Source organism: Pelodiscus sinensis, chromosome 3 (assembly GCF_049634645.1).
Source record: "Pelodiscus sinensis isolate JC-2024 chromosome 3, ASM4963464v1, whole genome shotgun sequence".
Taxonomy (NCBI): Eukaryota; Metazoa; Chordata; order Testudines; family Trionychidae; genus Pelodiscus; species Pelodiscus sinensis.
The window spans coordinates 184,499,738-184,643,916 of record NC_134713.1 but is presented as its reverse complement, the minus strand read 5'-3'; the positions used below and the strand labels follow the sequence as shown (position 1 = coordinate 184,643,916).

The 144,179-nt window shown below is 46.3% G+C and overlaps 1 protein-coding gene and 1 long non-coding RNA gene across 7 annotated transcripts; both read right to left on the bottom strand.

Annotated features, from left to right (window-relative positions):
- Window positions 1-25,365: 25,365 nt before the first annotated feature.
- Window positions 25,366-94,568, bottom strand: LOC142828072 (uncharacterized). Of its 2 annotated transcripts, XR_012903026.1 has the most exons (4): window positions 94,164-94,568; window positions 81,756-81,895; window positions 76,487-76,739; window positions 25,366-27,231 (listed from the first exon to the last, which is right to left on the bottom strand). It is a non-coding gene; the product is annotated as an uncharacterized LOC142828072 (long non-coding RNA). The 2 variants fall into 2 exon arrangements; XR_012903027.1 differs by lacking the exon at window positions 76,487-76,739 and having other exon boundaries at window positions 94,164-94,548.
- A 17,039-nt stretch (window positions 94,569-111,607) lies between these two features.
- Window positions 111,608-127,834, bottom strand: LOC102443710 (uncharacterized). Of its 5 annotated transcripts, none has more exons than XM_006114077.4 (8): window positions 127,354-127,826; window positions 124,198-124,303; window positions 123,076-123,220; window positions 121,503-121,616; window positions 119,970-120,114; window positions 116,992-117,140; window positions 114,794-114,933; window positions 111,608-112,490 (listed from the first exon to the last, which is right to left on the bottom strand). In XM_006114077.4, exons 2-8 carry the CDS (start codon window positions 124,301-124,303, stop codon window positions 112,378-112,380), a joined length of 912 nt encoding a protein of 303 aa, XP_006114139.2. In that variant the 5' UTR covers window positions 127,354-127,826; the 3' UTR covers window positions 111,608-112,377. The 5 variants fall into 5 exon arrangements, with proteins under 5 accessions (XP_006114139.2, XP_075781700.1, XP_075781701.1 ...); XM_075925585.1 differs by lacking the exon at window positions 127,354-127,826 and adding an exon at window positions 125,572-126,908; XM_075925586.1 differs by lacking the exon at window positions 127,354-127,826 and adding an exon at window positions 125,440-125,557.
- Between the last annotated feature and the right edge of the window lie 16,345 nt (window positions 127,835-144,179).

Below are 144,179 nucleotides of genomic sequence, written 5' to 3'. Positions count from 1 at the left end.
GCATTTGTCTTTATTAAACTTCATCCTGTTTACCTCAGACCATTTCTCCAATTTGTCCAGATCATTTTGAATTATGACCCTGTCCTCCAAAGCAGTTACAACCCCTCCTAGCTTGGTATCATCTGCAAACTTAATAAGCGTACTTTCTATGCCAATATCTAAATCGTTGATGAAGATATTGAACAGAACCTGTCCCAAAACAGACCTCTGCGGAACTGCAGTTGTTATACCCTTCCAGCAGGATTGTGAACCTTTAATAACTACTCTCTGGGAACAGTTATCCAGCCAGTTATGCACCCACCTTATAGTAGCCCCATCTAAGTTGTATTTGCCTAGTTTACCGATAAGAATATTTATTGAAAAATAACATGTGATGGCTTAAAATGAATTATCATAACAATTATGCAAATACATTAATTCCCATAATGAATATGCAAATGTTTCTATAAGTTTTTTAATGAGTTTGCCGGTCCACAGTATAGAACAGGTTGGGAACCACTGACCTCGGCTAGTGAGAGGGCTAGATGAGTGGCCCTCCTTCATCTCAGTGGGCCACAAGATTATGGTAACTGTGATGGTCTCCTGGGATAGGGCAGTTTTGCTAATTGCACGTAAGTACCTATAATTTGTGGGGTGTGCCAATTGAACTGTAGCAGCACTGTGATTGGATGCAAAGGGAGCACACAGCTCTCACAGTCAGTACGGTGCACATTCAGCACCCACCTCACGTCACATACCTTTGTGTTACGTGCAAGTCACTTCATGATACTGGTAGGAAAAAAATTATACAAATGGAAACCAGCGGAATGTCTTGGCCACGCAGAGAACCCCAGTGGGCAGCCTGCAGGTTGCCTATCACTGCTTCAGAGCCTGAGCCCCAGCCCAAGGGGCCACTTAAAAAGTGCTGCCTACATAGCTTTTTAGCCCAGAAACACAAACCTGAGTCTGTCAACCTGGGCTGGGAGGCTCAGGCTAAATCTACACTGGCACTTTACAGCACTGTAACTTTCTGATGTAGGGGGTATAAACACACACACACACACCCCGAGTGTTAACCAAGCTACGCCCTGGTGGAGGTGATTTACATAGTGTGCAACAGACCTCCCTCCCAGGGTGCATCCCATGGCTATACGTTCCTGTCACGTTACCGCTTGGAGGGAAGCAGCCAGATCGCTGCTGCACCCCTAGGTGGGGGTGTTAGCCCCAGAAATTGGTATAAAAGGGAGCCATGTGGGGTATTGAATGGGAGCTTATTGTTTGTTGATCTTATGTACGCTATTTATGTGAGTATACAATGTCTGTGTGTGTAGGTAGGAATCTGTAATCTGTGTGGAAGCTGAATATTTCTCTGAATGTGGTTAAGCATGGCTATGGACAGGCTGAGTACGAAGCCCTGTGGGACAATGGCTCTCAATGGGCTATGGACACACCCAAAGAACGGGGTTTGTCATCTGAGGGCAGCCAGCAGGGAACATAGAGATTGGCCTCTGACCAGGTGACTTGCTGCATACAAAAAGAGGCCTGGAAGGAGGTATAAAGAGGCCATGCGGTCGATGCCATTTTGTTCTCAGCTCAGCACTTCATCCCAGAGGCAGCAGTGCAGGGATCGAAGAGCCCGGAAGACTTGTGAACCCATCCTGATGATAGGATGTGCAACAAGAACTTTTAAACCAGCAGCTGTAACATCTCTGCTAGAGCCTGCATCGAGAACTGGGAGATTCGGTGCATGTAACGTACTGTACTTTAATAACCTTACTCTCATGCTTTTCTTTCTTATGTTAATAAACCTTTAGTTGTTAGATGCTAAAGGATTGGCCCAGCGTGATTTGTGGGTAAGATCCAGAGGGTAAATTGACCAGGGATCTGTGGCTGGTTTCTTGGAACCAGACAGAACTTGTTCGGGGTAGGTGGGATTGGGTGCTAGGACCCCCCCACCTGTGTATAGGCCCGGGGCCATCTGAGGCACGGATATTGCTGGGGTGTCGGAGGGGTTTTGCTCGTGAGGCTTCAGGCAGGCAGCTGAAGCACTCTGTGGGACTGGTTTGTGGCCTGTTTGGAGAGGTCACCAGTCGGGGGCTGTAAGGAGCCCCGGATTCAAGCAATTCGCCCTGAGCGGACGCCCTCAGCTGTGCCCAGACACGGCCCGGTCCGTCACAGTTCCGTTTAAAGCACTGTCATGGATGCGCTTTAAACTTTTTTAGCCACTGCCACAGGCTGTCACTGGCTGTATAGACAAGCCCTCAAAGGCCTTTGTGTACATCTCATTGTCTTCTCAGCAAGTGAGTATAGATCTAAAGTTTTTTCAGTGGGCAAGCTTTCTTCCACTGGATTGCATCTGATTAACCCTCTGTCTCATCACACACAGTCAGCATGCCTCATACCCTACGTATGTTACACTCATTATAATATGCAGTGATTCAGACTGGGGAAGGGCGCGTGGCTGTCAGTCACTACACTGGCATGTGCTGGGTGAGCTGCTCATGTGCCACAGGCCGTGACAAGCCACAATGAGCCTTCCCAACTAGAGCTTCACATAAAAAGTCACCTGGTTATGCAATGCCCAGCGTAGACTCTATAACATCTAGCCACCAGGAGGGATAATTTGCATATGAGGAGCAGGTGAGCATCATGTACGTGCCGTAAGAGCAGAGGAATCCACTGATGCACATATCTTAGATAGCTTAGAATTCAAGAAAGGGAACCTCTGTGATGTAAGTGTCCTAAAGGCAGGCCTGGGAACTGAGTATGTCTTTAGAGACAACCAGGAACCAGAGCTGTCCCCAAGCATAGGTTGGTTTGTGACAACCACTGTGGAACCTGCGCTTTATGTTCGGGGGAGGTGGAAGCATGGAGTCAAGGCAGGCTGGAGGATTAGCAGGGGTACTGGCACTGGCAGCAGGGGTCAGGCCTGCGCCTGCCCCTAAGGCCGTCCCTGGAGGGGCATGGGGCATGGTGCTACCCTCCATCAGTGCCGTAGGTACAGGGCCAGGGACACCTCCCCACACACACTGCAGGCCCTGTCCCTGGCTGCCTCTGCTCCACCCCCGCTCCACTCCACTTTTTCCTCCAAGTCCTGACCCTGCACTGCCCACACCCTACCTCTTCCTGCTCCTGCTCCTCCCGCCCCCTTGCATTCATTATCTGAAGCCTCCTCCCTGTGTGATGTGAGTCAAAGGATTACTGGGAGGCCTGGTGTGGAGCAGAAGCAAATACTAGAGGCTCAATATACCCAGTAGCAAATAACCATTTCTCTCTCATTAATTATTTCTTTTAATCTCTGCTAATTTTTAAGCCAGTTTTAGGTTTCAGTAGGGAAGGGAGGGCTGACTCATAACTTCTGAATGCGTGGAGTTGGCTTACTGCACTCCCACACATCCTCCCTCAGCGAATGAGCCACAGGAGATAAGGACATGCTAATAATGTTCTCACTCATCCCACAGCACCCCAGGAAGCGTGGAAGGGGCAGGTGTGACTTCAATAAATCATCCTTAAAAAGTGTAATAGGTGAAATAAAAACCACATATTACTCCTCTGAGTTACCATATCAGCCTGCTGCGTTATGTAATAGAGAGTAGCACGTATAATCAAGTCACTTCATAAACATTAACTAATGAATCTCCTCAGACCTAAATGAAATAGACACTCGGCCAGAATTGCCCCCTTTTCATAGATGGGCAAAGATGAAAGTAAGCTGGTGTGCCCGGGGTGGCACTGTAAAAGAGAGGCCGGCTGGGGGCAGAGCTCTGAATGCTTTCAGCCAAGGTTCCTGGGCTAGTTCTCAAAATGAGTGAGCACCCCCTCTCTTTCTGCCCCTCCTTTCCCACAGGAACCCAAACCAGCATCACTTGTGTCCTCCAGCCCCAGACACAAGGTGGAAGTGGTGGTGGGGCAAAGCCTCAGCCCTGGTGGGCCTAAGCCAGAAACCATAGCCCCTCAGTAGCACGTCCACAGCACATCCTAGCTGCACCTCTGGCACTTAGGCAGCTGGGCAATGTGGTTGCTGCACCCCCGATAGCCCCAGTGCTCGGACGGCCAGGCAGTTCAGTAGGTGCTATTTCAGACTTCGTCTACACTTAATAGTTTCAAGTGCTCTATGTAAAACCACCGTCACAAGAGGAGTAGCCAAGAGTGAAGAAAAAGGGAGAAGAGGAGACAACAGAAGGAAATAGACAATAGAGGGGAAATTTACCTTAAAAAAAAAAACACATAGTCCCAGCTGTGAGGAAAGGAGCAAGAGAAATTAAATGACCTTTCCTCCCTCATTCCCCACCCAGGAGCTGCTTGTGAGGCATTCAGGTGGCATAAGAAACTAGCTAGATTAGGTTGATCTGTCCTTTCTGGCTCAACTATCTGAGCTGAAACCGTCTTCAAGACCAGATGTCAAAACCAGTTTCTGAATACAGCCAATTCCCAGGGCAGACGGGGCCTCTTTCCTGGCCCATGAAGTGGCCTCACAGGGAATAGCAGCAGGAACAAACTACCAAAGCAGGTCTTCTATCCAGGGAACCTGGCTACTTCCCGGGCACTACCAGTGGTGGAAGCTGACACTTGGGTTGCTTAGCAGCTGGGAGGAGTCTGAACTGACATGTTCCTAAAAAGTAGGGTGGGGGGGGGAGGGGCTGCACACTGGATTAAAGCAGGAGCTCTGAAGAGTGAGAATAATTACCAGCTTCAAAGGAGTGTTGTGAGGACTAATTAGTTAATGTCTGTACAGTGCTTTGAAGATGATTACAGACAGCAAATGCTGGGCATTGTAAGGATTCTCCTATTTGAAACCTGCACTCAAGCACACAGATGGCCATATTCTGGTACACTGTGTATCTTGCACATTCAACTGGCTGCATGCTGTGTCCTGCCATACAAATGGCTGTGCAGGAAAATTTAAAAAATGCATATGTATAAAGAGGTAGAAAATACAAAATTGGGATCTTTCTATATCCGTGTTAGAACCACTTTGACCTGTCAAAGGACATCAAACATAGGCTCAGTGTCTGAGGCTGGATCTGGTCCACATAAATTTTCCCTACCTAGCAACAGTTGTTATGTACTAATAACAACAATACTTGGCACTTTTCAAAGCACTTGAGCAATATTAACCTTCAGGACACCCAGACAGGTAAAAAGCAAAATGTTTTCCATCTCATTTTATGGATTGGAAAGAAAAGGGAGATAAAAGAAGTGACTTGTTCAAGATCACAACAGCAGAATTAGGGTTTGAAAGCCAAAACTCTTGGTGCCTAGCAGTGCACTCAAGCCATTTCTTCCCCTTTTTCTCTCATCTACTGTATATGTAAGTCCGTTTGTGAGTCTGTCTCTTTGTCTGAGTATTTGTTCAAGAACTCCTCCTAAACGGTCAGAGCTAGGACCACCACATCCCATATACAGCTTCCTCTTATCATAATGTAAAGCAAGGAAAGGGTTTGGTTATGCCAGGTAAATAGAATGTGCCTGGAATGGGATTGCTTCTCAGAAAACCATACAGAAAAAAGACAGAATCACCAGGCAGGTGAAAGGGGCTGCCTGAGGCAGGCCTTTTGTGGGGGGCTGAAGCTCCCTCTTTCCCCCTGAATATTGCTGGCTGTTCCCATTTGTCAGGGAGCAAGCGGAAAGGGCAGACAAACCTGGATCTGCCCCAGCTGGGGGCCATAGACCTGTCCCTTAGTTATGCCCTCTGGAGATTCAGCGGCCATGAAAAGGAGCTTCTGACTTGGCCCCAAACTGCTGTGGTCAGAGAAGGCTGGTGTGGTCCTCTGTCCTCAAGACAGCATGCATACTGAAGTCCCTATCCTCAGCCCCACCCCACAACAATGATTTAAATTTAGCACATACATTTTAATTTTATTTTCCAAAAAACAAAAATTGAGGACCCAAACAACTCCATGCAAATCTTCTAGTATAGTATACAAGTCAAACGGCTCTCACGCAGTCCCACTGCAAGGTCAAAAAAACAGAGCTTGGGAGGCTGATTCAAAACTCACTGAAAATCTCCCATATATTTCTGTGGGCTTTAGGTCAAGCCCCAGGAAAGCACTTACAATCAAGATAGAAAATGTGTACAAACTAACACCCACTGAAACATGTATAGCTCTGCTGCCAGGATTTCGGGATAGAGGAGTGGGGGGGGGGGGATTCTATCAGAATGACAGTATAATTAGTAGAGCTGAGAAATTTTACTGCAGTCATACGAAATGGGAAGTAAAGGAAAAGAGAAACCCTTAAGTAGCATCTGTGAACTTTTTTCCTCAGGAAATCCTTGTTGTTCCCTGTTCCTGTTAAGTTCTTGCACCTTTTTTCTCATGGAACAAAAGACAGGACTATGTAGCACTTTAAAGACTAACAAGATGGTTTATTAGGTGATGAGCTTTCATGGGCCAGACCCATGTGGAAAACACATTCCCACACCAGCAGCACCAGAAAAGAAGCAAATAACACCACCTTAGAAGAGTGATTTGCCAAAACACGTAAATGCAGCGATTGTAACCTACACACTCTCTAGGGCACCCATCTTTGCCCTTTCATGGGCTCAAGGTGTAAACCTATTAATTTAGGCACCCACACCCTTTCCCAGTTCCTAGGGTCTGGGTATAAGGCATCCAACTTTACTCCTCCGAAGGCTCTGGGCTGTGCTCCACCATGTGTTCAGGGCTCTACTCATCTGTGGGCTCAGGCAGGGTCAGCCCGAGCCCTTTTGGCGCCCTGGGCCCAGGCACGTGGCATCGCCCCCAGGGTGCACAGTGCATGCGCACACTGGCCACAGCCACTGGCACACAGCCTGGGGCCCGCCCCTGGGGTGCTCGGCGCATGCGCTGCCCAGCCTGGTTTGGCTAGCGCTGCTGGTGCACGCGCAAGACCGGTATACCTCCTTTTTTGAGGCATAAGGATCTTGTGCAAAAAAGGGTTTTTGCACAAAAAGGAAATATCCATACTGCTTGTTGTTGTGCCAAAACTCCTAGCGAAAACAACCGAATTGGCTGAAAATATGCAAATGAGATTGTGACTTATGCAAATGAGCCCCTCATTAGCATATTTTCTGCTGCAAAAACTCGTAGTGTAGACATAGTCTCAGATTAGAACACCCAGACCCAGTTTGTAGGGCTCAGGGTGTAATCTTCTCCAGGTTTATGGGGCCTTTTACCCGTGAAAGTGTCTTACATAGTAATACTGTACTTAGCCTCTATTCATAAGCACCAAAACAGAATGCACATGCTAAGAATACAACGCTCACTGTTCCCAAGAAGGCAGATGAACTTTTCCTGTGGGACAGTCAGGATCAGGTCAGCCAAGGACTCCAGATTCTGCCTGTATGCCTGACAGGGTGTTACAATCTGGCAGCTCTGATCTTGGGTCTGAGTCCTGGAGTTGGTTCCAAAGAGCTTCCTTTTGGACCGCAGTTTATATAGTGAAAATGGAATCTTGCTTAGTTGTACCTTAACCAGTAACTGAAAACTAAGATACTACAGAACAGTATTTTTCACCAATCCTAGCCCATTATGAAACAATCCTTTAACCAATCATTCCCACCACCTAGTTGATTTACACCTAGCAAAATTAGCTAGATAACAGAGAAAACAATCCCCACACTAGACAGAGACTATACAGATAAACACCAGAGAAGTGGGAACCATAAAGACAAAACAATAAAGAAGCAGGGATCTCACAACCACAACTGTCGATAAGTCAGACAAAATGCTGTCAAACTAAGTTTTCTTTAACCATCTTATGATATGTTTCTGTATCTGGTGATGAAAGGTACTATTAGTATAGGCTCTTCTTCTGAACAGCCCAATTTTAGATTGTTTTATAATCATTTAGATGGAATGTGAGCATCTGACTTTCTATTTCTTGGCTCACGTCTGCTGCGGCGGCAGAAAAAGGCCTCCGACCTTGCAATGCGGGTGCAGGAAAAGGTCTCAGCCTTACACACTCAGAGTGAGTTTACACAGCACTCTAAACTCGAAATAAGATACACAATTTATGTAACACATAAATTGTGTATCTTATTTTGAATCTATTTTGAAATAGCTTATTTTGAAATTTGGCACTTCTACATAGCGTTTAAGTTGAACGAGGAAGCTGCCTATCACATTTGGTGGCTCTAGCTCTTACTTTTTAGGAGATCCTGAGAACAAATGGTCTCTCAGTCAGACATACAGACAGACATGCATTCTAAAATCTAATATATAAAGGAGAATGTTTGTATGTTTGTGCACTAATAACTTGGACACTATAAGAGCTACCCCACAACTAAACCTTTTATCCAGGAGAAGGTTTTAAGGCACTGTGGAAGGGAAGAGATGAGAAACCGACGCCTCTCCCCGAGCCTGCACAGAGCTTGGTAGTGTGGGAGAAGCGGCTTCCCAGGGGAAGCGGCGGGACCAGTCACTCACTAAGCCCGGCGGAGGGACAAGGAAGCAGAAGGCGGGCTCGGGCGTCGGCAGTAGGCGTGCGGCTTCCTTCCCCCTCCCTCCCCTCAGGCTCCTCACCTCAGTTATATCAACTGTCAATTTATATTTCAACAATGTATACTGACAAAGCACAAGGACAGTCACTTAAAGTAGTTGGAATTGATTTGGAGACATCTTGCTTTTCACATGGACAACTCTGTTGCATGTTAAAGAGTTGGAAGTGGAAAAAATTTGTACATATTTGTTACGAATAATTAAACAAAAAATATAGTTTACAATACAGTTTTTTATGATAACATATAAAATTGGTTGTTTTATACTTTTTTTATATATATATTTTAATCCCTATAGAACTCAGTGCAACTTTTCTACCATTCAAAAAACGAAAATGGACTACTGTTTTTCTAAATTTTGTTCCTCCACTTTTCCGAGCAATGCCGGGTAACTCCCGTTAGTACTATATATAGATAAGCTGAAATTCTCATTTTACTAGTTACACTGTGGTGCAGAAAACATGGAAAGCAATCTTTCAATAATATTTGTCAAAGCAGAATACTGAGCTAATACTGCATATAAAAGCAGAGGAAGGAGTAAGTGGGCAGCAGCTGATTTGTAGATTAAGATGCCACAACAATAAGCAATGTTATTCATTTTATCTGGGAGATCTCAGTCATTATCCTCCACAAGCTTGAAAGACCATTGTACTGTAATTTCAGCTTGACTAGTGAGCAATTTTCCCCAATGCTCTTTGTGATTGAAAAATCTTTTCCTCGCATTGTTACTTTTAGGAATATATTGTTTTGTGAATGAATTTCCACCATAAATCCACTGTGCATGTTTACTAGCAAGGACCATTTGTTCTTTAACCACAGTACATCACAGCGAGAGGCAGAAATGTATATGGTTTTTATTTATTCATGCCTCCAAATGCATTTTACATAGTTAAAGTGGCAAATCTCTAGCCTAAGTAGAGCTGGTTGAGATATTTTTTCTAACGATGTCTTGAGCATGTAGCCCCTTATTGGAGCAAATTAATATTTTGTGAACAGATCCTCATTTTCTTTGACAGTATTTATTGTTCTTTAAGTATTTACCAAAGAGTTCAGATGAATTATTATCAGGTTAAGCTTTGTTTGTGAATGACACTTTGACCATTTCAAAGCCATTATTTATGTTTAAATAGTTGGTTACTTAAGTCTGACTAGATCTGTTTTACTTTGTGATCTGAGGACTGACACATTTTTTAAAGGAAATCTCTCTATATATTTTAGAGATTTGTGCGTCTGTCTGTGAGTCTGTTTGTTCAAGAACTCCTCCTAAATGGTAACAGTTAGGACCACCAAATTTGGTAGGCAGCTTCCTCTTATCCTAACTTAAAGCAAGGTCAGGGTTTGCCAGGAAAATGGGATGTGCCTGGAATTCAATTGTTTTCAAATAGGGAAAAGTGGTGGACAGAAAGGTGGATGCTATACTGCAGGGTGACCACTGGGGGCAGCGAGCATGTGGGACAGCTATACTGCAGAGGGAACACTGGGAGCAGCCCACCAAGAAAGTGGCCAGCTGGGGACTGGGCTCCCCATCCTGCCACCCACCAGCTCAAGTAAGTGGCTCCCCCTTCCCCAAACCCCTCCCACCCAGCCCTTGGCGCCCTGCCAGCCTCACTGCCACACACTGCTGGGGCTGGGCAGCATAGCCCCAACCCGCCCCCCTCACACACACACAGGAGCCATAGGCCACCCCCAGCATTGCCAGGCCACCTAGTGTTGCTGCACCCAGCTGGACCGAGTAGCAGCCCCTTCCTCTCTGGCTGAAGACCTCCACTCCCTTAAGAGAGTGCCAGCAGGGGGCCCACACTGCCCCTCCTCTGTCCCCAGGTGGGACCTAGGCAACACTAGGTAAGTCTTCTAGTAATGAATAGGATACTTCAGGCGTACATCTTCTGATTTAATTCTTTCTAGCAGTCATAAAACTTGGGAGATTCCCACACATTTTCCCAAATACAAGCAGTTCTTTGAATGTGTATGAAAAATGTTATGTGCAGAGTTGTAGCTGTGGTGTTCCCAGGATATCAGAAAGACAAATTGGGTTGGGTAGTATCTATTATTAGACCCACTTCCATCGGTGATAAACACAAGCTTTCCAGCTTGTACAGAGGTTTTCTTCAGCTCTAAAAAGATTATACTTTGCCCACTCTGTCTCCCCCAAAAAATGCTTTTATTTGTGAAAGCTTCCAAAACCACTCTACTGCTTGGTCCTACCCAACTAGAAAATTGTTTTACTTCAGTTTTTCATTCAGAGTGCATTTTCTCAAATGCTTTCCCTATTTTGCACACACAATTTATTTACTGTGAGATGCAACAAGTTAGCTTAGAGATGTCTGTCCAATGCAACGGACTTTGTACAGTTGCCAAAAAGATGTCACTTAAAACCCTTTATTTAATCCCAGAAGTTTTTGTCTTAAAAAGGATCTCTTGGTAAGTGCATAACATTCCCAGCCCTTTATCCTGTTATGAACCATATTAATCCATTTCCCTCTGCTTCAAAGGATGTCTTGGTTTTGGGACTGGCTTGAGACTCAGTGTACGGCTGGACTACAAGAGCAAACACGCTTTTTCTGAAGCCCCTGTGTTCCTCGTTCTAAGAGGAAGAAGTGAGCTTCCAAAAGAGGGTTTTTTTCTGACATTTGGCCAAATCTAGATGGGCCAAATGTCAGAAAAGCCTCTTCCGACAAAAGAATCGGAAAAAGCAGCAGTGTAGCCGTACCCTCATACAATTTTTGGTTACCTAACGGGAAGAGGGAGAAGTGGGGGAGGTGGGGAGGAAACCTATTCTAGAAAATGACTGTGCAACTTAGTGCAGTGGGCCAAACTAAGTAGGAGCCAAGAGAGCCAGCCATACCAGTGCACAGCACTGACTAATCCAATAACCTGCTCCTGTAAATTGTTTCAGTGATGCTTCAAAAGGTAGGAGAAAACTTTCCCAGCTCAAACCTCCTCCATACCCCATCCCTATCCACAGTGCAACCAGCCAGTTATTTTAGGAACAGAAACAGTCAACAGTTCTCTATTCAAAGGCCCCATGCCTCCTAATTAGTTGCCAGCCCATCTCCTCAGCATTATGGCTAACACAGCCTGCCCATTTTTAGTTGCCTCTGAACACAACCAGCAGCACCCTCAGAGACATTCTTTCTGTAGCAGAAACAACCAGGACAAGTTAATGCTGATGTTCTTATCATAATCCTAGTTGGAAACACTAGCCCACTTTGCAGAGATGATGAGGTGCTGAAATGACTGTCTCCTTTATCTCCTCCCCCCTCACTTCATTCTCTCTGGATCCACAGAGCCCGGACAACACACTTCCCACAAAGAGGGACTTTGGTGGAGTCAGAGATGACATGCTGCAGAGGCACAGCTCACTCCACTTTCCCCCACCCACTGTATATCTGGAGAATTTTCTGTTCCATTTTGCTCCCACTGCTCTATATGGAAGAAAAGACCACAAGGCCTGCTTTAATGTAAGAGTTCTTTCTCTTATCAGGCCTGACTCATAGGAGTCAATGGGCATTTGGCCATCGGGAGCAGGATCAGATCCTTCATAACAAAGTTCTTAGAATCTCCGTTTCTGTCATCACATGCCAATAAAGCACTTTAAGAACATTAAAGCATTTCAAATTAATTTCTGTTCCAAAGCGCATCAAATATCAAGTGATTTTAAATAAAAAAAGTCACACAACATTAACTCCTCCCCTTGCTCATCTACATACACACCCCTTTCCTCCTCCTCCTCCACAGACACCAAATTGGAGCAAAAATTCTAGTGTTTTTACTTATAGTTTGGTTTGAATCTGCAGCTCAAGTCTGTGGGTACAACGGGGTATGTCTAGACTACATGGCTCTGTCAACGGAGCCATGTAGATGAGTTTACTAGACATAGGAAAATGAAGCGGCGATTTAAATAATCGCCACTTCATTCACATCAAAATGGCCGCCGCGCTGTGCCGATCAGCTGTTTGGCGGCATGGTGCGGTAGTCTGGACGTGCCGTGGTCGACAAGGGAAGCCTTTGTCGACCGCTCCAGTAAACCTCATTTCACGAGGCATAATGGAGCGGTCGACAAGGGCTTCCCTTGTCGACCGCGGTGCGTCCAGACTACCGTGCTGTGCCGCCAAACAGCTGATTGGCACAGCGCGGTGGCCATTTTGATGTAAATGAAGTGGCGATTATTTAAATCGCCGCTTCATTTTCCTATGTCTAGTAAACTCATTTACATGGCTCCGTTGACGGAGCCATGTAGTCTAGACACACCCATGGTGTCTCCATTAGACAGCATATAGCAGTGTCACTTGCAGTTCCTTGGTGAGACAAAGAAAGGGGGAAGGATGGAAGAAAACGTAGTTTTAAACTAATAATCCATTGCAATCGCCTCTTGGCCTGCATGCTTGGAGGCATTCAGCACACATATGGACGGACGAATTGTCCATTGCCTTACATTTAGGCTACATCTACACTGCAAGGTTTTTGCGCAAAAACCTGCAGAGCGACCACACCTCAAATGCGCTTTTGTGCAAGTAAATCAGCAGTAAAATGGCAGAAAAGAGGGCTTTTGCCAGTGCAGGTAAACCTCCTTCTACGAAGCATAACTGCCTTTTGAGCTACAGCTCTTGCACAAAAAGGCAAGTGTGGACGCTCTTTCTTGCACAAGAATCCCCTATGGGAAAAAGCACAGGTGCTCTAATGGCCATTCTGTAAGTGGCAATCAGAGCTTTCTTGCGCAAGAATGTCCATGCAGTTTGGATGCTCTCTTGTGCAACAGCACATCACATTTGCGATGCATTTTGAGGCGTGGACGTGCTCTTGCGCAAGAAGCCTGCAGTGTAGATGTAGCCTTACTGTAAGTCATTTACACCAGTGCAATGGGAGTAACTGGATGTAAACTCACTGCCATTCTGATCTGCTAGCATTTGACTCCCACACTTTGCCCAGGTTGAAATGGCTACTCAGGATACAGGGCAGTGGGGCATCAGGCCCGTTACTTCTGAAGTTGTCGCATTTAATAAAAATATCCATTTGCAGATGGTCTTTTAGGAAAGTTGATGGCAGTCCACAAACTCCTGTTTCATGTTGGACTGTCTGAATACATATACATATTTTGATGCAACAGACAAACTATTTTTAGTTTCCTTTTGGATATGTTTGGGAGCAAGCCCCCAACTGTTGCTGTGCTGCTATGGAAACGGTATCCATGTACACTGACATGTTTACAATTGCTTTAAACACCATAAACTTTCAAGGGCAAAGTCAAGCGGCATATTTTCATTAAAGTCACTGCCCAGCATTTTTTATTATTATATTTATTAGTTTAGGACCACTCATCTTCATGTGGCTCTCTAGTAGAAAAATGTGTGGCGACGTGTCTAGATTTTAAGTGCTTTCATGTTTGTGTCAATGAGCGAGACAGGAGCAGTTGAGAATCTAGGTTTGAAAATAGAAACTTCCTGTAAACTCCATGCCAGTCCCCCAACCTAAGATAGTAAACAGGTTTCATTGGACCCAAGAGTGTTTATTCGAGGCTAGATTAGCCAATCACGGGCAGCGCTGGGGGTGGAAAGCCAATTTTGCTCACCTCTTTCACTCCTGCCATAAATTCTACAGTATTGGAATGTCTAATTCAGAACTCTTTCTTCAGCAGTAGCCACTTGCATTTACTTCAGGCCCCTCTAGGGATGTCCCATCAGCGCAACTGTCTAACAATAATGTGTCAGATTTTCAAACTGGAGTGCCTAAAGTTAAGCATCTTAATCCATGTTTAGGCACCTTCAGAAGCATGTAAGATTAGTGAGCGCTCCACTTCTTCATAGCTGCCTATCAATGGAACTGCTGACTCCTTTTCCTTGCTGAACACTGCCGAGAAAGAATACCTGCGGCCTCCTCAATTCCTACCCAAGTGGGCCTCCGAGTTAATTCTCCTCCGCCAAATTTAGTGTGAGATCCATACACCCCATCACAAGCGTTTCCCTTGAAAAGCCATCCCGTTCACTACAAAAGAACAATGAGAAACGTTTCCAGAGAATCAAGGGCAGGCAGCTGATTTTTAATTACACCTAGTGCTTAATTTTTAATTAAACCCTACTTGAAACTCTTTTTGAGCTTCTCCCCCTTCCAGCTTTATTGGGGCAAAAGAAAAAGAACAGAAATCTCCTGGAAGATGAGATGCCTCGTGTGCAAGTGAAGGGACTAGGTTTCTTTTGGGGGGAGTGCTGGTGGTGGTGGGAAAGGTGCACCATTGAAAAGCATCTCTAGGAACTTGAGGGCCAAGAGCTCTAGAAATTAACTCATCTCTAATGTCTTTATTCTTCACCATGGGACTGAAAAATGCTATGACCTCCATTTTATAGATGGAGAACTGAGGTACAGAGAAATTACTTGTCCAAAGTCACATAAGAAGTCTGGAATAGATCTGGGTCTTTTAAGTGGTCGGCTAACACCATAACCCCTGGTCCATCCTTCCTCAAACAGGCTACAGCTAGACTGCAGGCCTTTTGCACAAGAAACTTTTGTTGGAAGAGATCTTCTGCAAAAACTTCTTGTCCAAGAGCACGTGCACACTGCAAAAGCGCATCAAAAAAGCAATGCGCTTTTGCGAAAGAGAGCGTCCAGGCTGCATGGACGCTCTCTTGAAAGTAAGCACTGATTAGTATGCCCGGAATGGCCACTAAGGCATCTGTGCTTTTTCTTCTTTCTGTGCAAAAAACCCCTTTCTTCTGTCCACACACATCTTTTTGTGAAAGAACTCTTTCAGAAAAAGGCTTCTTCCTCATAGAAAGAGGAATACTAATTGTGCAAAAACTCCTCTGTTCTTTTGATTTACTGTCGATTTATTGTCAATTTACTGTCAAATGAACGCACTTGCAGTGTGGACGCGCTGCGAATTTTTGCAGAAAAACACTTGTTTTTCTGCAAAAACTCTGTAGCGTAGACATAGCCATGGATTCCTCATACCCCTTCAGATAGTTGAAGGCTGCTATCAAATTTACCTCATAGGTAGAATGCACTTACATGGGAAGCTGCTATATTTTGCCCTGCTAGTGCCAATATTGGGCTGGATTCTGATCTCATCTCATTTGCACCAATATAAAACTGGAGAGAGGGGATTTAATTTACTGAGTCACTCAAGCTTTACAATGGTATAAATGAGGTCAGAATCCCCTCCTCCCCATAAAAGTCCAAGAAGAGTCTGGCTGTGTGGAGAGAAAGCCAAATGGTATCTCAGGGAAGGCTCTGTACTGAGAGAAATGACCCTTCCTAGCCATTCACTATACTATAGCCAGTGAGTTTCTCTAGTGTGCTTTTAAACCAGAGAAAACTTTGAGAAAACTTTGAGTAAAAGTGGGCTCTCCATGAAAAAGAGTGGTCACCTTTTCCCCCAATCAGCTTATCTAGTATTTATGGTGAGGGAAATTCCTATGAGTCACAATGATGTATCACCAATTTAATCCCATCGATACTCATTAATGATTCTGAAGCATTATCAGGCACCAGCATGGGCTCTAGAGCTCAAGGTACAAGAACTATAACAAAACTGATCCAGTATCCACTTTCTGCATAGCAAAATGGCATTTATTGTATGTCTAAGTAATGACAAGTTATCTCTTCAAAACAAATTTGTTGATGATTTGCACTGTGGCGATCCTAAAATGTAACCCGTTGTCTAGTGTTGATCTGAACTCAGACTTTGCCCCGCAGAATATAACAATTGTCAGGAAAGGTTGCAACTTTTAAGGGTGCATATTCTTAGTGGGCACAGCACCAGCTAACCAGAAGCACAGAAAGGCAAAATGTCTGCAGCTATGCTGGGCATACCTGAAGGACTGACTACTGTTGCCTTCTGATCCAATGCTCTTTCCACTCACTCCAGTGCTAGCCTGGCTTACAAGCTCTTTGAGAAGGGATGAAACCTTAGCATCACTATTACCCTTATTTGCATCCCAGTACCATCTAGAGACCCCACCCAAGATCAGGACCCCCTTGTTCTAGGTGCTGTAGAAAGAGATAATAAGATAGACCCTGCCCCAAAGATCTTACAGTCTAAACAAGCAAAATAGAATGGTTTAGAGTGGCAGAACTGAAGCACAAAAACTGAATCATTTGCACAAGGAATCTGCCTCAGAGACAGGAATTGAGATCACATCTACCAATCAGTTGCCTTAGGAGAAAGGATGGCTATTTGCTGGAGGTTTTACACTCCTTATTCTCAAGAAACTCCAAGTAAGGGATTCTGGCTGGCTGCCCACTCCAAGCAATACCTGTGACCTTCCTTCTCCACACGTCCATGAAGAATGTGGCCTGTTCTAGTTCAGATAAGAAAATGCTCAGGTCAGGGTAATTAAAATCAAATTTTGCTTCTACTGGTCCTAGCAACTCTCCAGTAAAATACAATTACTTTAAACTGAAACCAAATTTGTGAAAAAATATATATGTGCAGTTCCTCTGTGCATTTGGGAGGGATCTTTGCTCCCTCTCCAATCCCACACAGCAAAGTAAATTCTCTGTAAATCATGTCATTGGATCTGATCATAGGCATAATTTAAGTACTGTAGTTGGAGGCAGGGGGAGCTCCAGTCAGACCAACAGGGGGGCTGGGTGACAAATTGTGTGTCTGCCCAGAAGGGCACCATTTCAGTTTTTTCAGGGGGAGGGTGTGACATTAACTGTGATTCTAGAGGCTGCTTAGGCAACTGAAAACTCTAGGATTATTTTTGTAGGTAACTAAGGGCATGTCTACACTAGGAAATTATTTTAAAATAACTAAATTTGAAATAACTCCTGAAATAATAAAATCAAAATAGTGTGACCCTAGTCCGGGGAAGCCTTGAAATTAGTCCAAGGCAGGCTCCGTTATTGTGGATTCAGTACCTCAACTTAGAGCTACAGAAAGGGCTGCGGAGTAATTACTTTGAATTACTCTGGGGAGAACCGTATTTTCCGGCGTATAAGACGACTTTTTATGCTAAAAAACATCCCCCAAAAATCGGGGGTTGTCTTATACGCCGGGTATACAGGCAGTCCCCGACTTGCAGGTAGGAACGGGGCTTTTCTCACCCCGGAGGACACAGACTGCGGGACCTCGTGGTCCCGCCGCCCATGTACTCCGGGGTGAGAAAAGCTGCTCCGCGTCTCCCTGGTCTGCAGACCAGGAAGACGCGGAGCAAAGCTGCGGAGGGGCTCCGGCAGCGGGGCAGCCCAGGCGCTCCTGGGCTGCCCCGCTGCCAGAGCCCCTCCGCGGCTTTGCGAAGCCTCGGGGGAAGCCGGCAGCGGGGCAGCCCAGGCGCTCCTGGGCTGCCCCGCTGCCCGAGCCCCTCCGTGGCTTTGCGACGCCTCGGGGGAAGCCGGCAGCGGGGCAGCCCAGAGGCGCCGCGGCTGTCCCACTGCCGGCGTCCTCAGAGGCTTTGCTCCCGGTGTCCCTGGTCTGCTGGAGACGGTCCCCAGCAGACCAAAGGCACCGGGAGCAAAGCCGAAGCGGTGGCGGGGTGCCACGCTTCTGAGGCTTTGCTCTGGAAAAGCCTCAGAGGCGCGGGACCCCGCCGCTGCTGTGGCTTTGCTCCCGGTGCCTCTGGTCTGCTGGGGACCGTCTCCAGCAGACCAGGGACACTGGGAGCAAAGCCGGGGAGGCGGAGGGGCACTGGGGCGCTGCCGGTTGGCCTGTTAAGGGGGGGTAGTCTTATACGGCGAGTATAAGACGAAAACCTATCTTTTAACTAAAAAATTAGGGGGTCGTCTTATACGCCCAGTCGCCTTATAAGGAAAATACGATAGTTATTTTGAAATAGCAGCAGTGGAGTGTCCACGCTAACACTATTTCGAAATTAGCGTTATTCCCCAAGGAAAGCAGGAGTACAGATTTCAAAATTACCAGCCCATTTTGAAATAACAGGATTGGTAGCGTGGACACTCCCCTTATTACTTTGAAATAAGGGAAGTTATTTCAAAATAACTCCCTAGTGCAAGGCTTAGAAATTATCTGTCAGGAGCACTGTATCTAATCCCTATATCAAGAAAGAAAAGTAAGTAACTATTAGACCCACCCAGCTCTAATACTAACATGTTCTGATGTCTTGTGGCAAGTCACTTAAAGGACAGGTTAGGTATTAAATTGTAATGTCCATTCTTACTCAGATATGCTTACTGAGGTCAGAAGGGACCATTGTGATCTGACCTCCTGCACACAGTAGGTCACAGAACCTCATCCACTCATTCCTGGAATAGACTACTGACCTCTGGCTGAGTTACTGTAGTCCTCAAATCATGGTTTAAAGACTTCAAGTTACAAAAGAATTCATGATTTACACTAGTTTAAATCCACAAGTAACTCATGGCCCAGGCTCTAGTGGAAGGCAATCCCTTCCAAAAAAACCAAAAAGACAATCCCTCCCCAAAACAGGGTCTCTTTCTAACTCCTTCCCACCCCAAATATGGTGACCTATGAGAACCTGAGCATATGCTCAAGACCCACCAGGAAGACAGCACAGAGAATTCTCTCGCAGGTGGCTCAGATCCCTCTCCATCTAATGTGCCATTTCTAGCCACTGGAGATTTTTGCAACAGGCAATTGCCAATGGGCCATATGCACTGTAGGAAATCTTGTCGTACCATCCCCACCATAAATGATCAAGCTCAACTTTGAAGCCAGTTAGCTTTTTCACCCCCACTGCTCCTCTTTCGAGGTTGCTCCAAAACTTTAATCCTCCGATGGTTGGAAAATTTTACCTAATCTCAAGCCTAAACTTGTTGATGGCCAGTTTATATCCATTTGTTCTGGAAAGCACACTGGTGCTTAACTTAGAAGGGGGACAGAATAAGAAATTAAATTCTAGGGGGCACGTGATCCATATAGGGGTGTACATGACCCCACATGCTCCCCCTATGCATCATCTTTGCATGGTATTTATCCCAATGATTTAATTATAGAACGCAATCATCTCTCTCCTCCACCTCCTTTTAGTTAGGCTAAACAAGTCAAGCTCATTGTGTCTCCTCTCATAAGGTAAATCTTCCATTCCTCAGATTATCCTAGGGGCCCTTCTCTGCATCTGTTCCAATGTGAATTTATCTTTTTTTAAACATGGGAGACCAGAACTGCACATGGGATTTCAGTGCCTTGTATAATGATACTAACACTTTCATGTCCCTGTTGGAAACACCTCGTCTGGTGCACCCCAGGATTACATGGCTACATCATACTCGTCCTGTAATCCAGTGTTTCTCAACCTTTTTTTATAAAGTACCAATAATTTAACTTTAGGAAACATCCAAAAAGCCCTTTATCTTAATCACCCATTAATCACTTTATAAGCAAAATTCTGATTCTCTGCCGCAGGAGCACAAGCTAGGAGCAGCAGTCTCCCATGTACTCTACAGAACTCATTACATTGCACATTCAGGCTGCCAGCCTGAGGCTTGCACCAGTTTTTGGGGCATGAGGGGGAGCAATACCCTGCCATGCTCCCCCCATTGGCCTATTGGTTTGACGTGAGTAGGCGGAATGCAGAACATTTTGACAGCAAGTCATTAGTCTGGAAAAAAAACCTGCTGACTGTCGAAATTCCCTGTTATAGTGCAGATGAGGAATACTCAGACCAGGACTACACTAAGGGTACGTCTAGACTACCGGGTTTTGTCGACAGAAGTTTTGTCGACAGTATCTGTCGACAAAACTTCTGTCGACAAAGAGCGTCCAGACACATTGAGTTCTGTCGACAAAGCAAGCTGCTTTGTCGACAGAACCCTGTAGTCTAGACGCAACCCTACAGGCAATAACACCTTCTGTCGACAGAACTCTGTCGACAAAAGGTGTTATGCCTCATAAAATGAGGTATACCAGCGTCGACAAAACTGCTGAGTTCTGTCGACGTTATGTCGACAGAACTCAGCGGTAGTGTAGACGCTGGTATAGCTTTGTCGACAAAAGTCCACTTTTGTCGACAAAACTCAGTAGTCTAGACACACCCTAAAGGAGAAGGTTGAATCAAGGTACACTACTCCAACTACATTAATTACATAGCTGGAGTCAACATAGCTTGATTCAAGTTTCCCCCCATCTCCATAGCAGGAGGCTGAGTTGAGCACACATTCCCATCGACTTCCCTTATTCCTCCCAGGAGGACCGGCTGGCCACCAATGGGGGCACCCTCTGAGTTTGATTTAGGGGGTCTTAACTAGACCCACTAAATTGAACACCAGAAAATCAATCATGGCAGCATCGATCTTCCCTGGAATGAAGATATGGCCTGAGTATGCTTCACCCTTCCACGTTTGGGAGGACTGTCAGCCATTTATACTAGTTTTATGGGAGGAAAATGAATGTGTATGATCCTTTGGAAACATGAATTACTGAAAATAAACATTTAATGATGTGAACGGTATTGTATTTTGCGTTCATTTAATGGTGCACATATTTGATTTTACTTAGACATACATCCCCTATTGTATAGAGACCATAGTTTTAGAGCAACAATGAACTCCCTGAAAGCTGATGCCTGCACCCATATAGAGATTCACTGATATCAGTGAATGAGGCACTCCATGATCAGAGGAATCCATCCACATAGTGCTTTTTGCACGATTGGGGACTTCAATTACATACTTTTTGTATTCCTTTGTTTAGAAAGCACAGGGTAGATACTACCACAGTCTAAATAGGAAAAAGAAATTCATACTTGGCCAATTAGTCACAAGCCCTAGTGATTTTAACAAGGATTGTATTTACTTATGTCAGGACTGAAATTGGTCCAATTTGTCAGAGTTAAAACTATGGAACCCTTTAAAGAAAAGCAACTCATCAATTTTAAGCTGAAAATGTGACTGTAAAGTTGTTATCCTGTTTGTTTTTAATTAATTGTTTGTGCAGAGATATATGAAATAAATACGAACGCTCATGACCTAATATATTTGTTAGTCCCTAAGGTGCCACAGGACTACGCACTGTTTTTTAAAGTTCTAGACTAACATAGCTACCCCTCTCAGACTCAAAACTTATGTGAGGCTCCCACAAAAAACAATGCTGTGACTGTGTGCTTCTGCTGTTTCTCCTCAGTAAGCACTGTACTGGAGGCATTCACAGAGCTGCATAAAAAGGATCAGTTATTACACATCAAGTGTGCAAACCAAGGAAGTAAGGGAAGTCAAGTTTCATTGGAAACATTGGGGATTAGGGGAAAACCAGGTCTGTGATCCAGGGCAATAGGTCCATAGCCTTCCGAGTTGCATAAACTCTGGAAAACTAGCTGCTGATTCCATATATCGCCAGCATATCCAGGGGAAAGAAAGTCAATGGAAACTTAGACTCCACAGTACCTAAGTCATTTTTGAAAATGGCACTTAAGGCCCAGATCTTCAAAGGTGTGTAAAGTGTCTATTTAGACATCTAACTCCCTTTGTGCTCAACACCTTTCAGGATCTGGGCCTTGAGTGCTTTTGAAAATGGGGTACACATGGTCCTCAGATAATTCCTCCCAGGTTTTGTATGTCCTATTGTCCTGGCACAACCAAACCCTTACTTTGCTTTAAGTTATGATAAGAGGAAGCTGTATACTGAATTTGGTGGTCCTACCTCTTACCATTAAGGAGGAGTTCTTAGACAGACAGACTTTCTCATATAATAAATAAAGCCTTAATCCCTATGGTCCTAACCATGAGTACAGCCCTGCTCAGGGGTGTTGGCATTCAGCCAGCATTTCAACTGGAATGTACCAGGTATTTGAAGCAGTCTCAGATTTGCAAGTACAGTAGCTGTACTGTTTGGAGAAATCAGCATGCCATACCGTATCTAAGTATCCCCACGTGGGTATGAAAAGTGGAATGAATCTGAATCACAGGACACATGGATTATGGAGTTAGCACAAGGGATGAATGCCCTAAGCTCTAGACATCTCAGAACATGTTGCTCTGAAGCTGGTATACCGAAGCACTGTTAGCAGCAGATGTATTGCATTTGAGTAACGTTCAGTGTAACAGAGTGGAAATTGGCCCAGCCTGAAATTCAGAGAAACCGCTGACCTCAGTAGTATTACTTCAGATTTATATGAGTGTAAAGGACCCAGTTCTTTGAGGTGGAGGGTGTCCTCATCTCCCAGGGACCTATAAAACCCTTGAAGTTCTGAGTACTCGGTCACTGGCTCAGATTATCATCTAGTGCAGGGGTGGCCAACTCGTTCTGGATGGAGAGCCAAGATACAGCTGGATCCAGCGCAACGGGCCAGGGCAAAAAGTTGTAGAGGGGGAAAAAAAGGAGCCCCCAAAAAAGCCCCCAAAAAGTTGTAGCACAAAAAAAAAGGACTGGCTCTTTAAGAAGGCTTTTTGGCCTCAGCAGCTGCCATATTGGATCCACCATTTTGATCTGGAGAGTTCTCCTGCCCTGGTGAGCACAGGGGAGCCGGGAGGCCTGAGCACAGGGTGGCTTCGCAAGTCACACTGACAGGGGGGAAGAGCCGCATGCGGCTCGCGAGCTGCAGATTGGCCACGCCTGATCTAGTGCACAAAACATAGCTCCATTAGCTTGAATGGAACCACACCACTATGAGCCAGCTGAGAATCTAACCCATTCATTTTATAACTGAGGAACTGAAAGATCAGACCCTTCTCACTTGTGCTAATTTTATACATATGACATTCCTTGGACTTCATCAGAGTTTTTCCTAATTTACACCAGGGGGAGGAGAACTAGGACCTGTGGGTTAAGAAACTATTTACCAAAGGTCATGGTGTGAGTTCTCCATCATTTGCCATTTTAAGAATCAGGACTGAATGTTTTTTTTCAATATGCTCTAATTGTAAAGGAATAATTCTGGGGAAGTTCTATGTCCTGTACCATACAGGAGATCAGGCTAGCCCATCACAATCATCCCTTCAGGCCATGGGAATCTATGAGCATGGTTATGCGTACAAGAGTGCAATCAAAGCCAGTTTCAGGGAGAAGTGAGAATTTTAAAATGATCTATTATAGTACATTACAACAGGGCCCATAATATAGTTAAGGTGGAGGAGGAGTTTCCATTATAATTCACTTTTCTGTGCCATGACACTTCCACATTTTACCCAGAGTTGTTCCATGTTTGGTTTCTGCCCAGAGGTGAACTCTTTTGAAACTCTCAATATTAATGTTGGGAGAATGGAAAGTAACACTTTGTCCTCATTGGGCCCATTTATATTAGAATATTTCTTCTAGCAGAAAATGAACAGAGCTACAGTGAAGCATGACGGACACATCTGAAACTTGCCAAGGACGTGATCCTCACAGAGCAAGAGCTTTTGCTTGAAGAGAAATTGGTTTTGCTTTAATTAATATGAGTGGGATGTTGCTACTGACACACTTAAAGTTAATCAGGTGTAGTTGATTTGCTGAACTGGTGCCTATGAAGGCACCACAGCAGGATTTGCACAGACCTTTCCTATATTTTTCAGTCAGACAAAAGCAAGTTTTCTTATTTTTACACAAAACGTAACAAACAGGGAGAGGCCTACAGATTTGGTGATGTAGTGGAACTGGGTAGTACTCTTTACTACTTCAGGAGTCCTCTACTAGGCCTCCTTGTCCTCTATGGCAGAAAAGGGATGTTAAATATCAGTTAATTGAATAGTCGAGTAACTTCATGAATTCTTATTGGTTAGTCGACTATTTTATAGTACCCAGGAGCAGAGCCGGTTGCTAGTGCACTCCAGACCCATTCCCAAGGAGCCCCCAACCACTGTCCGCTGCTGCCTCTGTATCAGAGGCAGCAGCATGGGGTGTCAGGCAGGGGCTGGTCTGTGAGGTGAGCCAGTTTAAAAAACAGCTCCCCTCGTGGACCGTCTGACTGTTGCCCCATGCTGCTGCCTCCAATACAGAGGCAGCAGTGGCGGGGTGGCAGCAGCCTCTGTCTGGGGTGTATATGTGTGTGCGCTCTCAGACCCAGCACAAGCTGAGGCTGAGCTGTGCGGCCTGCCCACCTAGCTCCTAATGCACTTTAAATGCAAAGCCTCAGTGCGGGTAGGACCCAGACCTGGCATGAGCCGGTACTGAGCCAGGCCTGCCCACCCGGATCCTAATATACTTTAAATGTAGAGCTGCAGCAGGAGTAGGTCCAGGACCCATCGCAAGCTAGGACTGAGCCTGCTAAAAAGTTTACTGGCAAGGGGTAGGAGGGTGCATGTAGTTTATAGTATAAATCTATAAGCTTTTGCGTATTGGTTAATCGACTATCCTATTACATCCCTACTGCAGAACTCATCAGTACATAAAAAGCAGCACAGGCTGGCTGAGGGGAGGAGGGCATAAAAGGGGCAACTGCTCCAGGACCTTTAAATTGCTCCCAAAGCCTTGCTCCTTCTGTCCGAGGCCACACCCCTCTGGGAGTGTGGAGCCAGCCCCGACCCCTTATCTTGCCCAGGGGCCCGGTGAGTCTGTCAGCACCCCTGGAGCAACAGTATATATGCGATTCAGCCTTGTGAGTGTGTATATAGTAAGTAGGGCTGTCAATTAACCCGTGTTAACGCCTGCGATTAACGCAGGGCAGAATTAACCCGTTAAAAAAATTAACGTGCGTTAATCGCAGGCATTTTGTGTGTGCGGTACTGCCCCTTTGAAACGCTGCAGCATCATTTCAAAAGGGCAGCGCCGCACAATGATCCTGGGCTCCATGCAGTGCTGCCCCTTTGAAACGCTGTGGCAGCGTTTCAAAGTGGTAATGCCGCACAGCTGACTCTGGGTTCGCCGTGGCATTTTGAAGGGGCAGTGCCGCACAGAGCCCGGGATCAGCATAACACACTTCGTATTCTGTGTTGTAACTGAAATCAATATATCTGAAGATGTAGAAAACATCCAAAAATATTTAAATAGATAGCATTCTTATTATTGTTTAACAGTGCAATTAATCACACAATTAATCATGATTAATTTTTTTAATCGCATGATAAGTGATTAGAGAGCTCTAATAGTAAGTAGTATTCTGTGGTTTTGGTTTTGGGTTTTTTTTAAAATTTGGGATTTCTTTTATGTTTATTTTTTAAACTTTAAAACCCAAATGCAATTGTGTTTAACAAAGTCAGGAAAAAAATTGGGGGAAAAAGGAAAGAATGTTAATATAACACATTTCACTACAGTATACTGTAAATGAAGGACTTTTTTTTTTTTAATATGTACAAAAAAATGTTGTCTCTCTGAGCTAGCAGTTTTTCAGAAATCCTGGTTTGTGTACTCTCACATAATTTTCTGCAAAGTATCCTACTCATGTTGAGGCTATTATTGCCTTGGAACTAGTCCAACTTTGAAAATAAGTGCTCTGCAGCAATAAATACAGGGGGTACACTTAAAGCTCCTTGTCCCAATTTGCTGAAGTTGGGAAGTGTGTCTTGATGCCTGTTAAAAAGCCAGCACATTCAGTTTCACATTGTCAGGATTAGGCATGTTCATCTAAGCAGTAAATTCCCCTTTCAGATTTGAAATGTCATCTTAGTGTCAAATCATTGAAGCGCTCTGGCATAACAGTCCCAGTCTGTTGCAAAATTCACTGCGAGGGAGGGATGTAACACCTGGATGACATTCCAAAAAGAATGTTTGCCCCTCCCCCCCCAACAGTTCAGGGTTCAGATTACGGGCTATGGTTGTCTCTCATTTCTCGCTGAGTGTTATATTGAAGGGTTTACACTTCTTTGGTTCTCGTGTTGTGGGAGGGGAAGGATTTCCAGACACAGCTGGGTTTTCTCATCATATGTTTCTTCTTCTTTTGTGCGCACTTCAGCTGAGATGTTGGTTGTCAAGATCCCATAAACATCTGTAATGGCAACCGCGTTGGGAGTAGTTGGAAAAAACTCCAGTGTTTTCTGTGTCACAATGTGATTCCAATTTTCCAACAATGAACATTACCTTGATGTGCAGAATCTGGCAGTCATTTTAGTTGTCAGTCTCACCAGAGTTTCTGCAAACCACCACACTCACGATTATCTAGCAGACACATTAGCACAGTTCACACATTATTTACATGCCTGCTGTGAAGGACAAGCTCATTCACCGATGTGGCACAACAGGAGTAGGCAGGGTTCAGCACTTATCTTGCACTGTGTAAAAACAAAGCCTACAACTTGTTCACATGCTTGAAAATGTCCCCAAATCCACTGATGCAAGATTTCACACCTTTCATTTCTTCTGTAGCAATAGCTGCAGATAGCACAACATTAATCAGATGGGCAGGGTGGGTAATTCCCAGCAGTTTCAGATTGAGCTTTATCTCCTGTGCAAACATAGCCATGTAGGAAACAGAATCTGCATTACTCATGGCCACTTTTTTCCAAATTAGTTGATATAGCACAGACACATCAGTGACTGCTGATTCAACAGAACGTATGTCAGCAAAGGGGATGCATGTCACATCAGCACAAAACAATGTGGGTCTATTCACTTTGAAATAAAAAAAATGAAAACAAAAGGCCAAGAATCATGGTCCAAAAGCATCAGGAGACTTGTCAAAAATCAGACTAGACACCCGATTCATTTTCGATTCTAAACCATTGTCATTTTCTTTCATTTACTGGTACTTATGAGTAACGTTATCTGCATTAGGAAGGGTTTTTTCCCACTGGACAGTATTGTCACACAAATTCACCAGTATGTCCCTCTACAGTTAACAGCAGTTGTCCAGTGAAACAAAGAGCATGCACAAATTCATTGAGACAGTCATGCTGTGTCCTCTTTCATTAAAGCCACGGTGAAAGCTCCTGATATTGACCGTTTATCCTGAAGTTCACTTTCTTTTTTAGCTCCTTGTATCACTTGTTTTCAACATGATTCTTTATTCTATCTAGGGATGTAAAAAAACAGTGAAAAAAAAAAACCGTGTAACCATTCAAAATCCTACTGGTTACATGCACTGTGGGTTCTGAAATATTACACTGCAGAGCCTGCAAACACAGGCAGCTCCCCAGGAGTAGGACCAGCAGCCAATGTGCACTGGGAGCTGGCTTATAGTGCGGGTCAGACCTCGCTGGTCCAGCAGCTTCGGAACCTGACTGGTCCTGAACAAGGGGATTTGCTGGACCAGGGAAGGTCCCTCCCCTCATGGCTGTGCTGCCACTCCAGTCTGCTCCCGCTGTTACCACAGCCCCCCGGGGCTCTCCCCATCCCCGCTACTGCCAGGACTGGAGTACCATGGCCAGAGCTCTGAAGAGCTCCCAGGGAACTGGCTGCGCTGTGGGCGCTGCATCTTTATATTGCAGAACCCGCAGTGCAGGGCGGCAGCCAGCTCCATGGGAGCAGGGTTGGCAGCTAGAGATGGCGCACTCCAGCAAAGAGTGTAACTGTAATGGTTACACTCTTACATCCCTAATTCTATCAGCACAAGCACCTGCAGTACATGACATCCTCTTCATTCCTGTCTTTACTTTTCTTGAATATTTCTAAGCAGTGATTTTCCAGTTGGTACAAAGAGATTTGCTTTTTAGCTCCATACTTACTGTGATACTTTGCACCCCATATTCACCATGGCGATATAATTATGTCTTACAGCATCTTGTACAGGATGTGTCATGTTAGGTGTCTGAAAAATATTTGCTAAATATCATTATCCTATTTGTGTGTTTGTATCATTTTTGTACCTGAGGTTATGAATATTGACTATGTATCTGTATTTCAAATATGCTTGTGTAACCCACACACCTAGTGTGGTTCACTGTCCCATGCAGTAGCATGTAGACCACTGCAACAGCTAAGATCAAGAGACCTCTACTTCAGTTTGTGTTACACCAATTGTTCGAGTTTACTGGAACAACCTGTTTTGCTCAGATAAAGCAAGCAAAGGATTTTTACTATGTAAAAATCTAAATCTGTATTTCATTTTCTCAATTGAGTCCTAGCTTGCTTTTTTATATTTAGCTCATCTAATGCAGTGATGTTCAGCCTTTTTTCATTTGCGATCCCTGGAGTGGGAAAATTTTTGTTGTGCAAAAAACCCCCAAAACCAAAAAAATGCTGGGTCATTTTAATTTAAAGTGCCGGTCCACTCCCCTGCCATTCCCTCCACCCCTGCCGCACGGCGCCAAGCCAGGAAAAGAAAATACTGGCCGGCCTAGATCAAAGCACTGCGACTCCTTAGGAAGACAGTCGTGACCCCGAGCCACGGGTTGCGCACCGCTGATCTAATGGACAATAAAACACCAGTGAAAGCAGGCTGGGCTGTTCACGTATCTATTATGCTATCCAGTTATGTGAAGTTTGGCTGGCAAGCACTGTAGGGGAGGGAGTATGTGCCTCAACATAAACAAATGTTTCAAAGGTCTCATGCATGTAACACTGATGATTTGAGCATTGACTTCAATGGAACCCTCCTTACTTGACTAAACATTAGGGGCATGTCTACACTACAGAGAAGATCAGCTCTCTGTAGGTTGCTCTTCTAGTATTTGATTTAGTAGGTCTAGTGTAGATCCCCAGATCGAACACTGAGGGGAGCCTCTGTCAGTGTCCGGTACTTCTCAATCTCAGGAGTAAGGGAAGCCGACAGGACCATGTACTCCCGTTGGTCTCCCACAGTGAACACACCAGGACAGCTCAGTTTAAGGTTAATCAAATCCAGCTATGTGGAATGCATACCTTAAGCTGACCTGCTTGGGCTAGTGTAGACCAGGCCTAGAAATGTAAGAGTTTAACTAGTTAACTGATAAGCTAATGCTTATCGGTTCCAGTTACCAGTTAAACTCCCATAGCTGTTGGCAGCCTGTAGGGCTAGCAGCCACCGGGAGCCTGCAGCTGCCAGGTGCTCACAGCTCTGATAGACAGCAGGGCTCGGAGCCTGTGGCGCTGGCAGCCGGCAGCCTGTAGCCAGTGGGGCAGGCAGCAGGTGGGGCCACCAGCGGGTTAAAAATGGTATTTGGTTTAATTAAATTGTAATTAGTTACACGGTTAGTATTTTCAACCCTTTTTACATCCCTAAGTAAATAGTGAATGAATAAAGTTTAGAGGATTGGGTCACAGGTCGATCTTTCATCTACATCCATGTGGGTGCCACGTTAGGATCAAAGCCTTACTCATTTCATTTGGGGTTCCAGGTGGATGCCAGGGTGAGCCCATGCTCAACTGCAGGATGAGGGTCTTAAATTACAAACACTTGTTATCAAAAAACATCTTTTGGTCCCACAAGCTCTTTTATTAGGAAATGCATTTGCTGATTTGTCTCCTTTTTTCACAGTTTCTGTGAAAGCTTTAGGATTGTGAATCTATCATTCACCTTCTAGCATCATTAGCTGCTTTTGGTTCATTATTAGTTACTGAGTTCTGGTGTTATCCCACACTTTCACTGTGAGAACTGATGGCAAGATGTGGTCATTAAGAAATTGGCAGTCAATCTACCTGGAGTTGTGTTATATTCTGATTTGTCTTCAGGGAATTAAGGGTTGATCCTTTCTTGATATGTAAGGGTGGTCTACACTACAAAGTGAAGTCATCTTAACAACACCATTCAAGACTGTGAAAAATACCATGCAACAAGGTTTGGAGCTAAGGCTACCTAACCACTAAAAAGAATACTTCTGTTGACCTGGCATAGCTTCTCTGAGAAGTGAGTTTAAAGAACTCCTTCTATAGTGTAGCATAGTCTCTACACTACAGCAGTGCAGCTGTAGTGTTTCTAGTGTAGACATCCTCGTTTCCCTCGTTGCTGCAGAGACAAGGAAGGAAAATAGGTTTGAACCTAGGGAGCATGTGACTGGTCACTGGGAACAGTTTTACTAATCAGTTTGGAGCCAGCTACCTATTTTATTGTTTGGTGCATTGATTATTAATAATGTAGCCTTCTTCCACCAATCAGTAATCTACTTTTCCTGGATACAGGAGTTTTTGGTCACAAGCCCAGTGAAAGGAAATGTTCACAGGAAATACTGCAACTTTAATCCCTGGAAAAGCATGACAATTTAAAAAAGTGACAAGGCTTGATTCCACTTTCACTTTTGCTAGTCTGACAGGCATTACTCCACTGACTGCTTTGAAAACGACACCGTCTGGATGGCAGATAAAGACAATTATCAGCCTGACCTTAGTTGCATGAGCAGGATGTAGAAGCTGCCCTGCAAGTATTTCAGACCCAGATAATCACTGTAAGATCTGATTGTCTCTGTCATTCTAATGGCAGCAGCCAATGCAGTTCAGCACAGGATGTCACTGACCTGCCCCCCCCCCCCCCCCCCCCCCCGCACTGCATTCCTTACAAAGGAGCAGGAGAGTAAATGCACTTGACTTTTGCTGGAGCTGTTTAGAACCAAGGTGAAAGGAAGACCAGGAAGGGCTAAACTATAACGATCTAGAAAATAATAATATAGACAGGAGTTAACTATTAATGTCCTTTTCAAAAGGGCTAATAACTGTAGCAATATTCAGGACAAACAACAAGGAGTCCTATGGCACCTTAGAGACTCAAGAGTACATCCACACTACAGAGGAAGATCGAAGCTGCTGCTGTCGATCTTCCAGGGTTCGAATTAGTGGTCTAGTTAAGACAGCTAATTTGAAGTGAGAGAGGCACTCTGGTTGATGCCGCTAACCCTGCTTTCACAAGGAGTAAGGGAAGTCGAAGGAAGAATGTTCTTCGACTTTCTGAAGTGCAGACAGCCCCAAAAGCCAAGTTAATCTACTTTGACTTCAGCTACGCAATTAATGTAGCTGAAGTTGCGTCTCTTAATTCGACTTTGTCCCACAGTGTAGACGTACCCTCACAGATTTATTAAGGTATAAGCTTTTGTGAGTAAAACCCACTTCATCAGGTGAATTGGAGTGAAGTGGGTTTTACCCATGAAAGCTTGTGCCCTAATAAATCTGTTAATTTCTAAGTAGGAATCTACACAGCAGCGCTTAACTCAAAATCAGCTATGCAAACTGAGCTATGTCAATTGCGTAGCTTATTTCAAAATAGCCTATTTCAAAATGGGGAGCGTCTACACAGCACTTATTTTGAAATAGGGCACTCTTCCTCTGACTTCCCTTACTCCTCGTACAATGAGGGCTACTGGAGTCAGAGTAAGCAGTCCTCATGTTTGACAGTACAGTATTTCAACATTATTTCAAAATAACTGCCTGCTGTGTAGACGTAGACTAAGTTATTTCAAAATAATGCTAGTTATTTCAAAATAATGTTGCTGTGTAGATATACCCTAAGGATATGTCTAAACTACATGGCTCCGTCAATGGAGCCATGTATATTAGGCTGATCAGCAGAGGGAAATGAAGCCGCGATTTAAATAATCGCGGCTTCATTTAAATTTAAATGGCTGCTGCGCTGAGCCGACAAACAGCAGATCAGCTGTTTGTCGGCTCAGCGCGCTAGTCTGGACGCTCCCGCGCTGACCTGAAAGCTCATTATTGACCTCCCCATTATGCCTCGGAGGATGAGGTTTACCAGGGAGGTCGATAAAGGACTTGCATGCTGACAGGGGAACGTCCAGACTGCCCCGATCTGCCGACAAACAGCTGATCGGCAGAGCAGGGCAGCCATTTATATTTAAATGAAGCTGCGATTATTTAAATCACGGCTTCATTTCCCTTTGCCGAACAAACAAATCTACATGGCTCCGTCGACGGAGCCATGTAGTCTAGACGTACCCTAAGATACCACATGACTCCTCATTGTTTTATGCAGATACAGACTAACATGGCTACCCCTCTGAAAATATTTATCAAGAGTACAGAAAGATCAGATAGATATGTGAGGGTCTAATCCAGTAAACCCTTACCTACCTAAGCACACCTCCAAAAGTAACCGAAGTCAGAGTACCCTGACTTTCTTTGTCTGTACGACAGTGAAGGACAGACTGTGTTGCCTCCATTCATCCAGCTGTCTGCATTCCAAACACTCAGGAAAGGGACATTAGTCAGTCGGAATGAATTCGTGCATAATTTGTTTATAACAAGCTGTAAAAGTAGCCAAGCAAAACTTAGTCCCTTGGAGTGCACAAGCATTCAAGGGCTTTAATAACCCGTTCATATGTTGCAGCTAAGGCTCCTAAAAGCTACTGAAATCAATTCCAACAATAGTTCACAGCTGACAGACTGAAATTTCAAGGTGAGTTTTGGATGGCATGTACATTTCAACACCCACCCACTCCTGCCAAAGGAGCATCATTCTGAACCTTAGAAACTGGGGATTAACTCACCCTTACGGTTTTGAAACATTTTTACAAGAGCTTTGGCAACAAAGGTACATGTCGGAAGGTGATAAAACAACCTAACAATGCTTGAACTGGTCAGACTGCAGCTTCTCAGGTCCATTGAGGCAGAAGGCAGATCCATCCAGCTGAGAATTTCCTGCTTTTGGGGGAAAGCTCTCAGATGGCAGAGCCAGCATACCCAACTCTTGTGCCATCTTCTTCACCTGGTGCTGGAGTGTGGGGTGTGTGTGTGTGTGTGTTGACACTGCTCGCTGGCTATCTGCAGCTAACATTCTGTCCCTTGAAAACCACGGCCAGCTGGCACAGGTTAGAGCAGTGTCTGCCAGAGTGTAGATCTGCTCTTAGCATCACATAGATTTAAGCAGCCCCATGAGTGTTCCCATCTCCAGCTACTGTGCCAAGAGGAAACAGCACTGCAAAGAATCTGGCCATTGTACATCTCATGAGCTTTTATACAACAGTCCCCTAGCTCTAAACACCAAAAGATCAGTTAGCATGCACTGAACAACAGCGAGTTTGTTTCTACATTCAGCGGTGCGATCATCCTCCCCTCCTTAACATAACAAGGAGAAACGTGCACCAAGTGTGTCAGACAGCAAATGCTTTAGAGATTCACCCCTAAAGAGGTGATAAAATCAAGCCTGTGGCACCCTTCAGGCTCCTAAGGATTGAAGCAAAATCCTTCTGTCGGTGTAGCACTGACAGGCAGCCATGAGATAAAGCTGACTACCCTCACTTTGCTATTGCTCTGTGTTTTGTAGGGGGCACCCAAGCAATTATGAGGGTGTTTAGATCACAAACTTACACGGTGGCTTCTAAGTAGCTAACATTTGGGTCTTAGAATCACAGAATACTAGATCTGGAAGGAACCTCGAGAGTTCACCAAGTCCAGTCCCCTGCCCTCACTGCAGCACCAAGCATCATTTAGATGATCCTTGACAAGTGTTTGTCTAACCTGCTCTTAGAAATCCCCAAAGATGGAGATTCCACAATCTTCTGAGGCAACTTATTCCAGTGCTTAACTACCCTGACAGTTAGGAAGTTTCTCTTTAATGTCCAACCTAAACCCCCCTTGCTACAATTGGAGCCGCTGTTTCTCGCCCTATCATCAGAGGTTAAGGGGAATATTTTTGCTAACAACCTTTTAAATACTTGAAAGCTGGTATCATGTCCCCTCTCAAGGCCTGTTGACAGAGAGAGGGAAAAGGGCAACTGTCTCAGGGCCCAGGGCAGTAGCAGAGGGGACTAGGAGTCCCAGGCCCTTTAAATCACCACTGGAGCACCACACAGTCTGCTCCAGGCAGCTCTCAGGGCTGGGGGGAACCAGTGCAGTGTGCCCTGGGCGGCCCTGAGGTCTGGCTGCCCTGGCCCTGCCCCTTCTGCCTGAGGCCCCGCCCCTTCCAGCACCACTGAGCCAACCCCTCCTTCGCCCTGTGGCTGTCAGATCTCCAGCCCCTCTCAGTCTTCTCTTTACCAGACTAAACAAAGCCAATTCCTTCAATCTTCCCCGAGGCTATGTCCAGACTGCAAGCCTCTTTCGAAAGAGGCTTTGTCGAAAGATACTTTTGAAACAGCCTCTTTCGAAAAAGAGCGTCTAGACTACAACCAGTACTTTCGAAAAAGAGAGCCACTTTTTCAAAAGAGCACCCAGGCAGTCTGGATGCTCTTTCGAAAAAGCAGTTTGCATTACATAGTGCCTTTTTTCAAAAGAGCACTTTCGAAAAAAGGCATTATTCCTCATAAAATGAGGTTTTCCACGGTCGAAAAAACTGCTGCATTCTTTCGATTTACTTTTGAAAGAATGTGGCAGCAGCCTAGACGCAGGGGAAGTTTTTTTGAAAAAAGGTAATGTTTTTCGGAAAAACCCTGTAGTCTAGACACACCCTGAGAGATCCTGTTTTCTAGACTATTAATCATTTTTGTTGATCTTCTCTGGACCTTCTTCAATTTGTCCACCACCTTCCTGAAATGTAGCACCCAGAACTAGACACAATACTCCAGTTAAGGGCTAATAAGCACAGAACAAAGCAGAATCATTACTTCACATATCTCGATTGCAACACTCCTATTAGTATGTCCCAGATGTTGTTTGCTTTTTTTTTTGTAGCAGTGTCATACTGTTGACTCATTTAGCTCGTGGTCGACTATGACCCCTAGATTCTTTTCTGCAGAGGTCATCATCTTCTTAGAAAGTGCTCTTCTACATGGTAGATGTTGGTAGCTTTTGGCTAGTGCAGTCACAAATCTTTGGGCCCGATTCTCATTTATACTAACGCTACTTTAAAAGAATCAGCCTTTTTCATTTTTGCTCTGCCAGTGTCTCAGTCCTGCTCTAACACTCTGGCTAATCCAGTGTGGCCCTGCCCTGGCTAGAGCTGGCATGGTGACTTTGTGCTGTTGGCAGGTCCACTCTGACATAGTGGTCACATAAGTGATTTCACTGGATTTGGGCCAGTGATTTTCAGAGGTCAAGAGACACTCAAAGAGTGTTCAGCATTTCTGAAAACCAGATCACCATGGCTTTAACATTTTGTGCCACTTGAACCTCTTTTTCTCCTTTACTTTTTGGGTAACCCAGCACTTGGTCAGATAGTCAGATCCCTTTATGATCCAGACAGATGTAGATACACACACTGCACTAAAGGTTTAGTCATCAGGAGACCTGGGGGTTTCCATTACTGGCTCTGCTCCCTGTCATCCTGGAGAAGTCCTTTTGCTCCTCCATGTCTCACTTTCCTTGTCTGTACAATGGGGTAGAAGATTGTGTACTCACACCCTCTTGTGTTCAGGGGCAATCCTACAAGGAGTCTTCATCTCCCCTGCCTCCTGTTGGCCATCTGCCTCTGACCAGGTCTTTCATAACTCAGCCCTTTGCCTGAGTCCCATGCAGTTCAGTCCTCTTCCAGAACAACAGGAAGGTCACTCTGCAAGTTCACAAAACATCCCAACACAAGAGCCTTCGACACCCCACCCCCAGGCCATTCCACAGTTTGTCACTTTGGGGTCAGTCTTCAGCCTCACCCTCGGCATGATATTCCTCACAGTGGGCTTCCTCAGAGGTTGGTGGGGGGAATCCAGCCCATGCTCTACTCTGGGTTACAGCCCAGGTGCCCTGTATCAGCAACTAGATCAGTGTTTCTTAAACTTTTTGAGACCATGGAACACCAAACAATAACATTTTTTTTATGAGGAACACCTATGAAAATTTTCTTCAAAAAAAATTGTCAGACAAAAAAAAAAAAAAAAAAAAAGACAAAAACAAAGAAGTAACAACAACAACAAAAGAAGAGGTTGCGGCACACCCGTGAGTTGTTCACGGAACACCAGTGTTCTGTGGAACATAGTGTAAGAGACACTGAAGAAGATCGACTTCATCAGACATGCTACCTCCTCAGCTTCCCTATAAGGCCCAGGTGCCTAATGAACCCTTCCTTGTTCCACTGCCCTCTGGCCAAGAGGCAATCCCCCTTGATAACACTGGTTCTTTATTACTTAGGTAGCGGTGTTTTGCATGATCAGCTGCTCAGACTTCTGTTTTCAATGTTCTTGTGATGCTGCTGGATGTCTTTTGATGTCAGAAAACAACCTCTTGGTGGTTTTAAATGCAGAAAATATAGCCTTTCCCCGTTTATGTGCAATAGGCACCTACCAGAATGAGGAACAACCCAGCTTTTACACATATGGGCTACGTCTACATTGGCCCCTTCTCCGGAAGAGGCATGCTAATTTTGAACTTTGGAATAGGGAAATCTGTGGGGGATTTAAATAGGAATAAGAGATCCTCCGGAAAAGGGCTTTATTCCGGAGGATCGCGCCAGTCTAGACGCTCTTTTCCGGCTTTTCCCCAAGCCGGAAAAAAAGCGGCGGCCATGTTTATTTAAATCCCGCGGGGGATATTTAAATCCCCCGCGGATTTCCCTATTCCAAAGTTCAAAATTAGCATGCCTCTTCCGGAGAAGGGGCCAGTGTAGATGTAGCCATGCAAATAAGAAACAAGCCAAAAGAAGCCTTCTGACAATATTTCACTAATTGGTGGGGTTGTGGAAATGGGAAGGAACGTGTTTCCTTTCATAAACATTGAGATCAGAAGTACCAGCAGCACCTGCTTCAGAAAACATGTAGACCACATTGAATTACGTTCTGTATTATTTCTGTTGTGCTGCATATGTCGCCAGAAGGAGAAAAGAAGGAAATAATTCTGGATGGACTCTGAAGAGAAAAGCTTCTGCCATCTGTTACTTTCGTCTTTCAGGGCGACTTGTGCAACTATGGCTGTGCAGAAAAGACATTCACCATTGAGATAAATTATAAAAAATGCCCGGGGCCAGGAGGTTGTTTTACACTCACAGAGGAACTCTAGGAACCATTTATGAGGTAAAACAAAGTCATTGAAGAGCGATAAACAAGACCTTTCCAATATTGTGGTCAGGGCTTCCTGTGAAATTGGCATGCTAACTTTACAAGCAGAGTGGCTATCATTCCAGTTCTATCACAGAACAAAACTCCCATCAGGCAAGATGCCCCCAGAAGCAAGAATTATGTAAGAAGAAATAATGAGAGAAGATTTTCTAAATGTCAAGGCTTTTTGCCTTGAAAAACTTTACATAGAGGGAGCATGTGCTGATCCACTTGCAGATTAAGGCAGTCTATTTCTTTGAGCCAACGGAATCCATATTAAGTGTGACTTTTCACGATCCTTGCTTGCACTTATAGAAGTCCCCAGAGTGGGCGAGCGCCATCTGTGCTTGCAAAGGAGCCACTACAGCCCATCATAGAGTCAAAGACTTTCAGGTGAGACAGGGCCATTGGGACTATCCTGTCTGACCTTGGTCAAAACATTTTCACGCACTAGTTCCTATATCGCGCCCATAACACTGGGGTGAACTAGCACGGTGGTTCTCAACCTTTCCAGACTACTGCTCCCCTTTCAGGGATTGGATTTGTCTTTCGTATGTCAAGTTTCACTGGCTGAATACCCTTTTGAAGTGACCAGACTGAAAACCTCTTCCATTTGGTGATATAGGCAGCACACATACCACCACACGCAGGTATAACTACAGAACATCCAGGCTGTGAGATGGAGAGACTCCAGACTGGAATGCTGAAGGCAACTGTGGTCCTGTGTGAGCAAATCTGGAATCCGGGGTAAAGGGAAGGGTTGTCCTCTCACAGGTCTAACAGAATGGAGAACCAGTGTCTGGGCCACAGCGGGGCGACCATGATTACTTATGCCTTGTCCTGAAGTATTTTGAGCAGAAGTATGTAGATGAGGGAAAGAGGCAGGAAGGCATAAAACAGGAAGTAACAAACAGTGGCATTTCCTGTTCTGGCACGTTGCAAGGGGGTCTACCTGGGGAGACCCACACACTTCTGGAAAATGAAGCCAGCTACGTTGTGGTGAAGCAGCCACTCGTGACAGCAGAAAGATCAACTGGGTGACTGGTCAACTCGTTCTGAGCACCTGACAGCTACGAGGCCTCCAGGTATATTGGTGAGTAATGCAAAAGTCCCACATCTTGAGGGCTTCATAACACAGGGAAGAAGAGTGAGCAACACCCTGTTTACATGAAACATCACTGTGGTGTTGTCTGTTAAACCGAAATACATTTTCCCTGGAGGTGAGCACAGAACATCCTGCAGGCGAGAGGAAGTGCCCACAGTTCTTTGATGTTGATGTGCATAGGGATCTCCGCAGGTGTCCAGAGGTCATGCATCCTGAGATCACCCAGGTGAGCGCAGCCAATTGCCAGCATGTCCATAACTAGAACAAGGGTTGGTTGCAGTGTAGAGAAGGGGCCCCTAGCACAGACTCTGTGGGTTGAGCCACCAAGGAAGGGAAGCAAGGACCTGAGGAGTGAGGGTGACTACCGAGTCCAGTGGTGGGAAAGGCTGTAAGGTTCTATATTAGTGCACTCACTGTAAAGAACCGTCCCTGAGGGAGGAAGGCCCTGGCCTGTGTGGAGTCTACTTGAGCCCCTATGAACTCTATCCTTTGAAATGAAGTTGACTTTACAGTGTTTAGAACCAGGCCTAGCCTGCGATAAGTACCACATACCGGTTGTACATGCTCCTCAACGATCTGACCTTGATGAGCTAATTGTCCAAACAGGGATAAACCTGAACACCTTTTCACTGTAGGAAGGCTGCTACAAATATCATGCACTTTGTAAATACCCAAGGGGCTAGAAACAGGCCGAAGGGGAGAATCATGAACTGGTAGTGCATCTTGCTCACCACAAAATGAAGAAATCGCCAGTGAGATGGAATTATGTCAATATGGAAAAACTAACACTAACAACACTATTTACAACTATTTACACTACAGAAACTAAGAGATAGGGAAATGTTTGCCCAAGGCAAGAGAAGTTAAAAGCTCCCGTGACCATCACTGGCAGTAAGAAAGAACTGAGCAGAGGGTCAGCAGTGCCATAATGGTCCCACTTCAGGGGGCTCTCCCCAGTCGACCAATGGGTACTGCTAAGGGAAAAACTTGCCAACAACTGTGCACACGGCGCACCCATACCTACTTGGAATCAAGATGAGCAAGCACGCGAAGAAGAATGAGCCTCTCAGTGAAAACACTGACACAAACTTTTGTAACAGTATGTACACTACAAGTAACTTTAAAAATACCTTAAAGACCATGTAAAGGAGGTTTGGCTTTATCTTCTCACTACACACAGCAACATGTAAGATCACACTGCAAACTACTGCCCAGACAGATATTGCATTATTTATTAGAACCAACTATTGATCTTAAACAGGAGGGGGAAAAAACAACAATGAAGATAAAAAGTAACATTACTTACCTGTCAGAATCAACGGACACAAGAAACAGGGAGCAAACAATAACTCTACAGTATTCATGCCCAGCGGAACATCAAAAGCTATAAGTTATTTGAAACACTTCCCTACTTTTTCAGGGAGATGGGAGATCCTTAGACAACAAGCTGTGTTATTTAACATTTTATCTGTTCGTTAGAAATGGACATAGCCTACATTTCATAACTCACAATCTACAGAATCATTTAGAACTGGGAACTCTGATAGCTGTGTTTTTGATGAGGAGAATGCTGTAAATACGTAGACACACAGGCTATGTCTACACTACGTACGTTCTTTGCCAGAAGAGGCATTTTCTCGCGCTTCATTTGCATAATCTCTTCCGATCCGTTTTTGTGCAAAGGGTTTTTGTGCAAAAACAAGCAGTGTGGACATTTCCTTTTTGAGCAAAAACTCCTTTTTGCACAAGATCCTTATGCATGCAGTTCCCCACATGCCTTGAAGGAAGGAGATAGGACACAGGAAACTCCACACAAATCTGGGACTGACTCTCAGGGTATGTCTACATTTGCACCCTCTTTCGAGAGAGGGACGCAAATGTAGACATTTGAAATTGCAAACGAAGCCAGGATTTAAATATCCCGTGCTTCATTTGCATATTTGCGGACAGGCGCTATTTCGAAATACCTTATTTCAAAATAAAAAAATAAAACCGTTCTTCCGAAATAACCCTTATTCCTCCTACAAAGAGGATTACCAGTTATTTCGGAAGAAGTTATGAGGTTTACCAGTTATTTCGGAAGAAGTTTTCTCCCAAAAATAACCGCATCTACACAGCGTTTTTTATTTTGAAATAAGGTATTTCGAAATAGCAGCCGTCCACGATTATGCAAATGAAGCACGGGATATTTAAATCCTGGCTTCATTTGCAATTTCGGATGTCTACATTTGCATTCCTCTCTCGAAAGAGGAATGCAGTGTGGACATATCCTCAGACTGTTTCTCCCTCTGGATCCCTGGGCTTTAAGGGGCAGCGGTGTCTAACCCATTAAACAAAAAGAGCTAAAACAGTGGTGGAAAAAATGCAGAGAGCCACAACAGAATTTTTTTGAGCAATTTTTGTTGAGCCCCCCCAGAGTTGAGTTGTTGAGCAAACCATTTTTAGGGGTGCAGGGACGGCTTCGTGAGCCGTACTTTAAGGGGGGGGAAGAGCTGCATGCAGCTCGTGAGTCGTGGGTTGGCCACCCCTGGACTAGGGGGTACAGATATCTGGGCTGAGGAAACCCTGCAGCTAGGCTCTGTGAAGGAAGGGGTGCTGGAAGGGGCAAGGGGACCCCTCATAGCTGGGTTGTGGCGGGAGGGTGTGTGCATTGGTGTGGGGGACCCATGACTGGGTTGTGGTGGGGAGAAATTGTGGGTGTCTGGCCCCTAGACTGGGCTCTGAGGGGGTAGAAAGGAATATAGGGTTTTCTTCAATGCTTCACTGTTGGAGGAATTTTTGTGTGTTTGTACTGATACGACATACTTACTGAAACCGGCATGCAGTGTTATTTTGACAAAAGAAATTTGCAGAATTTTAAACTATTGTGCACAGAATTGTTTTTGGTGCAGGATTTTTCATTTTTGGCACAGAAAAGTATTCAGCTCAAACACTCTGACAGCAGAATGGGCTTAAAGCTCAGGTATCTTTTGCAAACTCCTTGACCTCAACCAGTTCAGCTGCTGGAAAAGGTCTGAAATACGCAACTTCTAGATTCCATCAGGTCCCAACAGAATTCTGAGAGCTTCAAAGTTTCATGGGGTACGTCTACACTACAGCGCTAGTTCGAACTAACTTAGTTCGAATTAGTTAATTCGAACTAAGCTAGTTCGAACTAACGCATCTAGAACTAAAAACTAGTTCGAACTAGCGTTTTGCTAGTTCGAACTAGCAAGTCCACATTGAGTGGTCTCTGAACAGGGCTTAAAGATGGCCGGAAGCAGTGCCGGCAGGGTATAAAAGGAGGACTTAGAGCATGGAGATGCTGTCTCAGGCTAGCCGAGGGCTGCGCTTAAAGGGTCCCGACCCCCACCCCGGACACACAGTTCTAAGGGGTGCCCCGCTTGCAAAGAAGTTCTGGCTTGGAGTGCCCTGAGTGCCCACACTGGGCACATCACACCACTCGGCCATCAGCCCGGCTGCACTTGCCGCAGGCTGCCATCTGGGGAGAGGGAGTAATTTGGGGGCTGCAGGAGAGCTTCCACCCCCAGAAGCCCGCAGAGCCAGCCCAGTCCTCCCCATCGGGGGCTTGTACCCCATTCCTCCCTCACCTCCTTCCACTTACCCTTCCCTAGCCCCCCTTCTTATTGATGTACAAAATAAAGATAACGTTTCTTCCAACATTGACTCTGTCTTTATTGAAAGAAACTGGGGGAGACTGGGAAAAGGAGGTGGGAGAGGGGAAGAGAAAGGCTGGGAGAGGGGAGGGCAACTAACATGATCAGGGGTTGGGAACAGGTCCCAGATGAAGAAAGGCTACAGAGACTGGGACTGTTCAGCTTAGAAAAGAGGAGACGGAGGGGGGACAGGATAGAGGTCTCTAAAAGCAGGGGTTGGGTGGAGAGGGTGCATTCAGAAAAGTTCTTCCTAAGTTCCCATAAAGAAGGACTAGAGGACACCAAAGGAAAGGAATGGGTAGCAGGCTTGAAACTAGTAAGAGAAAGTTGTTGTTCTTGACAAAGCAAATAGTTAACCTGTGGAACTCCTTGCTGTAGGAGGCTGTGAAGGCTACAACTAGAACAGAGTTTAAAGGGAAGTGAGATCAAGTCATGGAGGTTGGGTCCATGGAGTCCTATTAGCCAGAGGGTAGGAGTGGTGTCCCTGCCCAAAGTTTGTGGAAGGCTGGAGAGGGATGGCACGAGACAAATGGCTTGGTCACTGTCTTCGGTCCATCCCCTCCAGGGTCCCTAGGGTTGGCCGCTGTCGGCAGACAGGCTACTGGGCTAGATGGACCTTTGGTCTGACCCAGTACGGCCATTCTAAGCTCAGGGCTCAGGGTCGGGGGTCTCAGTGGACCCCCTTGATTTTCATGCACACCTGGTCCTGGGTGGCCAGGCTGGCAGCTCTCCTGCCCTAGACGGCCACTTTCCTGTGCCTAGTGCGGAGATCGTGGACGAGGTCCACGATGTCCGCACTAGCCCAGGAAGGTGCCCACCTCTTGCGGTCCAGGGCAAGCTCCCGGGAGCCGCCAGCCTGGTCCCGGCAAGAGGGGGTGGGCTGGGGGGCATCGGGTGGGTGGCTCTGTGCCGTGCCAGGTGCAGGGTCTGCTAGCTGGGTGCTGGCAGGCTTGCACCTGGCATGGGCACCGTAGCCAGCCCGTGCCCCTTTAAGGGGTCCGGGGCCGGGAGGGGGGCATAGAGTTTCCCTGGTGTTGGCCAGAGTGGCCACCAGGGAAACCTGGGGAGGGCTAGCCTCCCACTAGTTCGAACTAAAGGGCTACACAGCCCTTAGTTCGAACTAGCTAGTTCGAACTAGGCTTAATCCTCGTAAAATGAGGTTTACCTAGTTCGAACTAAGCGCTCCGCTAGTTCGATTCAAATTTGAACTAGCGGAGCGCTAGTGAAGCACCTATTAAAGTTAGTTCGAACTAACGTCCGTTAGTTCGAACTAACTTTGTAGTGTAGACATACCCATGGTGAATAGCACTGGCCCATTGCACCCACCACGTCTCATTAAAGCAAATCTGGAGTTTCTAGATCAAACCCGTATTTTAAATATGGCTACACATGCTTGGGAAAGAATTTCAAAGAGTGTAAAAATAATGGTCCCATATCTGAAAAGTATCTCACACTACTGACCTCAGACTTCACCAGAAAATTCTTCTCTGGTTAGAGACTAATACACAAGCAACATTTCAGCTGTTCAGAGACAAACAAGCATCTGGAGAGGAGGTTTTTAAAGCATATTTGGGGGATGAGTTTAAAAATCAAGTTTATAAGAGTAAGTGAATTACCACCTTCAGCAGGGTGACCAGACATCCCGTTTTTAAACAGACATCCCATATTTAAGCCTTCCAGCAGGTAGTCTTAAAGACAGTCACATTTTCTGTCTTCTCCCATCAGTACTAATGGATCCTGCTGCTGGCCAGATCCTTACTCACCTGTCCCCACCAGCAGAGAGTGGGAGGGTCCCGTGATGATGAGGGTGGATGTGAAAGGCTGGTGCTAGGGCAAAACTGTAACATGCTCAGCCACTCCCCCTGCAGGTCTGTCAGCACAGCCCCTGCTACATGCCAGTTCTTGGCTAGCAGGGCCCTGCCCCCCTCAACCCATTTGCAGCTCCCGCTGCAGCTGGTAAGTGCAGGCAGGCACCAGGCTGGTTATGTATTGCTTCTGTTGTCCGCCCATCGGCCCTTTAGAGCTTCCCTTCTCGCTGTCCTGTCCCTGATTTTCCCCTTCACTCTCCCCCAGCCCCACTGCTCCTCCTTATCCCCCGACGGAGCGCATCCCGCTCCCTGTGCTGTGCGGAGAGCCAGTCCCCGATCAGCGCTCAGTTCACTAAGGGTACGTCTACACTTGCTCCCTATCTCGAGATAGGGATGCAAATGTAGTGTACCGAAATTGCTAATGAAGCGCGGGATTTAACTATCCCACGCTTAATTAGCATAATCGCATCCGGCCGCCATTTTGAAATTGCATTATTGAGAAATAAAATGCCCCATGTAGCAGCGTTATTTCGAGAGAAAACCCATCTCTCGAAATAACTATTACACTAAGAGAAGGGTCCAGGTCCAGTGGAAGGGACAATATATGGTTAGAGATGCCTGATTCACATGAGACACTGAACTAAGATTTTGACTGTTAGAAGGTCCCTTAGTATCTTCACCCTAGCCAAATTCCAGTTTGAATAATTACAACCTGACTGCCTGCATTCCCCCTGGACTTTCATTTGGATATGATGAGTGAAATCTTGACCACACTGAAGTCAACAGGAGTTTCACCATTGATTTGAATGGGACCAAGATTTCAATCCATATTGCCATCCTCTACTGTGTTTATTTGAGTATCAGTAAGGTACCAATCAACGTAACATTTAGGACTTGATTCAACTTCCACTGAAGCCAAAGGGAATATTTCTGTTGACTTCAGTGCATGCAGAGTTGGGCCCTTGGACATCACTTTGATATTCGTTTCTTGTTCTGACTGTTCATTTTTGTTGCCATGCACTGCTAACACAGCTGTGCATTCTACCTCAGAAGTGTCTACAATTGAGTTGTTTGTGTGCAGGAACAGCTATACCTACTATTTAGGCAGCCTTTGGGGATCCTTCTGGATGCAAGGTATTACGCAATTGTAAGTTGACATTAGTCTTAGGCTATGTCTCCACTTACCAGAGGATCAATGCTCTGGTGATCAATCTTTTGGGGTTCGATTTAGCAGGTCTAGTAAAGGCTTACTAAATCGAATGCTGAGGGCATCCCTATTGGTGCCTGTACTCCTTGCTATCATGAGGAGTCAGGGAATTCAAGGGAAGTGTTTCTCCCATTGAGGGGCCACCTCATAAAATCGATGCAAGGTACATCAATTCCAGCTACACAGTACATGTAGCTGGAGTTGTGTATCTTGCATCGATTTTCTCTACCATTGTAGATCTGGCCTTAGATATTTTCGCACTTATTATGACTAAAACTTATTTAACTGGGGCCTGTATTGTTCCAGAGATGAGTTTTCTATTTTTTTCCCTGTTGCACAGCAGATGTTGTTGACATACTGTTGTTTGTGTTGCTATGGGATTTGTATGTGTGTGTCTGTGAGAATTCAATTGGTTAGTAATTCTTATATTGTGCTATACTCATACTAGCAACTACAGGGAGGTTACTAGGGTGAATCATATAGTAATTTCATGTGATTGGTGGATTTCACAAAAAGTCCACCAGGTGGAGTTAATTATGTTCAGGTAAGTAAACGGGAGATGGCAAGGGGAAGAGGACAGAAAAAGAAACTCTAGCACTTAATGCCATACTGTTGTAATTTTAGTTTTTCAGTATAGCAGCTGTACAGATATTTGACGATGACTGCAAGGTCATATTTTTCAAATATCATACAGACTATATTAATTAGGCATGGGTATGTCTGAAATACATGATAGCGAACAGTGTGATATTCCATAACTCATTAGTGTTAAAGGTGTGATTTAAAATGTATAAAAACCTTATGGACTGACAAAAATAGACAACAGTGGACGAGGAGCAAAGGGTTATTTCATAGTTAAATCACAGGCCTAGGGAACGGGTGATCTGGAGTGTGTTCTTAATTCTGATGCAGAACAAGTTTCTTGTCTTCTCCATTCCTCAGTCTTCATGTCTATAAAATGGGAATAATTACACAAGCCACATAGAAGCATTGCAACCTCAATATATTAAAGCCAAGAGTGCATTCTGAGGCCCTTGTTAAATGGTGCTATGTAAACACACAGTAATATTAGTATTTATAATCTATCGGGCCACGTTAATCTCCAGGCTAATTCTGTTCAATCCCTGAGGATGAGCTCTGAGGGGTTACAGCAGGGATGAGTCTGGCCCAACTAGTGTGAAACTATTAGGCTGAAATAATGTGTGCAGTATATTTCTCTCTCTCTTTCTTAATGAGGCGTACATTTACAAGGATCCTTTTCCTGCCAAAGGAAATTCATGTGCATTGCTTTGTCTCTTTCCTTGGCTCCATTGACTGTCAGAGTGTAACACTGGCCCTTTAGGAGGAGCAGGGCTAGTGCATCTCTGCCTCCTGAGCTCACTCCATTTGGATTGAAAAGAGGGCACTTGGATACTAACCCTGTTCCCTTTTAAAGGGCTGGACTCCCAAAGTGGTTTCTGAAAAGGGAGGAGGAGGAGTGTCAAAGGGCAACACTGGCCCTTTAAGAGAGACTGCAGTGTTATATTGGAAAAAGATACGCAAATTGCAAACTACAATTTGCATATCTTTTTCCTCTTTTTTTTTTCAGAAGAGACTTTTCCGACATTTGGCCAGTCTACATGGGGCCAAATTTTGGAAAAACCTCCTCTTTCGGAACATTCCTTGTTCCTCATACAATGAGGAATATAGCTTTGCCAAAAGAACACATCCACTTTTTCGGTAACTGTTCCTTGGATGTGACATAGCTTCCGTCAGAAACCAAAAGTCACCAACATAGCCATTTCTCATCCCATTGCGTGTAGTCCTTAAAACACCGCTCCTCCCAGCACTCTGCCAGGAAGGCATCCTCACCATTCTCATGTGTTCTCCGCAGCACCACAGCTCTGTCTCAGTCCTCTTGTGTTCCTCCACCAGGACGCCCACCCCAGCTCTTCCAGCTGGAATGCAATGCTGCTGCTCTTCCCAGCAGGAGCTCCCCCTGCCTCTCTGCTGGGAGGGCATCCTCACCACATTGTGACTTTGAGAAAGCCTCTGCACTTCGGTTTATATTAGTCCTCTTCGTGGGCTGATGGGGAGCCCTTGAAAGTAGGAATAAGAGATCCTCCGGAAAAGGGCTTTATTCCGGAGGATCGCGCCAGTCTAGACGCTTTTTTTCCGGCTTTTCCCCAAGCCGGAAAAAAAGCGGCGGACATGTTTATTTAAATCCGCGGGGGATATTTAAATCCCCCGCGGATTTCCCTATGCTGACTTACCTGATTTGCATCCCTTTTCCGGAATTTGTGGCCAGTCTAGACGTAGCCGTTGGGTTTGGCTTGCTTCTTTCCCTCCACGGCCAGACAATGATTCTCTTCATCTTGGTATGTCTGTCTAACTTTGAAATGGCGCTTGGTAAAAGCCCTCTGCACTGATCTCACACCGAAGGCTTTTTTTATAGGTATGACTACATAACATTTCAGATACTTTGTCTCCGTTAGCAAGGGCTGGGTGCAAACGGCAATGTGTGAACGAGTCATGCGGGTAGGCAATTCTGAGCAGGCACCATCCCTGGCGGTACCTTTTGTTACATGTAGGAGGTGATTCCCTAGACCAGCAACACCTCGTGTGGGCGTGCTGAAGTTGTGACTGTCAAAAAAAAAAAAAAAAAAACCCTCTGTCTCAAAAAATAAAACAAATAAATAAAAACCATTGCGTTAGAGCCAGATTTCTGGGGGTGGGGGGGGGAGTGAAGAACAGTCGGGGGAACCATGAGAAGTGGCCGGAACCACCACCAAACCGAACCCACGGTATTTTAGATTTGAGGGAGAACAGTGCTCAAAAGAAAACCCTTCCATTCCTTCCTCACCCCATAAAGTCCAAATTCCATCTCAAGGATTCAGCAGAGCTGGCTATTTTTGTTTTGTTGGCTGCTCTCCTCAAATCTCTTGAGTGGCAGGTTTCCAGAGACAGAGGGCGTGAGGTATTTTGGGCCACCCTAACTAAAGGAAGCCCCATAGCAGACAAGGTTTGACTAAAACAGGGCTACTCAACTTTGGAAGCTCCAGGGGCCACAATGATACTCACAGTACATGCCAAGGGCCGCAACTTAAGCGTGGTTGCATATACATGCAAATATATATGCAAATATATGCAAATAGCTTCTTTCACACTGACAGGCATGAATACAAAGATTAAGGCAAGACTACACAACACACAGGCCCCATTTAAGTCAGTTCTGTTAATAAAATGCAATATTTACCCAATTTCCACCTATATGGCAGCACTTTTAATGAACAACGACAATCCAGGAATTTAACTACTAAAATGCATATCAACAGAAGACCATTATATTGACTGCTGTTTTGTTTTGGCTCCCACCTATGGGCTGCGTGTTGATCCCCACGTAAACTCCAATTGCACTACGGGCCGCAAACAAATGGGCTGAGTAGCCCTGGACTAAAGCAACTAGAATTTAAAGGACCCCCCTCCGCAAACCCTGCTAGGTTATCATCAGAGCTTGCAAGGATTAGGGAGAAGGAGATGGGAGTCAAAAACCAGGATTTTAGGCACTTTGGAGGGGTCACTCAAGGGGCTGTTAGGCAACTGGAAGAGAGAACGGTGAGTTAAGGACAAGGAGAAAGTTCTTGGCAAGTTGGAAGGAAATAGAGAAAAAAACAGGATGTAGTGAGAGGAGAGGCAGTAGGGTAAAGGAAGGACCTGAGAACATTTAGTAGGACTTAGGATGGCAGAGGAAGCGGAAGGAAGCCAGAAAATCAGCCTTTGGAAGTCAGAAAAAACTTGTACATAATGAAATGGGATGGAATTAAGACATTCAAACTGCCCCTCCCCTAGCAGGTGTTGGCATGTCCCCTCTTCACTCACTCAGAATCCAGATCCCAACCTATCCCTCCTAGACAGCATCTCACACAACACTGCACCTCATCTCTGAGGATCCCAACTAGCCACTGCCATTAACTTGTCTCCCCAGCACTCCTAGGCAGGAGGGAAGTGCTATTATCTCCACATGACAAATCAAGAAATCAAGGCCTGGAAACTCAGCAGCTTATCTAAAATCCCACAGAAGATCAGCCTCCAGCTGGAAGAGAACTCAGGAGTGCTTGGTGTCCTAGTGGGTGCTCTCAACATTCCTCTCTCCCTCAAGCAGCACTAAGAACACAGACACTGTAAAACAACCTCCAGGAGGGAGATAAGTAGGAGTCCGGGGCATTTCCCTGCTCTCACTACTGTGGCACACTCTTTGCTTGCGCAGAGGAAATGGAACAGGTGACATTCTACTTACTGTAGGATAAAGTGCCCTAGTTATCATCCTGCTACACAAAACAGATGGCTTAAGCTGCGGAGAAGTTCTCTGTCAAAAGAGAACCGGGGAGAGAAGTATCATGCCACTGCTTGGGCAGCAGAGAGGCTGAGAGCCTGTTGCAGCCTCTCCTTCAGGGGTTCTCAACCTTTCTCTTTCTAAGGCTATGTCTACACTGCAGAGCGTTTCCGGGATACTGGATACCGCACCAAGGAATACGTCCGCTTTTTCGGAAACTGTTCCGAAAAAGCGGGATGCGTTCTTTCAGCATCCCTGTATTCCTCATGATATGAAGAATAAGAGATGTTCTGAAAGAGGAGGTTTTTAAAAAATTTGGCACCATGTAGACAGGCCAAATTTCAGAAAAGCCTCTTCCAAAAAAAAAAAAAAAAAAAAAAAAAAAAAAAGCGGAAAAAGATACACAAAGTGCAAATCGCAAGTTGCGTATCTTTTCCCAACTTTTCTTTGCAGCCTAGACATAGTCTAAGTCTCCCACCCAACATGCTATAAAAATGTTAGGGCCCTGGAGAGGGGGACTTTAGTGCTCTGGGCTTCAGCCACTGAGGTGGGGGGCTTTGGCACAGACATAGTTTGACTTCTATTTTGGGGGAGGGGTTTGGGCCAGCTCTGCACAGACCCAGGGAGGGGGTGCCACCTCCATGCCCTGACTCAGTCTGTCTAAGTTGTGGGGGGGACACGAAAAATTATACCTCAAAGGCGGGGGCTCAGCTCCAAATGTTTGAAAACTGCTCAGGGCATAGGCAAGGGGTATCTAGGGACTGTGTGTGGTCTGCAGATAACTCAGGGGGCATGGAGGGGATATCTAGGGGGCAATGTGTGTGCAGGGGGTAGTTTCCAGTGCAGGGAGGGGATAGCTAGTGACTGTGTGGGGGCAAGGGATAGCTCAGGATGCAGGGAAGCTGTGTGTCAGGAAAGGGAGGGTCCCTCTCCCCATGGAAGCTACTCCCTGAGGTCTCTGCTGGCCCAGAGCTGGATCCCCAAAGTAGGTGGGAAACTGAGGAGCAGCTGGAGTTCCAGGCACCCCATTCCATGGCACCAGCAGCAGTCGCTCCACACTGTCTGGCTCCTCCAACCTGGCATGGGATGGGGTGGGGCACGTGTGTGGCCCTAACCAGAGCAAGGCAGTCCTGGGGGCAAGGCACTGCAGTTGGGAAGGCACAATGCCCCCTCCCCTCGAGGCCTTCCATCAACTCTGCCCATGGGCTCTCAAGGCTTTAACCCTTATAAGGTAACCGAGACTGGAAATCCCCTGAAACTGGCTCGCAGACCCCCAGTTGAGAACTGCTGCCCTACTTGAGTGAATATCAGAGACTCATGCCCTACCAACTTTCTGTCCTCAATTTCCCTTTCTCCTGTGTTCTATTTGTGCCACAGCGAAGTCTGCACTTCTGATGTAAAGATGCCCACGCACACTCAAAGAGTTCTTTTTATAAGACTGTATTATAGAGTTATCTCTGCATCTATTAAGGACTAGACAAGTCTATTGCCTTAACACTTGGAAAACAAGTCTTTAAGCTCTAATTAACCAAATCATGAAAACTCTACTAAATCCTTAAAGCCATCTGTAAACAGCAAACCAGATTCTGAAATCAAATAACAAAAAATTAACCAAAGACAGATCCTAAAATGTTCTACTGAATCTAATGTTTAAAAAATCCTCCCCATTCCTAACAACATATCTGAGTCCTCAGGACTCAACAAAACAGTTCAAACACCTCCCATGCAGCAGTGTCCTGGGAGCTAACTCCTGAGTTTTTGCTGACCCAAGACTGTGTGTGGATGGAAGGGGAAGTTTGAATCATAGTCTGGGCTTTGTGTGCAGCGTAGACATAGCCACAGTCTTCTCCGCTTTGTCTGTCCAGGTAGCAGTGTGTATAGACAGACAGACAGACAGACAGATAAATAGGTAGCTTGTCCTAGCATGTTATATGTGTTTAGTACATGCAATTATTTGGATCCCACCCTGGCTTTGTGGTTCCTTTGTCTGTTATAAGACACAACAAGAGGTTGTATTTCCAGGTTTGTCCCAACATACTCTGTTGTTGAGACAAATAGAACCTGACTTTACAAAGATGCTGACCGCATACAACGTTCATTGATTTAAACTGGTTTTGTGGGAGCTGCTCAGCTCTGAAAATCAGACTCTTTGGCTCTCTGAATCTAAATTTTCAGTTAGGTGCTTTTTTTAATGTAACAAAAAGTATTTTATTAATCAGTTATACATATGTGTACTAATGGCTAAAGAATCAGTTCTGCCATCCCACTCTCATCAAATATACACAAATCAAAGTCTCTCCTCTTATGGAGGGATTAAGCATGCACTTTTTTTTTGCCCCTGAACATATCAACTTTTCTAACTCTGTCAAGATCTACATCCAGCAAAATGTAAACAGAACATTTTTGACACTAAAATTGCACCGTAAAAAGCCTTTGGAGATCAAACGTTTTTGAAATTCCTTGAAGTTGAGCTTGAAATAAACAACTTTTTAAAAAAATCCTGCATTTTATTTAAGGATCAATGGTAGCTGATAGACTGTTTATTCTTAGTTTCTACGAGGGATTTTTTTTTAATAATTTGAAAACAAGTCTCTTCTTAACTCTTTCACAGGCAGTTCTTGTGCTGCATTAGAATGGGAACATGACAGCAACCCAGGGTGGTACTGGTGCTGAATATTGCTACTTGTCCCAGACACAGGAGACAGCACTTAAATAGTTAATACAAATAATCTACTTTGCATTTTTGTGATTTTTTTCCCCCCTAAAGCTCTCATGGCTGCTCCATCTCACTTCAGTCATTAACCGCAGTTTCTTTCACTAGTTCATCCTCAGAATGTAGATTGGAAGCTCTTTGGGACAGAGGCTAACACTTACTATAAGTCTATACAGCACCTAACCCAGGGAGCCTGCAACTTGGTTGGCCTCTAGGTACTACAGCAATATGTATATTAAATTGCACACAAAAACCATAAAAACATAGTTAAGGTTGTAAAGTCAAGCACTCAAAACTTAGGAAATGCCAGAAGTAAGGTTGTCACCAGCCAGGCAACTTTAGTTTGGTGTCCTTTGTGTGTATGCATTATTTTACAGTATTTCATAACATGATCGCATACTATTTTTTCTATCCAATCCCTGTTGCAGAATGCCATGGGAAATCTCAGCCCAAATTGTTAAATTTGGCAAAGTTATAAGCAACTGAAAATAGTATATTGAGGTACCAGACAATAATTGTATATTTGAAAGGTACCACACAACTTTAACCAAAGTAGCGCTATCAGCTCTGTATGTAACAACTAGAAGACCTAACTAGCATTGCCTGGGTCTGGCCTGGGGGAAGCAGGGGGCCATGAAGGCCTCCCACCAGTGCTCCCAAGAGGGAAGCAGGAGTGGGGGATGGTGGGCTCCATCTGTGCTCCCTGGGGGGGGGAGGGGTGCAGACTGGCCAAGTGTGGTTGTGCTGGGAGTCCCGGTTGTGCTGGGGGGATTGCCTGTGGCTTCTGTAGGGGGTTCAGGATGTTGCTCTGGGGGAGGGGGCTGTGGAGTCAAGAGCCTGAAGGGAGAAGTTTTGGGCAGAGCAGCCATTTACCTGGGCCAGTGGCTGCCAAGATGATCCCAGTTCCCAGCCAATCCCGTCTTGGTGTGGCTGCCCCCAGTGGTCACTCTGCAATAGAGCTGTCTCCCACGTTCATTGCCCCCCACTGCTCACACTTCAGTGTGGTTTCTCTCCTTTCTGCTCCCTCCCTCTCCATGTCCGAAAACAATCACATTTTAGGCACATCCAGTTTTCCTGGCACAACCAAACCCTGATCTTGCTTTAAGTCAGGATAAGAGGAAGCTGAATTACAAATGTGATGGTCCTAGTTCTTACTATTTAGGAGGAGCTCTTGAACAAACACACTCGCAGATAGACAGGCGGACTCACAGACAGATGCAAGCATTTCTTACATTCGTATATATCTGTATCTATATATATATATTAAGAGAGAGAGAAGGACTTCAGATCTGTACATGTTCACATACCTCTTTGTGTGTACCAAAGATGGATCCTGCAGAATCCATGACAAGTTGAGCAAAGAGCACGATTTACACATTTAAAACTGGAAAACAAACAACCCATGCAGCACTCTGCCACTAACACCAGGAGGCTATGAACTGGCAGGCAAACCTACCAGAAGATTTCCTAACAGGTCACAAACTCTGTTGAAATTCATTTATTAGCACAAAGTCTTTCCTGGTCATAAACTAGTGCTGAGGTTAAAATGACACTAAAATGCAAAAAAAAAAAAAAAAAAAAAACCAAAAAAACCCACAACCAGTTGTAGTTACTGGATGTTGTTTGCAGTATTTTTGTAGCCATGCTGATCCCAGAGGATGAGAGAGGTAGGTAAATATGAGGTAGGTGAGGTAATATCTTTTACTGAACCAACTTCTCATGGTGGAAGGGATAATCTTTTAGCTTCACAGAGCTCTTCTTCAGGTCTTGTCCCTTCCACCAACAAAAGTTGGTTCAATAAAAGATATTAACTTATCTATCCCATCTCTCTCTGCTTCATGAATGGCCAGTGAAGTGGCTTCACTGAGCTAACTGTAGATTTCATTAATCCTTTGTCATTTGGCATCTTCTGTTATCTTTTAGTCCTCATTAAAGATTCAACATGAAGAAGGGTAGAATCTGGCCCACAGTTCACCAGTGTTTACATAACAGTATTCTAAAATGTGAGCATTGCCTTTTAGTATAGATTTTTTTCCATTTAAGGAAGAATCCATTAAAGTAATTATGTGATACTTTATAAACCTCCATCTGCAAAGTCAAGTAGGTAAGTGAGTGACATCTCTTAATAGAACACATAATTACAATACCTATTTTTAAAATCATACATCTGGTGATACAGAAGGGATGGATCTTTAGAAAATAGTTTCAAAGTTGGGAGTAGTATTACTTCCTTCACTCCTGATAGGGACAGACACAGTTTTTTAGAAGCCATAAAACCCTAAAAGCCATGAGACCAGCAAAAAACAATACCACTGCAGCCAAGACTGTACTATTATACCTGAACTGCTAAGGGTTTGAAATATTCTGCTTGGCTTTTGCTCAGTTGGGCTACAATAGCACAACGCTAGATGCTCTGTGAGGCTCGAAATCTAGCAACCAAAGCAGCTTCATGCTTCATTTTCAGCTGTGATTTTTCTTTTGTTCTAAATATAATGAACCCTTTAAAAAAAGGCTGTTTGTTTTCATCTAGTTTCTCTCTTGTATCAGTCACTAATCTCTCTGGCCTGATCTACTCACAGCTATATAGTTATTTCATTTAGGGGTGTGGTTTTTCAGCCAATATATTTACAGTGCTATAACACCAGTATGGGATGCCATTACACTGGTATCTGTATTTTTATGCCAATGTCACTGGACCACCCAACTAGAATATGCTGCTTTAATCATACTGGTATAGTTAAAACGGTAGAACCTTTGCACATAGGAAAGAGACCTTACAACTTGTTTCTCCCATGAGTTTGTTTTCCTTTGGAGTTTCTTATTGGTTTTCTTTTCCCCACTTCTCCCCCCTACCATTTCCCTTCCCATCCCACTTCTCTTCTCCTTTTGGTGTTTTCATTTTAGCTCTCATTGAGAGATGAAGCGGATTAAAACCCCAGTCTCATCCTCCTAGGAATCTGAACCTGGATTCATTCGATGTTTCACCTCTGACCCCTACTGTATCATTGCCAAAATAAAACCCAAGAGCCAAAAACCCCTCAATCTGGCTCCCAAAATCACAGACTGACCTCATCCTTACTCTGAATTGTGTTGCATGGCTGGGATATACAGTATTTTGGTTCTAGGCTGAGAAAGCCACACTGAAGGTTTGTGTGGTTTTGGTGGCTCTGAGGTGGTTGATTTGAGCTGCTAGAAAAACTAATGGGTCAGAAACAGTATGATCCCAAAAGCACGGTGGAAAAAAGAAAGCTCACCCAATGGGGGACTTCTGGGGTGATCTCAGAGCAGTCATGTCAAGACTGAAAAGGTGACCAGACTGATCACTCCTGTAGTGAATCGTGCAGCATGGGACACCAGCAGCAGGAGCTATGGGATAGCACTGAACAGTTACCTCAGAGTAGGCCATGGTCTCAGTGTGGCTTCTGCTGCCATTGTGCAACCATGAGGTGAAGATTCCTTCCCTCCCAACCCCCACTTCTGGGCAAAACCAGAGCATGGCATGTGGGGCAGGATTCCAGCCTGAGGCCCTGACCCTCTCCTCTTTATTACAGTGTGAGTTTTGCTTGAACATGGCACAGAAAGGCCCCCACACACTTGGGCCCTTATCTGAATGATACCTGAATTCCTGCCTTTTGAGGTTTGCCTCTCGCTATTCTTAGTGGGTCCAACTGCCTTAGAACCAGCTCTACCGCCCCACGTGTGCTCAGGGAAGGTGACTGGTGTTGCAAATGTTCAGCGCCTCTCATGAGTCACACACACACACCTTCTCCTCCCCTCTGCATTGTGGAGGAAGGGCAAGTGGAGGAAGAACATGGAGGTTGGTCTAGTTATTTCAAAGTGGGGAAGGGCACTGAGGGGAACCTGAAAGCTGCTTGAGGAGCCTACTTTACTTGGAATCTTGGGTGATTCTGAGGCATCCGCTCTATGAAACAGATGATTTGCTATGGGTCAGTAATTCATATTTCACATACAGCAGATGTAATGATATGGGGACAATATCCTCTGTCTCTTTAATTGGTCAAAAGCCATTTGGTTTCAGAGTTAACTGCTTTCATAAAGACTAGCACACAAAAGGAGCAGAAAATGCAACTTTGGGTTAAAATTTGTTTATCAAATACTCTACTTAACACATATACTATTTGTTGGTGGTGGTTTTTTTTTATTATGGTACCGGGAAATTCTCACACCAACCCCCAGAGAGAACACCACCCTGACAAAAAGGGAATCTGTTGCTTCTCCTCACTAAGGTTCTCAGCAGAAGGGTCCAGAAAAATGAAGGCTTACACTAGTGAGGCTGTGATCCTGAGGGCCACACACAGGAAAAACAAATGGAAGAGGATGGGGGTGACAGGGTATTATCAGAAAATATGAATAGTGGTAGTTAAAGTTATTAGTTACTCAAGAATAACTAGATCTAGAGAAGACCATCAGCCAGAAAAGGCAATCTAGAATGTTCTGCAGTTGTCAGTTGGTTTAATAGCATTGCTCTGCTTCTTTTTTTCCAGGTAGCTCTGTTGTGGAGGGATATAAATATTCATCTCTACTATGATTTCTACACTCCGAAGAGGAACTGCATACTTTCAGCCTGGCTGACCTCTCCTTTCTCATAAGAATAGCAATAAAACAATAAAGAACAAATGTAGGATCTCTATGAGAGAGAGTGCTGTTTGCACCTCCTGTGTAAGGGTGTGTCTACACAGCAGGGCCTAACTCAAAATAAGCTATGCAAATTGAGCTACGTCAATTGTGTAGCTGATTTCAAAATAGTTTATTTCTAAATTGGGAGTGTCTACACAGCACTTATTTTGAAATAGAGCACTCTTCCTCCGACTTCCCTTACTCCTCGTACAATGAGGGCTACAGGAGTCAGAGCAAGAAGCCCTCCAGCTAGACAGTTTTGAAACAATTGCCTGCTGTGTAGATGTGGAGTAAGTTACTTTGAAATAATGTTGCTGTGTAGACATACCCTCACAGACCACATTTCTGCTGCTGCCACAGTAGCAGTGCAGGAGACACGGCCCCCATTTAAAGACACAGAACCAAGAAAACAAGTCATTACAGATACAAGATTTATATAAAAACAAAAACCCAAGAACAATTAGTAGGGTTGCCAGGTGAACGGTTTTGAACTGGATAGTCCAGTATTTGAGCTTTCTGTTCGGGAAACAAATTGAGAAAATATAAATGAGAAAATATAAATGTCCGGTATTTTCTAAATAAGATGTAATGTAATGTCAAGTGTGTCCGGTATTTTTGTTGAAACCATCTGGCAACCCTAACAATTAGCCACCCACTAGTCTGTGGGAGTCTCCTTCTGCAACCTTGCTAGCCCTGCGGGCTAGTTTCAGATGGTGTTGAGTTAGATGCTGGGATGTGAAAACATGATCAGATTCACCATCTGAGAAACCAAAGTGCTAATTTCCTAAAGTGCTTAGTCACCTCTAACCACTTATACATCATCTGTGCTGTGTGTTTCTGAATGAGTCACACAAAGGGCGCTACAGAAATTCTAAAGAAAACAGCAAGGCATCAAATAAAGCTCTGGTTTGCTGGCTAAACGAAGCTGGCACCTAGTAAGAGCAAGCAGTACTTAATAATTGCATTATATTTTGAATGATATGTTATAATGATGCAGCAGCAAGACGGATGGCTGTTGGTGTAAAAGGCCAGTAAATGCTTACTCCTGCACCTCCTGACTAACAGCTCTGTTATTTGTGCTACAGAGTCCAGAATTTAATCAGCAGGTGAGTCCTGCTCATCTCACTTTCCAGCCCACATAAAAAAGTCTGGTGGAAGGATGTGACTCTAGCTGAGTGTAGTTAACTCCAGCTCCCACCACTCCAGGGAGGCTGCTCTGAGGCACAATAGACCCTAAATTAGATAGCAAGACTCGGGGTTTCTGTGGGGGAGCAGCACTGAATTGTGTTGCCAACTGGGAATTAGAAGGCAATGTGAACTGATTTCAAAATCAGGTGGTAAACTACAATCTTTAACAGTGGCAGATTAACACACGTGCCCACGTGGCCTGTGCCAATATTGGAAGGCCATGCCCACAGGGCAGCGGAGTAGCCATAAGGGCTACTTAGGTGGGCCCCAACTTTGAGTGGGTGGAGTAGTGGGACAGAAGGAACAGGGGATAAGCCCCAACCCCACTCCCTGTCCCAAGTGCTTCTGGGAACAGTATGGAGCCAGGGCAGGTGGGGAGCCAGCCTTAGCCCCGCTGCACCATTGGACTTTCAGCAATTTAAAATCTCCCAATTTGGCCACGGTAGCCTCTGAGAGAGTAAGCTAAATTCTGGGAGACTCTCAGCAAAATGGATGCAATTGGCATGTGGGTAGAGGGACCGTATTTTCCCAAAGTGAAAATGGGACAATCTATAGGCTAGCCTGAGCCCTCCCTCCCTGCCTCCCTCCTAGGGCTGGCCCAAGGTCTCCTTCCCACCAGTGCTCACCCCTTCCCCACCCCGTGAGCGGGGGTGGCCCGAGCTCCCCTACTGCCACCTGTGGATAGGGCCAGCTGGCTCAAGCCCCTTTCCCTAGCCCTTCCCCACCTCTGGGCTAGCATTGCTGCTCACCCCCACTGCTATTCTTCTGCACCCCACTAAAGGTTGTACCCATTTTTTTGGCAACATTGTGCATTTGTCCTGTTTGCTTTTGCCAACTAATGATCAGCTGGCAAAAGCAAACAGGACAAATGCTCGGTGTTACCAAAACAAAGTCGAGATGGCCAGGACAGGGCCTAAAAAAGGACTGTCTCGGCCAAAACGGGAAGCTTGGTCACCCTACATGTGGGTGACTACACATCTGACTAGACTACACAGCACCAATCTCATATCTACAGGGCCATAGTTCACTCTACCGACATGGCTCATGTTCCAGCCCAAACTGCACATTGGAATCGGTTTGTGAGTCTCTGACTTGGGTGCGGCTATAAAACCGGTAGGTCTTCACTGCAGGGTGTCATGTGACTAACCACTGAAACAAAACAGCTCAGCAGCACTACAGAAAGGTTCATGGAAGGAGGAATGTCTTCTGGGATAGAAAACATGGAGGGAATTCATGATCATGATTTGGCTTGGAGTTTAGCCAAAGCAGTGGGATTAAGAGACCTTTACTATTCCATGTTGCTGTGTAGTAAAATAGCACAACTACTGAGTGTGGGGGAAAAAAATACTCAGTGATTTGCTTGCTTTTTAAAAAACACATCAGTGCTTTTCTGTGCTTGTGGCTGTTTCTGCAAACAGTTGAGTGAGAGCATGTTATTGGGAGGAACGTGATTGATTAAATCAAATTTGAAATTCACGCAAGCAAAGATTTATGCCAAAGGGCTTGCATACTCCTCCAGAACAGAAACAATAACCATGGACGTGACTTATCCAACCAGTCTTAGCTAAACAACTAGCTTGAATTTAGAATATCAGCAACTGATCCAGAAAGAAAAAGGAAAAGATCTTTTGACACTGAATAGACAGGAGCAGTTGCACTTTGGAGATCTCCGAGCAGAAAGAAGCTAAAATCACCCACCTTTTTATTGGGAATTTGTTCATTTCTAACGCTGATGATTTTGGATTCAGATTTATTTTTTTTAAGATTTAGACTTAGTTTACTTGATTATTTGGAGATGTCTTAAATTGCCTTTAGGAACTGCCTCAAACCCGACTGTGTTAGGATGGGCGGGCCATATGTCACTTTTCTACTGTCCTAATGCCTGAGAGAACCTGAATGTATTCCAGCATCCAGATTCCCCACCTTGTACTTCTTCAGAGGAGGGAAGTGCAGCAAATGGCTATAAAGCTCAGTCAGATAGTTTATCCATCTACAGAGAGCCTGAAGCTGGTTACCAAATAGTCTGGTATCTTGGAGAAGTTACATGCTGTGAAGAAATACATTTGGGAAAAAACAGCCTGTCTGACTGCTTGCATGCTCTGTGTACTAGGAAGGATGTTTGAAACGACAAAAACCAGAAACAAGGGCACGATGTTATTGGAGAAAGGAGGAGAGTTAGCATGAAGCGACACAGAGCGCAGCATGCTCAGGATGTAGAGTGTGGGAGGGGGCACATGTGTTGCACTCTATTGACCCATTTGGCTGACTTCAAAACAATGCAGCTTGGCCCACCCCAAGCTAGAGCTTTTAGCCACACAGAACATTAAAGGATTGATTTACAATCCTCTGCATATGAGAAGAGTCCACCTCACGTCAGCGCACAAATCTGTTTTCCTCCACAAATATTTGTGGTGTTCAATATAAGGAAGATCTACCACTTGATCATTTTTTGAGATTCTGTATGCCCCTCCTCTCCACCCAAGATGTCTTCGTTGCACTCTCTTCTTGGGCTTCCTGAAGAATCCCACTGTCATGGCTCTAAGGTCATGGACCTTTGTCCCCTTTAATTATGGTTGAAGGTGAGAGAAGTGATGGAAATTCATTATCCACTATGAACATGGTCACTGTAGGGGTCACACTGAGAATGTTCAATCAGGATAAACTCTGAAGAATGGGGCAAACAAATCCCCAAACTTGGGATTTATTCTTATCATTAAAACTTCTGTAATATCTAATGGGTTACCCAAAAGCCCTAAAATATAGTTTCCCTTAAGCAATCTAGCCTTTGACTCCCACCTAGACAGCCAACTAGTCAAACATGGTGAGGATTACTTAAAATCAACCCTAAGTTCTATCAATCCCAAGAGATTTGACACATTACTCACTAGGTCAATACATATTTCAGATTTTACCAAAATACTCACTTGCAGCCAATTCTTATTGACTAATTTAATATTTATTAGAAAAGAAAAGAAAGTATTGCAATTAAAAGACATGCAGATAGGAATAAAGTTCTTAGTTCAGTTTCATAGCAAAGCAGCGAGTTGCTATTTTCACTCTGCTTTAATGACGCACGGGCAAGACAACAAAAAAAGTGGTGCACCGGGTATCACTATCGTCTCTACTATGTGTCAAGTGTCAGAGGGGTAGCCGTGTTAGTCTGAATCTGCAAAAGCGGCGAGGAGTCCTGTGGCACCTTATAGACTAACTGAAGTGTTGGAGCATAAGCTTTTGTGGGCAAAGACCCACTTCGTCAGATGCATGATGAAGACATGCATCTGACAAAGTGGGTCTTTGCCCACAAAAGCTTATGCTCCAACACTTCAGTTTGTCTATAAGGTGCCACAGGACTCCTCGCCATCTCTACTATGCTGGCTCTCAGCAATGCCACTGACTGCAGCACAAAAGGAGAGAAGGATAAAAGTGAGGTCTAGAAGGCAAGAAACAGGGAAGAATCTTCACAGAGAATTTCTGCAACTCCAACAGCCTGACAAATGCATCTTCAAAGGAAGGTGATGTAGTGTAGGGTGTCCATCTTTGGCAGAGGGGGGATCCCTTTTCTTTTTTCCTATTAATATATTCCAATCTCTGGGAGGAATGCCACTAAGAAAACAGAGTACATGGTACTCTTCTATGGTTTTCCACTTGGAGTCAGCTGGTCTCCCAGAAACTTTGTCTCTTATTGCATATGTCATTATATGAGAGGTACATCAGTGCCGATAAATCTACAGAATGCCTGGCTGCGAACCAGAGCCTGAGATCACAGAGACCGTGAGAAAACTGCAAAACTGCTGTCAAGCCTGATGGAAATCAGATGTGTCATTGTGAATTCACAGAATTGGCTGATGAGTAAAGGGATAAGAGCAGGCAGAGAGAGTCAGTGTCTAGGCAGGCCACAAAGATGACAATTCTGGAGGTCTAACTCTTGAGCCTAACACAGTTAATATTCAAGGGGCAAAGGAGATCAGATGTATATTGGTTCTGGGGTCTTACTCAAGCAAAACCTTCAGTGAAGCCAAAGGCAGATTTCCTTGAGTGAAAACTAAATGAGGATATCAGGGTTGGAACCAGGGGTGGGGATTGGAGGTGGCATGTAAGGGCACTTGCCCCTTCAAATTGTATACTTTGATTTTTCCCACCAGTAGTTTACCATTCAGATTTAGGGGAAAAAAAAGTACGCACCCACAATTCATAATGTCATGGACCTATGTAAAACTGAGAAACACTTAAATGGGCACTGGAAAGTTTTTTGTGAAACTGACTGTTGAGCAGTTGGCAGTTTATTCACCTGCCTGATTTTCCAAGGAGAATGGTTATGAAGCACAACATTTCTTTTTGCAGTTTTTTTTTTAACCAAAAAAAAAAAAAATCTCCTTGGGTTGAATATTCTGTTCGACAAGATGCTGTGCTCTGCTTTTCCTGCCAGCACTTCCACTTTGAAACAGGCTGTGTGGATGAGTCATTTATCAAAAAAAAAAATTTTTTAATTTGTGGGATGAGAAAAAAATCTGTAAAAAATTATCTAAATATGCTATTTCACAGGTTCATGTGAAATATATAGAAAAGTGGCAGTGCTTTAAAGATAGCAAGGAAAACAATGCAGTAGCAATGAAGCTTTCGGCAAGTCATTGACAGAAACTGAAATTACCTTAATAGGGTTGTAATATTGTCAAGCTACTGTCGAAATGTGGTTTACCTTTACAAAAAAAAATGTTTAACCCAAGAAAAATATTCAACCTTAGGAGATTTTTTTGTAAAGGAAAACTATTTTGAGGGCCCAATGGAGGCAAGGAATCTAAACTGAATGAGAGTTTGCAGGAATGTTATGATTTCTCTTCAAAGTATGCTGAAACTTTCAAGAAAAGGCAGGCATGGTATTTTAATTACGCAAGACCTTAATTTCAAAACAAGGCATTGCAGATTTGTAAACATTGCACAGGCAGTGAAGAAGACTGGGTTTTTCCCCCCCTTCTGAAATTGCAGACAAGGCCAGGCCATTTAAGGCAGATCTTTTAGCTTGTATTGGATACACAGAGAGCCTAGAGAGTAAAGAAAAGTTCTTGTGCTTCGTCACTTGTTCATCTTCCTAAAATGCAAAGTGAATTTATACTGTCACAAAGACAAGGTTAGAGACAAATGGATTACAGATTGTGCTGATAGTCGCTCAATCGTATGGTGGTGTATCTGTGATGTCAAGACATGTAGCTGAGATTCAGCAGAGAATGAAAGAAGACACCCCCTGCCCCCGTTTGCAAGTGTTGCATGGCACACAAACTCAATCTCATCCTCAGGGAATGCTGTAAAAGTAAGTCCTAACATGGTTGGCTTTTTGCATATACTTGAGAAATCCTATTCAGTATGTATGGAGCTGACCAATCATCAGATGTTTCTCAACATGCAGACAGCTTTGGGCCTTATCACAGAATCACAGAATACTAGGACTGGAAGGGACCTCAAGAGGCCATCAAAGTCCAGTCTCCTGCCCTCATGGCAGGACCAAGCACCATCTAGATCATCCTGATAGATGTCTATCCAACCTGCTCTTAAATATCTCCAGGATGGAGATTCCACATGCATCAGGAGATCATGCGGTTCAGTGATACGTGTTGGGCACGTAAGTGGAGAAGTGTTAAATACACTGCATCATCCAGTGTCTCAAAGATCTGAGCAAAAACGGCAAGAAGTAGGCTGTGGGAGCAAATGGCCTTCTCATCACATGACTGGAGTTTCATTCATTGCAGCTTGGTTATCTTTCAACATAGCATGAAAGTTGTTCACGTCACTCACAAAGGACTTCCAGGCATTGATACCACCTTTGCAAAAGCTTCCTCCCGCAGACAGAAAGTGAAAGTGTGCTTTGATAAACTCAGAAAAGAAGAAGGCTGGAATGAAATGAGGAAAGAAATTACAGAATAACACTGCATGCCAGATAGCAGGGCCAACAGCCACCGCAGGCACTGGGGGAAGGTGGGAGGGCCGGATCCAGCCCCGGAAAAGGCTGGGACCTGGGGCAGATGGGAGCCAGGGCTCCCAACCCTCTGCATCACCTGGACCACAGTGTGACCCCCGCCCCAGATCTCAGAGCCACACAGAGTGGCATTCCGGTGCTCTGGTGGTAATTCAAAGAAGCCTATGTTCAGCTGACACCTCAAGGCCCTTTGAATTGCTGGACCCAGGTTCAACTGCTCCCTTTGTCCTCCCCTGTTGGTGGGCCTGATGCTAGTGAAAACACAATTCACTCGCCAAAAAGAAAAGGACTAGTAAAAGCCTTGGTAGCTTTTAGGCACTTCATTGTCCCAGTAACTGTGAAGCTGGTACCAGAGAATATTGTTGATATTTACTCTAACTAAAGGAAAAGACGATTGCCTCTGTATTAAGGTAAATACAGTATTTCTATATTAAGATAATGTTTATGTATCTCTAAAACCAGGGAGACATGATTCATAGTTACTTGAAAGTGCTTGGTTCTCTCTATGTAAGAATTGGATTTTATGCCAATGTTGATTTTTAAGTAGTAGCTGGTAGACATGTAAAATTAAGCTAAAACAAAAAATGAAGGGTGATAAAATAATGAACATAAACTGTATTTGTGATTTAATATACACTATCATTTAAGTACTAACAACTGGTATAGACCTATAGCTATTAATTATTATTAATTATTATTAAGCCCCCTATTCCCTCCAAAAATACAGCTATGTTTTGTGCAGTTAAAAAACCTCTGTATTTAACTGTTTTTTAAATGTCATAGAGAAGCAAAGAGAAGGAGGTGGATATCAGGGGAGAATAAAAGTTCAGTATTTTAAACTCTTGTGTCCCACTACATAATATACCTATAGTTGCCAAACAATAAGGGTCTAGAAACACTGCCAGAGTCACTTTCACCTAACACCGAACAAGGAACTCTATTGGACTAAGGAATCCATATTATCCCTAACATTACATTCTCACTCTCTTGCTCTCTCTCTCTCCCTCCCTCTCTCCAACTTCTGATTAGAATCTCTTTCATAATTCCTCCTGCCTGGCTTTCTGTGACAGGTTTAAAGAAACAGTACATATATCTCTGCAATGACCACTTGTGTGTCATTAAAGGGTGATTTTCCAGTTAATCACACAGGGGATCTGGTATATGGTACAACTCACTTGTTAAACAGAGCTACTGTGGTTATGTATGTCTATTTCTACATGCACTGAGCCTAATTCTGATCTCATATCAGGGTTATTTGCCATTCCACTGATTTATAGATGTTTGTTACCTCTGATTGAAACTGGTGTTTCTATAAAACACCAGGGCCACGTCTAGACTGGCATGATTTTCCGCACATGCTTTTAACGGAAAAGTTTTCCGTTAAAAGCATTTGTGGAAAAGAGCATCTAGATTGGCACGGATGCTTTTGCGCAAAAGCACATTTTGTGGAAAAGTGTCCGTGCCAATCTAGATGCGGTTTTGCGCAAGAAAGCCCCAATCGCCATTTTCGCCATCGGGGCTTTTTTGCGCAAAACAAATCTGAGCTGTCTACACTGGCCCTTTTGTGCAAAAGTAGGAAGTCAGTGTTCTTGTGGAAATTCAAGCGGTCAGTGTAGACAGCTGGCAAGTATTTCCGCAAAAGCAGCTGATTTTGTGGAAAAACTTGCCAGTCTAGACACAGCCGAGGTGTTTTTATTCTGTAAAACACCAGTATAAATCAGAGAGAACGGTGTCTGTAAAATCTAGACATGCTATGGGGGACAGTAGTTAGAACACTGACACATGGCTTCTCCTAGATGTTCTGTACTTCTGAAAGTATCGCTACACCCTGAACAAGTAGCTGAGGGATGCTAACTGTAGAGAGGAAAGAAGCCTGCATTAAAGGACAAGAGCCAGCATGAGAGAGAAAACATCTTGAGGCCTGGTAGTTTTTTGGATCACACAGTGTTCTCTTTCTCTGAAAGAACACAAATTAGCTTCATGCCTGGTTCTAGGGAAAAAAGAGAGACAGTCAGCGTTTAATTTGTAATGAAAAGAGTGTCAGGACTCAAGCAATTTTTTTTTACATTCATAACTGATGCAGCAAGCCCAGAGATGCCAGTGCAATGAATTGCCAAGCCTCCAGGTGCCAGGGATGAGCTTTGGTAAGCCCTGGCACAAAATTAAAGGGCTAAAACTTAAAGGCCCAAATGGGGGGAAAAGCGTGCTAAGGGGTTGCAGTGGGAGGGAAAAGAGGGAGAGGGTATATACTGGAGGGAGCTAGAGTTGCTAGATGGTTTCAACAAAAATATTGGACACACTTGACATTACATCACAATCTACATTACATCTTATTTAGAAAATACCAGACATTTATATTTTCTCCTGCCTCGGGGGAGCCATCAGCACAAGGGGCCCTCTTTACTCCCAGCCAGCCCCACCCCTCATGGCCCCCCACAACCAGCCCTGCTTCCCGTTGCCCCCCCATCTCCCTCAGCCAGTCCCATTCCCCCCCCCGTTAGCTGTTTCCAGGTCCCCCCCTTCCCAATCAGCACCGCTTCCTTCCTGGCCGGTCCCCCCCCCATGAAGCGGGCCGCCGTGGGGGAGAAGAAGGAGGGTCGGGGCGCTGACATACACAGCCAGGGGGCAGGGCTGTGTACATCACTGCCCCGCCTCCCTTCTCCTCCCTCCGTGGCGGCTCAGCCAAGCGCTGTGCCACTCAGCTGGGCCATGGCGGGGGAGCTAGCAGTGGCAAGCGGCCATTTGGGGTCTGCGCTCCAGGGACCCCAAATGGCCGCTTGCCGCCACTTGCTCCCCCCCTCCGCGGCCCAGCTGAGTGGCACAGCGCTCGGCTGAGCCACCACGGAGGGAGGAGAAGGGGGGCGGGGCCCTGACGTACACGGCCAGGGGGCGTGGCCGTGTACATCAGCGTTACAGACTCACAGACACTGGGCTACTATATATATGATACCGGACATTTATATTTTCTCAATTTGTTTCCCGGACAGAAAGCTCAAATACTGGACTGTCCGGTTCAAAACTGGATACCTGGGAACCCTAGAGGAAGCCCTCCATAAATGTGGGATTGCGAAGGAGATTTCTCTCTTTTCAGAATTAATTACTGATTTCCCCTGCAAACTAGAACTAGACTATGGAACTCTCTGCCTTGGAAGGATGTTGAGGTAAAGATTCAAAAGATTGTGGATATTTATATGAACAAGACTCTCCAGACTCCTCATAATTAATTATAGCAGTTTGGGAAGGGGTATTAAATCTCATGCATGAGGGTTTATTCCACCTTTGATTATCTGAGATTAGGAAGAGACAGACTGGGGGCAAATTATCCCACATCTGCCTTCTGAGCAGCTCTGATTCCTTCCTGAGAAGTATCTGGTAATGGCCACTGTCAGTGACAGGATATTGGCCTAGATGGATCTAGAGCAGGGGGCTGGACTTGATGACTTTCTGAGGTCTCTTCCAGCTCTATGATTCTATGATCTCAGGTCTGATTCAGTTTGGCAATTCCTACGTTCTGAAGGTACAGAATTACCTCAGGTATTGTCAAGAAAGTGAGACAGGAAGGCTCCCAACTGGTTTAACCCACCACATTCAGATCTGAGCTTCCCTCAAGCTTCAAGGGTTGATGGATCAGAAATTTTGGTATGTCCACCTCTATGCAGGGCCCAGTAGTGGAGTCAGTTGGAACTGAGGTTGCTCAGCACCTTGCAGAATCGGGCCCATAAAATACAAAATTGTCTGAGCCAGAAAGTATCTATCCTGCTTACTGGGACTGGGGAGAGATGTGATACAAAACTCAAGGGTGTGGCATTATATGCCAAGAACAAAATAGAAGATGAATGTCTGCTGGTACTGCACACTAAGGCTATGTCTACACTACGTGTTTTGTCAGAAGAGGAAATGCAAATGAAGTGTGGATTAGCATTTTGTCATGCTTCATTTGCATACTATAGTCCGATCCATTTTTGTGCAAGAGGGTTTTGCACCAAAACATGCAATGTGGACGTATCCATTTTGCACAAAAACCCATTTTTGCGCAAGATCCTAAAGCCTCTCCTGGGGTTTTTGCACAAAACAGACACGTCCACACTGCATGTTTTTGCGTAAAACCCTCTTGCACAAAAACAGATCGGAATAGATTATGCAAATGAAGTGCAACAAAATGCTAATGAGCGCTTCATTTGCATTGCCTCTTCTGGCAAAACACGTCCCGTAGACATAGCCAGAGTGAAATCCTGTCAGAGCCCCTGCAGACTCCAAGGAGGGGACAGATTTCACCCATCTAGTCTCTGCTTAGTATGGTGCATATGTTTCCTGTTAGCAGACAATGAGATGTGCTCACATTCAGGGGATCATATATGCACCTTTTTTGCTTCTTCTCTGGCAGTACGCGGAAAGGTAGGTGGTGTTCTGAGCTAGGCTCCAAGGGCTGGATACTTCTCCCATTGACTCACTCTGGCTTGTAGTGATTTATTATTCAGTGGGGGAGAGAGGGAGCAGCACCAGCAATAGGTGCATACGAGAGCTGATTGGTTTAAACTGTTGCTAGCCTAGCAAAGGAATCCGGAGCACTAGCACATGGGAAGTGGGTGGGAGGACATGAGGGTTGCTCACAGGAGACAGATGTTGCATCTGAGAGACAATGAACTGAAGCGGCTGTGTGAGCGCTGAGCTCTCAAGAAGACTGGGCTGTATTGATTGTGTCTCATTTCCGAGACTGGTGTGTGTGAGGGGAAAAAACAATTCAAATAATACAAGCTTGGTATGGGTTTCTCCTGCATGCCACCGGAACAACATTTTAGTGACCTGGAGGGGCGGCGTGGGGAGGAGACTGTGAAAGAAGTGACTGAAACGGCAGCTAGCTGTAGATCTAAGAAGAATAAGAAAGGTGAATAAAGTAGTGGAAAGACAGCTGTGTGTCAGTGGTCAGCTCCTGACAGCCAGCATTCATCTGGGCCCAATACGCAGAAGAGACACCCCCAGGCCTGTGGTGCATTTAAATCCCACTTCAAAACCTGGGGGCCCAATCCTGAAACCAATCTGTGCAGGCAGATGCCAGCCCTTTTGTATAGTGTATAGTGAGCAAGGGTTGTGCAGTGTCCTCAGTGCAGTACTGCCCACACGCTTCTCACCCCTGTGACTGGTAGTTCCCCTTCTAACAAAAAATGTTCCCTGTGCCACTCAGATATTGAGGAGTCGGTATGGTGGTGGATATCATTATGGTAGGCATCCACAGGTGGCGCTGTTACACACCATCTTTCAAGGTACTGGCTTATCAACAATATTGCCTCATTTTTCAAATTGTGCAAAGTTTTGCAAAGAGGCAGCTTCAGGGAAGGAGCCATGTGAGCGGCAGGAAAGTCTGCTGTCTGCCTTGGGCCCTGATCAGAATCAAATGGCAAAGCAGAAAGGGACCCTGGCATTGGGCTGAAATTCCCAAAGATGGGGGGGATTGCCCTGCGTGCTGTTTATCTATCTCATGTCAAGACTGGTGAATGTATGTAAACAAGACAGATTCTACCCAGACTCTGTCACTGATTTCTCCTCCACTGGGAAACTGACTCACAAAGCCCTGATTTGCTGCCACCTGGCAGAAGGTGAAACAGGTGTTTAAATGGGAGACAGATGGCGGAAGAAAGGGCAACCATATCAGTGACTAGAGGCAGGTATTCTGCAAGCTTTTCCATGTGGTGCTGCTAACGTACCTCACTAGTAACCTGCTGATCTGTTTTAGTGCTGGGCCTCTCTTGAGCAATCGCTGGGTTTAAATGCGTGAGTCCGAGCTCCAGTCCCAAATTTATGAATTCTCCTTCAGCCTCAGCATTTGCAAATCAAATATACATAGTGCATAAGTGCATGATACATACTGGTTTTCCTGCTTTGTCTTTTGTGCCCCTGGTAAAGGCACATTACTTTCTTCATGGCAACTCTCAGTATTTTGGGGGTAAATATCTTCCTACTTGAGGCAGGAGCCAGGATTTACAGAGACCCAGTGTTGTTGGAGCTCTGCCAATTGTAGCACTAGGGTTTTTGGGGTGTGTCGGTAAGGAGTCCAGTCATGGCCTAGGGCCCAATTGTGTTAGGTACAAAGACAGACCCAAAAAAGACAGCCCCTGGCCTGAAGAACTCAGTCCAAATATAAGACAGGACACCACAAGTGATGACAAAAAGGAAGGAGAACACAAGAATACATTCAGACAATATTGGTCTGCATGCCATGCAGTTTTTCCACACTGGAGGCCCCACCCTTTCTGGGGGCACAGAACCACCCCCTACTTTGCCCAGGGGCTTGTACAGGCTCTCAGCTCCCCTGACTGTACTTAACCACAAACACGGGGAAGTAGCATTTCAATAGTGTATCATCCTCCTGCTCATGTTGCTTAGGCATTGGACAAAGGGAGGGAGAAGCCTGCCTGAATTCAGATACAAAACAGACCAGCTAGGCGAGATTATGTCTCTTTTACTCTGTTCATGGAAGGGACAAGCTTTCGAGCTTCGCAAAGCTCTTCCTGTGTCCAATGAAGGTGGCCCAATAGAAGATATGACCTTACCCGCTTTTTCTCTCTGATAGCCTGGGAGCAACATGGCTACAGGGTTGCCAACAGAACTGCTGGGCCCCTGTGCCAGGTGGGGGGTGGGGGCTGTAGCTAGCCTCCCCCCGCCAACCCTTCAGCATTGCCTGGCCCACAATGCTGGGGCTCCGGCGGCAATTGAAAGTGCTCGGTGCTCCAGCCACTGCCACAGTAGCAGCAGCCAGGAGTTCTGGGCCCTTTTAAATCACCCGGTCTCTAGCCAGCTGCCCTTTCGCCCTGCCCTGTTGGCAGCCCTGCATGGCTGCAACAATGCTGTATTCGCATAGAGCAGTTTTACAGTTCACACCAACACAGTTTTAATGACTGAATCGTCGCTGCCTCCTGAATGGGAGGGTCGTCCTCTGGCCACCAGCTTACACCAACGGGATGGAACTCAGCACAACATGCTCTTCTGCACCTCCAATGCTATTTTATTCAAAAGCAAAGAGGAAAGCAGCTTGAAGTGTCAGTATCAATTATTTCTGAATGGCTGTATCAGTTACTCTTGGCGAATGATCAAGCAGTTAGGGGCAAGGTCCAGTGGTCTGAAAGCACAGGACTGGTTGCCAAAAATGTCAGAGCTCTAATCCTGGTTCTGATACAGATTTGCAGGCCTGCTAAACCTGTGCTGGGCCTCTCTGGTTGTGAGAAGCAGACTCAAAACTGGCATAACTGATTTCCTGGGGATTCTCCAAGTCAGGGGAATCCCTATGTTGCATAGACTTTCCCACCTGGCACCTACATAGAGGGTGTGATTGGGGGAATGGGACCATGGCTGGGAAGCCACCATGTCTGTCTGATACCTGGGTGTAGAGAGACTAGATAACAAGTGCGAAAAATTAGGACACTTCCTTTTTCAGGTGTGTGGGGAGACAGTAATTTTTGTTGCATATATAAGACAAAGCCCCTATTACTGTGATGGCTCTAATATTATCAGGACATTTGGTCACCTGCCCTCATATACGTATGGTAGCTGCTCATTATGGAGCTAGCACAGGTATAAATAGCGGTATATCCATGATAGCACAGAGCTGTGCCAAGTACATGTCTACTGCTTTCAGGTGAGTTTGTACTCTGCCGTGTTGTTAAATATTTCAGCCTTGCATCAAGAAACAGGTTCAGCACCTACTGCCCCCAAGATGGCAGTGCTATTAGAGCATTTTAATACTACACTTGCGCAGAGCATAATTCTGCTAGTCCAGTGAATGTGGATGATTGACTCTCTCTGGTTTTGCACATGGGACACACGCTCCCTGCTTCAGGTTCTCCTATGTAAAATGGAGCTAGACAGGTAAGGAAGCAGCACTACCTTCCTCATAGGAGGAAATAGGAAGATAAGCTAATTTGAGAAGAGCTTTGAAAGCCCAGGCTGTACGTATAATTCCTATTCTGGGCATAATTTTGCCATAGATCTTGCAAGAGATAGAACTGTAATGTTCCCTAAAGAGTCGGTTTTATCTAGACATTAGATAAGAACCATCAATGCGTGGACAGATGATAACGCAGAGCTGAAAAAGAACTGAAAACATGTTTTGATTAAAGATTTGTGGTCTCCACCAAATGTGCAGCTGATCTATTGCCAGCAAAGACAGTGCTGGCAAGAATAGGCTCTCCCTGTCCAACTGTTCCTATCTCTTTGCTCTCGTTGGTCAAGGGCTCTCTGGTCTTGCTTTAATGTGCTTTTCTTCCCCCCGTCAGCCTGCTCATTGGCGGGACCTTTGGTGTTTACCCAGAGAAAGGCAATCACTATGTACCATTCTCTGGCCTCCTTCTCTATTCCTTCCTTCCTACCCCAGAACTTCCTAGGCTGGCTGAAGAGGAATTTAAAGGGCACCCAACTCTTCATTTTCCCTTCCTATGCTACCATGATAACATCTTAGTATAGAAAAAAGCAGTCATGTAGCACTTTAAAGAATAACAAGATAGCTTATTAGGTGATGAGCATTCATGGGGCAGACCCACTTCTTCTGATAATATTCTGAAAGCGAATTGGCATGACCATTATACAACAGAGAGATACAATGAAAAAAGTAAAAAAATTACAAATTGACAAATCAGCTACATAGAACAGAAGGTGCGGGGAGGGGGGAAGAAAGTGACAAGGAAGGAGAAAATTGCTTACTGTAAGCGTCAATTAAGTGCCTAATTGGGGGTCACTACAAATACCAAAAGGTGGTAGGCTGTCTTTGTAATCTGTAAAATAATTATCATCTCGTTGAAGGCCCATTCGCAACATGTGGAATTTTAGCATAAATAAAAGTTCTGAGGTCTCCCTCTGTAATCTGGTGTTAAAGTCTCTTTGCTGTTTGCTATGGAGCTGGCACAGGTATAAATAGCAGTATCTCCACATTAGCACAGAGCTGTGCCAAGTACATGCCTACTGCTTTCAGGTGAGTTTGTACTCTGCATGGCTCAGTGTTGCTGAATATTTCAGTCTCCAGCACTGCAAAAAGGTATGGATGGACAAGAAAGTAAAAGAAATATTTCTGTGTAACCCTATGAGACTTATCCTACTGAGAGAAGGGGTGAGACCCAAATGAGCAGTATGGTTTGGATCAAAGAGCTCGGCTGAGCCAGAAGCCTGTGGCTCTCTGTTCACATTACAGAGAAATCTCTATGTCCAGGTCAGCAAAAGATGCCTTCCTGGCTTACCAGGGTCATTAATCATAGGCACTGACTCCATGTCCTGGAGCACCCCTGGAAAACAAATAGTAGGTGCTAGCACCCAACGGCAGCCAGCTCCCAGCACCTCCCATCTGCTGGTTACCCCACTGATCAATTCCTTCCCCATCCTCCCAGTGCCTCCCGCCAGCGGCAGTCAGGCATGCAGGAAACTCCGGGAGGGAGCAGGAAGAGCAGTGATGGGGAGCGCTCAGAGGAGTGGGCCAGAAGAGGTGGGATGGGGGTGGAGATTTAAGGGATGGTGTGGGGCATTGAGCACCCCCTGGGCCTAGAGGAAGCCTATGCCACTAATACTGTCCCTTGCAGTCAAGGAAAGACAGGACTTGGCTGAAATGAAGTAGAGAGAGGAGACTCTATGTTGCATTCAACTAAATCACTGTAGTCATAGGCGCTGACTTTCCCTCTAGCCAGGGGGATGCTTGATCCTCCCCTGTGCCCCAGGCCTCGCCTCCTCCCCCCCACTCCATCCCTTCCCCTAAGCTCCTGCCTCTTCCCGCCCCTTGTTCTCCCCCACCCCATTCCACCCCTTCCTGCAAGCCCCACCACTGCCCTTCCCCCATTCCACACCTTCCCACAACCCCCCACCCTGCCTTTTCCCACCCCATCTCTTCCCTGGTACATCCCATGTGTGCTCCTCCCCTTTCCTGAATGCTGCAAATCAGCTGTTCACAGTGCTCTGGAAGTACTGGGAGGACGGGAACTGATGAGCGGGGTCACCAGTGGAGAGAGGGAGGGAGGCAGAGGGGGAGCTTGTCTGTTGGTAGGTGCTGAGCACCCATTCATTTTTCCCTGTGGGTAGTCCAGCACCAGAGACCCAAAAAGTGGCTTATACAGCTTGTGTTTCCCAGCACTGCTGAATGGAGTTTACCCAAACCCCAGACTGGACTGCAGATATGGACTGGCCTGGTGTATACAGCCAGGCAGTGCATTGGCTGTCAGCCTTTCCAGGCTACTGCACCCCTTTCAGGAGTCTGACTTCCCTTGAGTAACCCCAAGTTTCACCTCACTTAAAAATGACTTGCTTTCAAAATCAGACATAAAAATATAAAAGTGTCAAAGCCACACTATCCCCCCCAAATTGCTGACATTCTCATTTTTACCACATAATTATAAAATAAATCAATTGGAATATAAAATATTGGACTCACATGTCAGTGTCTGGTACACAGAGCAGTATAAACAAGTCATTGTCTCGATGAAATTTTAGTTTGTATTGACTTTGCTTGTGCTAGTGCCTGGGCAAAACTAAGCGAATGTCGAGATGCACTGACATACCCCCTGGAAAAGCTCTGCCTGCCCGCAGGTACCCCTGGTTGAGGTTGTAGTGAATGGATGCAAAGTGCTGCAGAGGCCGTGCAAGCTCATGGCATCCCTCCTAACAGTGAGTCTCAGGGTCTTTTCACCAACAGGACACTGAACAGGAGTTTGCTATGGGAAAGTGCTCACAGTTTTAGACTGAGTGTGACAAAGCAGGCTCACTTGTGAGCAAAACAAATTGTTCTCTGCGCCTGCAGAAGCAAGACTTATTAGCCCAGTGCACCACCTAGAGTAGCAAGCAAGTATTATTCCTTGAGTTCTGATCCAGGATTTCTGTTGCCTGAAGATACAGCCAGAAAGGTAGCAGGAGATGATCCCACAAAGTGATCTTTCCTTGGGCTGGAGCTGATACTGACTAAAGGAAAACAAATCTGCTCTAGTCACTGATCACGGGAGGACCGACAGACTTGCTCAGCCCGTAGGGAAGATGGCAGGGAGGAGGCGGGGAGCTCTGCATCTCCAGGTCCTTCTGACTCACGGATCCCAAAGCAATTGCCCCTTTTATTCACGTCCCCTTCAGCAAGCCTGCTGATAGGTGTCTAACTCCCCCAGAATTTGTTTCCACTAAACGGTGAAGACAACGGTATAAATAAGCCCCAGAAGAAAGATGCCCCCAGAACCCTTTCTCTATATGGAATGAGGAGCACCACAGAATAACAGAGAAAATACAGTTCTGCATTCTATTTGTGCCACATTTCTCCCTGCATAGCCGCATCTAAACCCCGCTCCCGGCAGATCAAGCATAAGAATGTGCTTCCGAATCTGTAGGGCTTCCCCCTCCCCACCCCCGAAGGGATCAGACAAAAATGCCTACGTTACATAAATGCAATTGAGCTTTTATGGGATGGGGTTGGTGCCCAAAGTGATAGAACATACTGGATCACAATTTGTTATTGGTGGAACAAGCTTCCATTTAAAAATATTAATTAAAAGGAGTGAAATCCAGATAACCAGCTTCAGATTATCCAAGAGGTCAGCAGGGTGTCTAGTGCTAACTGTTAAGCAAAGGAGAGCACAGGTGGAGTGAGCAGGTTATGGACTCCCACCTCTCTCTCATTTACATGGCATGACTGACGGAGGTGCCTGGAAAATTGATCTGCTTCTTTTTCTTGGGAACAATTGCAGCGAAGGCAGGACGTCCTGTCTACACAGCGGCTCTAAAGCTTGTATGGGGAGATTTTGGCAAATCCAGTAGAGTGTCTGAACCACTATTGCATACTGCTAATAGCAACCAAGCAAGCAGGCCTAAATAAGCCTAGACAGCAGCTTTAGCATGACCAAGTCAGGAAGGGGGAGAAGGGGCTTTGGGTGTCACAGAGAGGGCATCCTGACCCCAGATCCTTCCTGAAGGCCAGACCTTGGTTGAAATAGAGTCATTTAGACAACAGGAAGCTTTCCTGGATGCACTAAGGCAACGATGTACAACCTGTGGGTTGCGACCCTTTTGGGGGTTGCGGCTGTCTTCCTGGGGGGTTGCAGCACCGGGCCAGATGCCATTTTGTTTTCCTGGCTTTACACCCGACGTACAAGCAGCAGGGGAGCGGACCGGTGCTTTCAATTAAAGGGGCCACAACAAAGTGTTCCTGGTGCTTTTTTTTTCTCTCAACAAAAATTTTCCAGGCCCTGGGGCTCGTGAATTAAAAAAGGTTGAGCACCACTGCACTAAGGGATGTGCCTGTCAGGGCCCCAGGACATGCAGACTCTGAAAAAACACATCTGGCTAATTGATCAGAAGAAAACCTCTTGCTTCACCTTTAAAAAGTGCTTGCCTAACAAGATGTTTGGTTTTTTTTGAATAACGTGTAATTGTAATACTAGTGGATAAATAGGATAGGAAAGTTTGGGATAGTTGGACTCTTAGGAACTCTTTGTAAACTCTACATCTGGACGCATCTTCGGTCCTTACTGGCAGATTGGACTGGCCATCGGAAGCCTGTCACTGTGTCACTCAAGAGCCACACTCAGCTTCGGCAATTATCAAGGGTGGGGGTGTTTTACTAACTTGTTGTGGACGTGTGTAAGTGCTTGAGGCCAAGTAAAGTTTAGTTTTAAGTGAAAGTACTCATGTGTTGTCCTGTTTGTACCATCCATCTATTGGTCGGATGGCCGTCTCTCCCTGGAGTTATTTCCTGACCCCACGTTGCCGAGAGTAAAGTTACCAGGAGGCTTGGGTTGAAAGAACCCTGGGTAACAAGCTGACCTAGAGAATTGGCACTACGTCCCCTGCGCATCCTATGTTTCCATTGATATCCTCCGCTGCCAAGAAAACAGCAACAATATGGCTGTCAAGGGGGCCCTACCATATGCCAGCACAACAATAGAGTGGGCAGGAGCAGCTTCTCACCTACTGAGGCACTGCAGGAGCCAGTGTGGACCCAGCATGGAGGAGGCCAATCCTCAGGACAGCTGTAAATTGTGCCCTGCTTCCATAGTTCCTACGGGACTTTGTTCACCAGGGGTGTTCAGGAAACAGATTTGCAGGTCGGAGGGGAAAATGAAGTTGCCTCCATTCTAGGCCAGGAAACATCACATCTGCCAGCGTCGATTCAACCAGCTCTTCAAATAACGGGCGTGCTGAATAATGAGTCCCAAAAAGTCTGGCAACGAAAAACATATAAAGTCCACTTAGGCTACAGCCCTGTCCCATTGAAGTCTATGGCAAAGCTCCATTCCCTTGGCAACGGACAGTCAAGGCAACTGTTAAGCAAGAGCAGGGAAACATCTTTCAAGGAAACGTAAGACTCATTGGGATGGGATTAATTACACCCTGGAGCAAGGCAGGGTAGCAGGGCTTCTCATCCCTGAGGCAACACATTGCTTTGGGTCTGCACTGGGGAAGGGATTTTTGTTATTAAACATAGAGGGCCCTCTCCTTCCAGGTGCTGAGCAAGAGGTGCTCCCTCAATTCCCATTGTTTCCAAGGGGAGGGCAAGGGGCTCAGCTCCTGCCAGGATCTGGCCCTTGGGAAGGAGAGGCTAGAACAGGAGGCGGCATTTTGGGGATTAACTCAGCAGCACCACTAGGCAAAAAGCTGGTCACAGGTTCAGACTGCCAGCAGGAGCACAGCTAAGCACCTGACCACTGGTGACACAGAGGCATACAACTCCCAGGCAAACAGGAGAGCAGGGCAAGGCAGGGATGACTAAGCAGGTGTGGCTTGGTATCGGAGCATTATAAACTCCAATTATAGGGAGTCCCTGGCAGCTGATGAAGTGGCAGCTCCCTGAGAGTGTGAAAGAGCAGCAGACTGGAAGTATTTGACTCAGGGTATATGTTTTATCTCAGCCCTTTAATTGCCCCAAGTTTTGTGTACATCTGGAAAAGGCCAATACCCCTGGGAACAGTCCTTACTGTTAACAGAATAGGCAGCTGCATAGGGCACCTGAAAATTTGGCCATGTTCCCCTACAGACTCCTTTGGAGGTAGTCACCACTGGTCATACTAGACAGAGGGTGCAAGCACATATGTTCTGTCTTCCTCCCCGGTAGCTGCACAAACCATGTTCATGACTGTGCAGTGTAGTGTTGAATAAGGACCTTTGGTTCTCATCCCATTTCCACCAGTGACCGGACAAGTGGCCCCACCATTCTGTGCTGGTTTCTCCTTCCAACCCTTGCCTGTCTTGTGCCTTTAGAGTGTAACCGCTTTGGGTCAGGGACAGTCTCTCAGTGGGCGTATGTACAACACGCTTCCCTAGGTGCTACTAGAATGTAAATAATCAAAATCAAATACTTGGAGAGGGGAAACTTTTAGAGACCTAGCCCACAGAGTGTAACCCTGGCTCCTGCCGTGTTCAGAAAGGGAAAACCAGCCCAAGGGATTCTGTGCGGCAAAAAAAGGTGGGTTGCGTTTTTAATACGGGCTAAGTCAGCAGTGCAGCAAGGGCCACTCAGCTTTTAAGCAAGGGTAGAGCCTCAATTTCAAATCCACGCATCTTTGTAGGCTTGACCGGGAGGAGCCATCTGTGTCAAAAGCAGAGTGATGGTGTCCTCGGTGCTGTTTTAACCTGACTTACGAATACCCTCAACACTCTAGGTAGACAGACCCACCTCCCAATTTAAAGGGGAAGAGTGAAACTATTTAGGTTTCACAAGTCTTTTACCATTGGAAGCTGAGCCAGGCCCTTTAGTGAAATAGAAAAGGGAATGGCTGTGACAGGCAGTTCTGCTTTGTTAAGGTAATTGTGCCAGGGAAGATGTGAAGGTGCGGGTTCCATTTTTTGAATAAATCAGTTAAATGGATGCAATTATTCAAAACCCACATAGCAAACACAATGTGTTTTGGTGGTAATGATGCAACCATTGCCAGCACTTTTCCTTTATTTGGAAAGGAGAGAGACAGCAATGGCTCCCCAAATAAGCAGTTGGGACTCCTGCAATTCACAAGTGGCAGAGCACCATATGCCGCCTCTGTCACAGTTATTTCAGGAACTAGCAGCCATATATAAGAGGGGGGAAAATGAAAACAAGATATACAGTGACAGAAGAGTGTCCCTATTTGACTTCAAAAACTGATTACAAGTGCAGTCATGAGTATATGTGAGGAAAACAGCTAATATCTTATTTGTGAGGACAGATGAAATCTCCGCCAAGTTTACAAATGCCTGCCCGGACCCTACCACTCCCATCTTTAGGGGGTACAGGAATGAGAAAGTTCCCTGGAGTATAACATATTCCCAGCTTAGACAGAGACATTTGAGTATCGCTCCCACTACAGTCGCATGAGGCTACGTCCACACTGCAGGCTTCTTGCACAAGAACTTTTTGCAGAAGAGAGCTTTTTGCGGAAGAGATGCCATGTGCTTTTCATAGAATCATAGGACTGGAAGGGACCTCGAGAGGTCATCGAGTCCAGCCCCCCGCCCTCAAGGCAGGACCAAGCTCCGTCTACACCATCCCTGACAGATGTCTATCTAACCTGTTCTTAAATATCTCCAGAGAGGGAGATTCCACCACCTCCCTTGGCAATTTATTCCAATATTTGGCCACCCTGACAGTTAGGAATTTTTTCCTAATGTCCAATCTAAACCTCCCCTGCTGCACTTTTAAGCCCATTACTCCTTGTCCTGTCCTCAGAAACCAAGAGGAACAAATTTTCGCCTTCCTCCTTGTGACACCCTTTTAGATATTTGAAAACCGCTATCAGGTCCCCCCTTAATCTTCTTTTTTCCAAACTGCCATGGATGCTCTCGCACAAGAAAGCTCTGATGGTCATTCACAGAATGGCCATCAGAGCACCTGTGCTTTTTCTGATAGGGGTTTCTTGCACAAGAAGCTCCTGTTGTCCGTCCACACACACCTTTTTGCACAAGAGCTCTGGTGCAAAGAGGCTTATTCCTCTTTCTATGAGGAATAACTCTTGCGCAAAGAGCCCTGTCTTCTGACGATCTACTGTACTTTTTCTTGTGCAAAATCACACACACATCTTGTAGTGTGGACGCTCCATGAGCTTTTGTGCAAAAACTGCTGGTTTTGTGCAAAAACTCTGTAATGTAGATGTAGCCTGATAGGCCTATGTTAGTCTGTAACTTTAAAAAAAAAAAAAAAAAAAAACGAGTAGTCCTATGGCACCTTAGAGACTAACAAATATATATAGTCTCATGAGCTTTTGTGGGTAAAACCCACTTCATCGGAGTTATTAGGGATAGATGCACCTCACCCTGCAACTGGCCCACATTGCTCTGTTAATACACAAGTAGGGAATGTCTACACTGGGGTGTTATTTCAAAATAAGAGGAGTTATTTCAAAATAACAAGGCAAGTGTCCACACTAGGTCTACGTCTAGACTGCAAGCCTTTTTCGAAAGTATCTTTCGAAAAAGCCTCTTTTGAAAAAGAGCATCTAGACTACAATCAGTACTTTCGAAAAAGCAAGCCGTTTTTCGAAAGAGAGCACCCAGACAGTCCGGATGTTCTCTTTCTGAAAAGCACAGTTTGCATTACATAGCGCCTTTTTTCAAAAGAGCACTTTCAAAAAAAGGCATGATTCCTCGTAAAACGAGGTTTTCCAACGCCGGAAAAAACTGCCACGTTCTTTTGATTTGCTTTCAAAAGAACACAGCAGCAGTCTAGACGCAGGGGAAGGGTTTTTTTTTCCCCCTTTAAAAAAAAAAAAGGCCATTTTTTTTTTCGAAAAAACCCTGTAGTCTAGACACACCCTACCAAGCCTGAAATTTAGAAATAAGGGTATGTTATTTTGAAATAATAACTCTTGCTTGTGAAGAGGAACAAGCTTATTTCAAAATAGTTGTTTCGAGTTATTTTTTCAAAATAACTTATTTCAAAATAACCTGGCAGTGTAGACAGAGCCTATGACGTGAGAACAAAATACCCATTTACAGAGTGGGGCCTTCCATTCTGGATGTTGACCCTCTCTTTACAGGGTGAAATGTACCAGCCTTTTCCTAGGAGCAGTTCATTTGTGTGTGGTAGGCCAAAGTTAGGGCCTGAGAGTTACACCAAGGACGTAGTTGGCATGTTCTTTTGTATCAAAGAGACTCGTTGTTTGTCACACACTGCGGCTACATCTCCACTGGCCCCTTCTCCGGAAGAGGCATGCTAATTTTGAACTTTGGAATAGGGAAATCAGCGGGGGATTTAAATAAACATGGCCGCCGCTTTTTTTCCGGCTTGGGGAAAAGCCGGAAAAGAGCGTCTAGACTGACGCAATCCTCCGGAATAAAGCCCTTTTCCGGAGGATCTCTTATTCCTACATTGACCTGTTTATGCTACTGTGACACTGAAACAAAAGTACAATATTTAGATTCCAACTGATTGTATAAGTATGTGGTAAAAATGAGAAAGTCGGCAATTCTTCAGTAGCAGCGCGCTGTGAAACTTTTGTATTTTTACGTCTGATTTTGTAGCAAGCAGCACATCCTGGCCCAGGACCTGGACACTGGGCAGTTGGCAAAACTCATGTGCACATGCCAAGCACATTACACATTTCTAGACAATTCACAGTGCACACACTGAGCATACAGACATAGCATGAATCAGCTACCGCAACAACTGTCAGCAGTACTAAAAGGATCCTTACCACTTGTAAGACAGCTGGCTTAGTCCTGGGCCCCAGACCTGTGCTCCAGCCAGTGAATAAATGCCCAGCGCCAGCGATCCCCTTTAAGCTCCTGGCCCAGAGTACGTGCTGTGAAACTTTTGTGATTTTACGTCTGATTTTGTAGCAAGCAGTTTTTAAGTGAGGTGAAACTTGGAGGTCCTTAAGACAAATCAGACTCCTGAGAGGGGTACAGTAGTCTGGAAAGGTTGAAAGCCACTGTACCACACCATGCTGCCTCTTCAACTGCAGCCGCATAAGGAAGGCTTTTTTTATTTAAGACTGAGGACCAAGTACATCTATATGGTGAATAGAACAACATCAGCAAATTGCCTCCCCCAGCCCGTTCATGAAACGTACAACAACCAAGCATGCAGATGCCATCAGAATAATCAGCCAGAGCACGGGGAAATTAGGGAATTCTTGAACAGGTCACGTTTTAAAGTAGAAATGATGCTAAGTAGATCGCCAGACAAACAAGTTCCAACTGTCTAATGCTACAGAAGAAAGGAAAGAGAATAAACGTCCCCTCCCCCCCAGCCAGACAGCTTGCTTACCTTTTCTGCTGCATTGCTCCCCACGTTCTAGCAGTGTCTCTTCTCTTTCACATCAGCTCGCTTGCCCCTCTGCACATACATTGCAAACGGATGGCAAACACACAAAGAATACCTCCTGCACCATCATAGTTCCATGGTCGCTGGAATAACAAGTAACACAGAAAATATGTTGTAGCAAAACTCATGACTATTTCTGCATTTCACATTGTCCACTAGGTGACACTATTTCCCACAGACTGCAATAGGAAAGCTAACTTTCCAGTGAAAGCATATTCATCTATTGAACAGCACAACCTCAGAGTTACAAACACCTGGGGAAGGGAGGTGGTTTGTAACTTTGATCTGAACATTGATTTAGTAAAGTTTCAAAGCTGTACTACAGGGAAGAAAAATGCAGCTTTCCCTTTGTAGCTTGTTTAATACAGTCCAGTCCGGTATTGGCTTGTCTTCTGTCTCTGCTTCCGATTGCAAATGAGGCACGTGGTTGACTGTTTCGTTTGGAACTCTGAGCTTCTACTGTGTTTCTATTCTCAGGAGCCTCTGGACTTTAGTAGAGCCTTCTTGTCGGGACAGAATGGGTTCGTGTAACTCATTTTGGGAAAGAGGATTTGGAGGGAGTTTTCCGTGTAAGTCATTCACCCTGGGTGACATAGGCCATGACAATAATACAGGTTGTACTCCCTTGTCCGGCACTCTCAGGACCTGAGTGGTCCCAAATCAGGAAATTTGCCATCCCAGGGGAGGTCAGTGCAGCAGGTCAATGCAGCTTTTCCCTTGGCCACCCGGGGCTCTGTTTTTCCCCAGGTAGCTTCACTGCCACCAGGGCTCTGCTCTCCCCATAGCACGGAGGAAGGGCGGAGCTCGACTCCCTCCTCCCCCTGCTTTGCTGCAGCCTGGGGCTCCCTCTCCTGCCAGTGGCTGGGAACTCCACTGCATTCTGGGGCTCCACTCTGGCCTGCATCTCTGCAAACCTCCCACCCTGCTGCTGCTTAGGGCTTCGCGCTGCACGTGCTGCATCAAGCAGCCTTGCTGCCGCCTGGGGAGGTCCATGCTCCACTGAACGGCTCTACTGCCACTCAGGGGGCTCTGTGCTCTCCACCCCAGCACCTCCGCCATGGCCCCGGGGGGCTCTGCGCTCCCCTCTGGCAGCCGTGCTGCTGTTCTCTCTGGTGACAGAAAGATCTGCTCCCCCTGGGGCTCTGTGTTCCTCCCACTGACTCTGCTGCCCCCAGTGCTCTGTCTTGGCCCCCTAATTTGGCAACGCTCCTGGCCCCAGCCCAATGACTTATCCCCGTGAGTGCTCCCACAGATGATGCTGGGCCAGAGATGTTGCCAGACAAGGGAAGCTCGGATTAGGGAGTTTTTGGTGGGATTCTACTCTCTCTCTGGCCCTGCAAAGTTAAAATATACCAGGAAAAATATTTCAGCTATGACATCAGAACAACCTGCAGAGAGAGCACAAGCAGCATCACGTGGCCAGAGGCACAGAGTAATTCTGGGTATGTCTACACTAGCTTGTTAGTTCGAGCTAGGTAGGCAAATGAGGGCAACCAGAGTTGCAAATGAAGCCCGGGGAGTAACGGTAGTTCGAATTAGGATCTCTAATTCGAACTACCTACTCCGTGCCACGTGTAGCCGCGGGCACAGAGTTCGGACTAAGGGGGATTTAAAAATGGTGGCGCTTGGGAACATGCAAATGAAGCCCGGGATATTTAAATCCCAGGCTTCATTTGCAATTCCGGTTGCCCTCATTTGCCTACCTAACTCAAACTAACGAGCTAGTGTAGACATACCCTTACAGCCTCCCGGGAAGAGGGAGGGGGACCAGTTACCTGTTTGTCCCAGGCTCTCCCTGAACTGAAGCTGCTGTCACAGTATAAGCATAGAGCCCAAGTCTGGTGCTACCTGCTTTCCTGTCACTGCAGGATTAGAACTAACTAGATCTACTTTCTAACCAATGTAGTTCTTACACTTCTGTGCCATCTATATCTAGATAGTCACTTCTGGGCTGCTTTTAAACATAAGACATCTGAAGCATGCTGACTCCTTCATTGAGGGTACATCTACACTGTGGAGCTATTTCGGGATACCAGAAGTATCCCAAAATAGCTATTCCACATCTATTGAAGCAGCCCGTTATTTTGAAACAGATTTTGAAAGAACGGGTGGCTTATTCAGACGTCCCGGTAACCCTCATTCCACCAGGGTTACGGGGAATTTCAGAATAGCAAGTTAAGTCTACCCAGTGCCAAATTACAAAATAGGCTATTTCAAAATACACTCGAAATAAGCTACGCAATTTGCGTAGCATGAATTGCTTAGCTTATTGCAAGCGAAGGGTGCTGTGTAGATGTACCTTTAGGGAGGGGGTCACTGATTAGGTAGCTGGAGGAGTTGTGACCAGAATGAAAGGGGGAACATATTTAACATGGAAACTCCCCAGTCTCCTAGCAAAAGTTTAATGGAGTTTGTTTTAAAGTAAATTCAATGCTTGTAAGACTGTCCATTTGCTAGTGGTGATGACTGATGTCTGCTAGCCACAGAATAAGTGCAGCAGATGCCAAAGTGCCAGAGGAAGGAACCTCAGCAAGTTCCCCTCAGACTCACTTCATGTTTAGATGTGAATCCAAAGCTTGGGCGAAGCATCTGAGTATGCACTTTTGGGAGGCAAGTCCTGGGGGAATCAAGGTTTCTTGCCAGATTACCAGACTTCTACTCTTGGCTGCAAATACCATGAGATCAGCCTTCTCTTCCACCACCAGCGTATTCTGAGCTTGGGTCAGCAGGACGTGGAGGCTCAGCTGTACCAAACCAGATACACACAAGATACCCCTGTGAAGACTTGCTTGTGCATTTGATTCTGAGATTGGGTGAGGCAGCTGAGACAGGACTATTCTGTTATCCTGGCTACAAATCTCCCTAGTCCAACCATTAAAGGGACAGTGCTCCCACATAAGGTGAAGGAGTAATGCATTCTCCTCCACTCAGTCCCACACCTTCCTCTTTAAACTGCTACTACTGGTGTGAACCATTGCCCAGTATGATGGTGAGATATTGTATTTGCCAAAACCTGGCTTGAAGCCACCATCAGCTACTGTTCCTGTAAGCAGAACTTCCAGGAGGCAGGGTGGGGTCCTGTTCTGGCTCAAGTACCAAACAATACACCTGTGTTACAAATTCTACAACACTGGCCTTTGATGAAATTTACCATTTACCGTGCTTCCCAGAAGCTCCTGGACTTTACAGTGACTGATTCTAAAGACCTTCCCTTTGTGTAGGAAGAAGAAAACATACCCTGGGCTTGAAACACTATAAATATTTTTACATCTCCAATTTGTTGCTTGATGTCCTCTTTGAGAAGAGAACCTGACTGACTTTGCTGGAGTCTGGCCCCCTTATGGAGCACATTAAGCAGGAAATCTCTTGTGGCCCTTAGAGATAGGCCTAAGCTACAGAATTCAGAACAGGATCTGAATTTCAAACCCTTTGATGTCTATGGAAGTGGCGGTGTTTTCAGATCCGCTGTTTGGATCCAGCCCATAGAGAGCAGTCAGCCCCAGAATCCCGTTGAGTAGTCAGGTGGCAAACTACTACCAAGGCAGAGAATAGCATAGTGCCTGAGAGCAGTGCTACACTCACACCTACCTTTCCTGTCGAGGTGCAAGCCCTAATGAAAAAAAGTATGTCTACTTGAATTGTAGCCACACAAGCTTGCTGGGCCCTGCCTGACACTGTAACCGAAGGCATGTTTGATAGAGAGGAAGAAGTGACATATTCTGTCAGAGGGAGAGGTAAGACACTTTTAGCAGATCCAAAGAAGTCGACTGTGGATCACCCATCCCTGGGAGTTTCTCAAGAGTTCTGTGTCTCCTGGGAGTTCAGCTTCCATTTTTTTTAAATGCAGCTGCTAGCAGTGTGCTTGGTAAAATTATGTAAACCAATGAGTGCATCAGCTAGAAACAGATGTGTTGGATCACTGACAATCTGCCACACAGCTGCCATGCTAACACCATCCTCTTTGCCCAGCCTATACACACAGGGTCAGATTCTGCCTTCTCTGAAAAGAAGACGCACCAGCGGTGCCAATGAGAGCAGAACTAGAAGGGCCAGAACTCGAAGAGTGCAGCGTCTAACATTACCGATGTCTGTTGGCCTGGGAGTAGCTCTGCATTCAGCTTGCAGATTCAGGCCCCAAAACTGGGCAGACGTTTGTTCATAATTTAAGGCCAAATCCTGACATTTCCACCTCAGGCAAATTTCTCATTAAAGCCCAAGGGAGATTTTGCCTGAGGAACAATGTTAGACTTTTGTCCTTGAAACACAGCTTGGCTAAGTGTGTAGCTAGATCAGCCACAGGGATGAGGTTGTAACATTAAGGATACAATGGGTCTTTATTTGTGAAGGATTTCAGTGAACAAGGTACAGTAGTACGACCTAGTAACACCAGCAGTCCTGAGGACGTATTGTCTGGCTTTTTGTGCTCTGATTTTACACCAGTGCACAGTGCATGAAAAGAGCTACCAAGCCAGAGAAGGAGTAGCTCACATTCACTAGTGTAAATGACTACACAAAGCAAAAGAGAGCAGACTATCAGAGCTGCAGTCTCATAGATAACAGTGATGAGACAGTATTGGATAACATGTGGTCCCATTCTTCATTTGTTCACTAGGAAGCACCTCCATGGAGGACAAAACAGGGAACTTGGTTTTCCTCATCCAAAATATGAAAAATTCCCTTGCAGAGCTTTCCAACTTCTTCCATGGACTCCTCTTAGCTTAGCTAAATAGACATCTATTTGTAACCCTGCTAGACATCACACTCACTAGTTAATTCCCCTAAGGCTACTGTACATACTCACAGGAGCCCTAAATGAAGCATGAAATCATTATCCCTGCAGCCAAAGACGCTGAAGCCTTTAAAAAGTGTAAAGCAGCAGTTTTCAGAATAAATACGGGGACATTTAGAAACCTGTAGTCTGATAAAAAAAATTAAAAAACAAAACAACCCCCCCCCCCACCTTAGACATCAGGATACAGTGATTGTCACAATAATCATAACTTTCTCCAAGTTGGTGGTAATAACCATAACATTCTCAAAGCTTTATATACAACCAGACAAGCAAAGTATCTGAACTTAATGTGAGGGGTGGTGCTACTCTGAGAGGGCTACCATACATCCACATTTTCTCAGATAGGACCTCTTATTTCTGGTCCCACAATCTCCATCTGGATGGACTGTTTTAGATATAAAAAAAGTCCATCCCTTGCCTTTGGGGTGGGCGGCCAGAGAGCAGCATCTGATATGGTATTGCCACCCTTCCTTCTATGCTGCTGCTGGCAGTGGTGGCCCTGCCTTCAAAGCTGGGCACCTGGCCAGCAGCTGCCACTGGCCAGCAGCTGCCACTCTCCAGACAGCCAGCTCTAAAGGCACAATTATAATAGACATCTTACAAGTTTGCAGATCCTTGGGGATCTATTAGGAAAAATCACTTACACTCTCTGCCTCAAGTTTCTCCACCTGTGAAATGGAAGTAACAATACTTCATGGGATGTTGGGAAATCTAGTTAATGTTTGTAATTCATGTAATTTTTTTTTTGGGGGGGCTCCCTTGCTACCAGGTCTGAGATTCTGCACCCGGCCATTGGCAAGCATTACTGGGACGGTTAACTATTGTGGGATTTATAACAAGAATGGGGAACCTTTTTTGGGTCAGGGGGCTACTGACCCACAGAAAAGGAAATCAGTCGGGGGCCTCACACACCAGCAAGAAGCAAAAACCAACAAAAAACAAACATTCACCCTCACTGAGAAGGAGAAACACACTCCCCACATTCCCCTTGTACTAAGAGGGTCCAGCCTAGTAGATTGTGTGGGCCAGCCCCACAGTGGGGAGCTGGAGTGCCTGCATAGGCTCCCCAATGCTGGGGGCAGGGCCCAGAGATGGGGGCCTGGGTCCAGGCAAGCTGAGGGCCAGATACAGCCCCCAGACCTATAGTTCCTCACCTCTGATTTATAATTTTGTATTAATGCAACAAGCCCGAGCTCTTATCCGAATGGTCTCCACAGAAGCTGCTCATGACAATCTGCTGCCCTAAGAAGAATTCAGCGTGTTGACCCTCTTCCCCCACCATCGGCCTAGTGTGGCCAATTTGGCAGGTCACTTCCTGCCCTCAGAAGGAAAGCGGTCGAACATTTCAATAAACAAGTATTAGGGGCTGGTAAAGGGCATTAAGGTGTGGAAGTGAGCCACGCACAGAAAATATTGCCTAGGCCAGGATGTTCATGTCTCCTTCTTTTGCAATGGCTAGCGAGCCTTTTACACAAAGGGTAAGTAACAAAATTTGTCACAGGAATAAAACTTGCAGGAATACATCAGAAAATAGCTTTATATGCAGATGTAATATTTTTATTAACCCAAACATTTCCCTAAAATTAATATCTAGAAAAACCCAAGACTTTGTGAAAGCTTCTGGATTCAAATTAAGTTACGGCAAATCTGAAAGGCATTGCTAACATTTAGTCAGAAGCCATTCTTGGGTAGGAATGGGCAATTCATTCTATAAAATGCCTGGCAATTCAAATCTCAAACAACCTAGAAGAGCTCTATGATTCAAATGTCAAACCATTATTACAACAAATGTTAAAAATATTGGGAGTGGTTGGGGGAAACCGTTTTATGGTTGGGAACAGTCAAAAATGAGTATTTTCCCCAAGGATGTCTTTGTTTCAGAAATCTGTGATCATCCTGGATAAAACCCTAGCAACAATATAAAAGCCATTGTTAGAATTTATATAGGGTCAGAAGAGACCCAAGAGTGAGTGCAGATATTTTGTACAGACCCATTAAACAGGGTAGACTAGTTGTTAGAATCATAGAAAATTTGTATCAGGAGAGTCAGCTTGAAGTGTATGGATTGGACGTGCTCTACTCCAGCCAATCAGTGGGTCTTTATAGATCAAGAAAATGGTGGACAGTAGATATTGCTAGGCTACTATGGATTAACTGAAAAACAAAACCCAACACCCACCTGAAATTTACACACATCCTTTAGCAAAGGCTACTCTGTAGGACTGGAACACTAATGATGAAGTCTCCCACTGAGTTCCATGGATGAGCTAGTCATTTATTCTGGTTCCTGAAAGATCAGATCAAAGACCAATTTTTGACCTGCAGCCCGTTCAAGGGCCACAGAAGACATTTGTAGATGAATGTGTGCTGCTTTAGCCTGACATGGTTCTCTTTTATTGCAGCAATCCATGATAGAACTAGAGATAAGAAACTCTTTCCCCTTCTGTTGCATCCATCTTAGATAATGATCTTAACTCAAATAGCGAATTAGAGAACTTAAGTATTTGCAGAACAATGGAATACAAACTTTCTAATTTTGAGAGCAAAACTAACTTTAACTGGCCTACTATCTCATAGTACCAGCTCTTTCATGTTAGACACTCTATTTCTCAACTTGGCAAGAAAGTTGTTTTATACAGAGAGCTAACTCCAATAGAAACAATGGCATATGGTCATTTAAGAAATTAAACAACTAGTTGATATCAATCTTTGCAGATAGCTTTCCTATAAAAATATTATGTGTATATGATGCACTGGATAAATTATCCCAGAGAAATGACTTAGGATCTGGAAAAGAGGACCAGCAGCCTCAGTCTGTATCTGTAGCGTGATGAAAGCAAGCTTAAGATAACTGTTCAATTGCACGAGGCAGGCTGAAAAAGAGAAAATATTAAATCTAAGTGGAACAATTGTAGTGAAAGAGAAGATTTTATGCATGTATGGCGGACACATCCAGACATTAGAATGTATTAGGATACAGTTTCTAAACACAATACCAAATACCAAGTAATTCTCCTGGGACTTCTTGGTGGAAATAATCACCCAAGAAAAGAAGAATTAATTTAATCTGCTAGTAGCTGTCTGGCTATTGATAGCCTTCTGTTGAAAAAAATAGTCCAACTCTAGAAGAATGACTCAAAATATAGGAGGTTGTCTTTATGGATAAATAAATGTATCAGTTATGAACCCATCAAAATAGAGGACAAATAGATGCTTAGATATTTGCTTATCATTTATTCAGTACTTGGGCAAATCTTGCTCACCTACAGAATAACCCCTGCTTACCTGTCCAACTTTAATTATTAACATTAGATATATTTCTGGTTTGGTAAATGCATAATTAGAGAGGTCACTCAATTTAATAAAAATCACCAGAAACAGTATGTCATGGATGGTGTAAAGATGCCCACGCTAACATGCTAGCACCTGTAAAGTAAAGAAATTGGGTGGTTATATAGCATAATGTTGTAATGATTCACTGTCTCTGATATTTGCATGGCAAGGATTTCTGAACCTCTTAAAACTTTAATAAAAACATTGCTAATAAACCTAAGAAAATATTGCCTAGTGTTTGTACATGTTCAGGGAAATAAGCTGGTATTCAGACAGGAATTCATTGAGTCTGGTTAACAAGTGAAAATAATAATAGTAATAACAGAGTCTTATAAAAGGTTTGTACATTTTAATTTGCTAGAATTAATGACAATGCACCCTATCCATGTGCATGCAATACGGCAAGTGGCCAAGTTTCTAATAAAGCAATTCAAAAGGTTGCTAGCTGAGGGCGAAGCAGCATGGCATAAAGGCAGCACAAAGTGGAGAGACACTGAAACAGAATGTAGGGAATTAGGTCACCTATCCTAAGCGGTGCTCACAGGGCAGTGGAGCTGTCAGCTGGAATGTGAAGGGGAGATGAGGTGCTGAAGGGGGCAGGGAGGGAATGCTAGTTCAGAATTGTAACCTGTGTTGGATTTGTAGTTAGATGAAAGCTGCAGTGAATCAGCACCGACTTCTGTGGTGCTTTGCCATTTTAGAGTAGCTGAGAATCTGGTTGAACAGCTTTCTTCTTTTCCCTTCTTTGTTTTTAAAATATAGTTGCTCATAGTTAATCTTAAATCTGGGTTTTAGTCTCACTTCTAGGGGCTAAATCCTGTGCTCAGTTGTTTGGATGCCTAACACACACAGAAGAAGCTGAAATAAATGTGGTTGCACCCACGTAACCGAGATCAGAATGTTGTTTTGTGTGTGGTTAGTTGAGCATCTGTATTAAAACCCACCCTAGGTTTACACCTTCAGTGCCCCACATTGCAGTGGGGAAAATGAAAGTTGCAGTCATAACAGTGGCCCTAGGAGAAGTCTTTTGATTTGGAGTTAGCATCAGGGGCGCCATTTCAAATGTTGGCATGGGGGGGGGGGGGGGCGCAACCTGTGCATGTCATGACAGGGAGGGAAAGTGTGTGTGTGGGGGGGGGGGCAGATTCAGCAGTGTTACTGAACATGCTCAGTACAAATCAAGCAGCAAATAGGTGGGACTGACCCCATCTGCCCACCCCCACGCACATATATCATCTCTATCCAGAGGCTAGTAAAGCACTGGAAAACTCTAGGGCTGTGTCTACACTGGCCAGTTATTCCGGAAAATCAGTCGCTTTTCCAGAATAACTTGACAGCTGTCTACACCAGCCGCTTGAATTTCCGCAAAAGCACTGACGATCTAATGTAAAATCATCAGTGCTTTTCCAGGAAAACTATGCTGCTCCCATTCGGGCAAAAATCTTTTTCCCGGAAAACTGTTCCGGAAAAGGCCCAGTGTAGACAGTGGAGATTCTTTTCTGCAAAAAAGCCCCGATCGTGAAAATGACGATTGGGGCTTTTTTGCAGAAAAGCGCGTCTATATTGGCACGGACGCTTTTCCGCAAAAAGTGCTTTTCCGGAAAAGCATCCTGCCAATCTAGACACACTTTTTCCAAAAATACTTTTAACGGAAAACTTTTCCATTAAAAGCATTTCCGGAAAATCATGCCAGTGTAGACGTAGCCTAGTTGTTTTGGCAGATAACTCAGCAGTTAGCTGATGGGAGCACTGTATGTAATTCCTATATAAAAGAAAGAAAGTTAAATAAATAGTAAACTCACTCAACTCTAATATTAACGTAGCTGACATCTTGTGACAAGTCACTTAGTGGACACTGGTTGGCATTATAATTGTAATGTATATTCTTACTCTATTACTAACTCCACACTCCTGGAAGGGACGGGATACCAGGCAGAAGCGGGAGGGGGGACACCAGGCAGCCAGCCCTCCACGCGGCTGCTCCCCCCTCTTCTCTGTCAGTCCTCACAGCTGCCTAGAGCACACTGCAGTGGTGGTCCAGCTAGCGATTTAAAAGGCCTGGGGATCCAGACATCACTACTGCTGTGGGAGTGGCAGCAGCAGCTGGAACTCCAGCCCCTTTTGAATTGCCAGACCTCAGGACAACTCTCTCCTTTGTCCCCTCCCTGCCACCTGCTGGCAGGCTTGGCTGTGGATGCTCTGCTAATCAGGTGGACAGCACTGGCAACACCGCTGCATGGTACATTTCTGTTGTAGGGGCTGAGCTGGGAGTTAAAACCGGACACCCTTTGTGATCAGTAGCTATCTTTCTCAAAGAACTACCAGTGTGAGTTGGGAGAGAACTAATTTAACATGGGTCCATAACCTTGATCCATGGTCAGTCATACCACTGAGTTGGCACCACGCTGGCTGCCACCCAGGGAGAGAGACAGATCACTGGAGAAGAGCCCTTTGGAGGATGATATAGTGAGTGGTGTCCATGGCAGCCTGTCTGATGCCAGACCATCTCCCCAGAGCAGTAGGAAGATCAATGGCAGAGTTTGAGCAAGGAAAGAAAAAGCAGAGTCCGTCCATTCCTGCTACGGGGGATTTTTGAAATGGGAGAGAAGAGAGAAGCCAGGAGCAGAACTGGAGGCAGAAGAGAAGCAGGTAGAAGTAAGACTCAAAAGTTACTTCTGCCTTATAGCCAGTCCACATCAGAATCAGAGCCAGGCCTCCCTGAACTCCTGGGAGGTGCCCGGGTTTTTCTGCTGGGTGAAGTGATGGTCGGGTGAGCAGAACTGTTTGTAAATCCCTGCTGTGTAATTCACCATAAGTGCCTTTATGGTCTGCTGTGCTACCAGGGATGCAGAGACCAAGGCAGACCCATAGGAGCCAGACCCATAGGAGCACTCGAACAAATCTGTTATCCAGTAGGGCTTCATGGAGCAGGACCAGAGATTTCAGCTTCAGAGTCAGTTAATTTGGTCCAAGTCCTAATAGCTGAAATGTTTGGTCCGCTGCCCTACAGGGAAACAGAGCTGGGCTCCAGCCTTGGGGAAGACTAGTCTTAGTCCACAGAAGTCAAGAGAGCACAACCAGCTTAGGGAATTCTTAAGGGCTGTATTTTGGCTTTTAAACCACAGCTGTGCCCTGGTAGCAACTCCAGAGGGCAGCAGAGAGACAATGCTGAGAATTAATCTGGGGGCCAGTGGCAGGGTGAGTGGCTTACATCTCCTTGGTTGTGGGGCTGCTGGAGGCTGTCCTAACTTGCCCCAGACTGGCTGCCCTAGCTCAGATGGGTATTGTGTGCTGTGGAATAATCAGGATAGAAGGAAGCCTTAGCCTAGCTTCCCCAGGCCACAACACTGCAACCTGAATCCAGACCGCCCCTGGGTAGGGATTTAAATCCTGACCCATCCCTCTTGGTTCTGTGAGAGGTTTTTCAAGGACCCACTGCCCTCTTCTGTACCATTTTCAAAGAGCGTTTTTTTGTTTGTTTTTTCCTGGTATTTCTGCTACCCTTTTGAGTGCTGTGAGCAGTGCTCAACAGCTCCCATTCCTCGCCTTTGGCAGCCATTCCCGTGGGAACCCCAGGAGCCTTCTCTGAAAGACATGAAAGCAGTAAGAGGGTGGAAAGCACACTCCACCTCTGGACTAATTAGCCGTATGCTGAAGTGAGATCAACGCATCTTCAGAGTTCTGTGCAGATAGGAAAATGCAGGTCAGTAAATGCCCTCAGTCACTCGGCATGTAAAGTCCAAGGGGAACAAGACTGCAAAGCCACCCCATGAAATCACTGCACCCTTAAAGGAGCACAAGGCAAAACAGCCACCATGAGGCTTGCCCCTTGGCTTCATGGTGAGCACCTGTTCCATGGCTAGGCCGAACTCTCTGCTGACTTGCACCCTGCTCACCTCCACACTCCGGAGAGCAGGCTGTCCCTCTGGAGGCTGAATAATGCAGCTGCCTACTGAATCACTGCTCACCCACTCCTCCTCTGCCTCCCTCTTGCCACACTGACCACTCCTATGCCAGCGGGCTATCGGCTAGGCCCCTCAGGGTGTGTGTGTAGTCACCCTCCCTTCCCTCATACGCTCAGCCTACACACTGCCTGGCAATGCCCCAGCACATCAGGCAACTCCTGCAGGTTGCATGGCAGGACTCCAGCCCACCTTGCCCTCTGGGGTCCCTGTCTCAGGCCCTGCCAGCAGTTTGGCTGGGTTCACACCCCACTCCTCCCTTACCTGAGACTGCTGCCACCTCAAAGAAAAGCAGGACAGCAGGCAGTGAGGTTCAGGATGTAGCTATAGCCCAGTGTGCAAAGAGAGTCCAGTCAGGGCTCACACACCACTTCTACGCTGGAAAAGCTACAAACAAATGGCTCCCGGATCTCTTTTAAGCTCTGAGTGAAAGCCTTTCGGACACACTATAGGGCAGACACCTGGGAGATGTAGGCCTCCCCCCTAGACCAGCTACACAGCTGGCTCCTATTTCCTCTGATGTGCTTCAGGCAGGCCAACAGGCTCTCATGGCACACACTGGTCTTGGTAATTAATCCTGCCTCCCTGGTCTGAGTTCCTGGGCTTTCTGACACAGCAGCACTCCCGCCTCTCCCAGGACACCGGGATAGCCTGCTCTGTTGGAGTCCCTCAATGCCCTCTTCCCAGGAGATTGCTACCTCATCTCTTGCTATGGTAGCAGGCAACACCTCAATGCAGAGGACTCCAAATGAACCACCCTCCATGCAGCCTTCTGCCCAGTCTCCACCTGTCTCTTGGCAGCCCCACCACCCCCACCCTAAACTTAACATGCCCACAACATGCTCCAGCCAGGGTGTGATGAAGAGGCCCCAGGGCTGACCTCGCTCTGCCAGCACTCCAGCCAGGGCATGGGGCTGACCCCAATCTGCCCAGCACTCTCTGGTGGGAGAATGGGGCTGGGGCACTAGGGATGACCCCACTCCACTGTTGCTCCAGCCAGGGTGTGGGGGCTGACCCCAATCTGCTCGACCCTCTCCGGTGGGGGAATGGGGCCGGGGCACCAGGGCTGACCCCACTCCACTGTTGCTCCAGCCAGGGCGTGGGGGCTGACCCCAATCTTCTCAACCCTCTCTTCTGGTGGGGGAATGGGGCCGGGGCACCAGGGCTGACCCCACTCCACTGTTGCTCCAGCCAGGGTGGGGGGGCTGACCCCAATCTGCCCAGCCCTTCAGCTGGGGAACAGGGACTGACCCTGAGCCATTCAGCACTCTGGCCAGGGAGCAGGGCTGGAGTGCCGGGGCTTATTTTGCTCTGCCAGGCAGTGCAGCCGGGGCCTGACTCCCACCATTGCTCACCCACCTGAAGTCGGGATGCACCCACGTGAGCCCTTCCGGCTATGCCACTGCTCCCCACATCCACTGTTTCCCTCCCTCAGAGCCAGGCTCAGGTTGTCACTGCACTCCCCATTCTATTCTTTCCCTCCCTACTGTTCAAACCCTTATCTAGCGCTGGGCATCTGTCAGCTCTGATTACCACCTCCCATCCTTCTGAACTCCCCACCCCCTTCCAGTCTATCCAAAGGGGACAAAGGCTAGGGAATAGACATGCAGATAGGCCAGGACAAGAGTGACACAAGGGGAAGCGGCTGTTCAATTATATTGGCTGTTCCCTCAGGATAAGGGATAGAGATTTGATTTAACTTCTGTCCATTATTTACTATCCTATGTACCTCTAGAACAATCCCTCTTCTTAATCTGCTCTCCACACTAAAAGAATGGAGCTTGCCCAATGGAATTAATCCTGATTATACTGCATCTGTGGGAGCAAAATGTGGGTCTCTCCACTTACAAAACCACCCTGGTACTAGCAAAATTTGTGCCAGACTAAACTGCTCACTTTGTTTATGTTATAACCCTTTTTCTCTTCCTTTCTGTGGGACCTTCCTTTCCACAGGTTTGCAATGGGCATTATTCCAAGGACATTGTTTACATGTAGGGTTGCCTGCTTCAAGCATTCCAAAAGGTCACAAGTTTGGCTTAAAAACCCTCTCTCCTTTAGTCCCAGGCTTGTGGCAGGGTACCCAGCCTGTTCCAAGGGCAGGGGACCAGACAGCCTCACCTAGCCCCTGGGCTAGGTCAGAGGTGGCCCATGATCCTGGAAGGGGCAGGGCTTTGGGCAGAAGTGGTGAGGCCAGAGGCAGCCAGCCCTTAGCATCACCCTGATGGCTGCATCCTCCCGTCACCCCAGGTCTCAGTGCTGCCTGGATCATACCACACAGCACTCTGGCAATGATATAAAGGGTCTGGGATTCTAGGCCCTTTGGAATCACCTTTGCCCCCCCATCAGTGGGTCTGTCCAGGGGGAACATTCTCCCTGGTAATGGCTAAGAGCGCTCCTGTAACACAGCTGGGAGCAACTTACATGCCAGCGGCTAGGAAAACAGGCCAGGAGTGTTGCACTCACAGCAAAGCAGTGCAAAAGGCACTCCGGGTTGGAGAACTGGGAGGCCACAGCTGTTCAACAGCCCACATTGTACTCTGGGCAGTGGCACCATCCTCCCCTGCCCTCTCTCATGGATGTGCTGATCTAGCCCCCTGGAAAGCTGCATTTGCTGGTGAAGATGTGATGCTCAAGCCATGCATCAAGGCCACATATTACTAAGTGCCCTGACAGTGAATGCTTGGGAGAGAAGACTGGATGTGACTATGCAGACACAGTGCCAGACACAAGAGTTTTAACCCACTACCCTCTCAGAAGGCCACTTAATGCAGCAGCTCAGTAGCCAGCCCCATCTCAACAAAGATGCTTACCCATTACAAAGATAGCTTCCTCAATTATCACCTCTAATATCATTAGCTAACAGACATTTACCTCCCTCCCTCATCCCCCCTCTGTTTTGAAATTTGATTTGTCCTTTTCATATGTGTTCACTTTTTTTGATTGTATCTCTTTGGTATATATGGTCATGCCAATTTTCTTCCACAATTTGATCTGAGGAAGTGGGTCTGGCCCACGAAAGCTCATCACCTAATAAACAATCTTGTTGGTCTTTAAAGTGCTACATAGTCCTGTTTTTTGTTCCAGTGTTTATGGTGCATTTTAAATACCCGACACTTACCGATATCCACAGTATCCAGCTACTGGGGAAGACAATTCCAAGGTCAAGGGCCTTCCGAAAAGAACACCTTGCCAGCAGTCCCCAGACACCTACCAACTGTTTGTGCTCCCTACGCTCAGAAGTGAAACTATTGTGAGATTTGTAGATGAATATCAACTCCTTGGCTTGCACCTGGGAATGACTAGAGAGCCAATACAGCCTGTCACCTGCAGATTAGATTACTGTAACACACTCCACATGGGGCTACAAGCCAAGGCCCTCTGCCAACTGATCCTAGCACACAAGTCCAAAGCAGCCTGCAAAGAGTGACAAAGGGGTCTCCCACACCGAGGCAACAAAATAGCCAATGAAATTCAATGTTGATAAATGTAAAATAATACAGATTGAAAAACATCATCCCAGCTACACATGCAAAAATGATGGGGACCCAATTAGCTGTTATTAGAAAGATCTTGGAGAATTCTCTGAAAACATCTGCTCCATGCACGGAAGCAATCAAAAAAGCTAACGATGTTCCAAACTATTAGGAAAGGTGTAGCTAGATAAGACAGGAAAATAGCATAATTGACACTATATAAATCCTTGGAATGTGCACACCTTCAATACTAGATGCAGTTCTGGTCACCCAGTCTCAAAAATTGTAATTATTATAATTGGGAAAAGTACAGAGAAGGGAAACAAAAGTGACAAGGGATAAGGAATAACTTCCATAAAAGGAGGATTAAAAAAATGGACTGTTCAGCTTGGGAAAGACATAGTTGAGGAAAGGTTATGACAGAGGCCCATGACTGGTGTAGAGAAAAGTGAATAAGGAAGTGTTATTCACTCCTTCACATAGCATACAGACCAGACAAAACTTAATATTCATTATGCAAATTCTAAAAAATACAGTAACAAAACCCCAGAAATGCCCAAATCAACCTCTTCCTCTGTAGCCAGCTTGTGCACCCACAAAATATCTTTTCACCGGCTACTCACAAAAAAGTGGCCTTTACATCCTGCCTGTGAGGTAACAAATCAGGAGCTGGCAGACGAAGGTGGGAAAATATATTCCTAAGGACATTGTTTGCCAACTGCCCCTTCTGCTTCCATCCAAGGAAGGCTCAGGCATCTCTGGTGGTACAAGCTGTGGCAGCATCACAAGAGAACAGAGGCTGTTTCCCAAATCACTCATTCCGAACCGGGGGTTATAACTGAGCTGGTTGAAGTGTTCCTGCTGAAATGTCACCTAGACAAAACTAGCTTGCGTTCCTTTGGAAATCAAAATGTTGGCCTTCTTAGTTGAAGAAATAGTCTGTCTTGAATAAAATAGTCAAAAAAATGGAATCTTGAATGAAAATGAAATATTTTCAAATATGGCTTCCTGTGTGTCAGTGCTTTGCAGTAGGTACCATATAAATGATGAAATATTTAAAAATCAGTAAAATACCAGGACCCTTTACATCCTGTTCCATGGGATTAGCCAGCAGAAGGAACTCCAGAATGGTGACCCCCTTACCCACAGCCAGCCAACAAAACTGCACTTCTGGGCACGCACTGCAGTGTCTAGGTATCTGGTCACCAGATGTCACAGCACTCACGGCCTGTCCGCCATTCTTCTGAGAAGATGATGTCAGCTGTAAGCGCCAACTTCCTTGTCCAAAACGAAGGACTGGTGTGTGGGATCTGGGAAGAAAAGTGAAGAGGGTGGGGGAGGGAGAACAATTCCAGGATATCATTGTCCAGACTCTCGACCAAGTTCAGAGCTGGTGTATACACTACGGGAATACTTAGACTAGACTTGGGTTTGCCTTTTGACTCTCTAGGGCTGGCTATTTCCCAGTTCCCAACACTTTCCCTTTGTGCCACAGCTGTGTTTCTCTCTCACAAACACCCACCAGCACTGGATGGCTGTTCCAAAAGCCACTTGTGCTGTCCTGTCCCTTGAAGAATGGAAACAGAGTGTGGGTTTTTGAACTGGAAGCATTGACCTTCCTGTTCCTGCTGTTAGTGTGTGACCAAAGGAGAGCTTGGGAGACACGAATTAATGGTGCAGCAGCAGCAGCTCTTTAGATAGGTTGGATTCTGCCCAGTGACAATCTACAGCTGGTAGAGAAAATGAACATCAGACACAAAATTGCTCAGGCTCTGTCTCCTTGTAATTGGGTTGGGGAAAGGAAGAGAGCCAGGTGGCTAGAGCTCAAACAAACCAGATGCGTTGCTTGCATAAGCATGTCTATTCAAGAAGCTGTTGGGAGTCACTGTAGAGACATCAGTAGCCTAAGAACCCAGGATAAGGGGCTGCTAATTAATTTCACTGCATAGGTGCTTAAACGTCAACCTTGCTGGTCCCATCCATTTCACAGTTCACACAGGCAGAGGCGTCCTTACTGTTGTGTTGGCGTCCAGAACAGCGAGCTGACCAAAATAGTTTTCATTTGTCTTAAAATGGAAATAGCCAAGGCCTTGGGGACTGAATGTAATGCAGAACTCCATGAATAATAGTGGATGAGCCCCAGAGTGGAACCACTCCATGTAGCCCATCCAGCAGGTAGTCTGGAAATCCATAGCTCTTCCCATTGTGGGTAGCGGCCTGTGATCACCTCTCTGAGTCTCTGATTTCTAAGTCCCCCCAAAATGCTACTTTATCTGTTCCCGAGCCAACAGTTGGTGGCGTGTGCCAAAGTCCCTCTGGCTCAGCATTTGGCTCTAAAGAGTTGAGAGGCTCCCAGTGCCACATTCAGGTGCTCTCAAGGGGCAGGGCTGTGCCCTTCCGGGGAGAAGATGCAGAGAGAGTAGAGACTCACCGACCCAGGGGATGCTTCCAGATGGAACATGCCTCCGGGAGCACAATTCTGTCAGTTCCAGGCACGCAGGGGGAAGGGTGCACACTGCTGCACCAGCATTTCACACCACACCATTTGCCTGCCTCCATGCAGCTGGCTAACTCGGCTATGGCCCCGCCCCTTTTGGTGGACATGGCGTGCACCAAAGCAGCAGCGTCTTAGTGCATCGAAGCAGCAGAATGGGAGCTTTGATTAACTCTGGCTCTTTGGTGGGGCTTGCAATGGGGAAGGTGGGAGAAGCAGGTTCCTGGTAGCCTCTTCATCCACCTGACGCAGATAGTCCCAGGCTAGGGACTATCCATCATTGACCAAACATCTTCCCATTCAGGACTGAGAACTGAGACTTGTAGATCCTGCAGGTTCCTTCTGTCACTCATGGAAGTAACTTTTGTCAGTTGGTCACTTAAGTTCAGGTGCTCAGTGCATGCCAAGTATTAACTTTTTATCTTAGAATTCTGTTAACAAGACAGAACTGTCTGTGCTTATACATCTGATGCAGGGCCGGGCAAGATGCAGCCCGGGGCCCGGCTCTAGCCCAACTAACACTTTGATCCGCCCCATAGATTGCATCGGGTTGCTTTCTATTTGTATCCTGCTGCCCATGCCACCGAATTTCCAGGCAGTGGCTCAGGCAGCAGGAACCTAGTTAAATGGTTCACGTGTCCTTGTCAAGGTGCTACCCTGGCAGGGCTTAGAGCTGTGAGCCTTTTAAATTGATGCTATTTAAAGGGCTTGCAGCTCCAGGCCCTGCTGCTACTGCATTATGCCTGAGAGCTGCCCGGGGTTGCTATGGCTACTTAAAGGGCTCCTAGTTGCAGCGCTACCCTGGCAGGGGCTGGAGCTGTGAGCCCTTTAAATAGCTGTAGCTACCCTGGGTGGCTGCTAGGCAACATGGTAGCAGCTGGGCCAGGATCCATGAGCTCTTTGCTGTGTTTTTACTTCACAGCGTCCCGTCCCAGACAACTCTGGGGGGAGGCTAGTCCCCAGCCTCACCCCTTCCGCCACAGGCTCCCCCCCCTTCCAGGGTGGAGCCAGCCATGTACCAAAATTCATTAAGTGACCCCCTGCAAAAATTATTGCCCACCCTGATCTAATGTAACCAGCACTTCCAATGCACTGTTGGTCCTATTGGCTTTGTACACTGTTCAGAGTGAGCTACATTCCTACTCAGTGAAGAAAATGTTATGTTTTTTGGAAAGTCCCCTGAATGATCCCCTGTAGACAAATGCCTCAGAAAGAGGAGAAAAACCACACCAATATCCTATTTAGACCTTGAAGGGTCTGATCTGAAGACTCAAAAAAATTCCATCGGGCTTGGATCAGGCCCTTTATCATCTTATTTTATGGCTCATATCTGCTCCCACTAGAACATATGTCACTGACTATGCGAAGCAGGGTCAGGCTCTTAGTTTATTTAAAGCATTTTTCCCATATGTTCAACTGCTTGATGAGTCATGCCTGACCCCATACCCTTTGCAGAAATGCCTTTAATAGGGTAAATCAAGCTAGTTGCCTGCTGATGAAGTACATATTTGACTTTAAAATGTTTTCAAAGATGGACCAATACCCGGAATATATGTAGCTCCTAAGCACAGTACTACACATAACTCCTTTTAATAACAGTTACCACAATCATTTGCACTTTCATCCAATGATCGCATAGTGCTTTACAAAGGCAGATGAACGTTATTCTTCCAGTCTGGCTGAGGGTGAAAACTGAATCAGAGAGAGGCCAGACGATTTACTCCAAAAAGCCAACACCAGAGCTGAGAGATGTGTTTAGTAGATCCTGCTTGGACAGAGGTATTGGGCTAATTCTGCTTCATGGTGCTGCTTCAGCTTTGCATAGTATGTTAACCTGTCTCTCCAAACGTCACTCCCTTCTCTAAATGCTTTAATACAGATTCATTAGTACTACTGGAAGCATCAAGCCAGGAAAGAATTAAAACATCTCCTTCCTGCCCCTGCTCCCTCAAGAGACTCCTGAACGTAATGATTCTAAAGTCTCAAATTACTGGCCTATGAAGAAGGGATGATGGCCAAAGAATGTGATGAGCATGAAATTGAAGTTGGGGATTGTTCTTAGGTGGGCATTTTCTGGCTCTGTATTTCAACTGAGGCATGGAGACCAAGAGATGGCTTGTCCCTATCTAAAAAATTCCTTCTTGCTCATAGTTGCTCCCAGTTCTTCCTCATCCAGGCATTTTTAACATGCTCATAGTCAATGTGCCCAAAGTGGTTGTGCTTCCTTCCACACAGTGATTTTGTTATCATGAACATCTATTTCCCAAGCTTCAGGGGGTAGCCGAGTAGTCTAGCAGCACCTTAAAGACTAACTTGTTTTGATAGTCTGTAACTGGAAAAACTAAAACATGTAGGTGGTATCATGAGTTTTCATGGGCACAACCCACTTCCTTCCGACGAATGAAGTGTTAACAGTCCAGTTCCAGAAATAAATAAGGGGGAAGAAGGAATGGGAAAAAAAATAGTGCATTAGAGCAGTGTTTCTCAACCAGTGCTATGAGTATCCTTACAGGTACTTCAAAGAAGTCTGGGGGGCACATCAACACAACTGAAATGTGGAGAAAACTGAATTTTTGTTTTAAGTTTTACAGCATTTTATTATTTTTGTACTTTTTACACCCAAAAATGTGATCTCCTGCCTGGCTACAATGAAGTTGTTTAAACAAATGTGTTGCAATGGTAGAAAAAATTGTGTGTGTCTGAAAACTGTAGGTACTTAAAATATATATATATAAAATTTATTTTAAAGGGGTACTTTTTTTTTTTTTAAATAAAGGTTGAGAAACACTGGATTAGAGTACCAGAGAGGTAGCCATGTTAGTCTGATCTTGGTAAGACAAAAACAAAAAAAGCAGTCATGTAGCACTTTAAAGACTAACAAGATAGTTTATTAGGTGATGACCTTTCATGGGTGTTGAGGGGCACATACCCCTCTATCAGGTATCTACAGCCCTTCAGGCCCACCCCCAAAGCACACATCCCTCTCTTCAGGTATATACAGCCCTTTGGGCCTAGTCACAGGCAACCCTCTCCTAGTCAGGGAATGATTTGTCCAATGCAGGGAAATGGGTGGTAGGGGGACCCAGGCCCTCCCTCTCCACCAGGTCCCAGCCCAGAGCCCTATAGGCAGAGACAATCACTCCTGCCCACTCAGCAGGGATTCCTACCGCTACACACCAAGCCTATCTGGGGTAGTCCCCTGCCCTGAGCTGCTTCCTACCACTCCCTGGCACCCCTGAAGTCTGCTTGCCTCTGGGTCCAGTCCTTAGCTAAGGCTGATGCAGGGGTTGCAGACGCTGCTCTGCAAACAGTGGCGGCTGCTGGCATTGCTTCTGAGATGGCAATGACACCAGCTCCGGCATCAGCTACTGCAGAAGGGCACAGCCTAACTTCCTCCTTCCCCCAGCTGCCTCCCCCCACTGCAGGGCTCCTGGAGCCCTTATACTCTGGCTCCGTTGGGAGCATGCCCAGCAGGGCTGGATGAGTGGGGCTTTTTCAGCCAGCTGGGCCCAGGCTACTCTCTGCCCTTCAGTGTGGCAGACCCATTTCGTCAGATCATATTCCCTTGTAACTTGAATTAGAGTGTTCAAGTTACAAGAAGCTGATAGAGAAGGTGCACATTATTCTTAAGTACCCATTGTTTAGTTGGTTAAGTCATTAGGCTGTGGAAGGAAGTGTGCTAGCCAGGTAATGTCTTTAGTCATACCTTTTTGATGGCTCCCAAACTTGTCAATGGAGCTCCTAGTTGGGGATCTGGGGCCCAGATATGACAGGGATGTGCACGTTAAAAACAGGTGTGCTATTAAGTGGTGCAGAGTTCATCTGCAAAGGAGATGGACTTCTCTTCCAAAGGGCTTTACCGTCTCTTTTTTTATATCACCTTCATCCTAAGATGTATTCTGAAGCCCATGCAGAGGGACGAGGGGAATTCTCTTCCAAGTGCATCCAGATGAACCCCAATGAGTATGCCTCTTTCTGCCACATGGCCATCTTTGCAAAACTTGGTTTCAGATTCCCCTGGAAACCTTGGCACTGCCTCAGCCTGTCAATCAAACAGGAATTTGTTACTGGTCTCCCGCGAATGGTAGCTTTGGCATTGACCTTTTCACATACAGAGCAAACTCAGCTATGTTGACTCTTCTATTTTTAAGACAAGAGCTGCCAGACCACATGACTTTGTGAAGAAACTGAGTTTTCTTTCCTGCGATACTGTGATAAAGAATCGGGAAAGAGTCCGGGGAGCAGAAAGAGACCTGTTCTATCTGGGGCAGGGGTACTGTAACTATTTGTACAGTGGGGTTGCTGAGAGTCATTGAACCAAATTGCAAATCTCTGTATGGTGCTGCCTCTCCAGCAGCCTTAGTTCCAACACCTGTGATCCAAAAGCAGCTGATTCTTTGCAAACCTCTGACGATAGAGCCTATCACATCAGGCCAACATGCACCCCTAAATCACAGGGGAGGGATCTCTCAGTGGTTTGAGCATTGGCCTGCTAAACTCAAGGTTGTGAGTTCAATCCTTGAGGGGGCCATTTAGGGATGTGGGGCAAATCTGTCAGGGATGTTACTTGGTCCTGCTGTGAAGGCAGGGAACTGGAGGTGATGACTTCTCAAGATCCCTTCCAGCTCTATGGGATGGTATATCTCCTTATATTATTATAAGTCTATAGCAACCATTGCATCAGAGAAGTCACCTCCTAGGAGGATCACCCATATGGTGAGCAGCCATAATGCTGGCTGCAGACACCTATTAGCAAAAGTGTCCCGCAGTGCATGTCACTGAGGTGTCTTTAGGGTGCAGTTTTAGAGTGCTCCGTGGGCTAGCATTGGCACCACCTCAGGGCAGGAAGGGAGCTGGCCTGCCCCCACACTGTGCTGCCCCATGTCAATTTAGCCCAGCACAGTTTCCAGGGGCGCCGTTCTTCAGTGGGGCCTATGAGCCTCCATGGGGACTCAGAATGGCAGAGGTGCAGGTCCTCCTGGCTGCAGCCTCTCCTGAGCCCGGGGCCTGGGCAAGGCTGGGGGCTGAGGCGGTGCTCTCCGGGATCCCGACAGACTTCATCCAGCGCTGGGGGAGGGGACTCAGGTCCAGGCAGAAAAGGTGGGGTTAGGGGCAGCCAGCCCTCCCTGCCATCTGGACCACGCAGCTCCTCACCCCGCCAGCCCCTGGTGCTGTCCAGACCACGCCATGTGGAGTTCCAGCAGCGATTTAACGGGCTCTGGGCGACTGCCCCCAGTGGCCCCCCTCGGCAGCCCTGCTAGCACTGCACCTGAGGTGGGGGCCCGCCTGAGATGGGGTATCGCCCAGTGGGAGAGGCGCCTGCCCTGCAGCCCCACTGTACCAGCCGAGCCAGACACCACCCCCTTCTTCCTTCTCACACCTGCAGTTCGTCTGCCTCCCGGGTGTGGGAGACTGGGACTCAAATGCAAGGGAAGGAGGTGAGTGTCGTGGTGCCCAATGGCAGCAGGGGAGCTTTACACACCCATAGAAAGAGCCATCTCCACTGCACCTGCAGAGCCATCCTGAGGGGGGCACAGGGCAACCCCTTCCAGTAGCCCAGGCTTGGGGCCCAGGGCAAACTCCCTGCTGCAGATCCTGCCCCACCCTTTCCCCAAGCCCTGCCCCGTGCATCCTGGATACTGGGGGCCTGCCCCAGCGGCAGCAGAGGTTGCCCTACCCATGCAGGTGGTGGAGCCAGAATGTCCTGGCAACCTGCTCCTCCCAGCATGCTACACCCCACTTCTCCATGGGGCCAGAGCGCTGTGCTTCCTGCGGCTGCCGGGAAGCCATGCCCCGTGGGCCGGGGGAAGGCAGCATGGTGGGGCGGAGTGGAGCGCAGCCGATTGCCTGGCTGCTCTAGCTTCAGCTGCCTGCATGGCGATGGGGGGGGGATGAGCCCTGCCGCCACCCTGTGCCAGGCACCCCTGTAATTCCCTGAATGCCTCCCATCCATAGGACGGTTGGGGTGGCCCCTGTGGGGCACCCAAAAGCATGGGGTCTGGGGCAGCTGCCCCCATTCATCCTATGGACAGGATGGCTCTGTTCACAGGCAAACCAAGAAGGGGTGCGAGCCAGCGCAAAGCTCACACCTCCAGCTGTGTAGCTGCTGCCTGATCCCCCCACATGCACAGGTTTAACAGCAGCAGAGCACAGGCCTTGACACCCCTGGCATTCGCCCGCATTCGTACCAGTGGGCGTGAAAAGCCCCATGTGCTCACTTCTTGGTCATTGCCGCAGGGTCTGAACTCAGGTTCCCCCGGCCTACTGCCAGCATGGCTGCTCCCCGACGCCTGGGCTCAGCTCTTCCTTTGTCTGAGCTCACAGCAAAGGACGCCCGAGCGGCACGAAGGAGGTAAGTGGGACAGAATAAAATCCCGGCGCCGCCATGGATGCACTTCGCTTTCTTTTGCCCGGGAATCTGAGGCGTGTGGTGGCTCCATTACTAACCTGAAGCAAAATGCAGGACAATGTAGCACTTTAAAGACTAACAAGATGGTTTATTAGATGATGATCTTTCGTGGGCCAGATCCACTTCCTCAGATCCATTACTAACCTCTGTGCCTTTACGGCTCCTCCCGGTGGCTGTTCTCTTTCTCTGTGCAGCTTTAGTCACCCAGTGGCTCTGTACCTAATCTGCAGCTGTTACAAACTGTTGCTTGAAATAAGATGCTGCCTGGGTGTTCCTCTTACAAACACTTGATTTTCCCTTAGACCCAAATGGAATCAGCAGCACTCATCTCTCACAGGTACCTCCTTTCCTCTATTGTGGGGAGCCTGCGTTTGGTCATATAGCAGGGAGGCACCCCGCAGCCCTCCATGCAAATCCTACACACACTGTCTCCCCTCCCGGGGTACACAGCCCAAGTTCTTACCAATGCCCCACTGTGGGGCCCTGGCTTTATAGTTTCTGCAAGAGGCGCTGCCTTCTTCAGCCACACAGGCAGTGCCCATGTCAGTACCTGCCCCTGGGGATGCTTCAGCCCCTGAACAGCTGATCAGCAGCCAGCCCTGGGCTGCCCAACAGCTGTGACTAGTGTGTGCTGAGCACCCCCTATTTTTCCCCATAGATGCTTGAGCCCCAGAGCACCCTCAGAATCTGCACCTATGCTCTCTGAGCATTTCAAAGTCTTTACTGTATTTATCCTGAAACACCTCGGTCAGGAAGGGCAGAGCTATTCTCTCCATTTCACAGACAGGGGAACTGAGGCACAGAGAGGCTAAATGACTTACCCCATGTCACACAAGCAGCTGAGAACTGAGCCTGGTCTCCTAAGTCACACTCTAGTGCTCTATCTGCTAGACTCTCCTTCCTCTTGACTCTGTTAGACAAGTGTAGTGCTCTGTAGCCCTATGATAACAGCTGACCTGTACTTAGTTAGAACAGCACTATATCTTTCTGTGCATCAAAGGTGCTACCCGTGATAGTGACGTGACTGCAGCAGACAGTGGATGGGTTCTTGTGGTCTGTGGTACATCCGCCGGCCTCCAAGGAGGAGTTAGTGGCAGGAAATGGCAGCATTTGGGTAGCATTAGCCAAAAGGCAGAAGGGACCAGTTTGGGACGTACGTGGAGGGTCTTTTCCTGTGCCATGGGGATCTGGTAAGTGACTGTGGCTGTGAGTAGGGGGTTTCCATGCTGTGACTGTGAGTGGGGAAGCAGTCTTCTTAGTTCTCCTTGTGATTGCACAAGGTTGTCGTTTAGCTGCTGAATTACTCCCTCAAAGGATGCCCAGTCATTCCCCTTCACACAAACCCACCTTTTCCTCTACCTAGAGAGATCCCCTCCATGTAGCCGTCTCTGTGGAATACCTCACATTTCAAGGACTAGCCATTCTCTGCCCCTACTGGTGGGAGGCTAGCCTGTCAGTGGAGGGAAGGCAGCACTATTCGTCTGGGACACCAGGGTAGCCGTGTTTTCATTATGTTCTCAAACACTTGCATGATTCATTGTGGGCATGGCCGCAGAGGGGCTGGTGTTGAAGTTGTCCCTACTCTCCAGCACTGAGCAATCTGGTGTGAGCCATGTTAGCACAGACATGGGGGGAGGGAACAATGCAAGCACCCGAGCTAAAATTTTCAAAAGCCCATAGGTGACTGAAGAGCCTAAGTCCCATTTTCTGCCCTCTGCAGCCACAGGGGTGCTAGGCATTGTCGCCTCACACCAGCACCTGGGAATGCCACAACCTAGGGGCTGATTCTCTATTTCCCTCCGCTTATATTGTCATTTACTTCAGTGCTCCGAGATCCAAATGGTAACATTTCACACCCATCTTGCACTGGGGCAAGTGACAACAGCGAGTCAGGCCCTGAAGGGAATTCCAACATGTTTGTACTTGGCCCTGCGACTGCCACAAATATAAGCAAATACCCTTTTCCCATAGCTGAGCTTTGTAGTCAGGGCAGCTGCCTACACACTCTGCCCCGTTGCAGGATTTTGCCTGAGCCCCGACAGTTGGCAGACACCCATAGCGGATCAAGTTTTGCTAGCGACGGTGCTGGACTGTTCCAGCCTGGGAGATCAGTATGTGCTAGGGCCCTTCTCACAGCCCAATCCTATTTAAATCATCTCCCTGCTTGGATTGGAGCAGCACATCATTTCCCCCTCTGGGAACAATCAGAGTGGTGCTAATTGCAGCCATATGTATTAATTAGGTGGCTGGGGACTGCTCACAGACAGGCCTGCAAAGCACTCGGTGCTGCAATGCCCAGGAAAGGATTCTGAATCTCTCCTCGCAGCTCATTCGAGCGGGTCACAGAGCAGAAGTAACTCAATCCCTTCAGTCTGCTCCTCTGGATGGAATTGCATCTTGGGAACCAGGGCTATCCCTAGCCAAATGAAAGGGAAACCACCATTTGCTGCACAGCTGAGTCAGAAATGCTGCCTAACAAGCTGTCCCATCAGCATTCAGCATACGTGGAAGTCGGAACTGCCTTATAGTTTCACTCCACCTGTACCAACATGCTTTCATCAACGGCGACCTGCAACAGGGACACCGCACTGGACTCGTTCATCCTTTGGTTACTTTATGATGAAAAGCGAAAGCAGGAAATGTTTAGATAAAAATAAAATCTATTCACTTTTACTGTAGGAATTAAAATCTCAGCTCCTCACACAGAAGCCTGGGAGTCACCAGGCTGTTCTTTTAAATACAGCAGGAGAGAGTGTCACAGTTAGATCTTCCCTGAACAGCCCAGGCAGCAGACGGTGAGTTTATCAAACCTGCTTCCCTTCAGGGCTGTCCTTAGGATTTACGGAGCCCTACACAGCACTATTATACTGGTGTCCCATACCTGTCGGCAGTGTGGGGGGAACGACAATATTTTTAGAGCTGTGATGTCATCATTTTCAGCAACACACTCATGAAATATTTTAAAGCACATTTTAAACTAAGGGCCAGTGTACAACACAGTAAATTCAGAAATTGACAGTATATACCTGTTAGATGTCTTCATTACCATCTGAATGAATCTTCCATAGGTTCAATGTTCTATCAATAGGCCTACTAGAAGGATATTTCACTTTCAAGTTAACTAGATCCTCTCCAGATGAAGACTCGCTCCCCTGGTCTACACTACGGGATAAGGTCAAATTCAGATATGCAACTTCAGGTACATTAATTGCATAGCTTAAGTCCAATTTTGGTGCTGTCCACTCTGCGGGAAGTCCAAAGGAGAACACTCCCCCTTTAACTTCCCTTACTCCTCATGGAAGCAGGACACCCAGCATCAAGGGGAGTGCCCCTCTCAGTTTGAATTAGCTGTCCTCACTAGACCCTCTAATTCGAACCCTGGAAATCGACTGCAGTTGCTTCGATCTTATCGGTCCTGTAGATATGGCCACACGGCTGCAGCAGTCTCAAAACAGTGATAAGAAGAGGCTAAAGGGCCCTGTGGTGCCCCAGATTTTTGGGTGCCCTATGCAGCAGCGTATTCTGCATAAGGGTAAGGCTGGTCCTGCTTCTCTTCCCATGCTGCATCCATGTTATACATAGCCTGTACAAGGGAACAAGGACAGGTGATGATTTTGCCCAGTCTTACATATTCTATGTATCTGGCTGCACAGAAGCATCTCAGATCTTTTCCAGTAAGAGTTTCTCCACCTACACCTTTGCCTACGCACATTTCAAGGTGTTGTTGCTGCCTATAGGCCAAACACACACAAGTAAACAAACAGCTCTGGGCGCCAAAACATTACAGCTTCTATGGCAAGTGGCAAACTAATGCAATCATTCTACTCCGCACTACCAGACACTCACTAGATGGTGATCTGGAATATTTCAGAATTACCTTCCGGACCCCTCAAGTTAGTCACCATGAATCCAAGGCTCAGGGAGAAGCTCTAAAATCCTCTCAGCGTAGCTTTTTTTCTCCTGAAAACTGTCATGGCTGTAAAGTCCATTATCTTGGTTCCTTTCTGGCTGGAAACAAATCTCGTCTCCTGTAGGGTAGCTGGGACTCTATTTCCCACTGAGGGAAAGTCCCCATTTCTAGTCCTGCAGGGGCATGCTAACATCTGTCCCTGCAGGGATCCTATCAAGTGACATCAGAGAAGTAGCGTTCAGCTCCCTTTTTGGCAGTCTCCATCTCAAGGCCGTGGGACATAGGGTCTGAACACCCCTTTCACTCAGCGGCACTCCCTCCCGAGGGACACCTTGGCTGAGCAGAGTGGGGAAGCCATGGCTGCTGTCTGTGCTGGGCCTGACCAGAAGACTTTCGCTTCCAGAGCTGCCGGTCTAATGCCTTTGAACTAAACTCACTCCCACTTTAAAAAAAAGAGAGGGGGGGGGGGAGAAAGAGAGAGGGAGAACAAGAGAGAGAAAGGATGAGTTTCAGCCTTTACTAACCTCCAAATCAGTTACCCTGCAGTCAGTCCAGCTCATAGCCCAGGCTGGTTTCTGTGGTTTGAGGTTAGCACATAGCCCAGGGCTGTGCTCTTTGACCTACTGCACAGTGAGCTAGTTATACCCTTTTCCAGTCCTCCTTCATTCTCTTCTTACATACCAGTTTGGCCATTGATACCCAATAGCTAGTTTCCTTGTGCACAAGAAAAACCCGGGTCCCCCTCCTGGAACCACTACTTAGGCTACGTGTACACTGCATCCCTCTTGTGCAAAAGCCTATGCAAATGACGTGCAGATTAGCATATTGCCACACTTTATTTGCATAATTAAATAGGGGCCATTTTTATGCAAAAATCCCTCTTGTGCAAGAGCCGGTCTTCCTGAAAAGATGAGGAAGAGTGGCTCTTGTGCAAGAGGGTGTTTTGGCACAAAAAGGAACTGTGTAGACGGCTCCTTTTTGTGCAAAAGCCTCTTGTGCAAAAACAGCCCTTAATTAATTATGCACATGAAGTGCTGCAAAATGCTAATCCGTGCTTCATTTGCATAGGCTTTTGTGCAAGAGGGATGCAGTGTAGATGTAGCCTCAGAATGTGAATTCTCTGGGCTAGGGGCCATCTTTGAGTTCTGTGTCTGTACCCCATCTACCACAATGGGGTGCTGCTCCATGGCTGAGGGTACTGCTACACTACATATTAGGCACAGGAGGTCAATGAGACTCCTTGGCAATATCAAATTATTCACCTGCCTGTGGCCCTAATCCAGTGACAAGATGGTCCCCTGCAACCACAGAGAGCTCCATTGACTTCAGGGGGATTTCACACAGAGACAGGGAACTCTCTGTGCAGTGCTCCCTTTGGAGTGTTTACAGGGGCAGGAGGGAAGAAATGTTTAATAGCAGGTATTTGTGTAAATAGTTTATTAGCTGAAAACACAGCTGTCTTGTAATTAGTTGCTTTATTGTTTTTTTAAAAAACATGAAGGAATGGAAAACAAGACGTGCATCACAAAGACTTCACCCATTGTGCTATGGAAGCAACACCACATTCTATTCCAGTAGGTCTCATCTTTGTATCCACGCTACGGGATATGCAGCATTTTACATCACCCCTCCAAGGCTCGCAGACTGATTTGTACCCATGAATGATGTGAACATGTGAGGGATTAGCACAAGTCAGGAAACTGAGGCATGACACTGTTGAATGTAGCCAAGTTCACGCTGGTAAGCCATGGCAGAGCTTAAACCAGTAGCCAGACCTCCCGCCTTACATTCATGTGCTGTCAGCATAAGAAAGCCTGCTGGACAAATCTGAATGCTATTGTCCATTTATCCTGAAGGTGCATTAGGCGTTATTATGTCAGAGGGATCCTTTCATTTACTCCTCCTGTATAAACTTATACCATCATTTAATAAAACACATCTACTGATCAAATTAAAGGTGCTAGAGAAAGTGTAATGGATCACAGTGAAAGGAAAGAGGACCTGAAAAAGAAAGAGACCCCTGAATGCTTATACCAAATCATTGTAATATCCTTGTTACCCTCTTCGTGTTGTTCATGGTTCCACATTCGCAAAAAGATTTTTAAGGCACCAGGATGTGGTAAGAGAGAGTAAGTGCCTGACTGATGCATTGAAACATCTCTGCCTTATGGTCTTCACTTTGGAAATATACTTCACAGTCTCATGGCTGGAGAATCCGATTGGTCTAGAGGCCTTTTATAATGTCTCCATATGACTATTCCCAGCCGAAGAACAAAGGTAACACAAGCCACTGCCAGCAACACAACTGTCAAAGAAATGAAACACCCTTTATTGTGTGGGCAAGAGCAAATAAATGTCCTTTTCTCCCTTCTTGTTTCTCTCTCAGCCAGAATAAGGCCTTGTCAACCCCTAGGCTGTGTCTAGACTGCATCCCTTTTTCGTAAAAGGGATGCAAATTAGACATATCGCAATTGCAAATGAAGTGGGGATTTAAATCTCCCCCGCTTCATTAGCATAAAAATGGCTGCCGCTTTTTTCCAGCTCAGAGCTTTGCCGGAAAAAAGCACCAGTCTAGACGCGGATCTTTCGGAAAATAAAGCCTTTTCTGAAAGATCCCTTATCCCTTATTTTAAGAGGGATAAGGGATCTTTCGGAAAAGGCTTCATTTTCCGAAAGATCCGCGTCTAGACTGGCGCTTTTTTCCGGCAAAGCTCCGAGCCAGAAAAAAGCGGCAGCCATTTTTATGCTAATGAAGCGGGGGGGATTTAAATCCCCGCTTCATTTGCAATTGCGATATGTCTAATTTGCATCCCTTTTACGGAAAAGGGATGCAGTCTAGACACAGCCCTAGGGTTTTGCTGGTTTAACTATACCGATATATTTATACACAACTCTTTTTAGATGCAGTAATACTAGGATAGGTCTGGTCTCCATTAGAAAGGGTTTGCCTAGTAGAAACTTCCCCAGAAGAAATGCAGCTTATATCAGCAAATGAGATCTTTTGTCTGTGTATATTATACTAGTTCTCTGAATGAAATAAGCTTGTTTGCCAGTACAGCTGTGCCTACCCTGGGACTTCTGCCAACACAGCTGCGTAGGCTAGAGGGTGATTTCTTCATATTGCTACCCAACAGAGCTATCATGATAAAACTTTAGTCCAAGCTATAGTTTATGCCAGTTCCCCAAACTGGCCTATGCTTTACTAGTGGAAGCACATTTATCTATATATTTGAGAGAATTTGTCTGTCTGTTTGTTCAAGAACTCCCCCTAAATGGAAAGAGGTAGGACCACCAAATTCAGGATACAGCTTCCTCTTCTCATAACTTACAGCAAGGTCAGGATTTGGTTGTGCCAGGAAAATGGGATGTGCCTGGAATGGGATTGCTTTCCATAAAACTATACAGAACAGAGACGGAAACATCACCAGGCATTTAAAAGGGGCTGTCTGGGGCCACTCCCCCTCCCCTGACTAGGACTGACCCAGTCCCAAGTCTCCCACCCACAAGGTGCCCTTTGGGGAGTGGGGGGGCTGAAGCTCCTTCCCCAATTTGTACGGAGACCTTGCTGGCTGTTTCCCTTTGTCAGGGAGCGAGGGGAACGTGCACAGTTTGCTGCATTCCTCACTCTGGCTGGAGAGCACAGGGGGCAGATGAACTTGGACCTGGTCCAGCTGGGGGGACATGCACCCCTCCCCCAGCTGTGCTTGTGGGAGCAGCAGGGGCTATGGAGAGGCACTTCTCACTTGGACCCAAACTCTGGTAGAGAGGTCTGGGGCAGTCCTCTCTCCCTGGGGCAGCCTGTATACTGAACCTCTCATCCCCCGCCGTGCCCCAGAGCAATGCTTCCAATGCAGCGTGTGCATTTTCAATTTATTTTCCAAAAGGCAAATACTAATTGAGTTAAGGACCTAAGCAATGCTGGGTAAATCTTCTAGTATCACTATAACAGTCTACAGTAGGGCTTTTACCAGCATAGCTATGTATATGGCTGGGGAGGGGAATACCCCTATCTGATATAAGAAAACCCTTAACTGGCATAATTCCACAAATAAAGCTGAAGCTCTGAGGAATTCAGAAACAATCCTCCCCCAGGCCACAGAGCGGCAGCAGAATGGCTTTCTGGCTGTTGCTACTACTACATCCTCTGTGTCAGATGTGCTACCTCCACCCCAGTGAGATGTGTAGCTGAGGCTTCACCAGACCTGTCCTTGCCTCCCTCCAGCAGCTCTCCCCTCTGCCGAACCCTCCTCAACAGCAGAATGGAGATGTCCTGGGCACCATGGCAATGCAGCAGGTCAGCTTCACACAGAAGGTGGTGGAGGGGGTGGAGTAGAATCTGAACCCATATCAAATGAACGGAGTGATTTAAGGGCTTGATTCCAACCCCACGCCCAGCACTCACTGCATAGTTAAAGGTGGGGCCTAACTCCACTCCCACTCTATAAAATTAAGGACTTCTTATAAATGCCTATTTGTTTTTTAAAGGTCCCCATTTGCAGGAGAGGCTCCTCCGAGCACAACAGCTGGGGGAACGACATGCTGGAAATATTCAGGAGAGACTGCTGCCCTCTTCTAAGAAAAATGAGCTGACACATGACAGGGACGCACCTTTAAAGATACTGTTGTCATCTGGAGGTGAAGGGGAGTAGTTCTTCCACGTACTGCCAGTCAGGGCTACAATGACCACTGGATACACAGTGAGATTATACCGCACATACTTATCAAGCACAAAGTTTTCCAGAGAAAACCTGGGAGGAAATAAAGATGGCAATAAATGAACATCCTGCCAGTGGATTTTTATCTTTAAGGAGCAGGTGGCAACCAGAATGGAGTTTGCCAAGGCTGGATTAGACTCTCTCTATCGCTTCTCAGAGCCTGAGATGAGCTCCGGTATGGACCCCGTCAAAAAAAAAAAAAAGGTGGAGGGTTCCATGGAAAATGATAAAAAGCAAAATTCATTTTGGCTTGAATTTTTCATTGGAAAGTTTCTATTTTGGGGGGAAATTCCAATACTGAAGAAAATGTGACTGGAAACTAAAATGTTTTGTTTCTGAAATGCTGCCATGATGCTTCCTAGGAGTTGTAGTTTGGGTGATTTGTGCTCCCATTCTCCTCTACTGGCCGGGCTCCTGGTTCTGACTACATCTCCCATGAGGCACCACAGCAATATTTCCAAATCAAAACAGTTAGCTCAAACTCAGATATATTTCTGTTTATTGGTCTTAGGCTTTTTTTTTAAAACTTTTTGTAAAAAAAAAAAAAGTTGTTTAGTTGAAAAACTAAACTGTCTTTGGAAAACAGTTTTGACAGTAAATTTTCAACTCACCCTACTCCAGTACCATCAGCAGAATTACCAGTCTTCACTTGTGTTCAGCCCCTGAAGAAGCTGATATGGCTCCTTCGTCTACATGTGGCCTAGCAAATCCCCAGTCAGAGTATCTGAGCCTGACTAGGGCTGCCAGGTGTCTAGTATTGATCCAGATAGTCTGGTATTTTTGCCTCCTGTCTGGTAAAAAAGTTCAGAATATACCAGACACCTAAAATGTCTGGTATTTTCTGATTTTTTTCCTGGCCAGGAGGTGAAAATACCAGTAAGGTTACCAGGTAGACCCCACCAAAAAACCAGACACACTTGATCATGGGCAGGGGAGGGACTGGCTGGGAGGGGAGCGGGGCGAGAAGCAGAGCTGGCGGGGTGGGAGGGATCTGGGGGCCATGAGACTAGCCAGGAGGAAGGGGGGGAAGGGAAGCAGAGATGGGGGGCCCGCGGGGCTAGACGGGAGGAGGGGGCCCGGAGGAAGGGGGGCTGGAAGCAGAGCTGGCGGGGGGGGGTGCAGCCACTGACCGCAGGCAGAGTCCAAGGGGCTGTGCCCCCGGTAGGCACTACCTCGAGTTGCTCATAGAAGCCGCCCGGCTTTTGCACGCAACCAGAGGCTCCCAGCTGAGAGGCGGGGCCACAATTGGCGCTGGGAGCCTCTGGTTGTGTGCAGAAGCCGGGCAGGGGGAGTGGCTGGGAGTCCCAGTCTCCGCCCTCTCTCCCCCCCCCGACCGCTTTTGCACACGACCAGAGGCTTCTAGCGCCAATCATAGCCCTGCCTCCCAGTCGCTCCCCCGCCAGGGTTCCGTGCGGCGTGCAGCCAGGAATTCAGAAAATACCAGACATTGCACATGTCCGGTATTTTCTGAATTTTTCTACCGGACAGACGGTGCAAATACCAGACTGTCCGGTAGAAAACCAAACACCTGGCAACCCTAAATACTGGACACCTAGCAACCCTAGTGCCCGGACCCAGCCTCCCCACCCGCTCATCCCCGGGCCCTGACACCCCCCACCCCTGAACCCCATGCTTACCTGGTTCTGCAGGGAAGCTAAGTTCTGGTTTGAACAAATGGCTGCCAGCAAAAACCTAAAGACCAAGGGGAAGCAATGCCTTCCCTAGGACTTAGTGCTCAACCGCTCCCCTGTTCCTATCCCTATTTTAACTCTGCACGGTCTCTGAAAGGGGCCATGCTGTTTCAATGCTGGGGGTTTTTTTTTGTTTGTTTTTTGTTTTGTTTAAGTCTCAGAGTCCTTTTTTCTTTTCTTTTTTTTTTTTGCTCAATAACTTTGGTCTCCCCCCTCCTCTTTTTTCCCCCCCTCCACAGAATTTTTTCCCTGGTGTTTTTTTATGTTGGGGGTGGTGGTGTTTTTGGTTCAACCATCTGGCAACCTTAAGCATGACCCTGATGCTACTCACAAAGAGTCAAGAAGTAAGCAGCATCCAGGTACCTTGAGGGGCAAATAAGAGCCTCTTAGTGTCACCTACCATATTACCAGTTCAAAGGTAAGGATGGCCAGAGAGGTTGTTGTTGCAATCTTATTAGATATGTTCCCACTGAAGATCAGCACCACGGCAAAATTCAGCAGAGTGGCAATTGTGGTCCATGTTGCATACAGCGCAATCCCGTTTTGCACCTGCCATGTAGAATAACGATGAACCAAGTGAGGATGAGAAACAAATGCTCTTACCTCTAAACCTGCCCCTCCTCCATGCCCCAATGGGTGGTTAATCTGGCACTAGTATGGTGCATTGGGGTAGGAGGCAGGATACAGAAAGCCCACTCAATAGAGATACGGCTAACTTCACAGCAACGCCTTGTGACCTACTGCAGAGAGGGGTTTGTGGGAAGGGGTAAGGCTGGTAGATGCACAAACTTTGCAGATTGTCAGCCATCCCCTCCAGAGAGAGGACATAATGCCCAGTGACTAAGGCAGGCAAGAGAGCAGTCCAAAGCAGTAGTAGAGGGTACGTCTAAACTACATGCCTCCGTCGACGGAGGCATGTAGATTAGCCAGATCGGCAGAGGGAAATGAAGCCGCGATTATAATAATCGCGGCTTCATTTAAATTTAAATGGCTGCCCCGCTCTGCCGATCAGCTGTTTGTCGGCAGATCGGGGCAGTCTGGATGCGCCGCGCCGACAAAGAAGCCTTTCTTGATCGGCACAGGTATGCCTCGTGAAACCAGGTTTACCTGTGCCAATCAAGAAAGGCTTCTTTGTCGGCGCGGCGCATCCAGACTGCCCCGATCTGCCGACAAACAGCTGATCGGCAGAGCGGGGCAGCCATTTAAATTTAAATGAAGCCGCGATTATTTTAATCACGGCTTCATTTCCCTCTGCCGATCTGGCTAATCTACATGCCTCTGTCGACGGAGGCATGTAGTCTAGACACACCCCAAGTGTGTACAGTGGTTGGCTAGCCAGCAAGTCAATCCATACCAGAGACTGTCCAGGCCAATGATCAGAACTCTACAGGGATCAGCCAGAAGATCCTAGACATGGAGTCAAGTCAGTGGGTTGATGGGGGCGAGGCAGTAAGGGAGGGACAGGCAAGGCAGCCTCAGCAGCCGGCAATGGTGTATTGCTCAGACAACTTCCACTTCTTGTTGGGACCTTTATAAAGTAACCATGGAGAGTGCTGCCTTTCTATCTAATGAGGCCAGTGTGTGGGCCTGGCTGCTGTGGGCCTGTAGGCCTTTAAGGCTGTTGGTCAGGGGCTGCAGCTAAGGATGCTACCAAAAGAACTGGTGGTTCCATATTGGGCCCTGACAGGATAACGCACCAGCTACATAAGTAGGTGTATAAAGGCTGCACTACAGCCTGGGTTGATGGAGTCCATCTTTACTGATAAGTGCAGTTCTTCACCCTCACCCTTCACCATGCCTGTCTTAATAAATTCAGGCTTGTTCTGCGGAGTGCGATTTGGGCCACAAACAGCAATATATAATTCCTATTCAGCCCTCCCTCGACACCAGTGTTTCCTGTGAGCTAAGGGCTTGGGAGGCCACCCAGGAGAGATTCAGGTACCATCCAGATGATTAGCAGAGCACCCACAGCTGGCAGCATGTGTTTCTATTGGTGGTGCACATGGATGGAAAAAAATTAGAGGGAACACTACCCAACACTGAGCCAAATGGGATTCATCTTATTGAAAGTCGGTGTGATGCTGATGGGTCCAAAGGCTGCATTGTCTGTCAATGGAGAGTGAGTCCCGGAACCTGACTGTAGCAAGTTGTGGGGAGACAAGCTGGGGAGGGAACATGCATCTGGGGTAGGTCAGGCCTGTGATGGAGAGACTCTTGTTTTCACAGGCTGCCTTCCGCTGAGAAATCGTCCCTGGTCTCAGGCTTGTATTCTCACCCAACCCACTTTTCCACTGCATGTTCCCAGTTAGGTATCAAGCAATCGACGGGGAGGATAAGAGAGCACATTTCAGTCAGGGACAGGGTTAGGGTACACCAGACAGCGAGGGTGTGTAGGGTTTCTTGGTTGGGAGTGATGAGGTAGCAGCTTTAGAGCTCGTTTCTGCTGTGGGGAGGTGGAGAGAGGATCACATGGGACTGAAGATACTCAACTTCATTGCCTCAATGCAAGGTACTGAGCACAAATAGCCTAAGTTCTCAAGGTCAGGGGATCAATCCCTTTCCTTCAGAGCATGGAGCAAAAGGGAAAGGCAGAAGAAAGAAGCCCTGAGAAATGTGTAGAGGGTTACCAATCCATAATGGATTAAGGACCATTTGGGGGCAATCTGGATAGTCAGCATGGGCGGCAGGGGAAGGCAAGACAAAGGCCCACCCCTTCTGCCCGAAGCCCCACCCTTTTTAACAACTCCTCCCACAGCCAACTTCCACCCAATCCCAGCTAAGAGACGTGGCTGCTGCACAGCATGGGACTAGCCCTTCCCAACTGTTGGGAACCAGGGCTGCCATGCGGCATGGCCCCAGTTCCTCCCGGACAGCGGGCAGTGCAGGCAGTTTTGGGAAGGCAATGCCTTCCCTTGCCTACATTACCAGCTGACCATGATTGTCAGCCTAGATGATGTGAAACATCATGAAACAGAGGAGGGGCCTTAACTTCCTCCTATTGACTCCCATGCTGTCAACAGATGGGGAACCGACACACAAGGGAAACCTGAAGATACATGCCAGGGAAGTGAGTTCAGGGGCAGCCCGTCCATATAGGTGAACTAGGCGGTCGCCTAGGGCGCCAAGTTAAATGGGGCACCAAATGGTGGCGCAATATCATTGAGGGCTTTGGAGGCGAGGGTGACGATTGCATGGTTCATCTAAGGTGCCAGTTGTTGGCAGCTAGTCTAGGGCTGCCCCTGAGTGAGTTAACACTGGGGTAGGAATCGTAACACCTGCCTTTCCTGACATTGTGCATCTGAACTTTGCTACCTTTAATGCTGCCTGAGCATGACTGTGTAGCTCTTCTATAAATAACAGTGCTCACATTTAACATACCAGAATTCGGATGAGCCACAGCTCTGCTTTGTGACCCTTTAGGAACCAAGCGGCATGCATGTGCAAGGAGCGGTGTGAAATGAAGAGACTAACGTAACAGGTAAAAGTGAGGATTGCCAGGAAAACCAAGGCTGCAATGAGAGACCTAGGGGAAAACACATGTGATACCGCATTTTAGCTTCATTCTATTTCACATTAGCTCAACTGATGCCTCACTTTGTAGCCTTGCTCTGAGATTCATAACAACCCTTAACAGAACTAATAATTACATGTAGCCCTTACTTAACCTACAGCTATTTTACTTTATTATGCAATTCACACTGCTTGTATTTAGTAACTGCATTCCTCTGAGAGCCAGGGACTATATGACTGCAGCGCTGTGCCCCTGAAATGATTGTGATCATAAAAATAACCCACCACCACAAGATTAACTGGCCTAATGAAGGGAGATACAAGAAGATTGGTTCTCACTTCCTGCTTATATTTAAAATAAGCAGGAATGGCAAGTTGGAAGAGGTGTTAGGTTCAGCTAGCACAGATTGGCTCACAGGCCAAAAGCAAACACTAGCCAAACCAAACATGATATAAAGGCTATCTTATGATTAGTCCAAGTGTATTAAGATACTAAGCCTGATTCCCTGGCCTAGAGCATTTACACCAATGTAACTCTGTAGAGGGGTGGAGAGGCCCCACCACCACTGTTTGGTTTGGCTAGGGCTATAAAGAGCCAGGCTGAGAGCTCAGTCTGGGCCCAGCCGCAGTGGGAGACAGAGGCCTGCCCAGAGCTCCCTGCTACAGAGACCTGGTTAGACCCGCCAACCAGCCTGTCCCCGGACTCAGAGGAACCAGAGGCCTACACTGGGCTCCCTGAGAGGGAGACTGGGGCTGGGACTGGCCCTTGGGGTCCTGCTCATCCAGCAGCTCTGGAAGGCTCTCAGGGTTTGAGGGTGCCAGCTGGCACCAGGGTTCAGGCAGGTCCCTCTGGGCAGTCACGTCCTCCTGGCTCTCAGGTACGGCTGGCAGGGCCTGCCGGTTCGGCAGACGCACACGAACCCGGGGTATAAGTGGGCGTCAGGGCTCCAGCAGGTCCTCGGATTCAGTCAGGTCCTCAGGGTCCTTCCCAGCAGGCCCAGGCCCCGTCCCAGTCTCCCTCTTAGGGAGCCCGGTGTAGGTCTCCGGTTCCTCTGAGTCAGGGGGCAGGCTGGTTGACGGGCCTAATCAGGTGTCTGTGGCAGGGAGCTCTGGGCAGGCCTCTGTCTCCCACTGCGGCTGGGCCCAGACTGAGTTTTCAGCCTGGCTCTTTATAGTCCTAGCCCCGCCCACTGACTTCCGGTCAGGTGACAGGAAGGGGCTAGGCTGTGCCCAGAAGGGTTCCCGGAGGAGGATTCCCTCCCTGTTGGTGTGCGGCCTCTCCACCCCACTACAGACTCAGTTACTTTGCTAGGGTTACACAGGGGTGAAAATGGTGTAACATAGCAGTGAATCAGGCCCAAAGAGAGGATTACAAAAGACCTCGCTTCACAGCTCACTTACTCTTGGTCCCACAGAAATAGCCACCCGGCATTAATGGCGTTGTTCAGTATCCACACCAGATAGAAGGACGTTGGCAATAAGTCTGGCTCTCTGTAGACCCATCCAAGTTCATTCCTGCCAATGAAATGCTGGCATTTGGAAAATGCAGAATCTAGTGAGTTCTGGCTTTGTGGCCTTACAAACCATGCTTTCCATTTAATTCATTCATTACATCCCATGCAACGTCACTGCATGTGATGCATTACAACCACACCTAGCCTACACAGCGTATCCCATCATTAGCATCTATGCTGATAGTTAACATCAATGTCCTAGACCAAGGGTCGGCAGTCTTTCAGAAGTGGCGTGCTGAGTTTTAACTTCTTCACTTCTCTTTACGGATCTTCGTGCCATTGATACTTTTTAAAGTCAATAATAGCGCTACTTACGTTTTAGCAGCTTCATTAATAAATAAATAAAGATGCAGCTCTGACCTTATTTCAGTCTTCATGGACACTTAATTGTTTTGTCCTTTCTCCTGAGACTGTCAAAAAAGTGGTTGTGTTGTGCATTCTCTGGGATATGGACTCTTTTGTGTCTCAGACACAACTTGACTCATTCCACTTAAGCCACCAAATTTACATGACTACTTATGAGGGCTGGATTTCAATCTGTGGACTAACAGCCACCCCATCCCAGCCACCAGCCAGCAGGGGCTCAGGGAAACTTCGGAAGTCAGAAAGATCTGCCAGGTTGGCTGGGGGAAGGGAGAGAGAGAGAGGGAGGGGAGACCAGAAGGCTGAACTGCAAGCCACTAAGCAGAGTATGTGGGCTGTAGCTATTCCTCACTTGTCACCACCCTCCACCCTGCCCCTGAGGCTAGCGGGGCTGAGGTGATTCAGTGCACCTGGGCAACTTCAGGCTGGGGACCTAATCTCAGCAGCTAGGGGATCTATTGGGAGCTGCTGTTTAAAAAAACCCTTCCTGGATTGAATGAATTATGATGACACCCCCTGCAAAAGAAAGAGCTACCAATTTTCTCCATTCCACCCAGCTGGGTCTCAGTCCCGCCCCCCTCACCCTCACTTCCCCTGGTTCCTGCCTGGGGCTTCAGTACGTGCCTCCTTATTGGGAGGGGACTCCCATTGGCAGCGAGTTTGGGAAGCCCAGGAGTTCAGGAATTGAGAGAGAGGGGAAGAGAGAGAGGGCGGGGGCTCGGAGAAGGGGTGCAGTAGGGACGAGGTAGGGGGAGAGCAGAGGCCAGAAGCGGCAGGGCAAGGCTGGGGCCTGGGGTGGAGTGTGTGTGGGGGTGGGTTGCCCTTCTCTCTACACTCCCCTAGGAATAGCCCTGTGTGGATGTCCATCTCATCTAGGTTGCAAGCATTTGGGGGCAGGTCCTTTCTGTCTCATACCTTGCACAGGGCTGGGAACATACAAAAAATAAATATTCCCATGGGATCAGAAGGCCAAAGACTGGAAGAAGCAACTCAGCCTTGCTGCTCAGACAAAAGAAGGATCCTCAGCTGGGTGTCAGATTAGCTATGGCGGCACATGAGGGAAATGCCTGCAATCAAATTCTATGGAGAAAAAGTACCTTCTGCAGATGCCTGACAGAGCATAGCCCAGCCAAGCAAACTGCCAAGCGTAGATGACATTCCAGATGAAGAAGGTCCAGCCAGCTGGTGTGAAGTCGGTGTTGTACTTATTGGAGATGTTTCCAACAGTATTTAGGAATACACCTGGAGCAACGAAGGTTATTGCAGGAAAACATGTTACTGCACAAGTAATGGGAAGAGCCTGCCAATCAACACGCCTGCACTCAGTGTTAACTCATCGCGTCAGCATAAAGCTGTGCAAGCTGAGAGGTCTCTGGGCAAAGGGATTCCCGTGGTGTGGTGGGCTCGTCTCTGCAAAATCACTGGCTAGGTGAGGCTCATTGCTCATGAGGAACAGGTGCGACTTGGAGCGAGTTAGAGGGAACCGAGTGACAGTGACACCGAACCAGAAAAGCCAGCCCGGCTTGAAAGCCAAATCTGGGAGCGAGCCACGGTACGCAGCGCTGACAGACTCAATCTCCTGGAATTGGTGCCACTGAGCTTGATAACCCACAGGCAGCTGTAACTGAAGATGCTTGTCCTTTCTGGCTGCCAAGTCACTGGCTGCCAAGTGCCGGACAGCCCTCACTTGCGGGGAGGGGAGAGGGCTGGTACAAGAATTCTTTCCTGGTCCACCACTCGCATAGAGCCTGGTCCAAAGCCCTCTCAGATCAATGGAAACTAAACCAGGCAGAACTGCAGCCCCTGCAGTAGGAGAAAATCAGAGGCTGTTCCTTCCCAACTCCTATGGGGAGCTCATTGCAGGATCCAAGGAAGAGGCACGGTGTGTCATCACCATATGCCAGGCAGTGCACCTGGCTGGCTGGGAGGTTGTGCCTTGTAGCCTGGCAGGGAATACGCTGATTCTTTGCACCTGGGGAAATGCAGCTCCAACCCATCTCTGACTATGGGCTGTGCCTCCACGGGGGAAGAGAGTCTGGGAAACAGCAGAGGGCAAAACAGTGACGGGGTGGGAGGGACAAAGCATTAGAATCTCTACCATTAGGTACCTGACTCACAACCCTGCTGTACTGGATGGGCTCACCCTCCAGGACACAGGTAGTCATGTGTTTTGAGGGTGAGAGGAGCCTCGTATAATCAAAAACATTCACTAGCATTACCTCTGAATGCCCCTGAACCAGCTCCAGTGTTAAGCACCACCATGGCCGTGTAAGTGGCCAGTGCCAGAAGCATTACGAAAATCTTCCATTTGTTGTGTGTAAACATCTGTAGGATGGGAAAGGAAAACCAGAACATGAGCAGGAAACCAAGTGGAATTTCATCCCCTCGTTTTTAGACTTCCAAGGCCACCTTCAACACTTCCTGTGCTGGGGTAACATACATGACTGGTAGAAGAGGCTCCCTAATGAGCTAAGCACGTTGTAGATGGTGAAGTAAGTGCCTGTAACTTGTAATCATTCTGTGCATGTACAACACAAATGTAATGTCCCCAGTTTGCTATTCTGGGAGAGGATGGGCACAAGCACCCCCATTACTCATGAGTGAAGAACTGAATGCCAAGTGAATGGAGAAATAGAGCAGGAGGCGTGATAAGGGCGGCACATTCAATATACTAAAGAATTCAAATGGAGCATCCATATATGGTCAGAGCAACCAGCCTCTTTGACAGCCTGGACCCATTTACTTAGAGGAGTAATGGAGGAAGGGCGTTAGAAATGCCCATGGGTCTATTGTGAGCATGTTTAGAGACCAAACAACTAGCAAACATCTGCAAATCTCTCTTCTTTATGTAAGCGGGGAAATGGTCCCGCTATTGTGGGGAACTTTCCTGGCTTCTATACACCCCGGTGAAATGAACCAGCGAAAGGATCTGAGTCCCCGCTCCCACTTCCTTTACTCCACGGCTCCCCTGATCCTGAGGGCTCCCCCTCCACTCTCCGGAGTAGCAGAGTCCTCGAAACCCCAACAAGGCTGGGCCCAGGTTTCCTGGGGCTTAATCCCCGACCTTGTAGTCACTAGGGGCAGGAGTTAGGGTGTCCCCACTCCACGGTGCTCTCTTTACACTACAGGCCTTCTTGGCCCAGTGATCATTTCATAAGGTTCAAAGCAAATACAATTTATTAAACAACAACTGATTAAAGAGAAAAGAATAAGAAACAATGAGACTGGTTAAATGAGAACACACAGCCCTGCTCTGTAGCACAGGGACATCAAAACAGCAGTCTGCAGAGTGTAAGGACAGTTCACAGTCTCTTCCTTAGAGGCCCTGAATGTGCTGCAGGGGGGCTACAGGCTGGACACGCTAGCTCTGGTAGTGACCACACAGACTCAAGCTTGAAATGGCCAGACCCCTCTCCCAGTCCAGAGCCTCTCCCCACACTTTGCAGTTCCCAGCTGCTCACCACACCCAGCTGCAGGCTGTGCTGCTTGGCCAGTCTTCAGCTCCTTGCATTGCTTCTCTGTTCCTTTTGGCTCTCTGAGCACTGCCAGTCTGCTGCTCAACACAGGGTCTGCACTCCTTGAGCTGTGTATACCTGGCTCTGCTGTTGCAAAACTGTCTCTCCACACAGCTTGCACTCCTTGGGCTGTCTGTGTCTGGCTCTGCAGCTGCAAAACTTCTTCTGCACACAGCTTGCGCTGCTCCTAGCTGTCTCTCAGCTCTCTCCTTGCTCAGAGAGACCCAGAACAATCCCAGCTCACAGGGAGGACGGGGCCTGGCCTCTCTCTTTCCTCACTGGTCTGTCCAGCCTGTCAATCAGGCTGAGCTGGCGTGTTGGCTGCTTTCCATTGTCTCTGGGGTCTGTCAGTCTCATGAACCCTTCCCCTTCTGATACTGGGAGCTGGCAAACCAAAAAACTCCCACAGAGTTTTAGTAAGGGGTAACAGTCCCCTTACATTTACATCACAATTGCATTTACACTGGATCAGGCAAACCTATCACTTTCTCCATTTTTTCTAGGTTTTTACTCTACTTCAGTCTTCTGCTCTGGTTTCACATCCACCTTTTTGTTTGCTTGTTTTCCTTCAATGTAGCTTTTTCATGTTCCATTTGACTTTAAAATCTATAAGTCTAAGGCCTGGTCTACACTCAAGGGAAAATTGACTTGAGATTCACAACTCCAGTTACATGCATTACATAGCTGGAGTAAAACTATCTTACATCGTGTTTTGGCACCGTCCATACAGCGGGAGGTCAACAAGAGCACATGCTCCAGTCAACTTCCCTTATTCCTTGTGAGGACCCGGACTACCGGCACCGACGGGAGCACCGTCCCAGTTCGAATTAGTGTGTCTTCACCAAACCTGCTCATTTGAACCCCAGAAGATCGACTGTAACAGCTTTGATCTACTCTGTAGTGTAGACAAGCCCTATGAGTCTTTAATCCTACAAAAATAATCTCTTATTTTCACCTTGGTATTACCTCTCCATCTATTGGCTGGAAATACTGGTACAGCACACGGATATTTTATAGATTTTAAAATCTATACATCAATTTTGTAGAGAGACATTTGAAAATATAACAGAGGATTTCTCAAAAAATATCTTTTGGGCAAGAATGTTGACATCTAGGAAAAATTGTATGGTATCTATCCAAGTAAAACTTCCATACTTTGGGCATATGATTTTTTGTGTATCCCAGTAGTGCTAAAGTTTTCTGTATCAAATAACAGTCAGCGCTGCTATTCCTTCTATATTGCATAGCAATAATAAGTGAATGGTTCTGAGGTGATAAGGGTTAAACTAATGAATTCCAGGTCACACATGAATGGATAATTTTAGAGTGCTGTTCTTTGTTCCTGGATTTAACTCCACCCAAATGCACCATCCAGAAGAGGGAGAGGAAATTTGTTTTTTCTCTATTCAGTCCAAGCAAGCTTTTTTCATATCTGTTTTTTTTATCCTTTAATTATCAATTTATTTCAATTAAAATAATAGATTCCAGAAGTAGGGAGATCGTTTAAACAAAAGACAAAGATTCTGATCTGGATTATACTAGCATAAATCTGGAGTAATTCCATTGATTTTACTAGGGCTATTCTGGATTTACAATGGTGTAACTGAGATTAAAAACTAACACAAACTTTCTTTACTAGCATATTTGGAAGAGTCCTTTGATTAGTGAGCACTGGGGAAATAAGCACTTGCTTGTGGAAATCTAGGAGGGAAATAATTTATGCCTTAATGACATTTTCACAAGCCACCTTTCTCCTACTGCCTCCATTTGATTTACTGTTGATAGGAAAGGTTTCTTTATTTTCCTAGCTGAAATTACAGGCCTTGCATGTTGTTTAGAAGATTTAGAAATATTACTCACAGTGTTCCTCCCGATGCTGGCTTTTGAGACGTTTTTCAGCTATGGTTCAGGTATTTTCCAAGTCTCACTGGAGTCTCACTGCCTCTAGGAATTATGCCTTCAGACTTACGTATACAAGAATGTATACAACTTTAGGAAGATCAATAGCATGTCCTCCCCAGAACACTAGTAGTCATTGAATGGACTCTTTGTTTTGCACATTGTTTATTGTACCCTCTGATTGGCTGAAGCGTCTTGAAAGCAAAGCTTATGCAACAGAAATGTGGTTACAAAACTCAGTCCTGTTATAACACCAAAAGTCCCACTGCCTGTCTCAAAACTTTCTGGTAAGGAAACATAACTAATACTGTGCCCTAATATTTGTAGATTCCCTTCTTATTTCATTTGCTGTCCCTGTGATATACAAATCTAACGCTCTGTAATTCAGTGGAATACAAATCCTGACACACGACTGTAGCTAAAGAAGTTCAAACGGTATGGCAGGCAGTCCTGTGTGTTAGCTAAAGCACAGGAGTTACTTTAGGACAGTATAGATTTCAGCACCATTTTAAAAACAGCTGCTTCCTTTTTTTTTATTTAATAAAAAAAAACTGGCTTTTAATGAGCCCGTTCATCTTCATTTCTGATGCTATAAAACTATTGGACGGAACATAGTGTTCCTGCTGGAAAAAGAGATGGCTTTCCAGAGCCCTCCCATCTTCAAACAGGAACCACCGAGAGTGGTTTTTGTTTTACTGACTTCTTAGCCAAAAAAGAATAAAACTAGAGCAGTTAAGTAGCTTTCCTGAGGGACTCCCTGCAGGCTGAGCTGCACTGTTAACAGCACAGCTGTAAGGAGAGGTTCTGGGTAGAGCTGGCTGGGGATTTTCAAACACAATGTTTTTTCAGCAGAAAATGTCAATTTATTCAAACAGAAACTGTTCACAAGAACCACAGAGGGTCACCTCTGATGGATTCCCCTATTCAAAAACATTCTTGAAAAAAGACAAATGCCTCAAAATTGTCAAGTCGTCCCGTGTCAACATTTTACAAACAAAAAGATTCATTTTTTCCATTCAAAACAACTTTTGAGTTTGATATTTTAATTCCTTTAGACTAAACACAGTTTTACAAAAATTTAAAATGTCTGAACGTAAATGAAACATTTCAAGATGATCCAAATAAAACATGAACATTGACCCGAATAGATCTCCTTCCGCCACCCTCCCAGATGATTGGTTTGTGAACTTTTTCAAGATTTTGACTTTTCACCCTGTTTTGGAATTGGGCTGGCGAGAGGGTTTTGAAATCTTGAAATCTCTCACGGCACAGAAAAACAATTTGCCACCTATCTCTAGTGCCGAGCCTCTCTGTCCCGGACAGAAGAGACTGAGAGGAGAGACTGGATTCAGTTTAGTCTTTGTACCAGTCACCAAGGCAGGATTCCTTGTACTCTCCTCATACTATCCACTCAAAAGACAGCTAATTTGGCCCTGAGTATAGACCCAGTTCTAGCAGTATCTCTTCTCATGCTGAATCAGGGTGGCAGAATCAGACCCTATATAATTCAGAGAACACCAATTCTCAGCAATTCTGTAGGGCCATGTCTACAGTAGGAGATTAATCCAAATTTACTAAATTTGAATTCTGGGCATCCGATTTTACAAATTCAAAGTTTCGTGTCCTTGCTATGGGGAAGAATCGAATGTCGTCTGAGGCAGGCTCCGTTAATGTGGATGTGCTACCTCAGACTCAGAACCCCAGGAACACTCTGGGGAGCTGTGGGAGGCCTCCTGGAGGCCAGTAAATTCGAATTAGCAGCACTGGAGCAGTCACACTAATGTTATTTTGGACTTACAAGTTCAGGAATAGTGTTATTCCTCATGAAAAGCAGGACTACAGAGTTTGAATTCCACAGCCCCTTATTCTGAAACAACGGGCTTGGTAGTATGCATGCATCGCTTACAAATTCGACCTTGGGGGGCTAATTTCGGACTAAGGTCCTAGATTAGACCAGACCTAGGAGACAAAAAAGCTTGGAGGAAGTAGAGAACTGGGAAAATGCAGAGAAATAACTGGGTTTTGACAAGACTGAGAGTAATTAAAGTGAGAAATCAATCAGACAATGTGCATGCTTTGCATTGGGAAGGTTCTTGGCAGCTTCATCTCCTGCATACACATAGTTACTCATTCTCCAGAAGGTTAAGCATGATTTGTTATTGCAGGACATATCAGTGACGGAGCATCAGCATCCTCCGTCCAGGTTATTTGCTCATAATCTCTGTGGATCTAGTATCCTCTCAATAATACAGCGTGGAACTAACCAAAGCCAGGAACATCCACTGGTTATTTATGGCTAGGTCCTGCTTGCCCCGGAGCATTATGGGAGGGTGTGGTGCATTCCTCCCCGGGCACAACCTGTGAAAGGGTCAGGTAGAATGCCAATCCCAAGACTTTCAGGAGAGCAGAGAAACCTCCAACTCTGCTGCTCTGGGTGCTCACAGTTCTCTAAGGAAAAAGACAGGAGGCTGAGGGACATGGCTTCACCCTTCCCACACACTGACCCATGGAATCAGCTGGCAGAGAGGGCAGACAGTTCCTACACCCACAAAGAGGGCAGCAGCAGGCATGTAGGTTTAGGAGTCTCCAGGGGAAGCATGACTTTGTGCTGGCTCATACCCCCCATGGGGCAATCTTTTCCTTAAGTGCAGGAACTAGAGACCCCAGTGACTTTGGCAACATCTAGCATGCCCGGAGCATTGGCCATAATGCACCTCTTGAGCTGTGGTTTAACACAACAGTCCCCAGTGACCTCAATGCAACTCGGGTACAGCACAGAAGTTTGGGGCAGACTCACAGGAGCTGGAGTGCAAGGTAAGAGGTACATCCGGATTTCAGTCCAGATGTCCCTTATACACTGGAACCAGCAGTAGCTGCTTGTCTGGCTCTGTGCACTCCCTACACTGAAATTCATCTCTTGATGCCTTGAATATCTTCTGACCTGAATTCTATTGTTGGCAATGCCACATGCAAACCGCATCATGGAGTTAGATTTACAAAACACTCAGGGGAAGAACTAGAGAACTTTTTAGCTAGAGTTCCTGGGAAGGAGTTTTTTCCAGGGGCTGACTCCACTATTCCCCAGTATAAATATGTTCAGTCCATAATATGCTAAAAATATGCTTTTTTTTTTTGGCGGGGGGAAAGTGGGAATTTTGTTCTTGGTGACTTTATAGAAGACACTAATGCTACCAATGAAAGCTCACTCCCGTCAGACACTGACAGTGAGTGTGAGGGGAATTCTTCCTCTCCTAAAAGAAGAGGAAAACACTCTCTATATAACACATAAATATGTATATGTTGGTTATATGTGTAAGCATTGTATAATTTAAACACACCTGGTCTCAATCAGCCAGCTCTCCACCATGCCAGCCAGATCAACCCAAACAGACACAGAAAACACACAAAAAAGGACAAAGTGCTGAAAAAAGGAAGTGAGAGATGAGCAGATGTGAAAGGCAGGTCCATGATGCACCTAGTCCGGAATGCAGACACAGTAGGAGGGACGCTGGCAGACAAATACTATAGACGGCATGACAGGCCTAGGATCCCTGGACCAAGCAAGCACTGTCCCTATGTTGCCCCAGATTGTACCTCAGAACAATCGCAGCAGTGCTGAAGGATTTTGTAGAGAGGCAATTACTCGGGTACCTTAGGACTTGATCATTGAAGGCTATAAGCATAGCCTTGAATTAAATTCATTCATGGCCTAATGCAGGCATGTCCAAAGTCCGGCCCGCGGGCCAATTGCGGCCCGTGTTCCGGTTTAATACGGCCCCCCCAGGTAATTTGGCAATATCTATCTTTTATGGCCCACAACGAATCCATATGTATTGAGATGAATACATTGTAAAATCTCAGTTAATGTCAGTTGGTCTAAATCAGTTATAAATATATTTGGACACAACATGTATACTTGGTATTATGTTCCTGTTCATATTTTTTGAACTTAAAAGTTGACAGACAACCTTTATTACCAATAATATGTAATGTACTTTACAATGTTCCTGACATATATTTCAGCTTCCTGGATTTTTTTTTTCATCTGGCCTTCAGATATGAAAGGCAGAGTGATTTAACACCTGTTTAGATTTGTCATCCATGTGACGAAATGAAAAGTATGCCGTTTGCAATAAACTTTGCATAAAATAGTTAATTTGTGTTTAATTTTAATGGTTCAAAGAATGTCAGGCAAAATGGTCGGCCCTCACGCATGTTCACTTCATAAAATCTGGCCCTCTTTGAAAAAAGTTTGGACACCCCTGGCCTAATGGGTACCCTGTCTGGGCAATCTTGGCAAGTTGCTTCCCCTCTTTGTGTCTTGGTTTCTCCAGCAATAAAATGGAGATAATAACAACACTGGCCTGCTTTTGTAAAGTGCTTTGGGACCTCTGGATGAGAAGAGCTATATTACTGTTGCCAGTGCAAATCCCAGAGGGTGGGGATTGATGACTTGCTCCTTCCTATAAAGAGCCACTTTCTCTCTGCAACTAGTGACACTTCCAAGTGAAAGTCAATTATGAACCCCAACTAGGACTGAAGGAAAGTGGCCACGTGAATCACAGGGGTGAGGTCTGCCTAGGGAAGCAAAGGGCAGACTATCCAGAGGCTCTAAGATTATTGCAGCCATGGGGACCTTGAGGTTCCAACCTGATTCACGTGCGGCAGCCTCATCCTCTGAATACTGGAGAGTGTGGGAGAATGCAACCCACAATTCCCTTCATGTAACTTTCCACAACCTTCCATTCTTATCCAGCTCACCTCTAAAGACACAGCTGGATCTAACTCAAGCCAAAATGGCTGCCAAGCAATCCCGCATTGGTTGCGTGAAATGGAAGTACCTTGAGCTGTGTAGAAGTGGTATATGAATGGAAATGATTAAATACCTATGGTAATAAACATTACTCCTAGCAATCTGTGAGATCAGGATTTTAGTTTGTAACATCTGCAGAGCACAGACCTTAACTTAAGAGCAATGATTTACTAATTATTATTATTATTATTATTATTGTGGTGCCCCAACCGTGATCTGGGCCCCATTGTGCAAGGCACTATGCGTATGCCAATAGGGTGTCTACACTGCAATTGGGAGGCACAACTGCAATATCTGTAGATATACCCAAGCTAGCTAGCATTTACCAAGCTAGTTTGATCAAAACAACAGTGTAACCATGAGTACAGTCCTGCCCAGGAACTGAGGTACGCATTCTAGTGGCTAGCCCATGCTACTGCAGCTACACTATGATTTTTAGTGAGCTAGTTTGGATATGCCTACATGCGATGTCCCGATTGCAGAGAAGACACAGAAAAAGTCCCTCTTTCAAAGAGCTCACAGTCTAAATAGACAAATGCCAGGAAGCAAAACAGTCACAGTGTAGTGAAATGACATGCCTGGTGATTGGAAATGACATCCATGTTGCCTTTTCCATGGATCCACCCATAAGGAACCTACCACATTGCATATGCTGCATTTTTAGTAATAAAACCCCCACCTACACCACTTTGGACTGGACTTGACTTGGCAACGGAGAGGGGAAAGTCTCTGTCGGGTGTTATCAAGCTCATGAGCCATCTAGTCTCCCTGTCCTGTGTACATCCCCAAATAAAAAATGAGCGAGTCATCCCCATAACATCGTCACATTTGTGACAGAGAATAACATGCTACATACTCAGAAATGTGCGCTGGCTTCTTCTGATTTAAAAATTGCTTCCAGATGCTTTAAATCAGGTCATATTTAGTGCCACACCAAAAAGTCAGTGACCTCCCTGGAAATCATTTTCAGTACAACTTTGGAAATGTCGAGAGCTCCCTATAGTAATCTTCCAACAACAGCTCAACATTTTAATCCTGTGCTGGGTTAATCTGGGTGCCTTCAGTGCCATGGATTAACATCTTTGTGCTGCCAGAAGGGGGTTGGGGATTGAACTGGTACACTGGCAAGGGCAGAAAGCTCATAGTCCAGAGTATCTAGGTTAGAGAGCCAGCTTGGTATAGAAGACAAGAGAGTCTGCTTTTTATTGTTGGAGGCAGGCAGGCATTTGTCCGCCTTTTGTCAGCTGTGACTGAATAATTTTGGGGGGTGGGGGTGGAGGGAGACTAAAAAAAAGTGATTGCAATGCATATGTTACTTCAACAGAATTTAAAGCAGTTGTCTTGAGAAAACTCATTGACTGATCCCTATCAAATCTTTTGTGTGAGTTCTGAATTAAAAATGCTGATTTGAATGTCTAAGTAAATCAAAACTCTTCCATTCCTCATCCCTCTCACCCCCTGTAAAAACAGCAGTGCTTTGCCAACCACTAGGCTGGACTTCGTGAGCGGCAAACAGCTGGAAATACATTTTGCATACATTCTCATTTATTGGTTGGCTGTTGGTAAGTTGGTCCAGTTCCAACCACTAAGGGAGAACTTGTCTGATGTTTGGCCTATCTGTGACAGCAGTATTGAGGAATATGAGTACAGTAGCCGGCCGCCAGACAGTGTTGATGTGTTTTTTCATCCTAATAAAAACTTGCGTATGAAATGAAGATTAAGGTTGCAAAGTCAAGCGCTTCATCCAGTCCCCTCACTATGGATGCAGAATCATTCCCTCTAGTGCGATTTTAGAGCTTTCACAGACACAGGAAGATAAACCTGCGGACTGAGTGATCTGTCAGGGTTTCATAGACTTCCAGTGCTATGTGGCCCAGCAAAGCTTCCATGTACTATAGGCAATGAATAGCCCTCTTCAAACAACTGCCACCATGCCACTGGGAAGGGTCATAAATCACAGCTAGTGCCGGCTGTGATAAAGGGGAGAGTGTAGCTTCACGACACATCAGCGCTATCTGTGAGACCAGACATCCCCAACCCCACTCCCCAAGAATGTGGGAAGATGGTAAGAAGCATTACCTTGAATAATTTCCAGGCATAATTGTCCAACTGGGAGGTGTAACATCAGTAATTTGTTGCACAACTTCCATAACTATTTGTACACCCAACTAGTTTAAAACATGGGACACCAATTGTTGCAAACCCTGCAGATTGTGTGGGTCAAATCTTGCTGAAGATTTGGTCCATGATTCTTAGGAACTCCTTCATGCAGACTTTTTGTTTTGACACTCTCCCTTTTAGCTAGTCACTAGCTTGCTTGTTTGTTTCAATTTCTGAAGAAAACATTCAATCCTATCTAGTCCTCTCTGGGTGTCAATCATTTTCATGTCTCACTGGATAAACTAGGCCTAATTTTTTTTCACTGGCTAGCACCCTATGTAGTCAATGAAATAATGCAGTGGGGACTTTATGAAAAGCCATTGACAAAAGCAGGCTGGACCAGAAGCTAAAGTGCTAGACGAGGGGTCAGGAGACCTGGATTCTACTCCTGGTTCTGTTTACAGGTACAGGGTGCCACAAGCTCACCTGGTCAGAGGTGCTGCTTTTTATTTTGTTCCAGAACAGACCGCTAACTCACCTCCGCCTGTGGCACCAGCTAATGTTCTAGCCATGCCTGGGGGATACCCTCCTCCCCTGGAGCCCAAGTGACGTGGCTCTGTGGGAGGACGTCTCTGTGAGAATTCTCTAGTGGAGAAGAACCCTTCACAACATTCTGTAAAGGGAGCCTTGCAACTCCCACCTATAGAAGAGGCCATAGGCTCTGCCCCCAAATCTGGCAGATCCCCAGGAATCCATGAGAGACCAGCTCCATTTGAGTCACAATACTAGGGGCTCTCCCAACTGCGGTGTCTCCTAGGAGGCTCTGCAGGGCCAAAGGAAGATGATGTCCATCCGCTACCCCACTCCCACCTGCTCAGTCTCCGCTCCTTCCCCAGCACACACCCTGGGCCCTTGCTGAGTCTAGCAGAGGAGAGGGAAATGGTGCCACAACGAAAGCTGTGCCTCCTTCTGGGTGGGAGGGGGAGAGCCACATGGGGAGGCTGCATTCAGTGAGGTTCAAGAGGAGGAACTTGGGGCTGTGTTTGGCCCATAGAGTTTTTGTGATGAGGAATGAGAAGGAATGATGCTGTGTGTGCTGGGCTGGCATTTGGGGAAAACGTATTTTACTCACAGACTGATCACACTGCTGAGAGACAAAAAGCCTGGGGGGCCCCACTTTTATGTCCTTTTTCAGAGAAAATCACCATGCGAAGGTTGTCCGCCCTAGCTGTCTGTCCGTCAGTCAAGGCAGCACTCACATCCGCAGCAGTCTGAGCAGATACTGCTTGTGCTCAGTACTACGCTGAGCTCACTTGTGCACCTCCCACTGCCTTCTCTTCCTCTGAGCATGTGGCTCAGCCATCAGGGAGAAAGCGGGCTGCCGGGTATACGCTATAATGCCATTGTCTGCAGCCATGGGTCCCAACCAGTGTGCCAGACAAGGTAGGGAAAGAGGCAGGGTGCAAATGAAGAGACACAAGGAGGTTGCCAAACTGTGGCCATAGGCTAGATCAGTAACTTTCCAGAAAGCGTGTAAAAGAGGGAAGCACCCAACACTACACACACAACAGAGTTACTAGGGTAACAGCAGCTGCAGGGGAAAGTGATGCAAGACCAGCTAGATGGAAGACGTTCTGACAAATGCGCCTACACAATGGAGAACAACAACTTTGTTGAAAGGGCAAATAATATAAGATAATAATATAGAACACACGCCTTCCATGTCCCACGCAATCTGAGTTATTGGCTAACTAAAGGCTTGCCTGATGTCTCTGACCAGAGACACAAAGTGATGGATCTCTGGCAGAGCAAGCAGAGTGTCACAGGATAGGTGGTCCCTGAGAGGAGGCCAGGCCCAGCTCACCCGGGGCTGGGGCAGGTGGGAGCAACTGGGCCAATGAAAGGGTCCAGGGCTACATCAGGGATTCTAAAGGCCTGTCAGAGGGATTCTAAAGGCCTGTCAAAAGAGGAGGAGTGGTTGGGGGCAGGCTGCGCCTGTGGAGGAGATCTGCTGTGGAGTAGAGCTTATGCCTGTAGCGGGTCTGTGGAACAAGGGACCAGGTGCTCAAGGAGGTACCCCTGGGGCTGGTGTTACAAAAGGGAGACAGAGCTGGCTGGGACTGGGAAAGTTCAAGAAACAGGATTACTAGAATTGCCTGAGAGAAGAGGCGAGGAAATTGAGGCCACAAAGCAGATTTGTCCCAATGTGCTAGGAATCAATGGCATCACAAAAGACTATTTTTAACTAAGAAGCTTAATAAATAATTGTACAAAGTTCATCAATCACAGACTATTCAGATGCTGCAGTAAATGATCAGATTCAAAACCCAGACAAGTAGGAGTAAATGTTTCAAAAGTACTAAGGGTCTTTTCATTAGTCTTTTCATTGTCTTCAGTGCCTATTGGATAAGATCCGATGAAGCTAGAAGAGTATCCTTTGTCAGCATGGAAGAACTGCCCATTGAACAAACACATGGCTCGAAATTCAGCCCTGATCTAAGTAGAAGTAACTCCCTTAGCTTTGATTTAAGGATATAGGAAATTCTTATGCATTCTGGCACAATTGGAATCGCCACATAATTCTGTTTCAAGATGGCAAAGGGATTTAAGAGTTTGGTTCAAAGAGCTTTAAACCTTCACTGACACACCCAACGTCATCGCTAGAGTCTACAAAGGAATAGATTTAATTCAGGGAGATTACAAATTCCATGAGTATATTCTGCATATTTCTAAAATGCATCAGCTAAATACTTCTGGCTGAACCAAGGTGTGCATTTTACAGAAGCATGACACAGTATGGGCAATTTGGGAGCCAAATGGCCCCCTCTCGAGAAAAACAGACACTTGGCAAATGACAACGTTACCAGGCGCGAGAGTGTATCCCTTGCAATGTGCACTGGCCCATTCAACAGACCTTGTAAATGCCATCAAAGTACACAAGGAGTTGCCAAGGTCGGCAGGCACTGGTTAGGCAACACATGTTGCCTTCCGAAGTTTCATATAGATCTGAAAATATCTAAAAGTTATCATTTTGATACTGAGCACAATGGGCCCCTCATAACTGTTACAGGGTTGGTCTTGCATACTTTGAAAGCTCTGCTGTGTTTATGGCTGTAGTTCAAAGACACACTCAGCAGAGAAGATCAGTTCTACAAGACCAGTATCTCCTGTACAAGAAACATGCAAGATCCACAAGGGAGAGAAAAGTGACAAATGAATTCAAACAAATACTTCCAGGAAAATCATGCTCTGCCCATGGACTGCCATGCTGAAAAACATGCTGAATTCTTCAAATCCATGTTCTGTGACTTACTCACACAGTTCTAGTTACAAGCTCCAGTACCAGACAAGCTTTCAGTTTCCATGTAGCCTCTTCAAATATATTTTAAAATACACACACACACACACACACACACACACACACACACACACACACACACACACACACTCTGATGGTGTATTTCATATTCTTTATGAAAATATGCTTATAATTATGAATATGCCTAACTCAAGAATGCTTGATGCAAAATATTGCTTGCTATCTATCACTGGAGAGCTTGTATTCCCCTGAATGTGTATATTCGATCTGTGTGCTAGGGATGTTAGACAGCGTGTATTTGAATAGTCGTGTAACCGCATGAAATCTTTGCGGTGACATGACTATTCGATAGTCCCTGGGAGGGGGCCGGCAGCCAGTGCACTCCCTGCCCCGCTCCCAAGGAGTTTCTTGCCACCCCCACCCTATCAGAGGCAGCAGCATGGGGTGGCAGGGTGAGGCGGTCTGCGAGAGGAGCCAGTTTAAAAACCAGCTCCCCCCATAGACCGGCTGCCTGCCGCCCTGCACTGTTGTCTCTAATACAGAGGGCCCAGGATCACTGTGGACAGAGGCTGCTCCTGGAGATGCGGAGCAGCCTCTATCTGCGGGCAGCTTGGACCCCCCTCCCCCTTCCCCCGCATGGACAGGGGCTGCTCCAGGAAATGCATCACTGAAAATAATCAATGGGACATGGTAATACCAAGGTAAATATATCTATAAGAACTAGAAGAGTTACTCAGTGTTGCCCGGGGTGGGGCCAGCCATGAGGCGGCGGGGGCTGTGCAGGCCTCCTGCTGATTTCTCACCAGGGCTGGCCTGGCGGGGAGGAGAACTACACAAACCACCCACCAACTTCTTCATTCGGTCAACCAGGGCCCAATGTGAACAGCGCGGCACAGTGGGCAGCTGCTCCCTGGGGGGAGCCTGGGACAGTGGGGACCATCTTCCAGTCAGCAGCTGGCCCCCAGGGCTGGAACGCTTGCTGACTCCATGTGGTCATTTGTGAGTATAACTGTACCTGCTCGCACACCTCCCCGTGTTTGATGTGAAACATTCCATGCACATCCCAATGTCCTGGCACAACCAACTCCCGACCTTCCCTTAAGCTATGATATGAGGAAGCTACATACCAAATTTGGTGGTCCTAGCTCTTATTGTTTAGGGGGAGTTCTCAAACAAATGGACTCACAGACAGAAAGACACACAGACAGAAAGACACCCAAGTTCTCTCAAATATATAGTGGATGACGGAAAAGGTTGGGCTGGTGAGAGAGTGGAACTATAAGTGAAAGAAAGCATAGAGTCAAATACAGTAAAAATCTTAAAGGAACCAAACTGTACCACAGAACCTGCATGGCTAGAAATGACATACTCCAGTCTTAGAAATGGGTTAGCACTCTATGATATGACTGGAAACGAATTAGGAGAAAAATGAAAACATTGTCCATTCTCTAGAAAGGTACAACAAAAATGTTTTAATCTGAAAAATGCAGTTGCACTTGTTCATTGTCAGGAAGGTAACTTGCAACATGCTGGTGCAATGCAATTGCAACTGTACACTACTGGGGAAGTAATGACCAACATGCTAAGGAGAATGTTTGACATTGGAACACAAAACCCAGAAAGGCATGCAAACGGAATCTCTGCATGGTTACATGGAGGACTAGAAGTCACTCACTGACCCTCTCTACAAACCAGTGAACTAGTAGATAAAATCAGTTGGCTAGGTGGACAGATTTGTTGTAGGGGGGAGGAAGGCAAACTAATTATCTAAGGGTATGTCTACCCTAGCCCCCTAGTTCAAACTAGGGAGGCTAATGTAGGCATTCGAAGTTGCAAATCAAGCCCGGGATTTAAATATCCCGCACTTGATTTGCATTTTCCCGGCCAGTCGCCATTTTTTTAAATTTACACGTCCGGACTAACTGCCCACGTCTACACGCAGCAGGGACCCAGTATTTTGAATTAAAGCCCTAAATCGAACTACCTGTTAAATCTTGCAGGAGGTTTAACAGGTAGTTCGATTTAGGGCTTTAATTCGAAATACCGGGTCCCTGCCGTGTGTAGACACGTGCAGTTAGTTCGGACTTGTACATTTCAAAAAATGGCGACCGGACGGGACGATGCAAATCAAGCGTGGGATATTTAAATCCCAGGCTTGATTTGCAACTTCGAATGCCTACATTAGCCTCCCTAGTTCGAACTAGGGGGCTAGTGTAGACATACCCTAAGATATTAACACTGAAAATCCTGTGTGCTTACTTAATAAACTGTCACTACTTTTCTAAGCTTACTACAGTGCTAGGCTAGCTGGGTTTTAGGTAACCCCCCCCCCCCCTATGATTTTGTACCCAATGCAGTGCTCTGGAATTCAGGATCAACATAGACATTCTGTGTGCCCACAGGCAAGTCACTTAGGGTGTGTCTACACTGCATCAGTAGCTCAAAATAAGCTGCGCAATTTGAGATATGCAAATTGCATAGCTTATTTCGAGTGTATTTCAAAATAGCTTATTTCAAAATTTGGTGCTGTCTATTGTGAAATGTCCCTGAATCTTCGTGGAACAAGGTTTACAGGGGTGTTGGAATAGTGAAATAAAAGGTTTGTTTAAAAGACGTGGAATAGCTATTTCGGGATACCAGAAGTATCCTGAAATAGCGCCACTGTCTAAACGCACCCTTAGTTTTTTGAGTGACAGTTTTACATCCATAACATGGGATAATACTACTTTCCTTCTTTGGCCTGACTATGTTATTGCGTAAGATCTTCAGGACAGAGCTATTCCTTTACAATCTGGCACAGTGGGATCCTGCACCCTGATGAGGTCACTACATGCTACTGTAATAAAAATAACAATTGGCAACATTGCATTCAGAATTGTAGCTGAGTTGATAGAGAGCTAGTCTCTTTCACCCACAAAACGTGGTCCAATAAAAAATATTGCTTCTCCCACCTTGTCTCATAATTAGCAGCATTAGTTTTTGGATCTGTTTTACAGTAACAATTTCCTCTCCCTCCCAAACCTACTTTTAGGATTCTTTTCCAATAGTAGACGAGACCTTGAGTTTATACAGTGAATACCCCATTTGCTGACATTCTCTGGTGCCATGAGTGAGTTGATGCAAAGTAACAAGAGCACTCGAATGGAAGCTTTGTGTAGCATTGTGGTTATTTTACATTGATGCCTCATGTCCACAAGAGCTGTCATTATATTTCGTTTTAGTACACTCCATGTTACTGCTTTCAGTTATAACCAATGGATGCATCTGAATTATTTTTTAGCAAGGATCTTGGCGCCACAATAGTCATCTAAACGAGCAACATAAAGTCTCATCTACTTCAGGATCAGTTACATGTTAAGGGCCCAAACCTGACAGTCAGCCCTTGGATTTTGGGATGATTTGCAGCTTTTGCTTTGAGCATGAATGGAAATATTAGATCTTTTGCCAATGATTTAATTGGCAGTGTTATGTTTAAAATGTGCATTGGCTCCCTAGTAGGGATGTTAGATAACGTTCATTTTAGTAACCGTGCAGCCACAAAAAAATGTTATTGGTTATACAGGTACACGATGTGCTCCCGGCTCCCAACCCAATCCCAGGGAGCCCCTTGCCATCTCATGCTGCTGCCTCTATATCAGCGGCAGCAGCGCAGGGTGGCAGGTGGAGCCAGTCAGCAAAAAGAGACAGTATAAAAATCAACTCCCCACACAAACCGGCTCCTGCCTGACACCCTGAGCTGCTGCCTGGAGACAGCAGTGCAGGGTGGCAGCAGCCCCTGTCTGTGGGGGATCCGGAGATTGCTCTGGCATCCCACCTGCTCCCCCTTCCCAGTACCACTGCCTCTGATACAGAGGAAACAGCACTGGGGGGGGGGGCAGCTCTGTGGAGCTAGTGCTCATGAGGAGCCAGCTGCCAGCTGTGTCCCCCCCACCCCCGTTGCCTCTGTGGGAAGCAGCAAGTGAGGGCAGGCAGCTCTGTGGAGCAAGCACAAAAGCCGGCTGCCCACGCATATCATACCACCCAACACTGCTGCCTCTACTAGGGAAGAGCAAGGAGGGCAGGAGAAGGAGGAGGGCAGGCAGCTTCCTGCATGTACCGGCTCCCGTCTAACCCCCCTCACCCTGTGTGCTGCTGCCTCTCTATCGGAGGCAGCAGCGCGGGATGTTGAGGGGACAAGTGGCTCCACGGGATCCAGACCTTGTGGGGAACTGGCTTTTAAGCTGGCTCCCCACAGCACCAGCTCCCTCCCTGCCCCCTGTGCTGCTCCCTCTGTGGGAGACAGCGGGGGTAAGAGGGCAGGCAGCACCACAGGAACCAGCGTGGGGGGAGGTTGTGTGTAGTTGTTTGGATTAACTGATAAGCATGGGCTTACTGGGTAATCATTTGAATGACTATCCCCTAACATCCTTACTCCCTAGGAGTATGCACACGTGTATAAACTGATTGACATGACACACAGTATTTGAACACGACCATTGCACCATGGGGCCGGAACTCCCTGTGCTTTAGGCGTAGTCCACAAGGGCACTATGCAAGTTAGTTGGGGCAGAGTTTCATTTGGAACAGCCTATCAGGGCAAAAGATCCCTGCATGACGGGAGTCTATCTCCAGAGTGCAAGCTGCAGGACCAGGCCGACTGGCATCGGAACATGCCCTAACCCTAGAGAAAAGAGGTGGGAGGCTAAGGCGTTGCAAAGGAATCTGGGACAGCGGGAAGTTGGAAGGAGCAAGTGAAAGAGATGGGCGGGACTCACAGAAGGAATCTGATAGAGAACCTGCCTTGTTTACTCAGGGATGTGGGAGTCAACAAAGCAGGTTCGCCATCTATGGCAATTATTTGCCTCAGGCACAAACACATTAGAACTGGCCATGTTCTGAGCGATGCACAGTAAGATGTGTTAGACTTTGCCCTTCCCTCTGAAGTCTTCTCTGGAAACCCTTCCCTTTCTACAGATAACCTGGGAAGCCCTTGCCCTGCACTTCTTTGCTATGTTTTAAGGAAATGGTGGGGGAAGAAGCCTGCCTCACCATCAGATGGTTTTAAATTGACAGTTCTCAATGGTTTTACCATCAGATGGTTTTAAATTGGCAGCCACCTCCAGCCCTGCATGCATCCTGGCAGATTACTGGAGGGGCCAGGTGCTGGCAGCGGGAGCCACGGGAAGTGGAGCTAGCCAGCCCCAATCTGCTCTGCTCCACCACTTCCAAGCCAGGTTGCTTTTGCTTCATCACAGTGGAGGGAAGCGGAGCACCCCAGGCCTGGCCCACTCTGCTCCACTGAGCAACGGGGCTGGAAGCACAGGGGGCTGGGTCGCTCCATTTCTCATCCCCGTGGTGAGCGGAGGGAGGAGGGTCTGACCCCTGCTAATCCCCGAGATCACATCACAGCCCTTTGGGAGAGCTTGGAGGAAAGGGTTCAATGGGGGCAAGAGGGGAAGGGTGAAGAGGTGGAGTGGGGGAGGGCAGGGGCAGAGCAGGGACAGGGCTTTGGGCCCTGATCCACCTGGAGGTACTTAGAAGAAATGTTAGTTTAATCCCATTTAGAAATAAACTCCGGTATATGTTGTTCACAGTGCCCATCCTTTGCTTCTGTCTATAGCTGTTAATCACTGGTCTGAGGAATGTATTGATAGTGGATGTATCAGCACTATGGATTTACAAAAGGATCCATGCTTTCCAATAACTGGCTTTCTGAATGGAGTTCCCGCGTTCCTGAATAATGATCTCTTTCTACTACGAATATGCTGTAACAACACAGCCAAGAGCTGCTTTCTTTGGCAGTTAATCTCTTTCACTTGAGAATCTCTTCAAAGTCCCACTGCCTCTTGCCAGGAAAGAATGGCTTTGCCTGGCAAGACTCTTGTCCGTGAATCGATTTGTTGCAGTGTTAAAGCTCAAATTGGTGTTCAGCGGTTTTGCAGAGACAGCATTTTTCAGTACCTAGAAAAAGAGGCAGAGAATCTAGAAGCTTGAGTTCCATGCTGGGCCATGCCACTGGCTTTCAGGTTGACCACATGCAAAGCCCATAACTTCTCTGTGCCTGTGTCTTTCCTTCTGCAAAACTGGAATACTACCACCCCCGTTTGAAATCCTCCCATCAATGAAGGTGCCTGTGGGCCCTACCACAATATTAATATTAAACACCCTAATAATCGAGAAGCTATGTGGTATTAACATATAGCGTGCATGATATGAAGGACATGATGCACCACAATATTAAAAATATGTTTCAGATCATATGGTGTATCTGTAATTATTGAGTGGCAAATATATTATTTACGTCTGTTACCAACTATCGAAGTACAAGCACATACGGTAAACAGCCTGCGGTGTTTGCCAGGAATACTAATTTGCATTCATTTAGCCTTTCATCTGAGGATCTAAAAAAGCTTCATGGGAATTCATTTATTTGATCCTCACCACACTTACATGAGCCAAGTAAGTGTGCCATTCCCATTTCATGGATAGTTAAGCTGAGCTTCTGCGAGGGTGCTCAAGGTCATAGTGAGTCCATGGCAAAGCTAAATGCAGATTACAATGCTCTGTTTACATTGC

Coding starts and splice junctions, on each gene's coding strand:
- LOC102443710 (XM_006114077.4), bottom strand. CDS start 124,303: ATGTTTACACACAACAAATGGAAGATTTTCGTAATGCTTCTGGCACTG. Junction 123,221..124,197: donor TGGTTCAGGGGCATTCAGAG/GTAATGCTAGTG, acceptor TCGTTGCTCCAG/GTGTATTCCTAAATACTGTT. Junction 117,141..119,969: donor TGTGGCTCATCCGAATTCTG/GTATGTTAAATG, acceptor TCTACATGGCAG/GTGCAAAACGGGATTGCGCT.